Raw genomic sequence first — 144,179 nt, forward strand, 5'->3', positions numbered from 1 at the left:
TAACGAGTTGAATCAAATTGAATTTATACTTTAATCTCAGTTGAGGATTTATTTTAAATTATTAAACTCCATTCATTTTGGACCTAATTGATTGAATCATGACCCGTTAACCATGTAATATTGTTGTGGTTTTATTATTATTATTTGATTACCATAAAAGAGTGGTGAATATTTATGGAGTGTACCATTAAACGAAATATATTTTGTGGTGAGAAAATATTATATTTACTTTTATCATTAAAGATGTTAAAATGAATTTTTAAATGGATATATATCTATATTTGTTTAGTTAGATATTTGTTTAGACTCTTTTTTTCATACTTTTGGGAGATTGCCGAGAGAAAAGAAGAAAAAGGGGTTTCAAGTTGGTTTTTCATGAGTTTGATCTAGTATAAGTCATTTTTGACCCCTAGTGCTTTAGATCAAAACGTAGAGTGCGGAAAAGACGTCATTTGGCTTTGAACAGATTTAATTTCTGCTGCCAAAAAATTTAAAAGCTTCTTGACTTGAGGTAGGGATTTTTCCTACACTTCTTTATGCACTTTTACTTGATTATATGGAGCTTAGAGTTGTATATAATTTAATTAGAATTTTTGAAAAATTTGTGATTTATTTTCTTAAAAGAGAAATTTTGAGAAAAATAAAGAGTTGATGCCCAAATTGTGAAAGTGTAAACTTGGAATATGTTTATAAGGTTATGAAAGAGCTATGTTTAAATTTGAACAAAAACGGACTTCGACTCTATTGGTTTTGAAATTTTTACCAATTTGCGACCAAAAGAGCATTTTTAAAGAAAACAAATGAATTATGCTTAACTTTTGGAGATTTTGATCAAAATAGGATATCATAGTTGAATAATGCTTGGAGAATGAGTTTGGAAAAAAAAATGATGTTTTTTTTGGCATTAACAGTATTATTTTGCTTAATTTATCTGTTGAAATAAAACTGACACGGTTAGAAATTGACCTTGAGAGGTTACCGGACATGATTGTGATATGAAAACTAGTTTAGTTGTTCATATTTGATGATATGTGGAATAGATTATATTTATCAAAATTTTTGGAATTTAATTATTTAAATATTTATTTTGGCTATCGGTAGAGGATAGCCATGATTGTTGTAGAAATGCATGAGACTTAGGTAAATTGAACCACATTCCTTATTTGTTACATTGGACATTCATTTCATTGGAAATGTATCTATTTTTGAGAAATATTTGGAAATGTATCTGTTTGCGAAAAGATGAATACTTGGTGAATCTGGGTAAGGGGTGAAAAACCGCGCGATTAGGTGTCGAGCTTTCCAGTTTACTGGTAAAAATGACAATGGTAGTGCATTTGGGCCTACTTGCAAACACTCACCTAGAGATTCACAGAGCCTGTATTCATGGAACAGATATGGTTTAAAATGGAAATAGTCTTATATATGTTGTTGCATCTCAACATTGCATGCTTTATAAAAAGTGAGATAAACTGTTTTATCATGACCATGGCATGAGCATACTCCTCTTTAGTCTTGTCATGGTCCATATGTTGTGTAGTATATCTCTACTGGGCTGTGGCTCACCCTGTAAGGGAAACCATTTCAGGTGCAGGTGCTATGCCTCTGCCAAAGCATTGACTTGGGAGGACTCGAAGTTGAGGCTCCATTTTTATTTTATTTTTGATAGTTATTTATTGAATGTAAGCCTAGGGCTGTGTTTGTGTTGAGTTGAAACTCCATTTTGTGTAATCGAGAATGTTCTTGGATAAATTTGTAAGCCTATAGGGCATTTATTATCTATTTGGCTTCCATTTCATACTTGTTGTAAAATACATGCTTGGGATTGGAACTGGGGCATTAAGATGTGAACAACATGTGTTTGACATTTGGGATTAAATGGAAATAGATGTATGGAATAGTTAGTTATAAATATGTGTTTGTCTATTACGTGGGTTTGTTGTATAAATAGATATACCCTGCCCAATTTTTCGAGGCGTTACACTACTCATTTTTTTCATTAATTATTTGTGCACATATATTAATTATTATTTTTTACTCATTGTATTTAAACATTATTTAAATTAATCATTAATTCTTATATAGTGTTTTACTTACATTACTATGGATCCTAATATTCCTAATGTTTATGTCGATGTTGATACATATACTACACAACATGAGTCTGTTGATTCTCCTTTTAATATTCCTCTTCCAACAGTTGAATCATCATCTAGGAGCAGAAGTAGTAATGTTTGGAAACATTTTGAAAAAATATCTGTAAATAATCCTAATAGTATAATTACATTTAAAGCAAAATGTAAATATTGTACATATTTACTTAGTGTTGCATCTGTAAGGGGTATTAGTCATCTAAAAAGGCATGCTAACAAACATTTACAAAGTCAACAACCTGATATTCGAAGTCAAATGCAATTAGGAGCTTCATTAACTAGTAATTTACAAACGTTTTTATATGATCCTATACGTACACAAAATTCTGTAGTTGATTATTTATTAAAAAAGAACAACCTTTTACTACTAGTAAATGTCCCAATTTTACCGAAATGATTCATGAAAGGTTTGCACCGCAATATCAAAGTTTTTCAAGAAATACTACTAGAAATAGGATTTTAAATAAATTTAAGGATATTAAAAATGAATTATTTGACATCTTTAAAATTTTGAATGGAAGAGTTTGTTTAACATCTGATCTGTGGTCAAATAATGGTTTTGAATATCAATGTATCACTGCACATTTTATTGATAATGATTAGAAATTACATAATAGAATTATTTCATTTAAATTAATTAAACTTTCATACACTGATCATTCGCTTGGTGTAGAAATAAGAAATGTATTATATGAGCGGGTTTTACAAAATAAGATATTTACGATTAGTTTAGATGATGCAGCATATTATAATCAAATTGTAGCCCATTTAAAATCAACTTTACAATTACTTGTTGCTGGTGATTTATTTCATATTCATTGTTGTGCCCATATTTGAAATTTGATTGTTAAAAAAGCTATGCATATATACGAGACTTCTGTACTTATAATAAAAGATGCAGTTGTTACTATTATATCTTCTGCCAATCGAATTTCAGAATATTGAAAAATTTGTCAACAAGAAAATATGTCATTTAGAAAATTAATTTTAGATGTAGATAGTAGGTGGAATTCAGCATATAACATGTTAAAAATAACTTGTCAACAAAGAAGAGCAATAGGTTTATTTTTTGCAACAACATCAATAAAAGGAGTTCTAATTCCCACAGAACTTAATTGGCGCCAAGTAGCCTTGTATAAAGATTTTTTAAAAGTTTTTGATACTTAAACAAAATTATTTTCTTATATATATATTCCTACTTCATCATTTGTTTTACATATGCTAGTCGAAATAATTAAAGTTTTTCTAAAATATATGAGTAATGAATATTATGTAACAATTATTACTCCAGCGAAAGCAAAATTTGATAAATATTTGATCATTTGCCTCATCTATTAGGTTTAGCCATAATAATTGATCATGGGTGTAAAGAAATTAGTTTACAAAAAATTTTAGAGCGTCTTTTCGTTGATCAAACACAATTTGCCCCAATTATGCAAACATGCAACAGATTATTTGAAGAATACATGGTAGCTGCATGTGTAAATACACCTACACACACTACACTAGCAGTCTCATCTCGAGGCAGGAGATTAAGTGTTTTTTTAGAAATAAAAAGTAGAAGAATATCTCAATATACAAGTATAAGTAGTTCTGAACTACAACGTTATTTGGAAAGTCCGTCAGTGGATAATTCCGATGATTTTGACATTTTGGAATGATGGAAACAAAATGAAACTATGTGGTTGTAACAAGTCCGCGGGGGACCTCGCTACAGTTCGGACTCAATTCGTGTTACGGTTCTAAGTCTGAACCAAAGAGTCCAAATCCGGCAAATCGTTTTGAGAAAACAGATTTTGAAAGAAGTGCCAAACATGGATTGCTTTGCCAGATACAGAGTCGCCACCTAAATGTTTTTTAATGGAAAATTTAGGAAACCCTGACTCGGTGCCAAAAGCCACGTGTCCGTCATCACCAAAGTTGTCTCGGCTCGGGAACTTGGGTACGATTGGGGAAGGTCACTTCGTGAGCACCCCCGCTCGCCCGATCAAAGATCGGCCTCTACTAACCGTGATATCTATTTTTGAAAACATTGTGTGTTCTTATTCCGGTTATTAGCCTAGGTTACTATGTGATACAAGTATAGACTGAGTCGATTGAATTGGAGCAAAACATTTCATGTTTATTTTTGAAAGATGGTTTGCTACTCGCAAGTAGACTTAAAATACAGATTTTGCCATCCTCAGGTGGGCTTAGGAAAAGATGGTTTCGCCACTATCTAGTGGGCTTAAAACTCACAGTCAATGATTTGTTCCAATTTAAACAACCCAACCTTCACCCACAGGCATTCAGGCAGTTATATCACATAAGCATATTGCCTCATGGTAAGCATGCTATCATGGCATTCACTCACACGCATGCAAGGATGCTAAAGCATAAAGCTCACCGGGTACTCCAAGCCAAAAAAAAAAAAGACTACATTAGAAATCATGCATGATCCTAAATATACAGAAATGCCTAATGCAACACATGCAAAATGCAACTATAGCAGGCTCGGCTATTCTAAACATGGCATATGAGATGCAACAGCTAACATGTATTCAATTTGGAATTGAAAGTACAATGCAGTTAGTATGATGCGCCGAGCCCGGTGCATGCAAAACAGATGAATGATGCAAACATGCTATCATACTGTATACTAATTGAAATATGCCCTAATCTAACCATCAAAAGCGGATAAATAAAAGGGAGAAAGACGTGGGGTTGGAAGACATACAACACACACACGCACACTTATTACAGTTGTGCCCTCGCGCAGAGGGTCCGAATAAATAATACAGTCCCGAATAAAAGAATATTACAGTCCAAATATTACAGTCCGAATAATATACAAATTCCTAATTAATTAACAAATTAACTAAGAAAACTGTAAAACTGGCGTGCAAGCCAGGGACTGCCTTGCTTTTGATGAATGATGCATGTCTGGGCTGCCTTGCGCGGAAATTCACTGGGATGCCCCAATTAGCCTCTGTTTACACTTGTTCTTGAAATGCGTGCCAAGCTCCAGAAAGTTGCTGATTCTTTATTTTGCTGCAACAGAGAGCAGGAAAGGAGCATAGCAATGTATTTTCACAGATATATGCATGCCTCGATCCTCGTGCCACCAATCACGCATATCGATGCATGATGGCCGAGTAATCGAAATGTGCAACTCAATATAGAATGAATGCACGTGTAAACACAACAAGAACCTAACTCCATCATGGGTAATCCGGAGTGTCGGTGACTGGGAATTGAGACACGTTCTGTCACTCGGAGTACGAAACGCACCTCGTTTCCCGTGCCCGGGCTAGCTCTTATCCCGAACACGATGCGATATGCATGATATGCATGAATGCAACTAAGATACAACCTAGTATGCACAATGCTATGAAAATGAGATGTCTCGAAATGCGTGCACACGGGCACGCAAACCGAGAAAATGACAGAATGCGATGCAAATGACATGGAAATATGATATGGGCTTACACTAACATGAGAGATCCTCAGCCACACTCACATAAGATGCCGATGGATGAAAATGAAGTGCCTCGAAATGCGTGCACACGGGCACGCAAACCGAGGCAATGGCATACGCAATGCAATGGCATGGAAATGGCATATAGAATGCAACATGGACTTATACTAACATGAGAGAGCCTCAGCCACACTCACATAAGATGCCGATGGATGAAAATGAAGTGCCTCGAAATGCGTGCACACGGGCACGCAAACCGAGGCAATGGCATACGCAATGCAATGGCATGGAAATTGATATGCAAACATGCTAATGGGATTTCAGCACTGAAAAGTGGGGGAAAACAGCCCCGAAATGAGGCGAAAAAACACCCGATGCATGGAATAGTCCCGAAACATGAATTTTGGGACCCGAAATGGCCTATAGCTATACCAAACATGCACAATATGGATATGCAATGAATAGACAGTAGCAAGGCAGCCCCAAAATAAGCATTTTTACAGTTCAAAGCATGGCCAAACAGCAAACAAGGATAGGGCAATAATGGCATGCAAAAACAGGGGCCAAGAGAGGGCAATGAAACAAGTGGTATATGCAAAGCCCAAACTGAAAAATTCCCTTCTACAACATTGAAGAGGGACCAAAAATAGGTACATTTACAGAATTGTAAAAACCCTAAAAACAAATATAGATATGGCTAAGCTCTTATGCAAGAAAATGGGCCAAAAGGTGGCCAAAGAGGCAAGTGGTATATGCACAGCCCAAACTGAAAAATTACCTTCTACAACATTGAAGAGGGACCAAAAATATGCATATTTACAGAACTTTAAAAACCCCAAAACAGTATACAAACATGCTAGAAATGCAATGCAAAATGAGGCTCAAAAGTGGCTATAACACAAAGTATACAAAATATTCATCAAACGGCCAAAGACCCTTAATAAAACATGTATAATGGGACAAAATAAGACTATTTTTAGTACTGTAAAAAGGCCAAAAACCGAAGCATAATAGGCCACCAAAACATGCAAGAAATGGGGACCAAAGAGGGATATAAAGGCAAGTGTAGCATGGAGGTCCCAAACAGTGTTGAGCCCTTCTTCAATGTTGAAGAGGGGCTCAAAATAAGCCTGTTTTAGTTCTGTAAAACGCCCAAAAATGAAAGCATAATGGGCTTCCAAAGCATGCAAAAAAATGACATTCAAGGAGGATATTGAAGCAAGTGCAACATGGGGGGGGTTGAGCCCTTAATGAAACATGAAAATGAGCTCAAAAAAATGACCTTTTCAGTTTTGTTCGGAGCTCAAATATACAAGAAAGAGAGGCTAAGAAATGTTGTAAAAATGAGCTAGAAAAGAGGGAAAGTGAACTTACCCTTGAAGACTTGACTTTGGTTGCCTCTTGGATTGAGTTTGTGGCTCCTTAGGCCTTGGAGAACACCTTCAATCTTCTGGAATGGAGGATGGAAGGGTGGGGGGTGGTGGTGTAGGACTTGAAAGTTTTTCAAGGAAATGAGAGAGATGAAGAGGGATTCTTGTATTCAAGCTTGAAGAGCAAATTTTCTAACCCCCAAAACCAATGCTTGCAGCTGGTTATAAGGACCAAAAGGAGGGGGAGCATGGAAGGAAAGGGTGGGGGAAAAAGGACCAAGGCTTTCCCCCAAAAATATCTCAGACCCCAGTGTCCCTCAAAAGGGAGTAAATAAGATGCATACCAAAATTTAGAGCAAACGGAGATGGTTAAGCGGTCCCGAACCGAGGCACACGGCCTGACGGCTCCGAAAATCGGGAACCGGGCTCCGAAATGGGAAAAATGGCCTACGGCCACCAAATGTAGCCCACGGCCACTGAGAGATTGTCCACGAGACCTCTCCCTCCCCTCGGGAAAAAAAACAGAGAAAACCGAGTCTGGTTCGCAAACCGAGGCAAGGCACAGAAAAGGGTTCGGAAGTCCGGAGGCAAGGCTCACGGCCGCGACTCTGAAACTTCTGAACGAGCACATTATGCAATGTCACCGAGCGCTCAATCGGTGATGTCTGAGTCTTAAGGTCGGTCAAAAATGGGGTGTCTACAGTGGTCTATGGTTTCACAGATGGTCATGATATACTAACTGTTTCTATTTCTACAGTTACTTCGGAAACAGCTTTTAGTGTAGGTGGACTATCATGACCCGAACCCGCCCCCATGGGTTAAGGACATAACCGGCCAGTAATCACGAGATTACCTACGGCCTCAAACCAAATAAGACATAATTTATCAGAGTAAAGGGGCCAAACGGAAGCAATTTCAAACTTTTGTCCATAGAGCTGTGCTTATATGGCACATCATAACAAACCATACATATACATATTAACAACTCACATCAAAATATGTACTAACACAAAGTTCTGTACATACAGGATCATTCAAGTTTAAGTCAGCCAGTTAAAACTATATACAAACGTATCCAAAGTCCTCGCCAATACGACAAAATAAAACAGGCTAGCAAAAGGGTGAAGAGGAGTCTCGTGCGTGAGACGAAAGAGCTGGCTCTTCAAAACCTTGGTTGTTCCATACAAACTTCATTGAGGCTGGGTTTGGACCTCTCTTGGCTCACCTACAAACACATGAATGAGCGTGAGCGAAAGCCCAGTAAATAATATCAAATAAAGAAGATACATTAGAACAATATACACCAAACGGCCTTGGGCCCAATTCATATATTTCTATCAGGTATATATATGTAAATATGTATAGGTCAAGTGACTGCGATTCCAAACACATCGAACGACCTCGGCCCCAATTCGTTCTTGTCCGACGGCCTTTGGCCGAATCATTTGTGTCATACGGCCTCTGGCCCATTCATTCCTTCACTCATGTCAAACTAGCCTTTGGCCCATTCATTCTTTCATTCATGTCAAAATGTCCTCTGGCCCATTCATTCTTTCATTCATGTCAAACTGGCTTCTGGCCCATTCATTTTACCATTCATGTCAAATTGGCCTCTGGCCCCTTTTATTTTATCATTCATGTCAAGCTGGCCTCTGGCCCATTCATTTTATCATTCATGTCAAGCTGGCCTCTAGCCCATTCATTTTATCATTAATGTCAAACTGGCCTCTGGCCCATTTCATTTTATCATTCATGTCAAATTGGCCTCCGGCCCCTTTCATTTTATCATTCATGTCAAACTGGCCTTTGGCCCATTCATTTTATCATTCATGTCAAACTGGCCTCTGGCCCCTTTCATTTTATCATTTATGTTAAATCGGTCTTTGGCCCATTCATTTTATCATTCATGTCAAACTGGCCTTTGGCCCATTCATTTTATCATTCATATCAAACTAGCCTCTAGCTCCTTTCATTCTATCATTCATGTCAAACTGGCCTCTGGCCCATTCATTTTATCATTCATGTCAAACTGGCCTCTGGCCCATTCATTTTATCATTCATGTCAAACTGGCCTCTGGCCCCTTTCATTTTATCATTCTTTTGGCATAACAAACATTTTTCCACCATTCAAATTAACGAACTTATAAGGCTTACATAGAAGTAAGCAATTGGACAAACAACCTACTTCAAATATCTTTATTAAGATATTACTCACAGTGATCGGCGGGATGATTTGCCCTGGAGCTCGACCCTACACATTCCATGAACACAATGGGTCACAAACAATTCAATCCGTTCTTAATTCACATATTCCTCTTTCGGCTTCATTCTTATCCTTTTAACTCATTTTCAATGCTTAATGCATGTCTAAGAGTACTTAGAAGTGAAAGGGAACGAAAAATGAAACACAGAACACATATTACAAAATTTCAGAAACAGGGGTCCCCGCTCGAGCGTGGACTTCCCCGCTCGAGCGGACCCATTAGGTCTGCAGAAGTTATGGTTACCTCGTATTTACGCTCGAGCGTGAATTCAGGCGCTCGAGCTGGAGGTCATTCCACATAGCTCCCTGCTCGAGCGTGAACTTCCTCGCTCGAGCGAACATCCATGACTGTAAAAATACTGGGAGCTCGTATTTTACGCTCGAGTGGCGGTTCCCCCGCTCGAGCGGACGTCAAGGATTCTGAGTTTTCCAGAACTTGTTCTTGAGCTCAAACTCGACCTCCAAAGGTTCAAAACTCATAATTTTGGTTCCAAAACATGCAAATACAATCTTCCTGTTTGGTAACGTTTACGTTTTCAGTTTATATTTACAAAAATTTTATAAACTGGTTTTTGTTTATTTTAAAAAACATAAACTCCAAACGCGTTTGGTTTAGACAAAATGTTTAAAAAAATTTAAAAATATAAAAAAGAGTGAGAAATGACAAGTGGTGGCGGGTGCTGGGTGGTGACGAGTGGTGGCAACGGAAGACGGTGGTGGAAAATGGTGGCAGGTGGTAGGTGATGGTGGAAGAAGACGGTGGTAGAAAGTGGTGGCAAGTGGCAGGTGGGTGGGTGGTGGTAGCAGAAGACGGTGGTGGAAAGTGGTGGCAAGTGGCGGGTGGTGGCGGCGGAAGATGGTGGTGGAAAGCGGTGACGGGTGGGTGGATGGTGGTGGCAGGTGGGTGGTGGCAGGTAGGTGGTAGCGGTGGCGGGTGGTAGATGGCGGGTGGGTGGCGGTGGCGGGTGGTGGTGGTGGTGGGTGGATGGGTGATGGTGACGGTGACGGTGGCGAGTGGAGGGTAGTGGCGAGTGGGTGCTGGTGGTGGTGGTGGTGGTAGCGGGTGGCGGGTGGTGGTGGCAAGTGGGTAGTAGTGGCGGGTGGGTGGCTGGTGGGTGGTGGTGGTGGAGGGTGGGTGGCAGGTGGTGGTGGTGGTGGTGATGGTGGCAGGCGGTGGGTAGTAGTGGCGAGTGGGTGGTGGGTGGTCGGTGGTGGTGGTAGGTGGCAGTGGGTGGTGGTGGCGGAAGACAGTAGTGGAAAATATTGGCGGGTGGTGGCTAGTGTTGGGTGGTAAAAAAAAAAAACTGAAAACTCAAAACGGAAACACATTTTTTGGCCAAATTTATAAACTGAGACCACTGATTTATAAATCAAAAATTTACCAAACAAGTTTTTATTTGAGTTTTTAAAATTTTTATAAATATAAACTGAAAACTGAAAACGTAAGTGTTACCAAACGGCACCAATATATATCATGAGTATACAAGCAAGATGAGGTCAATTCCTCAAAATCATGGTCCAATTCTTCAAAATAAATCAACATTTCTTGGTATAATCAAGGCTCATGCATTCAAATCTCATATGAGCTCCATATCTTCAATAATCAAACATGCATATCAAAAATATGGTGCAAATGGTGTTCATTCTCATGAAGCTCAACTAAAACCATGCTTGCATGTATGTTTCAACCCACAATCTTTCATAATTCACATATTACATGCTAGATTATGTAATTTCATGGGAATTCTCTACATGTATGCCCACATGGACTTCAATCTCAACTTAATCAACTCAATTCATGATCTAACACACCATTTAATCTTCAATTCACAAAATCACAATTCAAACTCATGAATTAAGGGTTGATTACTTACCTAAAGGCTCAAATCTTCAAATTTATGCTCAATTCTTGAGGGTAGCTTCAAGATCACCAAGTTCCTTAGCCAATTCTTCAAGATTGGCCCTTCTCTCTCTCTAGAGAGCAAATTCAGATTCTTTGAGCTCAAAAAGAATGAGCTTAAGTGTAGTTGGGTTCATATATAGGCCCCTCTAATCACATTTCATTAATATTTAAATAATTGAGCACTAACCCATTAATTTAATCTAATTAATTTGATCCGAATCAATTTTCAATTAAATTTCACTGTAGGCTCTAAAAATTACACCAATCACAATGGCGCAGTCAATTTCAGTTTCTGTGGACGATAGGGCCTTCAATTTAAATTCCAAAGCAGATAATCAAACAGATATTCCTACGGTGAACAGATAAAAATTTAACATCACATATTTTCACATAAATGGCACACAAAATCATATCAAACACATAATCACAATCATAATCAAGATTAATTAGCATAACAAGGACCAGGGTTATCACATGGACGAGTGCTGAGCGATTATCGGAGCAATCTTTCACCCCAAATGGTTGAGACACTGATGATAACCAGAGATCATATGCATGCATTTACAAGAAGACAAAATTATAGTGAAAATGAGCGAATTCAAATAATTTGGATGACATATTCTCAGGCAACGCAACAGAAATGTCTATCTCCTCCGATGATTGATCAACAATTTGTTTTTTACTATTTCATTTCATTTCTTTTTTCTTTTTTTTCTTTTTTTTTTGTATTAGATTATTGAGGTGGGATATAGTGCAAATGATTGGTAGGCTAGTAAATGTCAATCTAGTTGGGATGTACGTAACTTATAGTGATGCAATTGCTCTACCATCATCAATAATCTACATCTATTTTATTTAATAATATCAATTTTTGTAATTTTTATTTCATTTTTAAATAAAAATTATTCATTCAATAAATATTATATAAATAATTTAATATTGTAATATTGAAAGTTTTATTTTCATATATATAAAATTATTCATTTCAAAAGAAAAAAATTATATAATTCCTTAATTTTTTAGTTATAGAGTTCATAATTAAAAAAACATAAGTCATACATAATTAAATTTAAATATTACCATGAAACATTACCAAACAAAACATCTCATTAATCTTAATTAAAATACTTTAGTATAATTTTTCTTTTATTTTTTATTCCAAATAAAAATAAAAATAAAAAGGCCCGACTAGGCTCGGCCCTAGGGCCGAGCCCATGGGCTTGGGCATGGGCTCTCTTTTTGGCTCATGGATCAACCCGCTAAAAAGGAGGGAGCTTGTGAGGCCCGCTTGGGCCGAGCCAGGTCATTATTACATCCCTACTTCCAAGCATCTAGAGCCATGAGTTTCTACTTGTCTTGCTTATTCTCTTCCACAGCTGGTGGATCCTTATTCAAAACCTCGCAAGGCTTAGAGTAGTTAGGTAAAACAACATATTCTGCTGCCACCTCTTGAAATTCACACCCGTGAACTTCTTCAAGCACTCGTGATGGTTGAGCGAGCCTTCTGGAACAACAAGAGTAGCAACAAGATTGACCACAAAGGTCACAATAGCAAGGGTTGGCAAGCCAGTTGCCCCGGGGTTTTGATCCCCACAAACATTAGCATTAGCAAGAGCAGCAACATTGGTAACAGTTGCCATTTCTAAAAAATACAACAGAATTTCACTATTCTGCGTTTTCAAAAATTAAACTTTAACACTAGAAAATTCCAAAGTTGAAAATTTAATTCAAAACTAGTCTCACCACTTCCCTAGAATCGAACATGGTCAGAAATATTTTCAGGATGACTAGAGGGTTCACATCGGTTCCACTTAAAACCCAATTAATTTTAAACAAAACTTTCAAGACATGTTGACTACTAGTCCATGGGAAACAATTTTTAGAATTAAGTTTTCCAGGAGATGAACTAAGTTAACACAAACCAAGTTCCAAACTTACAAACAAATACAAATTGCTAACAAAATTACAAGCAATTAAAATATTGCAAATACAAACAAGTAAAACTTGCTTCTATATATTGGTGAATAACCAACTAAATCGCAAGCAAAAAAAAAATGCTTCAATTATATAAGAGTAATAAGCCAATCCAATTAAGGATTCTATTTAGTCCAAAAACCTTTCCACGGTTAGGTATTCCTGTTCAACACAAAGGTTAGTAGTCCAAAATTTTGTTTTTACATCCCAAATACTATTCATTTGGTTTTTTATTTGTTTTCCCAATCCTTTCCGCATAGGTATTCCTGTAAAGAAAGTTAGCAGACAACCACAAGAAAATACAAACTAAACAATCTAAAGAAACTGTAAATATAATAAATTATTTGAAACTATCTAGCCAACTATTTAATAATAAAATTAACTAATGAATTAAGATGTTAGATGAGTTACAAAAATAAACCTATAACTCCAAAAATTAAAATTTTAATTGCCATGAGTTATGTATGATATTATTACCCAATAAGCATGTAACTAAATACAGACAACATACACTTAATTCTAGTAATTAACATGTAAACAACTCATGTAAACAATTCTAGAAATAAAACATGCATAAAACAAAATCAAGAAAATTTAGAACATTCAAATTATCCTACAAATCTAAGATCTAAACACAATTGAATTAAACTATAAAAGTAGAGCATGTCAATTTTACCTAAACAACTATAAACTCGTGAGCATGCAGATTATATTATAAGATTGTACAATAAAAGAGCATACCAATTATGGTAAGAAATTCAAGATTATGCTCATAAAATAAAATTCCACTAGGAAAAAAAAACACAAGCAACTTATGCTCGAGATCTAGAAATAAAAAGCATTCTTATTACTATAGCGATCTCGGTTTCTAACTCGACCTTTATGGTGTATTGGACTCGGGTCTTGTGGTTTGATGTTGTTATTTATGTCTTTTGCTCCTCTTACTCATTGAATTTGAATTTTGGAATGTCTTGGGCATGTTTAGAACATGTTGGTAGTGAGTGGGTGCAAGTGGTTGTTGCCTAGGATTTTGGTCTTACGCTCGAGCAGGTCTTATTGCGCTTGAGCGGGGTTTGCAATCACTCAGTATTTTGTGCATCTGCAAAAAAATAGTGCAAAAGTGTTTTTTACGCTCGAGCGGAGTTTATTACGCTTGAGCGGGTCTGAGCTCGAGCGGACCTTCTTGCGCTCGAGCGGCTATCTGAAGTCTATAAAGTACTGGATGAGTGTATTCTACGCTCGAGCTGGTTTTGCCTTGTTGTTGTGTCTTGGCGCTCGAGCGGCCTTCTTGAGCTCGAGTGGGTATAATTTTTGTGTCTGATGCTCGAGCATCAAACTCTCCGCTCGAGCGGATTGCGCGTATATCAGATCGCGAAAGTGACATTTTAAATCACTTTTTCTGTCATTTTCTCTCTCTAAAACTTTCCAAAACCCTAAGTTCAGAGCCTCTCTCTCTAAAATACTCATTCTCTCTACATTTTGACCTAAATCTAGTGATCTCCTCACCCTTCTTCCTTTAATAAAAAGTTGGAGTTTCTCAAGATCTCTATTTTCATCCGTGTGGAAGTTGTTTTCGGCATTTTTGAAGTTCATCTCTTGCTTGGCTCATCTTATTTTCTTGAGGTAGGGATACACTACTCTTCTATATGGGTTTTAACATAAATATTGGTCATTTCGTATAAATGGTGGGATTTTGGGAGTTTTGGGTGAAGTTAGGGTTTGAGATTGAATTTACAAAATCCGGGTTTTCTATTTTTGGAGTTCCATGTGTATGTGTGGTCCCAGAAATGATGTTATTGTGTATAATAGGTGAGATTTGGCCTTAGGTGCAATATTTGAGAAAATGGGTAGATTGCCCTAATTTGCATTATGTAAACTATTTGTGTAATTGATGAAATCAATGTGGAAATATGAAATTGGTTTGGAAATTATGAAATTGGGAAAAATTGAGATTAAATGGTATAGTTGGATTGATAAATCATTCACCTATAGAAAATGTAGATAATTATCTATTGAGAAATTTATTTATTTGTTTAGGTATATCTGTTTTGGGCTATTGGTGGAGGATAGCTGTGATTGTTGTAAAAACTGCATAATAATTAGGTGGATTAAAACTAATCAATTGGATTATGTCATTGAATATGACGGTTGGATATCAACATTGTATATGTGATTGAATTGGTCATTGTATATAACGACGTGTTTAAATACATTGTATATGTATATTATTTGGGAGGAAATAGGGGATGTACTCCATTGTTTGGGAGAAGATAGGGGATGAACTCCATGGATAATTAAGTTGGCCGGAGTGTCCAGGGTGAAAGTCCCGAAATCTTATTTATATTTGGGTGCCGGTTCCCTCGAATGTAGTTCCGTAAAATGGCAAGATATCGAAGTGTTTGACTGATGTTTGTGATTGTAGTATTGATGATATGAGTTATAGTCTCATTTTGAACAGTTTAGATATGGATGGATTATGGCAATGTGTTGTTTTGGATAAATAAAAAGGAAATGGATCAGAATATGGATGTAAATGCGGGTTAGTCGTGGAAAGAATGTAAATTGGTTTACTAGTGTCAAACATTTATCGAATGCTAATGTTTTAGTTAATTTTCATGTGTTATTTAGCATATCTCTACTGGGTATTGACTCACCCTACTTGGGACACCATTTTCAGGTATAGAGGACATGCCGTCTCCAGGGTCTTAGCCTGAGAGGTGTAGGAGTTGAAGACTCCATTTTGATTATTTTGGTTTTGTGATTAAATGTAAATCCAAGCCGAAGGCTTTCTATGTATAAAGTTAGGATTCTACTTTTGTTGTAACCAAGTGACGGCTCGGAAAGCTGTAGGCTCGTAGGGCATCTATTTTGTTGCTAACATGTAATACTTTTATAAAGTAAATTCCGATGAATGAAAATCTATTATTTCTCCTATGTCTATAGATTGTATAAATGGTTGATCTATGTGAGATTTTGAGGGCGTTACAATTACGTTGGAAAATTAAAACATAACAATGCAGATATTATTATACTAAACTAAATATGAATCTCTAATTATGGATTCCAGAGAGTGAAACAATAGACTATACAGAAACTGTTCCGGTTTTATATAATATTACAACAAACAGTGCTATACATAGCCAATTAGCATGCTACTTCTAATACCAAGCACAACTACTATATATATAACTATGAATTGAAACACAAATAAAAAACAGTGGGCTTTCATTTATTTATCTATCTATTTATTTATTTATTTAATTATTTAAATCCCACATCATGAACATGGAAACAGTACCCTTAATTAAATAAATGAAAAAGAATCTGGGCAAAAGTAGCAGATTACTGGGACAATTCACAACTTTCTTACCACCCAGCCAAAGACATGTACAGAAGGACAATAAGAATTTCTATGCATGAAGCAGTGAGCATCTCTAGAACAGTGTACAATCCTGGGGAAAATAAACTAGTCCAATATATATGAATTTATTTGTTTAAATTTCATGAAAAATATAAAATATGTTTTAAGCTTCTTGTTAAAATTGTGTGATTAAATAAGATAAATGGATTCATAATTAATCAAACTAAATTACAAAATAATAAAACATGCTGGAAATTACAATCATACTGTACAAAAATACATAATACATCAAAATAGCAAAGAAAGCAAATCGAAACCGGTGTGATACCACAGTCTCCTTAAAATAGATTCGCCGCCTCACCATGGATGCTGGAGGTATATCGATGTCTATCTCCCAGGATACGACGGTCTAGACCCGCTAATGTAGAAACACCTTCTGTTAGCTTTGGCGAACCGACAACAGCATCACTCTCTTACATAGGAAGAAAATTATAGAAGCAAATTGACTGTATAGTATAAAAGCCAAAAAATTCTGTATCAAACCAAGGAAGATATACCTTCTTTTATACACAATGGTGGAGAGAGGAGGAGCCTCCAGCCATCAAGGTTGGCACCAAATGCAGGCCATTACTCCTGCAAAACTGATGGGTCAATTAGTAGATAAATTATATAATCTGTAGCAGACCTGACCTAAAAAGATTAGCTTGGTGGACCACCAATCCGGCCCAACCTACGCCCATCCTTGAAGCATTTATAACTTCCTTAAAAAAATTTGAATGCCCCAGGAGTTCATGCCCTTATCAAATTATTGAGATTTAAATACTCATCAAAGTTTTTCTCTAGAATCAATGTAGGATTGGTAGTTATACACAATTTTCAATACCTCATTCATGAGGACAACTTTATGAGACAATTTCTAGTTTAATTCTTAATAGTTTTTAGTCATTCTTTTTGTGATGTAAAGATCTTGTTACAAAGAATCTAAATTCATTTAATCTCACTTCAACCAATCGTTAGGACCTACTTTAATTTCACATTAAAGTCACCATAAATCCATTTTTTCCAACAAAATATTCAAGAAGCCATTCTCAACCCTCCATAGCCATGGAGATTATGAAGGTAAATTTCTTAGTTTCCGACTTCTTTCTAGATTGAAAACGTTGATAATATTTGCATATATCTGTTGGAAAAAATGGTTTCAATGCTGATTTTTCAAAAACTTTATGCTAATAATTTTTTAGGACCCATTAGTCGGGTTGAAGGGTCCGAGTAGCAATGTGTTCGTTGCCTTGCGGTGAACAAGATTATGAAATTAGTGAGTCAAAACCATTTATAGATGAATGGGAAATTGACTCCAAAGTGGTTCATGAACATTAAGTCATTCCTCAAAATGGTGTTGATTGTTATTGTCCCACATAGGAAAGTTAGGAAAAATTTGATGAAGTTATAAGGTCCCAAATGGAACCTTGGGCATGGGCTCAAAGAACACCCAAAGTGTGAGTTGCGTTGGGTTGGCCCATTACTAACTTCTTGGGCCAAAATTATTTAGAAATATTTTCAATTGGTTGCTGGGAAACAACTAATTTTGAAATTCATTTTCAAACTTTTGCAACGGCTCAAAGATTTGAATTTCATATTCAAATTTCAACAGGCATGTCTCTTCCGAAAGAGTTTTCCATTGCCTATATTAAGGCAACCTCCATCCAGGTTTAGGGAAAAAAAAAAATTAAATTCAAATCTCAACAGGCATGTCTCTTCCGAAAGGGTTTTCCATTGCCTATATTAAGGCAATCCTCCATCCAGGTTTAGGAATTAAAAAAAAAAATTAGAAAGGAAAAATTCAGACTTTTAGTTTCCTCCTCCTTTGTTCATCTTGAATTATATTTTTTTATTTTTTAGAGTTTAAGTTTGAGAGAGTATAAAGCACATATTCTGGTTCGCTGTACACATAGAGTTAGTGCAAATTTTGTGTGTGGTGATTGTTGAATCCTGGAGACCGGACGCCTATTAATCTCGAGCAGTAGTGGAGAGGGCGTTATTCTGTCTTAAAGACACAGTGTCCATACACTGGCCTCAATCACAATTTCAGATCATTGTTTAATTTGCTATAAGGTTGTAAGTATTTTTTTTATTTGTTTTATTTATTCGTATGTAATTAATTTATCGAAATTATTCTCCAACAATATCTAGATTATATAGTTCAAAAGAGAATTAATTCACCGTATACAAGCATTCCAAAATTTTCATAAACATACTTACAAATTTTAGAATATTCTCTAACACATAAAATGTGTAAAGACGAAACAGATTCTTCAAATTATATAGTAATTTATGAAAAATGCAATTTTCAATTAATAAGAAGTGTAAAATTATATAAATTAAGAAAAGAAGAAGCTATACATCTATAATTTTTTTTGCAAAGAGAGAAATGACTTGGTGAATAGGATGAATGAAAGTCTAATTAATGTTTGAATGAGATAGAGATTTGAAAAAGTCAATAAAAAGAAGAAAAAGTACCTTGTGAAATGCACTATACTTATTAAAATTAATGAGGTTTTTTTTATTCTTTTGAGTCTTAATTCATGAAGCGAACTATAATGAATAGATCTTAATTATTTTTGTTAATACTATACCTATAATATGTTATAAGTTAATACTATATTAATCTGTATAGATCTACAGCTGCTAATAGTAGATAGTATATTTAATAGATTATATTAAATATCTGTATAGATAGTTGTTGCTAGCCTAGCACAGATAGACGCCTTCTTTTCCTTTTGCTTTCAGCTATCTTTCGGTGGCCTTTCATTTGTATATTTCCTTTGTTCATCATTTTGTCTTGTAAAACATCTCATATATAATGGAGGTTCCATTTGGTTACAATATACATCAAAAAACATAGAGCTAATATTTGCTCTCTCAATCTCTCTCAATTTCTTATATGGTATCAGAGCACAGGTTTTCTACCTAGCCTCTTCTTCCAACATATTTTTTCTGCAGATTGCATTTCATCTGTATCCCTTTTTCGTCCATCTCTGAAATACAGTTTTCACCACACCAGAGCCTTCGTCTCCTCCGGACGATTCCAACGCCACCAATTTCAGCCCAATACGACGTTACACGCGCTCTCACGCGCCACTTCTGTGAACGGCGCGTCGCCTGCCTCCGCCTTCCACCTCACACGCGCTCCACGTGTCCTCCACACTGTCCCGTGCTAACGTGCACCGCGCACTACCTTGCTAACGTGCGCCGCGTGTTTCTGACGTCAGCACACGTCAGCCCTCTCTGCTACCGTGCACTACCTGGCCTGTTTTGCTAACGTGCGCCGCGCCCTTTGCCTCTCATTTCTGTGCCTCTGTGGTCATATTTTGGGTCGTTTCACTCCTTTTCCCACTAATTTCGGCCTTCTGAATTCACTGGTAACCTCGATTTTTTCAGATTCTACCTCCATTGTGCTATTTTTCCCTCATGGATCGCCCGGATTCCTCTAATCACCCTATTTCCGTTATTCTTGACGGGACTAATTATGTCCTTTGGGCACAAGCCATGTCTGGCTTCCTCAAAGGCAAGAAACTTTGGCGTATCATTACTGGAGATGTGTGCAAACCAGTCCCAGCAACCACGGAATCCGTTGCCACGGACTCCGCTGCCAAATATATCGACCGACTAGAAAATTGGGATAGTAAAAACTATCAGATCATCACCTGGCTTCGCAATACTTCTATTACATCCATCAGCCTTCAGTTTGGTAGGTTCCAACTTGAGTCTGCTTCCTCTCCAGCCAAGGCCATCTGGGATTTTTTGCAAGAACGCTATCAGACTACCGGTCTTGCTCACCAATATCAGCTTCTGAGTCATCTTCACCGTATGCGCCAAGAAAACACTCAGACCATTAATGATTTCCTCTCCCAAATGTATTATGTTTGGGATCAACTCGCTCTTTCTGAGCCTCCATGGCCTCATACTGAGGATGCTACCTTGTTTACTACCTACCGTGACCAACAGCGCTTGGTTCAGTTTCTCATGGCTCTCACTCCTCGTTTTGAGCCCGTCCGCGCATCTTTCCTACATCGCACTCCTTTACCCACTCTTGAGCAAGCCGTTTCTGAACTCCTGTCCGAGGAAACCAAGTTTGGTACTCTCCATCCACACCCTGTGGACTCTGTTCTTGCTACTCCCCAGATTTGGAGTTCTCCTTCACCACAGCGGTCCACTACCTGCAACTATTGTCACAACCGCAATCTTCCATCGACTCATCTTCTGGTTCATTGTCCCGTTCGTCTTTGTCAATTTTGCAACAAGACTGGCCCCGGTCATCTCCAACAAGATTGCTTCCGCAATCCTACCCGTGCCTCTCGCCATGGTCCTTCCACCGGGAATTTTTCCCGCAGCAACTCTCACCGTTCTGGGACTCCATTTAAAAACATGCCTGCTCCACGCACTGCTGCTGCCGCCTCCGAAGATTCACCTTCTTCTGTCCCTGTAGATCCTTCCACTCCGGTCTTCTCTCATACCGATGTTGAAGCCATGTTTCAACATTTTTGGCAGCATTCCAGTACTCCTCCATCTACTGCTTTGTCTACCACCGCAGGTAACACTTCCTGGTACTTTGACTCCGCTTGTTGTAATCACATGACCTTTGATCCTACTATTTTTACTCCTCTCTCTTCGACTCCTCATGTTCCTTCTATCCATACTGCTGATGGGTCTCTTCTGTCTGTAAGTCATGTTGGGTCTGTTTCCACCTCTCACTTATCTTTATCCCATGTATATCTTATGTCTGCTCTCACTTTAAATCTTATCTCCATTAGTCAATTATGTGAGCATGGTCTAACTGTTACCTTTTCCCATACTGGTTGTTTGGTGCAGGACCCTCGGACCAGGCAAACTCTTGGGATAGGCCGTAAGCAAGGACGTCTCTACGAACTTATCCATCTTCATGTTCCGGATTCCTCTCAAATCACTGCTCCTACCGCTGCTACCACTACTCCTCCTTTATCTCATTTTCAGCTTTGGCACTATCGTTTGGGCCATCTTTCTGTTGGTCGTTTGAAGTCTTTAATTTCTAGTGGTCATTTGGGTACTGTAAGTTCTGATGCTTTCAATTGTGTGTCCTGTCAACTTGCAAAACAACCTGCTTTGTCGTTTAATAAAAGTGATTCTGTTTCTCTTGCGCCCTTTGATCTCATTCATTCTGATATTTGGGGACCCTCTCCTACTCCTACTATGGGAGGCGCACGTTATTTTGTTGTTTTTATAGATGATTTTTCTCGTTTTACGTGGTTGTTTCTTATGAAAAATCGCTCTGAACTCAAACAACTTTATTACAATTTTGCTGCAATGGTTAAAACCCAATTTTCTAAAACTATCAAGATTTTTCGCTCCGACAATGCCATGGAATATAAAGATTTTGACTTTCTTTCCTTCCTTAGGAGTCATGGTACTCAACCTCATCGTTCCTGTCCAGGTACGTCCCAACAAAATGGCCGTGCTGAACGAAAACATCGGCATCTACTTGACACTACTCGCGCCCTCCTTCTCTCTTCCTCTTGTCCAGAAAATTTTTGGGGTGAAGCCGCTCTCACTGCTGCTTACACTATCAATTGTATCCCTACACCGGTCATTCATAATCACACTCCATATGAGCGTTTACATGGCACCCGTCCCCCTTACGACACCCTTAGGGTTTTTGGCTCTGCCTATTTTGTTCTTCTCCAACCTCATGAACGTACCAAACTTGAACCTCGTTCTCGCCTTTGTTGCTTCTTGGGGTATGGTATTGAACATAAAGGGTATCGCTGTTGGGATCCTCTCTCCCAGCGTCTCCGTATCTCTCGTCATGTGGTCTTTTGGGAACACACAATGTTTTCCTCTCTCTCTCAATTCCGTTTATCCGTTCCCTCACCCTCTCTGTGTTTTACTAACCCTTCTGCAGATCTGTTTTCTGATGAGCTTCCTCCACTGCCCATGCCTGACTCTCTTGAGACTGCCTTGCCTACTGGTCTTTCTCAAGCACCTGCCAGCTCTGATGGTCCTGATCTTGTTCCCTCGGACTCCTCACCCCCTGTTGAGTCTCTTCCTCTGGCTCCTCCTCCTCCTGCTCGACCACACCGGGTAATCCAACCTTCTACTCGTCTTCGTGACTTTATTGTTGGTTCTACTGCTTTTTCTACTTATGAACCCACCTCCTATCGGGAGGCTCGCTCTAATCCTCTTTGGCAGCAAGCTATGACTCATGAATTACAGGCTTTAGACAAAACTCACACTTGGGACATTGTTGATCTTCCTCCTGGCAAGACTGCCATTGGCTGTAAATGGGTATACAAAATCAAAACCTGTTCTGATGGCTCTATTGAGCGCTATAAAGCTCGCCTTGTTGCTAAAGGCTTCAATCAAGAATATGGTATTGACTATGAGGAGACCTTTGCTCTTGTTGCTCGTCTCACCTCTGTTCGTAGCCTCATTGCAGTTGCTACTACCCGACACTGGGATCTTTATCAAATGGATGTGAAAAATGTCTTTCTTAATGGTGTTCTTCTTGAGGAGGTCTACATGCAACCTCCCCCTGGGTCTACTTATCCACCTCATAAAGTCTGCAAACTTCAACGTGCTTTATATGGTCTCAAACAAGCTCCCTGCGCTTGGTTTGCCAAGTTCAGCTCTACTATTCATGACTGTGGTTTCACCTCCAGCTCTTATGATATTGCACTTTTTATCCGCAAAACTGCTCAAGGGACCACCTTGCTTCTTCTTTATGTGGATGATATGATTATCACCGGTGATGATGTCAATGGTATTCTTCATCTTAAACAATTTCTTAGCCATCATTTCGAGATGAAAGACCTTGGTCCTCTCAGCTATTTCTTGGGTCTTGAAATCTTCCATGATTCCACGGGTTCTTTTCTCTCTCAGGCTAAGTACACATCTGATCTTCTCACCCGTGCTGGTCTTACCGATTGCATGACTGCCTCAACTCCCCTAGAGCCTCAGAGTCGTCTTACACCTCTTGATGGCACTCTTCTCTCTGATGCTGCTCTATATCGTCTGCTGGTTGGCAGTCTTGTCTATCTCACTGTTACTCGTCCTGATATTGCCTATGCCGTCCATATTGTCAGCCAGTTTATGTCGGCTCCTCGTACCACACATTATGTTGCATTAATTCGTATCATTCGCTATCTCAAAGGCACCATGTTTCATGGTCTTCATTATTCCGCCAGCTCCTCTCTCCAGCTTCGTGCTTTCTCTGATGCTGATTGGGCTGGCGATCCTACTGACCGCCGCTCTACTACTGGGTTTTGCTTTTTTCTGGGTAATTCTCTTATTTCTTGGCGCAGTAAGAAACAATCTCTTACTGCTCGTTCTAGTACCGAAGCCGAATACCGTGCCCTTGCTGATACTACTCAGGAGCTTCTCTGGCTTCGTTGGCTTCTTGCTGACATGGGTGTTACTTCCTCTGGCGCTACTGCCCTCTTTTGTGACAATCACAGTGCTCTTCAAATTGCTCACAATGATGTTTTTCATGATCGCACCAAGCACATTGAGATTGACTGCCATTTTATTCGGCAACACGTTACTCATGGTACTGTCCATCTCCATCCGATCTCTTCTGTTGATCAACCTGCTTGTAAATCAAAACACAAAACATGCAGCGGAATAAAATCATCAGATCATACCTTTTGATGATAGAACCTCGTGGATAAATCACGTGCTTCCAGAATCAGATCAATCAATCCCAGCAGTGGGGTGATATTACAATGGTGAATATCACCCACACAAACCACAGTGCAACTGACTTGATCGTTGTTTCTTGGGAGAGAGTCAGTATATGGGTAGAAAACAGACTCAACGTTGTTTCTCTTGGATTACCCATAACCATATAACAAATATTTAATATATTATAATATCTATCCATATCAGTTAAGATACAGATAATATCTAATATATATTATATCTATCTATATCAGTTCAAACTGATAACGTCTGTTTCAAGAGTGGTTATCCTAAATAGGTTTGATTTCAAAATCAAAACCTATTTGGATAAGGATTCAAAATCAAATTTAATGGTCATGCCACATGGGCGCCCATTACTAACATCTCCCACTCGCACATGAGTTGGCATGACACTGCCACATCTCTATCTCAATCTCCCCAAAAACGAACAATCTCATACTAGCCACTGCACCGTGCGACTGCTGAGAACACCTGCATGTGGGAGCTCTATACTAGAAACTCAAAATGAGCCAGCATAGAGACATCAACCCAAAAAGAAAAGAAATAGTGTCTCATATACCCCAGACCCATCTAATTACACTGGTCCAAAAAAACATCTCTAATCCCTCAAAAAAAGCATGTTTGACCCTCTCAATTCTTGCAATATATTCACACTCAATTCGCCTCTCATACAGAGCGATGTGAGTTGCCGGCAGTGAATATACAACAGTGGTGTAATACTAGATGATCTTCCCTTTGCACTCATGCCATTTAGTTTAGGATTGACCGCTTTCCCAGTGATGTCCCTTAAGGCCGAATCATGCATGACCGCAGGCAACATACCAAAGTAGCAGAACATCAACCCCTTACCTTATGACATAGTCAAAAGTCACAAAAGGGTACATAAATGAAAGTCATATCAATAATGACACGAAAGACTCACACGGTGAGGAAGCAGGGATCCATTCTCTCACCTCATTACTCGGTCGCCAAGCACATATAGTATGAATACATGCTACGGTGGAGTAACTCTTCCATAAAGAGTGACGTCATACTCGATACACCGTACAGATATTAGTCTAGTCGCTTTCTAGCGCTTAACCCGAATTCTCTATTTGCTCGCCTTCTAGGCGCCAAATGAGATCTCGCATCTGGCTAATCATAACAGGCACAACATGGAAAGTGGGTACTAACATCCATGTTTGGTCCTTAACACGACCTCATCTTGGTTATAACCAAGGCGACATACATAGTGGATGATTTAAGCCTCTCTTGGCTCCGAATAAAAATAAACCACCAGTCTCATCCTTGCTCGCTCCCAAGCGTCAAGGGCGATTGCTCGTGTGAGTGAGCCAATCTTGCCTGCTGACATCATCATTTGCTAATCATTATGACACAAACCGTAATAGTGTCAACATCCCATCATCTCAAAATAAGTGATCGATTTTAAAAAAATTGACCACAGCTTGCGCAATTATAGATTCCAAACATAAGCCTTATCAGCACCTCTTGCGATAAGTATATACAACGGAATCCACCATGTGCGCCTCACATGAAATGATTTAAGATCACTACCTCTTGCGCAATAACCTCTCTAAAGATATTTTTGGTGACCAATTTGCGTTCATTCTTAATGCGCCCAACTAGCGCAGATGCGCCCAACTAGCGCATTGAATTTTACAAGGAGCAAATTAATATGCTTCTAATAAAGCATTTTATCCACAGTCTAATGAGCAAGGTCAATGTCTGAACAACTCAGTTAACCATTTATCAAAGATAACACTTATCATGCCGAATACGCCCACATAGCGTACTTTAGGCTCCCACAACAAAGAAAAGATCAAGGAATATAGGTCATCTGTTTCTCCCAAAGACAATCTGAGGATTCACTCAATAGCTAAGGCTCTGGCTTTTACCGATAGGTAAGTCAATGGGTTTGCAATTTTGCATCTAGAATCGTTCTAGGATATTCCTTATGTAAGTCATCGAAGACAAACCGAGAATTTTCCTAAAACAATCCCTAAGGATCGTACATCCGAGCATATGAATTACATCACCCATGTCCATCATATCTAAAATGGAGGACTGCCCACCCTAGGTGGCGACAACCTTATAAATTCCTGGCTCATAATGACTAAGTAAGGAAAAACTTCTTTTGGACCATTGATCATGCCTCAGTGGTCTTCATCGATCATCGTTGCCCTATCATGGCTTGACGAAATCTAAGAACCACTGTTTGGATAACTGCTTTAGGCTGTAAAAGATTTATTGGAACCAGCAACCTTTTTTGCGCTCCTAACTTTTCACTATAAAAGCAGAAGGTAAATCCTTACGGATCTACTTATCCAATTCTCTAATGAGAAATCAGGTCACAATGTCCACAAATCAATGTTCCGAACTTATGTCAATTATAGCCTAAGTCAAAATAACCTCACTCCCCAGGAGGAAGTCTTCTCATGGTCTACACTTTCCTCAATGGTGCGACCATTCGGTATCTAGCGAGCCTTATGCCTCAACAATGACTATCCAAATTACGCATAACTTTATAACAGTTTTGCGTCATAATGGAAAGTCAACCAAATTATAAAAATGGTTAATCCTCAAAGACTTTGTCTTAAACTGCGCAACATTGATTCACTTTCTAAAAACAGGAGACTAGAGCCTTTGGCATTATCCTAGGCTCTTTATCATCTTGCGGAGCAATCATGAATGTTTCCCTCTCAATCACCCAGTGATGACGTGGAAAATTTTCACATTTGCTACCACGCAACTAAGAATGTAGAGTATTCTGTTCTAATGGAGTAATCCATTAGTAGACACATCGCTCCCACTGTCCCTAGGATATTGGAAATTTCTTTCCATTCTCAACTAGGCTACATAGAGCGCTATGCTTGGAATTCTCCATCTTATAGAGTTCCGAAAACTCTATTCACGTCACCTTTACTAATAAAACTTTATGTGACTTAGTTACACTACCACAAAGCTGCTTGCCTATATGCACATGACCCGGAGGGTTTGCATGACCGCATACAATAATGCGCCACACGACCCTTTGTGTTTACAAGACAGCATACAATAATGCGCTATAGAACCCTAGGTCTTAACTTCGCAATCTTATGAGAAGTAGAATAAAGATAAGCTGCTTAATGGTTACAGATCGCCCATAGATGGCTCTCTGCTAACCCATTACTCAAAATGGAGTGTAAAAACTGATATGGAGGGCACTTAGTTAGGGATATAGGCAACAAACTAGTGCAATTCCCAATTGGGAAACATTTTGCGCCATTATCTACCTAACATTAACAATATTTAATTCCTTATCTCTACTACACCAGTGTGTTGTTGAGTACTAGGAATAATCAATGTTCTAAGCATCCATCTCTCTTCACAGAGTTTTTCTGAAAAAATAACTCAAATAGATACTCGCCACCTTGGTCAAAACTAAAAGCACAAAAAACTCTTATCTAATTGATCTCGACCTTATATGTGCAATGTCAAAAATCATCTCAAAAATTTTTGACTTATGGGAGATCAAATAGTCTTGACTCAGATGCGTATCGTAATCTATAAATGTGTCGAGATTGAGGCTTAGCTATCATACCCTCACACATATCTAGTCACAAAATATCATAGTGGACTAAATGCGCCAAAACAAATGACCTTCTGCGGCTTTCCTACTTACTTGTGCGCACCCATTGCGAACAAAGTTACACATTCACATGAGAGCAGGATGTCATAAGCGAGTGGGCCCGAGAAGGCCTACTCAAACCATCGTGTCATCATCTCATTAATGTAATTAAGTATAATAAGCCACTGGTTCATGACCAATGTCATAAACTAATTCCAATCATCTTAATGTGTGAGTTCTCGAAGACAAGTTTTAAAGGTTTAGGCCCAACTAGGTAATGACTCACGACTAAGTCATATTCACTAGATCATAAAAAGGATGTCATGGAGATATCAACTGCGCCTAAGTCGCAAATTTAACTAGTAAGTGCTAATCCCCTGCATCTTCAAGTCAATTTTATTCTCCATACACTTTAATACATCTAGTTGAAAGATGACGATACTCCTGTTGCCATCTCTATTTCTCGCTTCATAGTTACTTGCAATTAATTCTACTATCCACAAGAAGGAGAGAATAAGCTATCAACTATGATAGCTCCTGAAGTAACTTAAGCGCGAATTAGGCTAAAGAGTCTAATTCAACACAATGCTCTTACAAGCGATGCGTTAAATTCTTAGAGTCATAACAACCTTGTCAGCCTTAACCTTTTCATTACTATGCTGCAACGTTTGCGCTTAGTGGTAAATGTTATTCAAAACGTTAGCCTAGTAAAGGAATCACACAAAGAAGCACCTCATCCATGTTTCACACTCAAGTGTGGAAACAGTAAGTGTCCACACTTAGACAAGTTGGCAATGCTAATAGATTTTGCAGCCACTAAGCGCTAATCTTTTCACTCAGTGTTAATAGATTTTGCAGTTTCTAAGCGCTAATCTTTTAACTTCACGTGATATTTCAACGCACACTATTATAGTGCATGAAATTTCGCTCAATCCACTCCCAATAATTGGGTAGAGAGCAAAACACTGCTCGTACTGGCTACTCGTCTTACACTTAATGACTAATTTATTTAAGCTCGCATTTCTTGGATGACGTGACTCTTGAATGTTACTTCATCCAATGATGTAACATTATTTACAAGTCAAATTACAAAGTCAATCCGCGCAACTCATTAGTCAAGATCATATACAGATCTATTGAGGGCTTACTAATTTCATAACTCCAAAACTCGCCAACCAAAACTATGTAGCGTGCCGCTAACTATAGCGCACACATTAGTTTTTATTGTGCCAAACAAGGCAACAAAAACACGGCGACTTTGAGTCATGTTTCCTTACTTTGGCTCAATTAAGGTTTGACCTAAAGTCTCCAAGACTTTTGCTCATCTAAAGAATGGGATTAGTTTGTTCACATTTGAACATCTCTACTAAGTTTAGGTCAACCAAATTAACTTTCATAAGCTAAATCAATTTAGAGAGAAATTCGCATTGGGATTAATTTGATTAGCATAATATAATTTTGCCGCAAAAATCTAAATTAAATAGTGACAATATTACACAAGTCGCAAGATCGAAAATCCGCTATGCTCGTAATCATCTCTTGCGCCACAAGTGACAATTATCCAAAATTTAGTTTAATTTATGCGCAAAATATTGGTTTTCGGGAGTTAATCTACAAAGATTTCTCTCAACCGAATAACCTCCCACTGACTATGGCATATACAAAGCATGATAAATTCCATACAATAGCATTTTAATGTAAATCTACAAATAACTCATGCTATATTTATTTAATAATGGAATTCTAATAAATAAATAAATAAACATGCTCTTCTAATTACAACATATTACAAACCCAAAAAAAAATATGTTGTATCCAATATTTAAATTATGCCATAACAGAAAGTACATCATCCTGAAATTTTCTGGTATTTTCTGGAATTTTAAATAACTAATTAAACACACATAAAATTAGAAATAAAAAATCCAGAAACTAGTAAACAGAAACAATATTCAGATTATGCCATAATTAAAATGTACATTGTTCTGAAATCTTCTGAAATTTTTCTGAAATATTCTGGAATTTTAAATGACTAATAAATACACATAAAATTAGAAATAAAAAATCCAGAAACTGATAAAATGAGACAATATTACCAGTAGATATTAAAACATTTCAGAAGTCCACAATAAAAATTTCAACCCCAGAAAATTAATCATGCAACACCAGATGCATTTTAAAGCAAAAAAAAATGCATTATTAACACAGGAAAAATATTACATATTTTCGTAAAATTTTCAAAATTTTACAGAATATAGAAAAATTAATTCTGAGTCTAAGGGTACCAACCATGCTTAAAACAAAGCTATAACGAATAAATTATGGCCAATTAACGCAATTCAGAATTAAAAAACAAACAAACAGAGCCTTAGAGCCAAGCCAGCGCGGAAAAACGGCTCGGCTCGGCTCGGCGCCGCTCAGCGCAAGTCGGCTCAAGGATCGGCTCGGCGCGCGGCTCCAGCACACGGCGCGCGTGCGGGCGCGGACGGCGCGCGTGCGTGGACAGCACCGCCGACGCGCGCGTGATGGCGCGTGCAGGCGCGTCAGAATGGCATCCGGCGCGTGTAGGCGCGTGGGCGCGCGTGGCTTCGGCGTGGTGGCGCGTGAATGCCATGCGCCGCCTTCCAGGGTACTGACAGTTCCGATTTTTGTACTGCCGAACTCCTTTTTCCAAAATAAAATCATTTATGCTCTTAAAAATGACATTAATGATCATAAAAATAAAATATTTTGGATCTCCACATCTTTTATAAATATACACATGATAAAAGAAAGCACGAAAATATCCATCATTGGCTCTGATACCAATGTAAATCAAAACACAAAACATGCAGCGGAATAAAATCATCAGATCATACCTTTTGATGATAGAACCTCGTGGATAAATCACGTGCTTCCAGAATCAGATCAATCAATCCCAGCAGTGGGGTGATATTACAATGGTGAATATCACCCACACAAACCACAGTGCAACTGACTTGATCGTTGTTTCTTGGGAGAGAGTCAGTATATGGGTAGAAAACAGACTCAACGTTGTTTCTCTTGGATTACCCATAACCATATAACAAATATTTAATATATTATAATATCTATCCATATCAGTTAAGATACAGATAATATCTAATATATATTATATCTATCTATATCAGTTCAAACTGATAACGTCTGTTTCAAGAGTGGTTATCCTAAATAGGTTTGATTTCAAAATCAAAACCTATTTGGATAAGGATTCACAATCAAATTTAATGGTCATGCCACATGGGCGCCCATTACTAACACTGCTGATATCTTCACCAAAGCTCATTCTCCTGGCCGCTTCGTTAACCTTGTCTCCAAACTCAAGTTGGTTGATGTTTGTCCTCCTTGAGTTTGAGGGGGGATGTTAATACTATACCTATAATATGTTATAAGTTAATACTATATTAATCTGTATAGATCTGTAGCTGCTAATAGTAGATAGTATATTTAATAGATTATATTAAATATCTGTATAGATAGTTGTTGCTAGCCTAGCACAGATAGACGCCTTCTTTTCCTTTTGCTTTCAGCTATCTTTCGGTGGCCTTTCATTTGTATATTTCCTTTGTTCATCATTTTGTCTTGTAAAACATCTCCTATATAATGGAGGTTCCATTTGGTTGCAATATACATCAAAAAACATAGAGCTAATATTTGCTCTCTCAATCTCTCTCAATTTCTTATAATTTTGAACCATAACTAAATAGTCTCCTAAAAAAACTAAGTCAAGCCATTCAATTTGAACCGGTTCAAAACACCGCTACCTTCACCTAGTCATGGATAACTATTTTCCCAAAAAACTTTAACCCCCGTAACAATTTTACAGGTCAACACTAGGGGCTCTTGAGTTTAATCAATACTTGTGATTTATGGGTGATTGCAAAGTATTTAGGATTTGCTCTGCATATGTGAATTCATAGGGTGTCAAAGTTCCTTCCCATAAAAAATAAAAAATAAAAATAATAATAATAATAATAATAATACTTATTTTGTTTGTGTTGCAATTGACAATTGTTGTTTCCTTTGTTTTAGGTGTGGTGATTCTCTTGATGTTTCCACCTGTTTCTTGTTCCCCCCACATATTGCCCAAATGTTGTTGACATACAAAGCTCAATTCAAAATTCTTGTTCAGAGTAGTCATTCTCAACCCTTGAGAAGATCATTATCAAGTATAGCCAGAGACAGTTGTATAAATTAATTTCCTTTGGACACAAATTTGGATATTCTGGGCTTACAAAGTTTGAGTTGCCACCACTTTGTTTTATTTTATTTTATTTTTTTGGGTTTTAAAAAAGGACAACTGGATTAAAAAATAAAAATAAAAATAAAAATTTGAAAATGCTTTAAGAGCCAAGAAATGGTTTCTCTCATATGCTAGATTTTGTTTTTCTGGTTGGCTATACAAACAAAGTTAAATAAACATATATTTATATACACACTTATATACATATACATATATATATATATATAACATGGGTTTGCAGTTAGGTTTTTTATTGTGATATGATGCACAAAAAGACATATTTGATTAGTGATTCCCCCATGTAGAGTTGAGGTTTCAGCAGCCAAAATAGAACATATTTGTTTATTATTATTATTATTGCTATTATTATTATTATTAAAATTATACATACTAATTAATATTCTAATTAGTGTGAACAACATATACAATGGATTCAGTTATACCATTTCCTTCTCTCCCTTTTTTTTTTTTTTTTTTTTTTTTTTTTGGCCTAATTTATATCTGAGAAAAAAGTACTGCATTTTTTAACTTTTTGTTTTGTTTTTTTTTTTTTTTTTAATTCCTTTTTTTTCCTTTTTTGATAAAGAATTTCAACATTCATATGCTTTGTAAGAGTCATTTTGAAACAAAGGTTTTTCAGTATTTAGTATTTCTTTTGGTAAGAGAAAATTATTAAGCAGTCAAAAGAATATGGGAACCATGAGGGGCATAACCCCCAGTACAAGAACTCTTAAAATTTTATTAAAAAAAAACAAAACAAAACAAAACAAAACAAACAAAGGAAATAAACAAATTATCAAATTGAGATTGGTTGCGGTAACAAAATGAAATTGCGAGGCTTTTAATATGAGGCTTTTAATCTCATTGTACAAATCACAGACATCTTCATCATTTTCTTGAAAGACAAAATTCACTTTAATTTCGTTGTACTTTATTCTATGCGCAATTTATTCTCCCTAACATTGAATTGAGCACGAATACGATAATATCCTTACTGTTAACGTGTTTAACTCTTTTTGTTAATTTGAATGGATTGCTTGATGATGCAGTTTAGTTCACAAGAGTATTATGTGATTATTTTTTAAATAACATGACAAACCACACATATGTGATTATGTGATTAGTTTTGAATTTTTGATGTGATATATGAAATGAGAAAAGTTGTTTGGTTATGAGTTATGAAAAGAGTTTTCAAAACTTAATTCAAAAACTTATAACTCATAACCAAACACACAATTCTATTGAAAATTCTACTTAAAACTCATAACCAAATTCTTTTTAAAATTCAATTTAAAAAAAATAATTTGTCATTTTGGTCTAAAATAATAATTTGTATATAAAAATAAATATATAATTTTTTTTTCCAAATAATAGGTGGCAATTGGCAATTGCAAAAAAAATAAAAAATAAAAAAATACTGTTCCGGTCAACCAGCCGGACATTCGGAAGGATGTCTTCAAAAATTGTGTGGGTTACCAAACATGTTTTCAAAATGTGTTTTGAAATTGATTTGAAATCATAATTTGAAAACTCAAACCAAACATAGCATTCAAATATAAGAGTGGAAACTTGATTTGAAACTCACACCAAATACAAAATATTATTGTACATAAGTAATTTTATTGTGCAAATCACAGCCATCATCATTTTCTTGAAAGACAAAATTCACTTTAATTTCGTTGTATTTTACTCTATGTGCAATTTATTCTCCCTAACATTTAGAATTGAGCCCAAATACCATAATATTCTTAGTGTTAACAGGTTTAACTCTTTTTTGTTAATTTGATCGGACTGCTTGATGATGCAGTTTAGTTCACAAAAAGTAATATGTGATTATTTTTTAAATAACATGACAAACCACACATATAATAAATCACAAAAGGGGATAAAAGTAAAATTTGCCCATTTTTGTAATACCCATTTTAGTCAAGTTTTTAGTACTAAACCAAAGGAAGTTTATAAGAAGTGATTTAATGTGATTATACTCGAATGCTTAAAAAACAATTTTTGTTTGCCTAATTTTTTATTTTGGTTGTGATGTTATTCACAAGGGTCATTAGAAACATCAAGAAATAGTCTTTAAGTTGTGAGGGGGACTCCATACTTGACTAGGAGAAGGGTGCCCGATTGAAAAGCACAAATAATGGATAGAGATAGCTTTTATTAATTGTAAACTTCTACCTTTTTTCTTTTATTAGGATGAAGACTTGGACTACCTAAAAAAAAATTCAAGGAGAATTTGACTAATGGTTTGACATTAATGAGTCTTTGGAGTGCTTAAAATGAATAGATAATATTTGACTTTTAAGGTTTTGCCAATTCAGATAAAAGTATAAAAGAAAATGCTGCACACATATAAATTACATGTGAACTTTATTATCTTTTGTGTTTATTCTCCAGAAAAATTGCTAAAAAACTGTCTATTATTTCACATTTAAGATGGAGACTTGATCTCTTTGTTGCGGGGCTTGCCCATGAGTGATCCTTGACCTTGGATTTTATATTTTGGGTAATTTTTTGATTTTTTTCATTTAACGTAAATTTGTTGGTAAAAAAATTATAGTGAAAATCAATAGAGGAGAAGTTACCAAATATCAATAAATGGCTGTTTACATATTACCTAAGTATTTTATGAAAAAAATTCAATTCGTATCTGACTTCTCATGGGACATAATGGGCTTGATTATTTTTTTAACGTGATGTGTTTTACCTATACACATGTCATTTATTAATTATATGAACATATATAAGAGGTAAAATAAATGGGGTATGGTCATGAATAACATTTTTTATATGATGTTTGATATTTGTAGCATGAATTAGTATAAATTACACTAATTTTCTTTGCATTTTGACAAAAATATATTAAACCTACATATTTGACTTAATTATACTGAATTTTTAAAATTTTAATTTATTCAACACGTTGCTCATTTCACATTTATTTATTTTTATTTTGAAAATATATACATTTTTTCTGATTTAAAATTATTTTGAAAAGTAACTACTTTAATTGATTTTTAAAATTTTAAAAAAAAGATTAATTTTTTGTAATAAATTTTTGACTTTCTAATTATTTTAATTAATTACCAAACTTGTCAACCCAGTTTATCACTTTTAACTTTTAGTAAAGAGTAAAGAGAATTTACTAATAAGAACGGTTAGTACACAGCCTTCTAAATTACGTTATATTATCTAGGGAAAATTATCAATATATTTTAATAATTGAGCTTAATTTCTACCAAGTCTTATTAAAAATAATTTTTAGTAAAATCATTGTTAAAAGTTAATTTTTGTGATATTTTTTGCATATGTCGCTAAAAATCGACAATTAATGACTTTTTTATCACAATTTTTATTAATGATTGCTAAAACTTACAATTAGTGACGTTTTTCTATGACGAATGTTTCAAACAGCAGTTGAAAATTGAAAATTAATGATTTTTTTGTGACTTTTTTTTTAATATGTCATTAAATCTTATAATTAGTGAATTTTTTGTGACAAAATTTTTATATTGTCACTGAAAATTAATAATTAGTAATATTTTTTAATAGTGTTTGATGAAAAACGTCATTAATTATCATAGAACTTATTAGATAATAAATTCACCTATTAAGACCTACACGTAAGTTTCATGTTATCTATTAGAACGTATCTGAATCCTCGGCCGCCCATTCCTGCGGCCAGCCCTGCGACACCTTCAAAACGACGTCGTTTTGGGAAAAATTTCAATTAAAAAAAAAGGACAGAACAGAAGTAAAGAAGAAGGGAGAAGAAGGCAAATCTGGAGCTTCGAATCAATTGGAGTGATAGGAAATCAATAGGGTCTAAGATTGCGAATGTAAAGAAACTAGATTGAAAAAAACAGAGCAAATGTATCATCATCGTCAATATCTTCATTTTTGCTCAACACACAAAAATCGATTGAACAGAGCAACAGAGATTGAAGGTGGTTTTATAAGCTTTTTGGTGGTGAAAGCTTTGATGGAGACAGATAGACTCATGATAGAGAGAAGCTTAGGAAGAAAGCAAAGAGCCAAAGGCTTTTTTGTTGATCTTCATCTTCTTCGTCACGATTCTTTTCTATGTGAGCATTGAAAGCTCGGCGATTCTAGCGCCGGTTCACCCCGCATCATCGGCCGCCTCTACCCGGACAATGGAAACCTCTCTTCTCTCGCCGAGTTCATCGTCGTCCCCGGGCGAATCATCGGTACATTGCCCTCTTCTCCTCTCTTCCTTCCTTCTTCTTCCTTCTTTCTTTTTTGCTTCTGTTCTATCTGTTTTTTTTTAAATTGAAATTTTCCCTAAAACGACGTCATTTTGGGGGTGCCGCAGGAATAGCCACATGAATGAGCGGCCGAGGATCCAGACTCCTATTAGTAGAGGTACACTACTTTAATTTTATAATTATTTGAATTTATTACAAAAATTTATAATATCTAAAATTATATGATTTTTTTTTTTTTTTGATTCATAAGAAAGGATAAGAGCAAACAAAAGAAACAGAATGCTAGGCAGAAATGCCTTAAACAGTAAAAGAAGAAGAACCAGCCCCAATGATGTCTGCAACAAGCAGATTAGCAATTTCAGTGGGGAGATCATTAAGGAAAACAAACGAATCTTGGTGATTTACACCCATATTTCCCAAACCATCAGTACTTGTGTTACCCTCTCTAGGAATATGGGCAATGGTTCAATTGCATCTTTTCATTAGGAATTTGGTATCTTCAAGCATGGCCCTATGTTGTAAGTGCTGGGATGAGGCATCCTGGATGAGCTTCACAATTTGCACTGAATCAGTTTCAATGCAGATATCTTTCAGTTCCTTCTCAAGCATTATTGTAAGTCCTCTATAGACTGTCCAAAGTTCGGCCTCTAGACTAGTTGCCGCCTCTAGTTTACCATGATATCCATATATCCAAGTTCTTCGTTTATCCCTGAAAAGCCCACCATACCCAGCTGGTCCTAGATTGCCTTTTGAGCTCCTGTCCGTGTTGAGTTTAATTTTCCCTGCAAGAGGCAACACCCAATTAGTAATAAGATTTAGAGGTTGTCCAGTGAAATGGTCAGCATAAAAAGCTTCAAAAGTCTCTAACGCTTGGTGCTGAATGTATCGAATAATTTCTTGGACATTCCCTTCTTCTTGTCTAAAAACAATGTTGTTTCTGTGCTTCCAAATTACCCAAATGGTGTATAAAAACACAATGCCCCAAGGGATGGGGTAAGGCTCCTTTGCCTTGCTTTTTAGATTTATTTGGATTCACTGTTCCAAAGGTTGGTGCTCACATTCCTCCAGCCAGTTGATGCTTCTTATAGTATGCCAAAATTCCTTAGCCTTGGGGCACTCACGAAAGAGGTGGTTGAGATCTTCAGTAGCTAAAGTACATCTGGGGCAGCTATCATCTGTTGTTAAGCCTCTAATTCGTCGTTGGTGATTCATTAACAGACAGTCTTGGAGAAGCAGCCAGCAAAAACCTTTTAATTTCTAAGGAATTTTCAACTTCCATATCCAGTTCCAACTCACCATGGCAGTGTTCTCACTGGTTTGGGTTAAAAGGTGATAAGCTGCACTTACTGAGAAAGTTCCTACAGGTGACCCTTTCCAATGTGGGCTATCAATTACTTCTACAAATTGAGGTAAATGGATTTGCAGAATGTTCTGAATGACAGATTGTGGAATGAGGTCTGCAATTGGATCAAGCTTCCAGGAACTATCTACCTGTATAATATCAGCTACCCTCAGGTTATTTAAAGAGTGATCTCCATGGCACTGTGTTGCAATGGTGCTGTCTCCACACCAGTAATCATTCTAAAAAGATATGTTCTTACCATCCCCAACTGTCCATTTGACTCCCCTTTTGAGAAGGTCTCTAGTCTTGATAATACTCCTACAGGTGTAAGACGCAGCTCAATTAGTAGGCCAATTAGACAAAGTATTTTTTTTAAGGTATTTGACTTTCAATACTGCTGCCCAGATTGCATCTTTGTCACTCACCATTTTCCATCCCAGTTTGGCTAGAAGAGCTATGTTTTGATCCTTAGCTCTTTTAAGACCAAGACCTCCTTCTTGTTTATTTTTGCAGACCTGTTTCCAGCTGACCAAATGGATTTTGTTTCTATTTTTCTGATTACCCCACAAAAAATTCCTATTAAGTTTGTCAATCTGCTTGCAAACACTTTGGGGGAGCTTAGCATTTTGCATGGTGTAGGAAGGAATTGAGGAAGATACCGGCTGGACAATGGTTGCTCTACCAGTGAGGGATAAGGTCTTAGCTTTCCAAATAGAGAGTTTCTGTTGGATTTTCTCTAAAATGTGATTATGGTTCTGTCGATTAGCTCTGCTATGAAGAAGAGGAACCCCTTAAGTATTTTCCCAAAATCTGTGTAAGAGCTATTCCACAGTAGTTACTCAATTCTCTAGCCTTCCTGTTACCAACATTTGGAGATATGAATATTTTTGATTTTTGTAAGTTAACTACCTATCCAGATATTTGGCAGAACTCCTTGATTATATCTATGATAGTTTCATAATTGATTTAATCAGCTTGCGCAAATAAAAGTAGGTCATCCGCAAAGAAGAGATGAGATATAGATGGTCCCTTTCTAGCAGCTTTAAGTCCCTTCCACAGTTTATTCTCCACTTTATGCTTGATCATATTCGAGAGTCATTCCATACACAAGACAAACAAATAGGGGGAGAGTGGGTCTCCTTCTCTCAGGCCTCTACCAGGTGTAAATTCCTCCATGGTTTCACCATTCCACAATAAAGAGAAGTTGACTGAAGATACACAGGACATAATGAGCTCTACCCAATGATTATTCAAATTGAACTCAAATAGAGTTTCTCTTAAGAAATCCCATGAGAGCTTATTATACGCTTTCTCCAAGCCCAACTTAATGATAAGACCTCCAATCTTACCTTTCCTGTGGTGTAATGTATGTATAATCTCTTGGTGATGATGATGTTGTCATGGGTTGAGCGCCTTGGAATAAAACTACTTTGATAGGGGCTGATGAGATCCGGAAGGAGAGGCCTTAATCAATTAACAAGGAGTTTAGTAAGGATTTTGTAGGAAACATTACAAAGGCTAATAGGGTGGAATTGTTTGATGGTTTCGGGGTTGTCAATTTTAGGTATGAGGGCTATGAGGGTTCCATTTATATCCTGGGGAACATGCTTCTTATTATAACACTTCTTTATAAAGGTACATACATCTTCACCAATGATATCCCAAAACTTGTGATAGAAAATAGCTTGGAAGCCATCCCTCACAGGTGCTTTGAAAGCATTAATGTTCTTCACTGCTTCCCATATCTCAATATTTGTGATTCCTCTAGAAAGCCTGCAGTTCTCCTCATTCGTTATCCGGTGATAGGCCATATTGCACCAGTGGGAAAGCTGGATTGCAGGTTCATGTTGAAACATACCTCTAAAGTAATCTTGAATATGATTTTTAACAGCTTGTGAGTCAATCAGCCACTCCTCAGTTTCAATACGCAGAGAGTTAATCCTTAATTTTTTTCCTTTTTGTGATAGTAAATATATGAAAATACCTGGTGTTTCTTTCACCCTGAGTAATCCAATTTACTCTAGATTTTTGAAACCAAAGAAGCTTCTCTTGAAAGAGGGTTTTGTTATATTGGCAAGTCAAATCTTTTTCAAGAAGAAACAGGTTGTGTGAGAAGTGGTTCGCTAGAGATTTTTGGATTCCCTCAATCCGTGCAAGTAAACACCTTTTCCTTTTGAAAATATTGCCAAATATCTTTTTATTCCAAGATATGGAGTTAACAGTAACTTGATGTAGATTGTTGTTCAAGGAAACATCACGTTTCCACGAAGAACAAAGAACATCTTTATAATTGGAGTGAGAAAGCCAAGCAGCTTCAAATCGAAAAGGGCGATTAATAGAAAAGAGTTTAGTCATACATTCAGTGTATATGATGAGAGGAGAGTGTTCAGAATAAGTTCGTGGAAGATTTCTGACTGCACCTTCTGGGTACATAGTTCTCCAGTCTTCATTGCAGAGTGCTCGGTCAAGCCTTTCCATGATGTTAGCCATCCCCTTACGATTATTTGTCCAGGTAAGTTTGGGGCGAGTGCAGCTGAGGTCCATAAGTCCACACTTGTGTATGTTCTCAGTGAACTTACGGCTTCTGCTGTGTTGTATATTCTGGGAGAAGCTTCGTCTCTCATTCTGGTCACTTATCTCATTAAAGTCACCAGCAATAAGCCAAGGTTTCGTCATTGAGTTTGCCGTGTCTTCTAAGTCCTCCCATAATGTTTGACGGAGCCTGATATTAGGGCTTGCATAAACTGCAGCCAGGACCCAGTCTTTATAATCTTTTCGTTTTACAGTGGCTTGGACCACCTGCTGGTTAACGACAAAAGCACTAACAGAAACTTGTATGGGGATCCAGAGAAGCCAAATACCACTAACTCTACCCACGAGATCAACAGTAGCGGATGTTGTGTAGCCTAAGTTGTTGAAGGAGAGACCCATCGAGCTAAACATAACCTTGGTTTCAAAGAGGGAAACCACATTAAGACGGTGGGTTTTGATGAGTTCCTTGAAATGTCTGCGAAAATTTTTGTTGTTGGTCCCCCGGCAATTCCATAGCATGATATTCATTGATGAACAATTGTAAAGGTCTGGTAGAGGCTCTGAGGGACTCAAGCCAAGTATATCGCGCACTAGTTTTTTGTTCAGTACAGATGGACGTAGGGCTGCCATCTGTGTTGCCTCAAGAGGCCTTCTTCCCACGCTTTGCCATCTGGGCTCGATGTTCAGCTAGATTTCGTCTATCCACCAGACAATGCCTGCTTGGTGAATTACTTCGCTCTCGGGTTCGAGGTATGAGCCCACTGCACTGTGTGTCATCCTGGATAGTTGTACTTCCACCAGCTCCATGACTTCGTTGCTGGAGTTGTCGCTCAAATTCAGAGTCAGGAGGTTTTTGCTTGGGTTTGGACTGAATATCCGAGGGGGGGTGATGGTCTAGATGAGGAAGAGGGAGTGGGAGGGATGGTGGGATGGTTGTGTTAGGAGATATGGGTGATGGAGGGAGGGTGATAGCAGGGAAGGTTGGTTGAATGCTGGGAACCAACTCACTCATCAGAGAATCTGATGCAATGTCAGTTCCTTCTGCAAGACTAGTTTCAGAAGCAAGCATAGACTTCACATGGCATACCTACGTTGGATGTGGTGTAGCAGTTATGGTACTAGCATTTGGGGGGTTTACCTCAGTTATGCTTAACTTTGAGTTAGACGGCCCCACACCTTGTGTGAGGTTCTTGTGGGCTACATCTGACACTATTTTATGGGTTATAGTTGTATGGGCTCCCTGTATCTCTTTCCCCTTCTGCTTGTCTATTGGGCCATTCATATTTTGTTTGTTGGCAAGTGAACCAAACCTATTATTAGGCCTACTGGGCGTGTGCGATCTTGCATTTCGACTATTCCCTATGTATTTGCGAGTCCTTCTATTAACCAGCATCCATGGGCCAAAGTCAGCCTCCTCTTTTTGGGTTGAGTTGTCTTTTGACTTGATTGTGATAACCGTTGTGTGTTGTTCTGGTTTGTCTTCAGTACCGTTGCTGCCCCCATGTCTCACCGGTGACGGCATCGGAGTTGTAACCCCTTTTTGATTACAGTATTCCTTCCTGTGACCAACCTTCCCACAAGTAAAACAAAAATAATGTAGATGTTCGTATTCGATTGTGTAATTATATTTACCTATTGAGAATCTGGAAACCAGGGGCTTTGTGAGATCTACTTCCACACATACCCGTGCATATCTTCCCCTGATTGACATGGCTGTATTCAAATCCACTTTGAGAGGTCTGCCGATCACCTTGGCTATGTGATATAGCACCTTTTCATTATAGTATTCAATTGGTAGTTGTGGAAATCTGACCCAGAGTGCTGTAGCAACCTCTTTGGCTTCAGATGGTTTGAAATCATGTTCCCATCTTCTAACTGTAAGATAATGGTCCATAATTATCCATGGGCCTTCAGTGTATGCTTTATTACAGTCGGCTAACATTTCAAATTTGATCAAGAAAAATCCAAGCCCCAAGTCTGTGGCTTCAAAATCTCCTTGTAGCCCCCATAATTTCTTCAATTTGTGGACCAGAATTTGAACCCTACTGTTTCGCCCAAAAGACGAACTATAAGACAATCTTTCCATGGTTTTCGAATCGATGTGATAAGCCTACGAGGGAGTTTGATTATGGGTATCATTGTGGTTGACCCAAAATCTTGTTCCCCTTCTGATTATGCCCTATTGTCTTCTTCATCAGTGAGGAATTCATCATCAGTAGAGAGGCGATCCAAATCATTATCAAACGCCTTCTCATTATTTTTTGTTGCTGTGAGTGCTTGTTTGAAAGATTTCCTCTGAGTGGTTTCGAGAAGGGCAGTTGGTTCCTCAATTTGTATTCCAGTTGGCGTTGATCTCTCCTTCATCTCTTAATCATCATGATCTCGCGTGGTGCTCTTGATCTTTTTAGTGCTACGCTCTAGATGATCCTCCTCCTCCGGGAATCGGTCGGTGATGCTGGTGTTACCGTCGCTAGAGAGAGAGAGTCCGCCATATAGTTTTTTATATGATGTACTAGTTGGTATAATTGGTATGTTAATTAGGAAAATGAGCGGTAGCTCGAAATTCGAAGCCCGAATTTGGCTCGAAACAGAAAAGAGAGAGAGAATGAGAAAAGAGGAAGAGAGAGAGAGGGAGAGGGAGAGAAAGAGAGAAACAGAGGGGAAGAGAGAGAGAGAGAAGACGATCGTCGCCCTGCCGCTGATCGTCGCCCCGTCCAGCCGCTGATCGTCGCCTAGCCCAGCCTCGCCGCAGCCTCTGACCACCGTCGCCCCGCCTCCGCCTCCTCCTCCCCCGAATATTATGCCCCCTCCAGTCCTCCTCTTCCTCCTCCTCCTCCTCCTCCTCCTCCTCCCTCATTCCTCCTCCTCATTTCTTCCTTCTTCTTCCTAGTCTTCGTTCTTCTTCTGCAAAAAAAAAAAAAGATATAGAGAAGATGAAGAAGATGGAGTTGAAAATAAGAAAAAAAAAAAAAAAAAAAAAAGGGTCAAAACAGCGACCCCTCGAGCCACAATCGAACCACAACTTTCGAGTTACGAATCGGAGCGGTGTCAATTAATACTTATAATTTTATTAAAATAATAATTATAATTCTGTCAAACGGTCACCCACAGTTGACAAAAAGTCAAATTAAACCTGACCGTTTCTCAGCGAAAATGACATATGACAGATGTCAAATAAAGGCAGCGAGTACCAATCTCTAGCCTACTAAATTACAGCCAAATTAAATGACCGTTGAAATCAACGACCTACCAATAAGATTCCCACACGACGTCGTTTAGAGAATCATTACAAAAGGACGTTTACGTAATTTCACAGATCACCCTCCACTACCACCAACGTCGGTCTCTCCAAAATCCATGCCGTGTTTGTTGCGTAGGAAAATCCCGCCTCCCCTCTTCCTTTTCCTTTTCCTTTTCCTTTTCCCCCAATCCATTAACAAGCCAATCCAACTCACCTTTACACCTAAGTTATATATATATATATATATATGTCTACATAAATATATAAATATATAATAAAATGTGCCACCGATCTCTTGACACAACTCAGGATTTTCCTTCACCACAGATCCAGATTTTTTTCCTGGAAAATCCTTACACTCATCTCCTTTCTAGGGATTTTCTTCTTTCCTTCCTTCCTTCTGGACTTGGCTTCTACAGGTTCTTTTCTCTCTCCACCCCCTTCTTTTGCATATATGTATATGTACTTTATTGTATTTGAGAGATTGAAGTGAAATGATGACAATCCATTTTAGTTTTGTGGCGTTAGATCTGTTGATATCCTAGCTCAATTCTACCGATCAAATTTCCGGCTGTCTCGATTTGTATCTGAATTCTTGTCCCTCCCTATAATTCTGGTGTTTTTTGTGATTTTGTTGCAAATTATGGAAATTCTTGTTTGTTTTTTGTTTGTTTGTGAATTAACCGGTTTGTTTGGTGGTAGAGAAAATATTATGGAACGTGTTTAGGTTTTTAATTACATTCCACACTAGAGGAAACAGTGCAATTTTTTACTTGGGATTGGGATTGGGATTGGGATTTTCAATTGCTTTTCCTTGATTTTCTCAGCAATGAAGCATAGGTTGAAAGTTGTGAATTATAGTGATTTTTTTTATTTTTTTTTCATTCGCCTTTGTTGTTTTAAACTTTCCCTTTTGAAATTTATTTGCAATGATTTAGCTCTTAAAGTTCTTTAATTTAACTGAATTTCTCTGTATTTGTTTGCTTTGCCACTCTCTCTGTCTCTCTATCTCTATGTGCATTGTTTCTTTGTATTTTTTCCTCCTCGGATGATGATGATGATGTCCTCTGTTGTTCAGGTTTTATTTCCAGAATCTGTTTTGTGCTGGATTTAACAACTCTATGAGCTGTGGAAAGAATTGAGATTACGAGAAATTAGGTTTTTACAATGATGATTGCTTCCAGTATTCCATTCGTAAGAATACTAACCAGCTCAGATGCTTACAGCCCATTTATTTTTGGATGGCTGGTTACTGGATCATTTGGATTTCTAGCTGTTATATATGCATTCCTTAAATGGCAGAGAAAGACTTCTCTTAATTGGGTTAAAGCTGCTGCAAGAGCAAAGAAGAAAGCTAGGAAGAAGCTAAAAGTTCCTTTATCACATCATACTTGGATGGAAGATTCTGCTTCTGGTGGACAGCCATCTACTTGTTGTGTTTGCTTAACTTCCCTAGTGTCTCCACAAACCTTAGGTACAAAAGCAGCATCGTATAGCCCTGTCCATCGTTGCTCTGTTTGTGGAGTAGCAACTCATTTTCATTGTTCTCAGTTTGCAGCAAAGGATTGCAAGTGTGTAACGCAAGTTGGTTTTAGCTATTTGCAACACCACTGGTCGGAAAGATGGGTTAACATGGATGACAATCCTGAGGCGTCTGCTTTCTGTTTTTACTGTGATGAACCTTGTGGCATTCCTTTTCTTGATGCTTCTCCAACGTGGCATTGCTTATGGTGTCAGCGTCTTATACATGTCAGATGTCAGGCTAAAATGTCTGAAGAATCTGGTGATGTTTGTGATTTGGGTGCTCTTAGGAGAGTTATCCTTTCCCCCATGTGTGTGAAAGAAGTTGAAGGTGAATCAACTGGAAGTGGGATCCTGAACTCCATTAAGGAAGAACTTATTGCCTCATCCGGTCGTGGACAAATTCGAAGAAGACGGCACAGAAACAAACATGGAAACAATCGTTCCGTTAATGGAAAGTTACATGATGATTCAGCGGCTAGGAAAGCACTGCAGTATGTGTTCAATGGGCTTGTTGGCTTTAAGAATCCAAGTAATGAGAAGCACAGTGATCAGTTCTTGAATGATGGTGGAGTGCTCAGTAAAAATGGCGTCCAAAGTGGGTTAATCCTTAAAAAGCATGAAAATGCTGTCTGGGGTCGAGCTAAGAAGTATACAATTGTAGACTTGCCACAGGACGCTAGACCTCTTTTAGTCTTCATTAATACCAAGAGTGGAGCTCAAAATGGGCCTTCCCTTCGGAGGAGATTGAACATGCTACTGAATCCTGTGCAGGTAATGTTTGAGCACTTCACTCGCTGTTACTGCTTGCACAGGATATATTTAACTAAAGGTTTTTAGAACTCCATGATCTACCCTCCCTTTTCTTTCTTGAAATTAAATATTGGCTTTATGAGTACTTCATCCCTCCTTTTCAACCCAATATGTGCTTGCACAATGATTTTTATATGAGTATTCAACTTTAACTAGAAACCAATGTTGCCACATGATACCCTGCTGCATTAGCAGTCTTGAATTTGGATTGAACAATCCAGGCGTGTTTGTGCCCAACATGTGTCGGACACGGTTATGACAACTAAAATGGGGTGTTCATGGTTCATAGTAGCTCATATGACTATGGGATTAATTATCTTTCAAATTAAATTTGTTAGCTTGCCCTTGTAAAAGCAATTGAGTGCTAGAAAATATGGTTTTCTGCTTGTTTTACTACCCAGCATAATGGCTTATAGAATTTTAATACGTGCAACAGTATAACATCTTCTTCCTTGTTTTAAATAAAATAAAAATAAAAATAAAAATAAAAAAGCTAACTTGTGCTTTTTCTGGTTGCAGGTTTTCGAACTCAGTTCCTCCCAGGGACCTGAGGATGGTTTAGAGATGTTTAGTAATGTACAGTATTTTAGGGTTTTGATTTGTGGTGGAGATGGTACTGTTGCATGGGTTCTTGATGCAATTGAGAGGCACAATTTCGAATCACCACCACCTGTTGCTGTACTTCCTCTGGGCACAGGAAATGATTTATCAAGGGTTTTGCGATGGGGAGGTGGGTTCTCAACAATTGAAGGACAAGGCGGCTTGAGCACTTTTTTACATGACATCAATCATGCAGCAGTTACAATGCTAGATCGTTGGAAAGTTAATATTATAGATGATAACTCAGATAGTGATCCAAGTAAAGTGCAATCCAAATTTATGATGAACTATTTAGGTACATTCTTCTTTCCTTTTTCTTCCTAGGGAAGGAAATCTTTTTTAGTATCTAGGTAAATTCCTTATTATAAGTATTTGTTTCTGGATCTATTTAACTATTTGCTAGCTTCTCTTTGATAGGGATTGGATGTGATGCGAAGGTTGCATATGAATTCCATGTGACTCGGGAAGAAAACCCTGACAAGTTCTACAGTCAGGTAGCTAGCTACTGATCTTTTTAGGCATCATATTCCAATTATTAGTTAGTTAGCAACAATTAATATCATGCCAGGTTTTATTGACTTTTAAAATTATAATGTGCTGCATATGCCTCTACTTTGGGCTTTAAAAAATAAAGATAAGAATCAAAATAATGAGCATTTGGTGAAGAATAACCCGGACAAGATTTAGTGAGGTAGCAACTAATTATTTTTTAATTTATGATACCATGCTGGTTTTACTCTCTGACTTTTAAATTTATTATGTGTCTCAACTTTTGACTTCAAAGATAAAAACAAGAATCAAAATATAATTTACTGTGCTTTATTTACAAAAAATATCAAACAAATTTATTTTTGGTTGGTAAAGTTGAAAACAAAAAACATGTTTGGTACTTGCATGTATTTTAAAAACTTGTTTTGCAAACAAGTGAGGGGTGGCCGGAGGTGGTAGCCAAAGATGGTTGCCAACAGCCTGAGAAGGCGGCCGGAGGTAGTTGCCAAAGGCTTTGGTTTCGATGGATGGTGGCCGGAGGGGTGGGAGAAGAAAGAAGGAAAGAAAATTATTTCTAAACAAGTGTGGCCAACTTTTTTTTTTTTTTGGTTAGAGCATCTCCCTACACATCAAATCCTTCTCTTAGCTATTCTACTAAGAAAATTCACTAAACAAATACTCTATCAAGCTAGCATTTCCAGTTGCCAAAGCTGTTGAGCCTCAAATCCTCCCCACAAGTAGCTAGCCATCAAGTCAACAAATATATTTAAATAATAAAATATTAGACAAGCATTACATAACTATTCTTTTGAAATTTAATTTTGTTCACGTATTTGGTAAGTGTATGAACCAACTTTTTTATTACTTAAACTAGTGGGGTATTTTAAATGGTCAAGTGTATGAACAAAATAGTTTTTCTCGTACAAAATTGTAAGCATACTGAAAAACAAAAAATTAATTGAAAAAGAAAATTAGATCGAAGTGGATAAAAAATAGAGATGAAGTGATATTATTTACATTAGAAAAATATGACCGTTCAAAAAAAAAAAAACACATTGAAAGAGTGTGGGTTTAAAAATATATGATCAGAAGTTGAATATTGAAAAATGTTGGTTTAAAAAATATGAATGATAGAAAAAAAAATTAAAGAAATAATAAAATAAAAATATTTAAATAGAATAGAAAAAGAATAGAGAGTTTGTTGTTGAATATATTTAAAAAAGTGATTAGCTAAAATAGAAAAGTTACTTTTTAGTTAAAATTTGACAAAAAAAATTGACTATTTTGATAAAGATGCTCTTACAAGAAGTTAATAAATTTTATAGATTGTTTACAATTTTTTAGAAATGAAAATAGAAAGCAAAACAAGTTTTTGTTTTGAGTTTTTAAATTTATTTTTTTTTAGACATAAATAGGTGCATGCATGATGGTCATTGGCTAATAAAAGAATGCTGATTAAAGTTTAAATGATATTTTGTGAGGCATTTTTCACTCCTGTCCAAGCCATAGAAGAGACTACCATGCTTTGTATTTACTCGGATTTTAGATTCCACTAATGCTTTTGATGTCTAATTTTTTTATTCACCTGGTGAATCTCTAACTTCCCCTGTAGCCCTAGTATTTGTTGAGAATGGTAATTTTTTTAAATTGAATATTGCTTTCTCTTGGGTGCTTGATTTTTTATTCACTTGGTAAATCTGTTAAATGTGTGTTATAGCACTAGCATTGAGTGGTAATTTTTTAAATTGAAGATTGCTTGCTCCCTTGATTTGCGAACACAATTTTGCCATTTGGTAATTGAAATTTCTGCATCAGTTTGTAAATAAATTGCGATATGCAAAAGAAGGTGCAAGGGATATAATGGACAGAACTTGTGCCGACTTACCATGGCAAGTTTGGCTTGAAGTTGATGGGAAAGACATCCCAATCCCAAAGGTACTTCAACTCAAATAACCTAAGATCTTTCAATTTTTTTGTTGTTATTGTTATTGTTGTTTTAAATTATTATTACTATTGTTATTTCATATTTTTAAATTTTTTTCTTTTAACTTTTCCTCCAGGATGCTGAGGGTTTAATTGTGCTCAACATAGGCAGCTATATGGGTGGAGTTGATCTTTGGCAAAATGATTATGAGCATGATGATGATTTCAATCTTCAGTCCATGCATGACAAAACGCTTGAGGTGGTATGCATTTCTGGAGCATGGCACCTTGGCAAACTTCAGGTACGAAATCTTGGTTTCTGCTAAATCCTCTAAATCACTGTAATTTTGTAGAGTATTGTACAATCATATTTTGTATTCTATATCAACCTTGACAGTAACATGCCAAGGTTTCTGACAGTGACAAAAACTTCTTCCCTGGGCTTTGACTTGACACTGACCTCCCTTATCAGTGCTTGTCAGGCTAACGACCTTAACAATTTTTGATATATATATATATTTTTTTTTTGGTGTTTTTACAGTTTTAAACTTACATATTAGTAATGCTTTCCCATTTTGATTCTATATATTCCCCTCTTAAGTCCACAACCCCACACTCCGGGCTCAAACCCTCTCTGTTTCTAGACCAAGGCCAACCAACTCTCCCTAATCTCTCTTTCCAACTCGAGGGAGGTCAGTGTGGTTAACATTTTCTTTTAATAATCTTTGAGCTGCTTTAAACAGTGCTCTTATCATTTTCTTAATAAGAGAAGTTTAATATTGGCTGATGCAAAGATGTAAATATATAGTCAAACTGCAAATATTTGGCACATGTTTTGCATGTACACTTAATATTATTTTTTGGCTGAGTAAAGAAAAATGTATAAACGAATGTATTTTTGCTCTGAAGAATGCTTGTTTTTTTCATCTTGTTATTCAGCTACCCAAAAACTCTTATTTAAAGTTCTAGAATAATATGTATGAAAAAGTTAACTAATACTTTCAATTTTTCAGGTTGGACTTTCACAAGCACGGAGGCTAGCCCAAGGGAGAGTAATTCGAATTCACGCTTCCAGTTCGTTTCCAGTTCAAATAGATGGGGAGCCTTTTATACAGAAACCCGGCTGTTTGGAGATAACACATCACGGCCAGGTATCTTTCTAGTTTTTAACGTCATGATGGAATTTGGATGTGTACGTGAATCTACTAATAATTGTACTACCCACATGTGCATTACTCGAATTTAATTTGAATATTTAAGATCCTAGGTTCCCATTCTTGCCAAAATCTAAGAGGTGGAATAAAACACTATGAAATATCAATTGAAATATTCATTATTTTTTTACACGGTTCAGTATCACCATTACCAAAGACGTTTTGCATTGTAAATAATAAACTTTTTCCTTTTATTGGGACAAAAGGCTTAGTTTGGTATGTTATTTTTGCTATGATCTTCAATTGGTGTCTTGGGGATGAGAGAGGGTTTGAACCTTACTCAAATGTTCTTGCTTATGCTGCCACCTATTCCATCTATGACATTATTTTATTCCTTTTTATGGTCATTTTGATTTTGCTTCAAATATTTGTCTCTGAAATGCTGGGAATGACTGAAATTTGGTTACATATTATGTTTTGGTTCTTATCAGATGTTTATGTTGAGGAGAGCATCAGGCTCAGAGGAGCCAAGAGGTCATGCAGCTGCAATTATGACAGAGGTATTGGTCGATGCCGAGTGCAAAGGCCTTATTAATGCCTCTCAGAAGAAGTTACTTCTACAGCAGATAGCCCTCCAGCTCGCCTGATTGATTTCTTCCTCCTCCACACCCATTCTCTTCTTTCCTCACCCGTCTCTGTTTTAGGTATGGATTTTCTGGTTCTTACTGACTTTGCCCCACCAAATGCTCACAGTTGTTTTTTTTCATTCCAATTTTATACTACACCTTTTAGAATTGGAGGTACTTCTTGTAAAACCACGGAGAGAGAGAGAGAGAGAGATAGATATATAGAGAGAAAACCACAAAGATCAAATGAGATAGGAGTTTTATTGTAAGAGTATGATATGAGATTCAATATTCGGCGATTTTTCATTCTTTTACATGATTTGATGATGTGTTCTGGATTTGAATCCCAGTGTTAGTCAAGAGCAATTGATTTCTAACCCAATTCATGATACGTTGGCTTTTTATCCAATCCATGTGGAAAAAAAAAAAAAAAAAAAAAAAAAAAAGAGTACACGAGCCTCCTGGTAAAGTGGAGAAGGCAAGATATACATAGTCTTATTCTATTTGTGGAGAGAGGTAAGTGGTTTACTGGGTAAAGGGATTCTCTAGCATCAAACATAAAAAATGAAAAAAAGAAGAAATTATCACATCGATCCAGTGCACCACGGAAATTGTGTGCCCATCTAAAAGAGATTTTGCAATTTGTCCAACATTTTCCTTATTTTTGGAGCACAACCAGCATAACATTTTTAAAAGACAAATTATACGTGGTAAATTGTCTTGAACTATAACTCAAGCTTCGTTCGGGAACAAATTTTTTAATTTTTTACGAAAAGTTGTGTAAAAAAATAAAAAAGAGTGATATAACAATTTATAGTTACTTTTTAACTAAAATGTCTTTGTCTCAGGAACTTCAAAAGTGATGTAATTTAGTTCTCTGGGCCTCTCAGGCTGGGCTGGGTTGGGCTGTGTAAAAAATGGGTCAACATTTTGAACTTGTAATCAGATTGTGAACCCATTCGTCTTATTGTGGCTTGATCAAATTCAACACAGTGGATCCATTCTTTGTTTTTATATATTGCAAGTCTCTCATATACCCTTCGCCCTAATTTGGTCAAAAACTCAATTTCTAATATTAGTTTTTCTTTTAAACAAAATAGAAAAAAAAAAGAATTGAAAATAAGGCAGCTGGATGTTTATATTCATAACAATGAATGCTTTTATACATAATATATATATATATATATATTGTTAGTCTATGTTTGCTCTTAATAGAAAGCTACAACAAGTGGATTAGTTTGATAGACAAGACTTTGAATATATTAATTGGCTAAGAAGACAAAAAAAGTGATTTTACAAGTCAAACTGGTGGCCCTTTCCAGCTGTTAAACCAAATTAATAATGTGAAAGAAAAGTTTCCACTTCATGCTTAAAAGCCAGCCAAAAACAACCTTCCATATCATTGGTGTATGAAGTCAACAAAGGTGATGGCTTGCTTGAGTTTTAGGAAATGTCTATGTTTGTATCCTAGTCATCAGGGAGAGGATACAACAAGTTTTAGGGCTTGTTTGCTACAATTTGTTATAAGTTGAAAGTTGATTAATAAAAAATAAAAATTAAAAATATTTTTACCTCAATTTTAAGATAATCTATTTTTTTTTTAACTTAAACTATTTCTACTTAATAACTTATAAGCAAAAATTGCACAAACTAATATGTATAGACTTCCAATTTAAAAATAAACTATAAGCTTGTTAGTAATTTAGATTACTATTAATAATCGTTTAATAATTTTTCATAAATTAGAATCCAAACCTATATTTTGGAAACCAAAGGTATGATCACTTGAGTTAGGAAAATTACTAGGGGTTGGTTAGGGTTGGTTTGGGAAGGAGGTTGGCTTTTTGGCCTTTTGATTCTTTTGGCTATTTTAATCTGGGTTAAAAAGCTTGGTTTGGAAAGGATTTTTTTGACTTTTTGAATTTTTTTGACTTTTTTTGTGAGAGAATAATGTAATGATTATGAGTTGGATGTGATGTTTTGTTTGTTGTGGTTAAAATAGCCTATTTTATCTTTTGAGACTATTTTAGTCATAAACCATCTTGCCAAACGAAATAAAATGTGATATTATTTATATGATGTTCTTAATAAATAAAAAAAACATAATATATACTAATTAAATCCTTACTTATCTATGTATTACCTAACAAAGGTAAATTAATATATTTTTAATGCCATTACACCACATAAATAATAATGTGGCACTATACTGGTGAGATTCATAATTACTCAGCTTAAGCTCAAGTTCCAATTATTGAGCATATAGTACTGCCAATGAATCAGTTGACTTGGAACCCCAAATGAGCTACACTTTATCCAACACAATTGTCCTTCATTTTTTTGTGTGGAGGAAAGGAAAAGGGCAAAAAAAAGAGAGAATAACAACGAGATTGGATATTTTGACTTGCTGGTCCCGAAGAGATACTTTAAAAATGTTATAGTACTCATATTAAAGTATTTATTGAGTATTGATATTTATATTAATAGGGTTGTATGTGAATGGAATATTTGAAATACATATTTGGTAGTTTTTATATAGTATATTTTTTGATAGTTGATTACTCTGTGGGTACTTTATAGATACGGGATGGGTATTAAAGGTGTGTTTGTTTGAATAGATTGAATAAGGGGGATTGAAATTTACTGGATTATTGGTCTTGAGATACATTGTCTCTGGACTATTTAGTTGGACTGGATTTGTATCATATGTTTGTTTAATTATAGGATTAGATGTCTGGGTTATACTATTTTATTGAATCCTATATTTGTTTTGGATATTATAGAGAATGATAAATGCTCAAATGACTATTTCACCATTTTCAATTAATTACTAAGCAATAGTAATATTAAACATATCTTTAATATTTTAATTATTTTAAGCTAGATTAAATAAAAATTTATTTTATTTTATTTTTGACACAATTAAATAAATTTATTTTTTTAAATTAAATAAATAAAATACCAATAAAAATATATGTTATTTTTTTAATTAAAATTTTAAATAAATTTATTTTAAATAATAATAATTAAATAATGAAATTAAATAAAACATTTATTAAAATTTAAATAATGAAATTAAATAAAATATAAACAAAATTTTAAAATAAAACATCAATAAAATATCTATAAAAAATTATTTTAAAGAATTAAATAAAAAAAACATCAATAAAAATTAAATTAAATATTTTATTTTTAAATTGAGATATTTAAATATTATTGAATTTTACTAAATATAATACATAATTAAATAGTAGAATGTCAAAATGGTCATTTCACCACCTAATCTCATATCCCCCATTTGTGTCCCTCCTATGGGACACAATAGTCCAACACATTTGGGACTAATAGTCTGGAGCAAAAATTTTAAACCAAATAACAGACTATTAGTCTGAATGGATTATTACTCCAATCCCATGGCTCTATCCCTCAAAACAAACACCACCTAAGGGTACACCAAGTAATGAGATATTGGTGGAAATATGTTTAATTTATTAGAGAATTTTGATTTACTTGAAATTATAAATCCTTTACTTAATATGATAGAGATGAAAGATGTATTATTTAATGATGAAATTGCTGAAATGAAAATTGAAATTTTAAATTTTCAAATTTTTCTTAGCTCACTTTTGAAATGAAACTTTATTTTGTAAATTCCTCTATTTAATGACATTAAAATAACTTATAGACTTTGCTTTAATATTGATATTGTTAAATTATGATTTCTCTTTTAGTTTTGTAATTTTTTATTTAAATTTTGGTATTGAACTTTGATTTGTAAATTGAATCTCAAACTATAAATTAAAAAAAATAAAAAATTTATTGACATATTCCAGTCGTACCCATATCTTATTTTTTAAAAAATTTTACCGTATCAATGTGTCTATATCAATATCCATATCCGTATCCGTACCCATACTTTATAGCCACAACCATAACAACCAAAAGAAGAGCCAAAGAAGGTTAAAAAGAACGAAGGCTTTTGGGAAGTTAGCTTTTAACTTTTAATTCATTATAGATCATATCACCTCAAATATTTTTTACACATAAAAAGATTAAAAAAAAAAAAGTTTAAAAAAGTCAAAAGATCAATTTTTAACCAACTTCTCAAATCACCCCTAAAGAAAGAGTGTTTCAAGAACCAAGAAACAACTTTTGGAGGAGTTAAAAAAATCAAAAATCAACTTTTAATATATATTTTATGTTACATTACTTCTCTATTTTTTTATACATTTTTTCAAAAAAAAAAAAATTTAAAAACAACAAAATTAACTTGTAACTAACTTTCCAAAAACAACTCTTTATACCCTAAGGGTGTGTTTGATTGGACGGACTGGATAATGGAGGATTAGAATCCATCGGATTTGAGTCCTGGAACTGTGAATCCCCCGGACTATTTGGTTGGATTGGATATGTATCTTGTGTTTGTTTTTACGTGGGATTAAATGTGTGGAAAGGGCTATTCTTAGTGAATCCAACGTTTGGTTAGACGGACTGGATAGGATAAATGACCAAAAGACTGTTTTACCATTTTTCAATAATTTATTAAATAATAGCAATATTAAACATATCTTTAATATTTTAATTATTTTTATCTAGATTAAATAAAATTTTATTTTATTTTATTTTTTACACAATTAAATAAATTTATTTTTTTAAAATTAAATAATTAAAATAATTAAAATATCAATAGAAATATACGTTATTTTTTAATTAAAATTTTAAATAAATTTGTTTTTAAAAATAATAATAATTAAACAATGAAATTAAATAAAATATCTATTAAAATTTAAATAATGAAATTAAAGAAAATATAAACAAAATTTTAAAATAAAACATCAACAAAATATCTATAAGAAATTATTTTAAAAAAAGTAAATAAATAAAACATCAATAAAAAGTTAAATAAAATTATTTTATTTTTAAATTGAGACATTTAAATTTTATTAAATTTTACTAAATATAATATATAATTAAATAGTAGAGGGTCAAAATGGTCCTTTTATCACCTAATCCCAATAGTGGATTGTCCCTCCAAAATTGTCTCACACCTCCTAGGACACAATAGTCTCCCATATGGGGTATAAGGAGTCCGGCCAGACTCCATATCCGGCAGACTAAAAAAAAACAAACAGCAAATTGAATACATCCTCCGAATTACAATCTGCACAATAAATAATCCTCCTTTATCCCCCAATCAAACACACCACAAAAGTAATAAAGAAGGAGGAAACTAACAGAAAAGGGTAAGAAACTAATGAAAATGCACAAAGGGATTGATAGGGTAGCATACACACAAACACACAAAAATGGACCCATCTCTCTCTCTCTCTCTCTCTCTCTCTCTCTCTCACACACACACACACACGCACACACAACATGAATTATAAACAAGACAGAAACAAGCAACACATCTACGTGTTACTCACGAAATCTTGCTTCCCACAACCCAAGCCTGTCTACTCCAACTCTCTCTCTCTCTCCATGTAAGGGCATTGCCCTATTTTTTTACATAAGTGGCATATTATGTGAAACAATGTCATTGCACTCTGAAACAACTCCTCATTTTGATGGTGTGTTGTGTTGTTGAAAACCAAAATGACCTTTTTAAGTTCAGAAATTTGTAAGTTTTGGGAGTAAATAGTCAAATAGGTCAGATAAAAGATAAAAAGGTGCTAGTTTTCCTACCATTTCAAGATGATTAATATTGCAATCATATTGTATTTTAGTTATTAACGCTTGTTTTGAAAAGGAGGAAAAAAAACTAACTCATTGACTTTTTTTAGTTTTATTGAAAAAATGTATAAAATAAAATAAAATTGATGTGATCTAAATAAGTCAATAAATTAATAAATTGACTTTTTTTTTATACTTCCCCAAATGGCCCTAAGTGATGTGCCATGGTTATATTCATTGAATAGATCCAATTAAAATGTAATAAGATAATATGATTATTGTAACATTATTATGTCAGGTTTATAGAGAAAATAAAAACATATATTATATTGAGGCTATATTTGGCATCTTATTCTTGGACTAAAATAGTTATAAAAAGATAAAATAGATTTTTTTATCCTAATAAGACAAAACATCACATCTAAATCATAATCGTTTTATTTTTTTTTTCAAAAAAGTCAAAAAAATCAAAAAACCTATTCTAAATGAGAGTTTTTAGGTAAAAAGTTAAAAAGTCAATTAACATCTCAAACGAAGCTGAATTAATAAAAGAACATAGGTTGTGTTGGAATTAATAAAGCATTGTTCTCTTTAAGCATTGTTTGAATTAATTTTTAAATCTTAAAGTTGTGAATGAATTTATAAATAAAAAATAGAAAAAAAAAAAAAAAAAAAGTAAACAAACAAATTCATCAATTACCGAAGATTTGTAAGTTTCTTTAAACCTTCCCACAGTACGGTTATGTTATTTTTTAACATTTTTTTATGTGGGTCCCGTTTGGTAAGTGGTTTTTTAGTTTTTTTTTTTTCAGTTAAAATCTATAAAAAGATAAAAGGGTGTTCTGGAAAAATGGTTAAAAATTAATTTTTTGATGAAAAAATGTGACCCAAAATGAGTTAAAGCTGAGAAGTAATTTTTAATTCACTTTTCAAAAGAGGTCAAAATAAATTAAAATAGCTAATAAGATAATATGTCACATCAAATCCATAATTATTTTATTTTTTCTCTTAAAAATATCACATCTAACTATATAAAAAAAATTTAACTTTCTTTTTAAACATAAAAACTTTAACCTATTAGAATAATTTAAAATAACCTATTAAAATAATTAACTTTCTAAACGAGTCCATAATTTTAGTGTGCCATTTTTTTGATGCTTTGAATGACACATATTTAATTCACTTAACTAAAATAAAGAGTAATGTTAGAGATTTTAAAATTTTTATTAAATATTTTATATAAGTGTAAGATCTATACAATATGGGTCTTATATGAATTCTATATTCATATAAAATATTTGATAAAATTTTTAATAATTTTTTTAATATTTCCAACATTTTTGTAAAATATAAAAAGGGCAAATTACATATACCTCCCTCGAGATTTAGCTAAATTATAGATATCCCCTAAGGTTTCGGAAATTACATCCCACCCCCTGATGTTTGTATTTTCATAACAATTTACCCCCTGAGGTTTATATTTCATAACAAATTACCCCCTAATTTCTTATGCAAATATAGCATTCAGGAGAAATTCGTAATTTTTCAAACTTCAGGGAGGTATCTGTAATTTAGCCAAACCTCGAGGGGTATATGTAATTTGTCCAAATAAAAAATAGTCCATGTACACTCACAACTTGTCAACTTGTGAAGTGGACGATACTTAGGCCAAGTTTGAGAAGACTAAATAAGTGTATTTTTTGATTTTTTTTGTATTATGTGTAAAAAAAATAGAGAGGAGATATTGATTGATGTGATCCAAAAAAATAAAAAAATAAAATAAGTGTACTTTTTTAGGTTAGTCAAACTTGACATTAACTCAAGAGAGGCTGTAGAGGAGAGGAGAGAGAGAGTCTCTCACTAACTCAGTCTCATTTCCCAATAAACGTCAGATCGTCGTCATTTACTCTCTCTGAGGAGAGAGAGTCTCTCTTTCTCTAAATTTAACAGTGATGTTGGCTTTTCAAAAGCTACCACACCACACTACACTACGCACCCCACCTGTACTATTATAACGCTAGTTACTAGGAGAGAGAAAGAGAAAGAAAAAGAAAAATAGGGAGAAAGAAGCAATGCATTTATAGGGCTTTTTAATCTGTTGTGTAAACAGTTTCCATCCTTGGAAAAGCTCTCCCTTCACCAATTTCATCTCCCTTCACTCTCTTCCTTTCCCCCCTTGAAAATGTAATAGTTTATTTGATAATAATAATCTTGATTTATAATATTAATTACAATAATATTGGATTGCTAAAATATAAGATTTGTCCACTTGATTCCTTCGTGGCTTTTAACAATCGATAGCACTGCATAAAGGTGCTGTTTGGTGTAACTGTTAAAATAGATTATAGATTATAGCTTAACAGATTATAGATTATGACTTTAATCAGAAGCTGTTAATCTGTTTGGTATAGCTGTTGAATTATAGATTTAAGTTGTTGAGTAGTGTTTGTTAAATAAGCTGTGAAGTAGCTTTTTCAATTAATTTTTATTTTTTATTATTCACTATTTGTCTACATTTTTCATAAAAAATAATAATAATATTTTATAGTCCATTTGGGTCTTTTTCTTTTTTTAAAAAAATAAAAAATAAAAAAATCTAAGAGTATAACCGTGAATTAACATGTCCACAGCAGAAGCTGATAATCAGAAGCATGGGATGAGCAGCTTCTCAGAATCAGTTTTTTTGACTTAAAATAAGTTGTTAGAATCAGAAGCTGTTTAAAATAAGTTTAACCAAACAGTCCAAAATAACTTTTTAAAAGCCAAAAGTCATAAGCTGGCTCAAAAAAGCCCCACCAAACACCATGAAAATGGTGCTCTACCATTACACTTTATTTTTTTTCCCTTGTACATGTTTACTTAGCATCCTACATAATTCAATTAAGATTTTGGCCTATTTTTGAAAAGTAAAAAAACAAAGTCAATTTTTTGATTTTTTCTTTTTTTTTTTATTTTGTCAAAATAGATGATGTGATCTAAATAAATCAATAAGTCAATAAGCTGACTTTTTTTCTATTTTTTAAAATATGCCTACATGTAAATAAGTGTAAAAAAAATTCACAACATTTTAAAGTTTTTTTAATACTTCACATTAATAAAATCTTAATTCATATAAGTGCTCGTTTGGGAGATTTTTTTAATTTGACTTTTTGATTATTTAACTATTTTAGCCTAACTAAGAAAATTATGTTTGGAATAATTTTTTATTTTTTTTATTTTTTTTAGTTGAATTAATGGTTGTAAAAGAAAAAATAAAATAATTACAATTTTGATGTAATAATTTGTCATATTGACTATTTTAGTTTTTTTTTTTTTTTTAATCTTCATTGGCTAAAATAGTCAATAAATCCACATTCCAAATGGAACCTAAGGCTTTATATGGTATGTGGGTTAGTTTTTTTGGCTATTTTAGTCTAGGACTAAAAAGTCTCATTTGAAATGAACTTTTTAACTTTTTTAAGCCTCCGTTTGGGAAGTGGGTTAGCTTTTTGGCTTTTTGGTTTTTTGGTTTTTTTGGTTATTTTAGCCTGGGCTAAAAAGCTTGGTTTGGGAAGGACTTTTTGGCTTTTTGACTTTTTTGACTTTTTTTGTGAGAGAAGAGTGTAATGATTATGGGTTGGATGTGATGTTTTGTTTTTTGTGGCTAAAATAGCTTATTTTGTCTTTTGTAGCTAAAATAGCCAAAAAAACCCCAAACTCTTCTTGCCAAACGAACCCTAACTTTTATGAGAGAAAAAAGTGAAATGATTATAATTTAGATATGATATTTTGTCTTATTAACTTTTTAGCTTATTTTGTCTTTTTATAACTATTTTAACCTGGTAGCCCTTCCAACCCACGTGCCAAACGAGAGCCAAGTGTTGCTTCTTTTTTTTCAGAATTATCAAGTGAATCTACATGTATCTCAACTAATCAAAAATAAAATTTAAAAAATATAACGGGTTCGTTTGCGAAGTGGGTTGGCTTTTTAATTTTTTGATTATTTTAGTCTGGAACTAAAAAGTCTCATTTATGATGAACTTTTGATTTTTTTGACTTTTGTGAGGAAAAAAATGTAATGCTTTATGGGTTGAATGTGATGTTTTGTTTTATTAGACTAAAAAGTCTATTTTATTTTTTTATGACTATTTTAATCAAAAAAAACCTAAGGCTAAAACTTCCAAAACGAGCTCAAAGTTATTGAAATCAACACACTTTTTAAACTCATTTACTTATTTATAGCCTATTTTTCTCATTAGAAAGTTTTTTCATTCATATAAAAGTCTTGCTAACAAGAATCCTATAGTAGTCCCTAAAAAAAAATAAAAATAACATGACACTTTTCATTGTCTCCATAATCCTTTTTAACATTTTTACTATTTTTGAAATAATTTCTACGCAAATCTCAGTATTAAACAAATATATATATTTATTCCAATGCCACTTGTTAACATATTTGTCATTATATGTATATTTATTCATGTATTTTATTTTCTAGTTAAGTTCTTCTTAACTTTTTAATTTAAAAAATCGAGAGGCTTAGGGGTTGATTGTATGGATGCGAGTAGCAATAGTAAGGGTATTTTTATACTTCTGAATTTCTCTCGATGCATCTCATCTTCTTGTACTTTTAATTTCATGCTGTTAAATGAAATTTTTCTTTGCCGATAAAAAAAAAATTATATGTATATGCTATTTGAATCATTCATGATGATTGTAACTATTAAAATCTTAAGAAGTAACCGTGAAACTCACTTCTTTCTCGTTAACTGTTAAACAACTACTATAGGGTATCATTTCTTCATTCAATCACACTTCCCACATCATCACTACTACACACACTATTCACTACATACAAAAAATTATACTTTATTGAAATGTTAGAAAAAAATAATTAAAAATTGAGTAATTACACTTATCTTATCTTGAATTTTTTTTTAAAAATACAATTAATACCATACATTATTTATTATAAGGAAAATTACCCTTCAGTATAGTTATTTTAATAACTAATATTTATAATATTTATTATTTTTTGTAAAAAAATATTTCTGGCACTCGTTGTAATTTAATTTCTCCTTCATTATATACACTTACAAAATAAATAATTTTTAAAAAATATTAAGATGTATAACTCTAGTAAATGACTAGCATGAGCTTCAGTGGCTTGTCTACTTTGAAAATATGGTTATAATCAGTTTTTTAGTGAAAAACTGTTTACAAGCAGCTTATAAGCAGTTTTTTTATAAGAGAGGAAGTGGGTTATAATAGAGTATCTCCAATGGTAGTAGGCATTTTACCTATCTAAATATTACTATAAAGTATACATTTTATTTTGCCTGTCAACGATTTCATGTTTCTACCCCAACCATGCTCTTTATTTTAGCTATTCATCCAACTACTATTAACTTTATAGAATGCCACCTCAGCAACAAAGATGGAGGGAAATAATCTTAATGATTAAATACATTTTGCCTAGCCTTGAAGGCTAGCTACATGTAGCTAGTGAATGTGAGCTGAGCCAAAATGCCTAAGCATATGCCTAGTGCATTGGAGTTGAAAAAAGTGAGTCACATTAGACATTTTGACTAACAAGCATTATATGCCTAGTGGGTTGGAGATGCTCTGAGAAGCGGATTATAGCCCACTTCCCAAAGTAGCCCAAAGCATATTAAACAAACTTCAATAGTTACTTTTCAATAATCATCCTTCATTTTTTGTGGACAGAAGAAGAATACTATTGACAAACTCAAAACAGGTAAGAATGTATATATATATATATATTTAAAATAACAAGAGATAAAAGATAAAAGCTGAATTTAATATATTGAACGATTATGGGAATATTCCCATATAGAGTTTGATCAAATATATTGTTAAAAACCAACATTCGCTTGCATGGAGGATGAGAGAGAAACAGTTTTATATATGAAGAAACTGAACCAGAATAACAATGTGGGTGATTTGAGGCTTTGACTTTAAAGTAATACATCCATCAAATTGGCTTTTAACTACAAAAATGGCACGGATCATTTTGATATATAGGACTAGAGTTTTCCAAAAGGGTTAAATTACAAATGCTAAACAAAAAAAAAATTAAAGAAAGAGAGAAAGAGTAATTGCAAATATGTAAGACAAACTTAAAATAATTACACTATAAATGAAATTTTAATGTGTGTAATTTAACATACATAAAACATTTATACCATACACACAAGAGATTTGTATTACCATAAAAATGAAATTATTTTCCACCGTCCAAATGAAATGCAATTTAAAAAAATAAAAATAAATAAAAAAAACAGAAAAGCCTAGGAAGACTAGCTCTATAAAAATGAGATTGATATGTTTTTCACAAAACCCTAGCTAGTAATCTACTACAAGTCTAGGGCCTAGACTTTCACCCAGTTTGCTGGGCAGAGAGTTTCACTTCACATCGATCTACTGGATTGTTTGTACAGGACAATAATCTTCTGCTCTGCAATGCCATGCCATCTTGTCCATTTGAACCCCATCTTAGGTTGTAAACACCTTAAGTTATACGTCTAATTGAAAAAGAAGGGGAAAAAAATTGAAAGTGTTAACAAAAATAGCTTTTAAATTTGTGAGAGAGAAAGAATTGAAGAGAAAAAACAATCACTTATGGGATTATTTCCAATTTGAACTTGTGTCCCTGCCTTCCCACTCCCAGCCCAGCAGCTGTATCAAAGTGATGTAGATGTGAGGGTACTACTATTACTACTACTAGGGAAATGTATCTGCATATCATATCATACAATCTACTTGTGTTGTGTTGTGTCACAGAACTCACAAGCATGTGTGTGTATGTGTAGAGAGAGAGAGAGAGAGAGATGAGTCCATATATGATATTATGTACCTTCCTTCCAGAGGAGACCTGAAATGAAAGCAAAAGATGAGCTAGGAGGATAAATGATGATGGGGGAAAAAAAAAAGAAAGAAAGGAAGGAAGAAAGCCCAACCAAAATGTGATATTGGCTTTTTTAGTTCTTGAAAGAATTAATTAAATGTAAAAAAGCTCTTCAAATTCCAAATTGAAATGACAAAGGAGGAGTGACCTACCAATTACCTTAGCTGCAGGCAGATCTTGTGAATTCCACGAAATATCCAATGGTGAAATTAGGGTAGTATCACACTTTAAACCTGCACTAATATATATATATATATATATAGTTAACAATATAAATATATAATAGGAGGAAGAGGAAGAGGAGGAGCGAATGCTGGTTGGGGGGAATGAAGCCTGGTCCGAGAGTCATTTAGGGTTTCACTTTCAGAAAGAAAGAAATTAAAGAAATCATCAGCTCTTCCTCCTCCATGACCTCGAGCCAGACAACATTCCTCTCAACCCTAACCTTCACACTTCATACAGACAAGAAGATAACACTCATATATATATATATATATATCTCATCCCTTACTAACTTACTATATGTACATATATAGAACAAAACTACACTCATATAATATATGTGTGTTTGAAGGGAATGAAGCCTGGTCCGAAGCCTTTGATGAGATAATTCATTCCATTCAGAGGTATCCCTTTGCTTGTATTTGAAAAGCAAAGCAAAGCCTCGAGCCAGCCAACATTCCCCTCAAAGCCACCATTCTCTCTCTCTCTCTCTCTCTCTCTCTCTCTCTCCAGCCTATTTTTATCCAGCCTTCCTTCCATAATAAACTCCCCCCTTTGAAAACCCTAATACCCAGATAGCTTTATAGAGAGAGACACACATACTCAAGAGAGAGAGAGATAAAGAGAGAGAGAGAGAGTCAAGATTAATAAATATGGTGTTATTAGGCAGACAGACACAGACTGACTCGCACTAATTGTGCTTATGATTCAGAGGTTGCTAAATTACATCTGCACAAATCCGCATTAAATGCTAATTCTTTTACCATGTAAAATTCTTTTGTGATATCAAATTGTGTATAAATTTTTTTATTATAAACACCATTATTTGGCCCCGAACAGGGTAAATGAACCTTGGACTATGCGCTAGGGCTTGAAGCACAGTAACATCGGTTGGCTCCCCCTAAACCTGTGAAAAAATATGAAAATATATATTTACAAAAATAACTTTAAAAAATTAGGACTTAAAACTCGACCCGACTCATTTGGTAAGCCCGTAGGCCTAGTTGAGAGCCTGGTACATTGACCTAGTTGAGGCTTGGCCGGTCAGCCCATCCGTGTGGCCAAGTCCGTTAAACAGGACTTGAGTCAAAAATTTTAGCCAACATGTCAATCTGGTATGAGCCCATAAAAAAAACTCTCGATCTTTGTTTGCAAATTAGTCTGACTTGTTATAGATCCTTGAAACACATGTTAAGAAATTTAAAAAGATTGTACATTTTATATAAAAGTAAGGGAGTGTTTGACATAACTTATTTAAATGCACTTATTTAGATAAGTGTACTTATTTGGGTCATATTACCTACCTATTTTTTTACATATTTTTTCATATAAAAAATTTAAAAAATATACTTATTTAGATTATCTACACAATTAACTAGATCAATAATTCATATTTAAATAATGATATCTGTCAAATTAATTACTAATATGCTTTTAATACACATCATTTTTTTTTATTTAAAATTGTCCTTAAAAATTTAAAACCCTACTAATACACTACACAACATGAAATTTTCTTACCCACCCAAAAAAAATAAAAAAATAAAAAAATTATTCTTGGTTTTCTTCATTTCGTAGGGGGCCATCAATTCAGTAGCATTTTTCTTCAACTTGTTATTGCCGGTAAACACCCCGACTTGTTACCTAATACCACAAGTTGCTTCCCACAGTCAAAACACACACAACAAGACAAAAGTGAAAACACTTTCTGAAATAAAATTAAGAAAAACACTTAACACGAGGAGAGGAGACATAAGTCACAGCACAGCACAGAACTACTGCACAACACAACACAACACAACACAACCATCCCCACCTTTAAATGCGATTCTTTCATCATTACCTTATTATTTTTAGGGTATAAGATTCTCTCCCACCTCCTGTGGCTTTTTTTTTTTAAACTCAATTTATTATACCAGTCAAAAAAAATTCTAGTGTTTAAATAATTATGCTAATGGTATTATGATTTTTATACATTTTATATATTTTTTCAGCGCTAATCACAGTCCTAAGAGTTATTTTAAATATTTTTTTTTGTTAAAATTTTTTAGTTTATTTGACAAACTCAATTTTCACTAAAATGCTTATTTTACCTATTTTAAAAATTTATTAGAAAAAATTTAAAATTTAAAAATGTACCAAAAGAATTAAATTTTTTAGTTTTTAGAGAAATTACAAAAAATAAAATTCAGGATTTGAGCTTTGTAACCCAATAAACCCTGATTTTTTATTTTATTAATTTAAACCTTAATCTTTTATTTTATTTTCAATATAAACTATTTACCAATTTTCGGTAAGTAAAACTCATAGAAAAAAGATATTTTAGTTAATAACCTCAATGGAATAATATATTTTAGATATTTTTCATACACTTACATTGAGTATATTGACTAAAATACATTTTTTCAACAATTTTACCTAATAGAAATTGGCAAATGGTTTAAATTAAAAATAAATCAAAAGATTAAAGTTTAAATTAATAAAATTAAGTATTCAAAATTTATTTTGTTATATGGCTTAAATTCTGGGGTTTTTGTTTTTATTTTTTTGTAGCCATATTCTAGTTAATAAGTTATCATTTGATAACAATTCAATGATTAAAGTTAAAAATATTAAGTGAAAATTAACTAAGTCTGTTTAATAATCACAAATAATATCATTTATAAATTTAAATAACTCTTAAAATGTAAGTTAAGAAAATTAAGTGATAAAAACCCACTTAATTCTTAATGAATTTATAAATACTTATGCATAAAACTTGACATACATAGTTATAATCTCACCACCACCACCACTCTAGCTACTACAACCACAGCCATCACACCATTACTACAACTACTACCACCACCCCTCCACCACGACTAGCACCACCATTGTCATCGTTGCATAGGCACTACCATATTTTCACTACTACTACCACACTACTATCACAATTATCACTACCATTATGACCACTCCATCGCCATTACAATTGACATTCACCTCCATAACTATTATCACAATTCCTATAACCACCACCACCATTCCACCATCACAATCACGATCATCATTGCAAAATCGCGGCCACCTCTTTTTACCTTCACTACATTACCCCTTCCCACCATCACCATCACCACAATCACTATCTCCTTAGCCAGTGGCGAAGGGAGTGAAGACCCAAGGGTCAGGTGCCCCCATGGATTTTGGAATTTATTTATTTATTTATTTATTTTGAAAATATAAAAAAATATTTTAAATAAAAAAATTACAAAAATATTATTAGACTGAAATGTCAATGACATTTTAAAAATTATGAGAATAATAAATGTTGTTTTAGTTGAAATGAAGAGACTACTATAAACCACATTATCTATGAAAAAAATTGAATGTAACGGTGAAGTCATTATTATTGATATACAAGTATAAGTGTCACGACCCAAACTCGCCCTTATGGGATTAACATCGAAACCGACTAGTAATTCGTGATTACCAAAGGTCTGCTTAACAGTAATGACAGTAATACAGAGTAAGGGGCTGGCAGAAGCCAAACAGTAATTAAAAAGATGTCCAATGAGCTGTGAAAATCTGAATGCAAAAAGACTTTGATGAACAAGCCACATTCATAACCAAAACATATGTACATACATCATATACACAAACATTCAGGTTAGGGACCAAGTCCCTTCACTATACTGTACAGTCGAAACTTATTCAGTCGGTACAAAACAGAGACAGAATGGTGATTCTGAACACTCCAAAACAGCCTTAGCTTGAACGGACTTGGAACCTCGAAATGAGGCACAATGGTTGGCTTGACAAAACAAGAGCTTAACTTGACACTCCTAGCTTCAGTCTGGTCCCTGGACACCTACATATAAATATAAACAGTGAGCTAAAACCCAGTGAATAACAAATGCGTAAAGGGGTTAACAATGAATGTCCCTTCATTAATTAAAATAGTCATTTGCATCAGTAGATCAGTTATTCAATCAGTAACTCATATTTTATGCCATATCAGTCATTTAGAATTCATAACAGTCATACGTGGTACGTCCAATAGCAAAACAGTACAATAAGTCTTAATAGACCGAACACTCAGTTGATGGCCATCATAATAGTAAACAGTGATAGTTTCAAACAATGGAACTGACAGAGATCTCTGTAACAGTACAGTAACAGTAAGTTGCTATGGATGCCACGAGTACAGTTTATAAATAGGACAAACATTCATTCAGTAAGTAATGTCATTTCAGAAAGCGGTACAGTCAATCGTTCAGAAATAATTATAATTGAACGTATCTTTACAACATTGTTACTTACAGAGTGTTGAGCTATAGACAGGCTAGTCAGCGTCCTCGGATGTCAACCCTACACAGTTGCAGAACGAACACACACGAAGTTATACACTTGGGATTAATAACTTAGCCCCTTAACTTGACTCGGTGTGGTTCTATAACATTATCCTCATTAAGATGCCTTAAACATAGCCTATGGATGCCTAGGATGGAATGAGCATGCAAAAATGTGCTTTAAAATACTTTTCAAATTTTTTGCTGAAACAGGGGTCTCGCTCGAGCATGACTTTCTACGCTCGAGCGAGCTTACCAAAACAGAGGGGTCGCTCGAGCGTGGACTCCCTCGCTTGAGTGGTCTGTAAAAATGCAAAAAGTACTGGTTGTTGAAATTCTCCGCTCGATGCTCACTTGAGCGTAAGACACAGCTTTTCGCTCGAGTGTAGGTCTCGTCGCTCGAGCGTACGTCTGCATGCACAAAAACCTGAGAGCTTGCAATCTACGCTCGAGCCAGCATTCCGTCGCTCGAGCCAGGCTCTGAACAAAAAGATGGTCGCTCGAGCGTGGAATCCTTCGCTCGAGCATGGAAGCCAAAATCTGAAATTTCTAAATTTGCTCCCAAAGCTCAAACTAGGAATTAAAGTTATCAAAACTCAACCTTTTGGGCCAATTTTCTGGAAAACACTTGAAAACTCATACTACAACACGTTTTGAAGATCAATTTTGTAAAATCAAGCCCAAAGGCGAGACAATTGAACACAATTTCAAAGAAACTTGAAGAATAATGCAAGAACATCACATGCATGAGTTTCTATAAACTCTAATGCTCTAAAACATAATCAAATGCAAGCTTGAACTACAAAACATGGTGAATTCATGGACTACAACCAAATATGGACATACATGTGGAAATTCTCATGTAAATGATCTCAAAACGCAATAATATGGACATGCATGCACACATTGCTACTCAATTCAACCCCTTAGGCTATAACTTGACTCTAATCTCCAATATTTCTATGAATTATGCAAGAAACAACTCAAATTCATGTTCAAGAGGGTGAGTTTTCCTACCTTAGATCTTGAATCCCAAGTATGGAAACTCAATTTTGCAAATCTTCTTCAATTCCTCTAATTCTCCAAGTAAATCTCTAGATGAAACAATTTTCTTCCAACTCTCTAACTCTCACGTTTTTGGGTCAAGAAGATAAAGTGAAGAATGATGCTAAACAAATGAAAAGAGTGAGAGAAGTAATGGCTTTCAATTAAACCACTCAATGGCAATAATGTAATTACCTAGGTTCAATTAGTTTAACATTAATTAATCTAATTTAATCATTCCAAATTGAATTTTAATTAACCTACCATAAAATCACATAAATCCTAATTAGCATAAAATGCTAATCAATTTCTGAATCGGTTGCCGATAAAACTTTCAATTCGCAATTCGAAGTAAAAACACGAACAGATCATTCGGTAATCAAACAGATAGAAATGCATTTAAAACAATACACTAATGCAATCAATTCAGGATTTCATTCTAATCATTTACTTATTATACTCAAACACAGTTTAACACTAATCAGAAGTGAGGGTTGTTACAATAAGTAATCTCACTATAAAGATATAAAATTTATTAGATTGTTAGTTACATTTGACATGTGAGGTTCACACTCTATGTGTTTATGTACTATTAGTTGGTGATATCACATATTAATGATGACGCGGTATTACCATTATATTGAATTTTTAATCAAATTTTGTATAAATTTTTTTTATCATTATATAATTTATTTTAAGACTTATATCTATATATATTTTTGTTTTATCCATGATATATTAGTTACAAATAACATTATTTTTTTTTATGTTTCTCGAAATCAATTGTAAAAACTTACGTGAGATATTTTTGTAAAATTTTTCGATATTATAATTAATGAGTGTCCCATTTAATTTAATTTTCTGACTCTGCTACTGTCTTTACCTCTGCCATTATTACCATTGGCACCTACATTACCCCTTCACATCACCACAACAACTATCTCTTTACCTCCACCATCATTGACATTAACGCTGCCACCATCATTACAAAAGTTACATTTTAAAAGTAAAAAATTTAATCTTATATATATATATATATATATATCAAACAATCCATTTTAATTTAGCACTTAATTTTTGTCAAACAACTTTTTAATTAAAAATTTAATATTTAATTTTTAATTTTCAATTTTCAATTTTATTTCTTTCTTTCTTTCTTTTTATTTATTTATTTTTTTTAACTAACTCCCCAAAAAAGATTAGTGTGGGTCTTTGAACTTACCACAAGTTTTATTTTACTCATTTGAATCTTTCACTTTTTAAATCTTTGCTGGTAAATTGCTATTAAAATTTTGATTAACCCCGTATTTATATACTTTTATCATATTTTTTAGAAGAAAAAAAAGACAAATCATTGGTATGCTTCTAAAATTATTTTAAATTTGTGGTAAACTTTATACATTTTAATGATGAAAATTATAAAAATTTTCATTAAAATCTATAATTATTTTTTAGAAAGTACTACTGATTTGTAAATTTTTCTATTTTTTTTATAAACAATTTATTAAAAAAAACTATAAAATGAAGAACATGAATTATGAAAATAGATCACATGCCAAATTGCGGACAAAGTAGTAATTTAAGCTTTGGCTATCCCTATCCCTACTCTCAACTAGGGGTGTAACTTGGGCCGGCTCAACTCAAGCAATCCAAGCTTAGCCTGAATTTTTTTAGGGTTTGGACGAAATATTTTCAAATTCAGTATGGGTTTGGGCAAAAATTCAGAAGCCCGAATTAAATTTGGACGGATTTGGGCAAAGACGTCACACAACCCGAGCAACCCGAAACCCGAATTATACATATATAAATATATAAAAATATTAAATATACATATAAATTATTAGTCATTACATGATATTAAAGTAATGTAGATTATTAAATCATATTGAATATATATTATATATACAAATAACATAAAATCTTTTTTTTATTTTCACTCATAAATTATAAGGATTACTATAGTGACATCTCTCTTACATTATATAAATTATTTGTTTTGATAGTATTAATGATTTTTTATTTAAAAAAATGTAAATAGAGTGAAATTTTAATAATTTAATAATGTAACCGCAAAAAAAAAAAACTGAAATTCATTTACAATTCGGGCAACTCGGCAATTCGGGTTTAACTCTGGTCGGGCTTGGGCAGACAACCTCGGGTTACAATTCGGGGTTGGGCAGGTTTCAGCACAACTTAGACTGGGTTTGGATAACCTCCCAACCCACCGAACCCGCCCAAGTTGCACCCCTGCTCTCAACTCTAATGTACGATCCAATGCCCGCATGGCCATCCTGACTTCAATATTTCACAGTACTTGTATCTATTTATATGAAAAATGTTTGATAGCTTGAATTTGTGCAGTTTGAATAGTTCGAATGTATCAAAATGACATCGTTTAAACGACGTCATTTTGAGACATTCAAGTTATTTGAGCCATGAAAATTCAGACTACCAAGCATTGTTGTATTTATATATAGAGCAATGATACATCCCTTAATTTTAAAACTCTAATTTAGCACTAATAACCTGGCAAAAAAATAAATAAATAAGTAGTGATTCATCCCCCTAAAACTAGAGCTCCAATTGAGCTCCAGTGATGCAGAAAGTCAAAAAAAAAAAAAAAACACACACACACACACACACAAAGTCAAAACATCACATCAGATGGAGCCCACACACACATTAGAGTTATTAGAGCTCTTTTTTTAGAGTTCCCAAACATTTTTCAAAAAAATGAAAGTCAAAACATCATATCACAGTAAGGCCTACTCCCATTAGAGCTTCTTTATTAGAGCTCCCAATCATTTTTGTTATATATATATTTCATATTTTTTTTTCTCCTTTTTTTATTTTATTTATATATTCATTACTTGAACCTCAAATTTCATTTTCTAAAATTTAAAACAATTGTTATTAGTCAATGGGTCACAAAAACTCTCTTTTTTTCTTTTTTTTTTCTTTTTTCAATCCGCATGAGATAAAAAAAAAACTCACTTTTTTTTCCTATCTAAAAAAATTCGCATGAGATTAATCATAAATATAAAATAATCATATAAAATTGGCAAATTAGTGTACAACTAGAAACTTAACAATTACCACAACTAGATGTTGGACAATCTTCACTGTATTTAAAAGATTTAATTCTATTGTGTACAAAACAACAATTGATTTAATTTCTTCGAATTATAATCTGATCAAGTCCAGTGTTTGACACTGTGTCCTTAAGACAGATTCGTTCTCTCCACGGTACTTTCAGAATGTGGACGTCTATCTCCCAAGATAAAATGATCTACTACAAACAATAGCAGCACTACAAATTGTTTGTCTAACGAACACACAAAGTGTTTATACTCTCTCTGACAAGAAAAATAATGCAGCAAAATGAAGAGGATGTTTGCAGAATTATGAAGGACGAAAATTAGACTTCTCTAAATCCAAATGAGGGCTGTCCTATTTATAGATGGAATGGTGGCTCTAGGTTTTTGAATTGAACATGTATGATACCTGTTGGTTTTGAATTCAACAGATTTGAATCTGTTGGGTTACAATTCAAACAGATAACAAAAAGGGGAAGGGCCTTGTTTGGGTGTACAGTAAATTCGGATCAGATTATTTCCAGTTCAATACGGGAAGGGCCCTGTTTGGATGTACAGAAAAAACCAAACCAGTTTAATTTGAATTCTGGATTTTATTTTACCAAAAATAAAATTAAATTCAAATGTTTTTGACCCAAAAAGATTAGTATTGGGCCGAACAAGCCTAATCCAACCTCACACCACGCACCTGCGCCCAAGCCCAGGCCCAGCCTGCCCGATCGGACGGCGGCGGCGACGCGCGCGCGAGTGTGTGGTGATTTTTTGGTCCAATGGGTCTAGCCCATTTTGCCCATAACCTCTCCCTCTAAAACACTTGGGTACCCCTTGGGGCACACCCCAAGTACCAAACCCAAGCCTTATAAACCCTTTCAAAACCTCCCACCAAATCAATGTGGGACAAGCCTTATTCAAACCTTTAAGGAATTTCCACCAAAACTCCATTTCCATGGTGCACACTTTGGCTTCAATTTCCCATTCACTCGGTAATGGTTTTGAGCAACCAAATATACCACGTGAATCACAACGCGGCATAGAACGCGTTACCAACTTGACCCATGTAAATCGATGCACGGGGCCCACCTAAAAAATAGACTAAACTTGAGAAAAAATTCTGGTTTTACCCAGAATTTTCCTACCATTTCCAACAATCCCCCACATGAATGGAATTTGATGACAACGGAAATGCAACAATATGCGGACTTAACGAAAGAGTATAAGTCAAAAAATATCTTGCATCAGGATAGGTAGTTTTCGGCCTTGATCCTTCCCTAGTGATAACCTATCAGACTTACTGGCTAACCAATGGACGTGATACCTTGAATTGTTCAGCCGTTTGTGTAAGCCAAGACAATAGATTTCACACAAAATATCTTCTGACACATCGTGGTTCTCACTGTTATGTTCATTTTGGCCTTGAACGCACCTGGTTTTCCATGAGTATTTCTAGAGAATGTAGCCTTTTCATTCTCATAAAACTGGCCCCAGTTCAACACTCATATAGGTGATTCTTATTGTGAGTATCTCCTTATACTTGTCTTGATTTTATACTTTAATCAAGATATAAGTAATCATTAAAAGCAAAGCTTATCCTTATACCCCTGCAGACAACATATGTTGCAGATATCACTCTCACCATAGGAATGGATAGGAATTTTAATCCCTTTGTGATTTCTGACGAGCCATACATAACTTAGTTGTCCCTTTGAACTTAGTTCTTGGGATCTCCAGTCATATAAGTAGGGTTACCATTATGACGACTCTTATGTAATAGGCTTTAATCTCATCCCCTTTGATGAACTATACACTAGCTCTTTTGTCAAACCTTTTGTTAACGGATCCGCAATATTCTCTTTAGATTTTATATAATCTATTGAGATTATTCCGTTTGACAACAATTGCCTTACGGTATTATGTCGACGACGAATATGTCGTGACTTACCATTATACATATGATTCTGTGCCCTGCCTATTGCAGATTGACTATCACAATGAATGCAAATAGCTGGTACAGGTTTTGGCTACATTGGAATGTCTTCTAAGAAGTGACGAAGCCATTCTGTTTCTTCTCGTGCTTTGTCTAAAGCAATGAACTCAGATTCCATTGTGGATCGTGCGATGAAAGTTTGTTTCGTGGACTTCCAAGAAATAGCAGTGCCTCCTAGAGTAAAGACATATCCACTAGTGGATTTTGAATCTTTAGTATCCGATATCCAATTGGCATCACAATAACCTTCGAGTACTGCTGGATATCAAGTAAAGTTCAAACCATGATCACGAGTAAATCTTAGATATCTAAGAACCCGAATGATCGCTTTCCAATGGTCTTCTCCGGGGTTACTAGTGTACCTACTCAATTTACTGATAGCATAAGTTATATCAAGACGAGTACAATTCATTAGGTACATTAAGCTTCCAATGATTTGGGAGTATTTTAACTAAGACACTGTATCACCTTTATTTTTCGATAAATATAGACTGATGTCTACAGGTGTTCTAGCTAAATTCAAATCATCCTTGATAAATTTATCAAGAATTTTCTCAATATAATGAGATTGAGATAATACATATCCGTCAGATGTTTTAGTAATTTTCATTCCTAATATAACATCTGCGACCCCCATATCTTTCATATCAAATCTTTTGTTAAGCATTTGCTTAGTTGATTTGATCATGTTTTAACTGCTTCCAATGATAAGCATGTCATCTACATGAAGACAAACTATGACATATCCTTGGTCAGTATTTTTAACATAGACGCATTTGTTACATTCGTTTATCTTAAACCCATTAGTAAGCATTGCAAGATTAAATTTTTCATGCCATTGCTTAGATGCTTGTTTTAATCCATAAAGGGTTTTACAAGTCGACAAACTTTCTTTCCTTGCCCTGATACTACAAACCCTTCGGGTTGCTCCATATAGATCACTACATTTAAATCACCGTTTAAGAAAGCTGTCTTAATATCCATTTGATGTATTTCTAAATTAAACAACGCTGCTATAGAAATAAGCATGTGAATGGATGTTATTCTTGTCACAAGGGAATATGTGTCAAAAAAGTCCAGACCTTTCTTTTGTCTGTAACCTTTAACTACAAGTCGTGCTTTATACTTGTCAATTGAACCATCTGCTTTCATTTTTCTCTTGAATATCCATTTATATCCAAGAGGTTTAGAACCTGATGGAAGATCCACCAATTCCCAAGTATGATTTTGCATAATGGATTCAATTTCATTATTAACAGCCTCTTTCCATAAAGGTGCTTCAGGACCTGTCATTGCTGCCTTAAAGCTTTGAGGTTCATTTTCTAACAAGTATGTCAGAAAATCTGGACCAAAGGATTTTGATATTCTCGCTCTCTTACTTCGTCTTGGTTCATCATCAGTTAAATCCTGTTGGTCGAGACTATTACTAGTCTCTTGTGTTTGATTGTCATTAGTCTCTTGACTTTATGTACAATCATAAGTTCTTTTCCGTGAACTTAATTCCTGTCCTTTCTTGTAAGGAAAGACATGTTCAAAAATCACAGCATTCCTTGACTCTATAATAGTGTTCACATTTATATTAGGTATTTTTTTTATAAGTCAGAAACCGATATGCACTACTATTCTGAGCATAACCAATAAACACACAATCTACTATTTTTGGTTCAATCTTAGTCTTTTTAAGAACAGAAACTTCAACTTTTGCCAAACACTCCCATACTTTTAAGTATTTGTAAGAAGGTGGTCGACCTTTGCACAATTTATAAGGAGTGCTGTTGGTTTTCTTGTGGGGTATTCTATTAAGAACATAATTAGCAGACAAAAATTGCTTCCCCCCACAAGTTCTGTGGTAAGCCTGAACTTAGTAACATGGGTGCTGTAGTTTGGTGAATAATGCCATGTTGTGCACAAAATACATTTAATGGTGCATCATATTCACCACCGCTATCACTTCTAATAGAAATCAATGAATTTTAAAACAAATTCAAGAAAAAACCAAAATAATTATGACTACTCAAGTCAGAATTAATGTTTTGACAAAATCATATCCTCATAAAAAATTTTGCCTAAGAATCAAACAATTCAAAAACCCATTTGATTATATACATTCTTGCAACTCAATAACAAATAAATGTCACTGTCATAAAAATATTTGTGACAGAAGAAAATTAAATTATCTCAACTAATAAAATGGTTCATGGTTTAACAAATTCTACTACGCAAGTAAAATAATTATTAATGACATCTCATGTCACATAATTCAATAATCAACATAAAAGATTTCTTAAATTACTTCCCAATTAAACGGACCGATATAATTGCATACATCCTCATGTTTAAATTTCTCTGGTATTTAAACACTCATTCAAAATTGATTAGAAATATTCAAATTAACCTGCTTATGTCCAAAGTCGACATAACAATTTATCATTCCAAATCGCTTGAAATTATTGTTAAAAGATAACTTGAGTTGATATCATACATGCATATCAAACGCACCAACTAAAAATAATGAATTAACAAAATAAATTAATCATGCATGATCTCATCACTTGCATCATGAAATAAAAGGATTCTCAACTCATAAATAAAATCCAACACATTTAAACTTTAAATTTCAAAATGACAAAACATACCTTCATTTAATAAGTTTGATTTGTACATAAATAAACAAATTAAATATGCATTAAAATGTTCTTGTGAATATATATATATATATATATATATTTTCCGACTCAAGTGCAGAAACAATTCAAGACTATGAATCCGCATTGTAATAAAAATAAAATTTGGTTGTAAAACTAATATTTTACTCTAGAAACAAATTCTTCCATGTATACTCACGATGAACTATGATAAAGTCAAAATAATTAACACATTTTCGCAAAGGGTTCAAAAATAAGTGGTCTACCAAACGAAACCATAAGTTACTTACAAAATTAACAGATTGTGACCGAGTCACAAAGTTACATGATTGATTAACAAAATTAATTTTCTAGTTACTAAAACCAGAAAATAAATTACAATACAAAATAATTTTATTTTCCTTGTTACTAAAACTAGTAAAATAAAATATCGAAATAATATCCGATTACAAAAATCAGAAAACCAAACTACAAATTAATTTTCTAGTTACTTAAACTAGAAAATAGATTATAACACAAAATCATTTTATTTTTCTTATTACTGAAACTAGAAAATAAAATACCACAAAACTATCTGATTACAAAAATCAGAACAAACACAAAATAATTTTCTAGTTACCAAAACCAGAAAATAAATTAAAACACAAAATAATTTTATTTTCTTTGTTACTAAAACTAGAAAATAATATAATTTTATTTTCCTTGTTACTAAAACTAGAAAAATAAAATACCAAAATAATTTTCTGTAACACCAAATAATATTCTGCAATTGTTAATGACACCAGTATATTACTACTAATTGTCAAAGAAAAGAGACAGTATATTACTACTATCTGTCAAATAACATAAATCACTATTTGTTTTTCCAACCAGAATATTAGTTTGAAAACACAGAAAATTAAATACAATGAAGATACCAAAAAGGAATCTGTCTTAAGATTGTTGGACAATCTTCACTGTATTTAAAAGATTTAATTCTATTGTGTACAAAACAACAATTGATTTAATTTCTTCGAATTATAATCAGATCAAGTCCAGTGTTTGACACTGTGTCCTTAAGACAGATTCGTCCTCTCCACGGTGCTTTCAGAATGTGGACGTCTATCTCCTAGGATAAAATGATCTACTACAAACAATAGCAGCACTACAAATTGTTTGTCTAACGAACACACAAAATGTTTATACTCTCTCTGACAAGAAAAACAATGCAGCAAAATGAAGAGGATGTTTGCAGAATTATAAAGGACGAAAATTAGACTTCTCCAAATCCAAATGAGGGCTGTCCTATTTATAGATGGAATGGTGGCTCTAGATTTTTGAATTGAACAGGTATGATACCTGTTGGTTTTGAATTCAACAGATTTGAATCTGTTGGGTTACAATTCAAACAGATAACAAAAAGGGGAAGGGCCTTGTTTGGGTGTACAGTAAATCCGGATCAGATTATTTCCAGTTCAATACGGGAAGGGCTCTGTTTGGATGTACAGAAAAAATCAAACCAGTTTAATTTGAATTCTGGATTTTATTTTACCAAAAATTAAATTAAATTCAAATATTTTTGACCCAAAAAGATTAGTATTGGGCCGAACAAGCCCAATCCAACCTCACACCACGCGCCCAAGCCCAGCCCACCCGCCCGACCGGACGGCGGCGGCGCGCATGTGTTGATTTTTTGGTCCAATGGGTCTAGCCCATTTTACCCATAACCTCTCCCTCTAAAACACTTGGGTACCTCTTGGGGCACACCCCAAGTACCAAACCCAAGCCTTATAAATCCTTTCAAAACCTCCCATCAAATCAATGTGGGACAAGCCTTATTCAAACCTTTAAGGAATTTCCACCAAAACTCCATTTCCATGGTGCACACTTTGGCTTCAATTTCCCATTCATTCGGTAATGGTTTTGAGCAACCAAATATACCACGTGAATCACAACGCGGCATAGAATGTGTTACCACTTTGACCCGTGTAAATCGATGCACGGGGCCCACCTAAAAAATAGACCAAACTTGAGAAAAAATTTTGATTTTACCTAGAATTTTCCTACCATTTCCAACACTAGAAACTTAACAATTACCACAAAAAAGCCCAAACTTATAAAAAAAAAAAAAACAAAAAGGAAAACAATTACATACAACATCATAATGAGAAAGAAATAAGCACTCCAGGCACTATTAGAAATTATGTGAACACTTTTGCAGGAAGGCCTAAGAAAAATGCCAAGAGTGGTAAAGTTGACAAAGCATTGAGCCCTAATGTTCAAAACGGGTGAGATCATCAATACTCGATTTGTCAATGAGTTATGGCGGGCTTAAACTTGGTGGAGTTTGAGCGCCACATGAGTGAAAAATTGTTCCGCTGTGCCTTTAAGGAAGTCAGCCTGTGACAGTTGGCATCAATCTTTGTTGGCAAAGATTTATCATAACATCTCAGAGAGAAGTATATAATAGTGAGAAACTGAGTTAACCCAACTGGTTTGTTAAAATAAACTTTAGCTATAAATTTCATGTAAAGTTAGTTGCTGTTTGGCAATTGACTTTTTTATTATTTTAGCTTGAGACTAAAAGTTTGTTCAATTTGGTTTTTCTTACTTTTTTGACTTTTGTAGAGAAAAAAAAAGTGAAATGATTATGGTTTAGATATGATATTTTGTTTTATTAACTTATTTAACATATTTTGTGCCATTTTAGGAACATAGCAAAAAGTCACGTTTTTAGACAAAATGTCCAAAAACGCAAGTGCCAAAAATGCCAGAAAATTAGTTTGGCAAGTGCTAAAAACGCCGGTGTAAAATTACAAATTAGGGCCTATGAAAAAAAAAAATTTCTTATGTTGGGTAAGGGTATTTTGGTCATTTTAATTTGATTTGACACCATAAATAAATATTAAACTAAAAAGTAAAAAATCAGCTTTTTACCAGTTTTCCAAATCACTTTCCAAAAAGCTAAAAAATTTGGTAAAAAGTCAAAAGTCAACTTTTTACCAACTTCTCAAAACACCCCTTTGTCTTTTGCGCCATTGCCAAACAACACCTTAAATTTAGCAATAATATTTCTAAATTTATCTTTAATTGTGAAGTATCTTTTAAATGAGCCGGGAATTAAGCTATTCATATTGGGCTTGAAAGCTTAACCATTTTTAAAATGTGTTCATACTTAGTTTATTTACATTTTGAGTCGATCTCATATTTAATATTAATCTTGTTTGAAAGATTTTATAAAAATAAATTCACAGATATCAACTTTGTTCACGAAACGTGTAGAACTCAAAATATGATATTTTAAATTTTTTTTAGTATAAAATACCCATAAAAAGACCAAGAATGTCAAGAATTATTCTTTTCACGACATGTATCGACTTACCAAAACAAGAAATATAATGTATGTTATTATAACTAACAAAGATTAAAACTTGAAACCATTCAATGAATCCGACTTTTCATTATTTTTTAAAAAAATTTATAATCTAAAGAGAACCTAAAAATATAGTGAAAATATAAAATTGATATTAAAATTGTAACTATTTAATATTATTTGATTATTAAGAATGAATGTACGGTTATTGACATGATTTTTAGACAAGCGTTTTGATTTTTTGATTTTATTTTTTTTTTTAAAAAAAAAATTGAAATCTATGCACCAATTTTTTTTTTTTTTTAAATTAAAAAATTCTCTCTCTTACGATAGTAGTAGTTATTTAGGGATAGCTGTGACGGAAACAGTGTCTTCCGTGAAACACGTCATTGTAAAAGACGGCGATTTTGGAAGGATCAATCAAAGCCGTCGCTAATAAGATCGGACGGTCAACATGCAAGGGTTCGATACCGGAATTGTCGGTGTCAGCGGGAGCTGAGGATCGGGAAACGAGGAAAGCAGCCCGAGTAACGAGGAGAAGAAAATTAATCGCCGACGCGGACCCTTTCACATTGCTCTCTCTCTCACTCTCTCTCCTCTCTCCTGTCTCTCTCTCAACATTGCCCGGAGTCCAAGGCCCTGTTTGGGTTCAATTAGTCAATAAAAATAAAATAAAATAAATAATTAATAAGATAAATATTATATTTAATTAATAATTGTTTTAGCTTCTCTTTCATAATTATTAAATTAACTATAAAATAAATAAATTATAATTTTAAACACAACTTTCTTAATTAAGTTAAAATAGTTACAAAACCAAATAGCCAACGAAAATAATATATTCCCAAACAGGGCCAAAGCATACATAAGGAGTGGGCGCGGGTCGGTTGTGGCCACGGAATATCCAATCCGTCATCCGTCCGCCAGATTGGCAGATTGGAGAAAATCAATCCGCATCTGTCTGTTAATTCGGCGGATGTAGATTGAATGGATTGGCGGATGGATGCGAATCGGTTTGGCGGTTTAAAATTTTATAAATTTTCAACATAATTCAACTTGTACACTTCTTAAAAAAAAAAAAAAGAATTACAGTCAATGACTTAAAAAAATATTACGTATGTCTCATCCAAAGCAAGAAAATTTGAAACTTTAAAATATCGCAATCACTGTATGTCTCATCCACATACTACAATCACAGCATGCATCCACATAAAGTATTATAGTCTGTGGTTCTTCAAATATAAAAACAATTCAAACCACCAAAACAGAGCAGTAGTAGAGATTGTATATCTCTGTATTGTTACATCTATATCTGTTTTTGAAAATAAAAACCAACCAGCATATATCATATTTTCTATTTATTATTTTTAGAGATAGATTTAAAAACTAAAAAATATAGATAAATAATATGTTTATTTTTTTCAATTCAAAAAAGACAATCAAGTTGAAAACTTTTTTCAAGAGAATATTTAAACTCTTTTTTAATTGAAAATACAAACAGAATATTTAAACAAACTGAAACACAAAGTCTTATAAATTATTAGGGGTACTCGCGGTTTGGCGGTTCAGTTACGACTAAAGAAATCTCAAATCCGCCATCCGTCTGAAAGATTGGCGAATTGGAGAAAATCAATCCGCAACCGTTCGCTCGTTATCACGCATCCATCCAAAATGGCGCGGATCGGTTCGGTTCGGTCAGTTTTGACGGATCGGTATATCCGCTGCTTACCCCTAATACATACATACATACAGATACACACTTATGTTTGGCTACGTTGTTGTTTGGTTTTAAAAAATTGAGCTCATTTTTTAAAAAATTAAATTTTTTTAGTAAAATTTGTCAATATTTTAATAATTTTTTTACAAAAAAATTAGATACACTTAAAAAATATGATATTTATGAATTTTTTTAAAAAAAATTTGTCAAATACAAAAAATATATAAAAAATGAAAATTTAATACATTTTCATATTATTGTGTATTTATTGAAATTTTTAAATATTTTTCATGTGCATCTAGAAAGTAAAAAAATTACTTACAATATTAAACAAATTTACTAAAAATTAAAAAAATACGAAAAACTCAATTTTTAAAAAATAATAAAAACTAAACAAGGTTATTAGAATTAAAATGAAAATAAATGATAAATTACATTGATCGCCCCTAAGTTTCAAGGAAAATACATTGAGCTTATAAATTTGATATAATTAAATTGACTTTTTTTTAGTAAAGCTAAAACGGTCAAAAATTAATACAGGTGATGTGTAAACATAAAGATAAATAAGATAAAAAATGTATAAAAAAAATATGTTAATATCAATTTTTTATCCATACTGTTAATGAATTACTAGTGAAAAAAGGATTGAATATTATCTAAATTAAAACTTCAAAAAAATTCAATATAATTATGTGAAACAATTGGAATTCAATATATATCACCAAATCTCAATGGAGATTGTGTAAAAAAAGAAAGAGGAGAGGTGAAAAGAATAGATTACTAAAGGACCAGTTTGTTTTGTTTTTTTATTTTCTTTGTTATCATTTATTGATTTTTATTCTGTGTTTCAAAAACAAACAATTTAGTGAAAAATTCGAAAACATTGTTTTAGTTTTTATGCGAAATCAATTTTCAAAAATTAAAAAAATCTTTTTAATATTGTGTCTTATCACTTTATCTAGCATTTAAATAGAAAATAGAAATCAAATTTTGAAAAGTAAAAATAAATAAATAAATATATCTAAAATGATGAGGCAATCTTGTGTCTTATCACTAAAAATAAATAAAATTTATCAATGTCACTTTAATTTTCAAAATTGTTAGTAGCGTTATTTTGGTATAAAATTTGGTATAATTTTTCTATTTGTAAATCATTTTCTTATAACTGAATGAGAGTGGAATTTATAAAGATTGTACTAACTAACACAAACTAAAAAAAAAAAAATAAAGAACTCAGATAACTTGGACAAAATAGTCTGTTAATGTAATTGTAAAAAAAAAAAAACAAAAAAACAAAAAAAACAAAAAAAACAAAAAACACAAAAAACAGAGACAAATTACACACATGGTAATTATTTTGATCATTATAATTTTAATTGTTTCAAATTTAATTATAATTTTATGATTTTATCTCAATTTAATTTAACTAATTACAACTATTGTATTTTTTTATTAAAAAAAAATGTGCACATGAACATATGTCATGTCTTTATAGGTGAAATTATAAATTTATTTAACTCAGTAAGTTAATTTCAAATCAAAAGGGATCATTTCTAACAAATATTGGCCTCGTCTAGGAAGTTAATTATTTTAGTAGGCTATTTAAATTTTTTGTTATTTTAATATGGTAAAATATTTGTATTTGGAAAGATAGTTGATTTTTTTTTTTTTTTTGGTAGTTGAATGTGATATTTGTGAGAAAAAAATAAAATAATTATGAGTTTAATTTGACATTTTATTTTATTGACTATTTTAACCTATTTTGTCTCTTTATAGATTTTAGCCCAAAAAACTAAAAAAATCCTTTCACAAACACTCTATTATCTATTAAATCAAATTGATATAAAATTAAACTAATTAAAATTATAGAAACTACTAATCAGTGTGTTTGGTTTTAGTTTTCTAAAAATTGTATTTTTTGTTATTAGTGAATATTTTTTAAATTTTAATCAGTTTTTTTTTTACTTTTTTAGATGCACCTTACTTAAGGCCTGTTTGGTAAAGCTTATAAGCTGCTTATTTCAGCTTTGAGCTTAATTTAAGTTAAAATATTATGTTTGGTGCAGCTTAAGTTAACCAGCTTATAGCTTAAATCAAGCTATTTCTCAACTTATCTCAAAAGCTGGTCAGGGGGTGCTTAAATTTTTTACTTAAGCGCGCAGCTGGTGTTGAGGAGCTAAAATTACTTAAATACCTTCGTCAATACCAAAATATTAATATTATTAATTAATATTAATTAAAAAATAAAAAAATTTATATATTTCTGAAGAAAAAGAAAAAAATCAATATTAATTGAAAAATAAATATTAATTGTTATTAATTATTAATAAACTCATATGGTATATTTTTATATTAATTAAAAAATAAAAAATTATATATTCCTGAAGAAAAAGAAAAAAATCAATATTAATTAAAAAAATAATATTAATTGGTATTAATTATTAATAAATTAATATTGTATACTTGTGTGATGAATTAATTATTAATTGATACTAATTAATAACAATTGTTGATTATTAGTATCAATTGATACTACTAAAAATTAAATATTAATATTAATTTATACTAATTAATAATTTGAATATTAATTGATTAAGTCATTGATTGAGACTAATTAATAATTTTTGTATTAATTGATACTAATTAAGCAATTAATTGATACTAATTAATTTATAAGGGAAAATAATTGTGACAATATTACTTCCATTACATTTTTAGCAAATGTATCAATTTTTATATTAATTGATACTAATTAATACTACTTATATTAACTTTTATTAATGAAATATTTTTTTAAAAATTAAAACTGAAAAAAAATACAAAATAATTATTTTTATATCATATAAGGGTAGAAAGGACAATTATACAATAAAAAGTTATTTTACAACTTATTAACCAAACACTATTCTGCTGCTTAAATTCATAATCCCACAGCTGCACCAAACAAGTTAACAACTTATGTTCACAGCTATAAGTCATAATCTGTTAAGCTATAATCTATAATCAATTTTCCACAGCTCTACCAAACGGGGCCTTAGATGCATCTAAATAGTAAAATATTTGTGAAAAATATTTTAAAAAATTAATAGATACACAATAATAAGAAAATTGTATTGAATTTTTTTGGTATTTAGTATATTTTTTAAAGATTTTTTTCATAAATATTTTATTTTTAAAATATATTTATGTTAGACGTGTCTAAAAATTTTAAAAAATTACTGAAATTATTAAAAAAAATTATTTAAAATATTAAAATATGAAAAATAAAATTTTCTATAAACTATTTTTTACAAATCAAAACCAAACATACCTCACCGTTTGGAAAGAACTAAAATAGGCTTTTTTGGCTATTTTAATTACAAAAGACAAAATAAGCTATTTTAGTCACAAAAAATAAAATATCACATTTAACTCATAATCATTATATTCTTCTCTCACAAAAAAATTCAAAAAGTCAAAAAATCTTTTCTAAACTAAACTTTTTAGCCCAAACTAAAATAGTCTAAAAAATTAAAAAGATAAAAAATCAACCCACTTCCTAAACCAATCCCGAATATGAGTTGTCTAAAAAAATCTCTTCATATCAACTCAACTTTTGCCATCTGCCAAACAAAAAGCATGAGAAAGAGAGAGGGGCCGAGAGTGGGGAGCATGATGAGGAAATGATCAGGATGATGGTGCAAGAAGGACCCCTGAACCGACGGCAGAGATTTGTTTGCTAGTCGTACGCTACACGTGATTGTAATTAATGCTGTTTACGTACGGTTACACTGTACACCTATCCCCAGGGGCTAATGGTTGTGCGAGAGCAAGGATCCTCTAGAGTGATTTTTTCCTAAAGTTTCCTAGAGTGCTACATTGTGTGGTTGAGATTTACTGGCAAATCACATCAAAAAATTGATGTGATTTGCCAGTAAATCTCAACCACACAATATAGCACTCTAGGAAACTTTAGGAAAATTTCACTCTAGAGGATCCTTAGTGGTTGTGCGAACCCAAGAAAAATTATGGGTAAATTTTTTAAAAATAATTATATAATAATTTTAACAGCGCTGCTTGAGGGCCCGAATTTCGGGGCTCGAATGCCCCGAAAATTCCACTTTAGGTAAAAAAAAAAAAAAAAAAAAAGGAAAAAAGAAAGAAAAAAAGAAAACAGTTTCTAAAAATGGAAATTAGGGGCATTAGGGGCAAATTTTTTAGGGCCACCAATCATTTTCCTAATTTTAAATTTTAATTATTAATATTTATTAAGTTTGTCACTCATTTATAATTACTCCATTTGTCCAAAAATATTAATCTCTTATCTTAATTTTTATTATTTTAAAATATTAATTTCTTTTCAAAAATTAATAACTAAAAGGGCAAATTATATATACCTTCATCGAGATTTAATTAAATTACAGATATCTCCTGAGGTTTCGAAAATTACAGATCTCTTCTGAGATTTATATTTTTATAACAAATTGTTCCTTGAGATTTACATTTTCATAACAATTTGTCCTTTAATTTATTATGCAAATAGTACCTTCAGGGGATATCTGTAATTTTGCTAAATCTCAAGGGGGTATATGTAATTTGCCCTAACTAAAATAAGAAAAAAGATTGGGAGTTCTAAATTGAAAGTTCTAATAGCTCTAATTAGTGTGTAGGTCTCATATAATGTGATGTTTTGGTTTTGGTTTTGATTTTTTTTTTCTTTTAATTTTTCACATCATTAATGCTCTTTTAGAACTCCCAAATTATAGGGATGTGTCATTTATGCTAAAATAATATGAATTCTCTATTTTATCATTTTTTAAAATTTATTAATATTAATATTTTTTGATATGTAATTGTACTATAAAAAAACTAATATTTTGAGATGGAAAAATTATATTTTTTTTAAATTTCACTAATTTGATATATATATATTTAAATTATTAGATAGTCATAGGTATTATTTAAAGTACACGGTATAAGTATATGTTTTTATTTTTTAATTCTTTTTAAATCATATTACATCTCTATATTTTATATATCTTTTTATAAAAAATTAAAAAATATTCTTATTTAAATCATCTTCCTAAATGACTACGTGGCAATATTATCAACACCATTCACCATTCTATATCATTGTAATTTTCCATTCCACAATGCTCCTGAAATATCACTTGGCAATACCTACCTGAAAATCATCTATCTCCAACCCAGGCAGCAAAGGCACCAGGGCGAGGAGTTAGACAAGACCGCGTGGACGTGGAGGCCTAGACTTCTACTAACATTTTTTTGACAGGTTGGATAGAGCTTACGTGGGAAGAGCTGATTGGCCTGTGAGCTGTGGGGAAAGGAGGGACCACTGGTTTTATTAATTAGTATATTAATTAATGGGTAATAATTGATGGTCACAAATTCTCTGATTCAAATTGTCCGAAAATGTCAAAACGACGTCGTTTTGAATACAAAATAACTCTGAAAATGTCAAAACGACATTGTTTTGACATTTTCGGGCCATTTAAGCCACAAAATTTGTAGCCACCAAACATTATCCTTAATTAATATATTAATATTATTTTTGGTGGTGCTATGAACATCGATTAATGTACATAGTAGCGACCTTACCTATTATACAAATTACAAATATTCAAAACTTCTTAATTATGTTACATTATCTGTTAGTATACTAGTTAATACATTAATTAGTACGTATAGTATTACTCTATTATTTTAGAGATTTTATGTATTTATAATTTGTATAATGGAACTATTTGTTATAGTTTTTGAGGGGTGATTATAATTTATTTTGACTTTAGAGTCTGTGTCAAATCATTTGGTACAACTTCTGCTTGTAGCTTATTAGGTAGAAATAGTTTAAATTAATTATTTGAAAGCTAGGATGTCCTTTTAGTTTTTGCTTTCTGATTATCAGTTTTTAACTTAAAAAAAAATTTCACCAAACTGGGCCAATAGGTGTTGCCATAATTTTGAAATAATAATGTCATAATATATGTTGGTACACTAATTAGTATATCAATTGGTACATGTAGCACCATCGAAAATTATTAATTAGTCTTGAGTGTCACGTGACTATGCCCCACACCAATCATAGTTTGCTATGTTCCACGTGTTTCTCAATCACTTAACATAAATTCATAAATCTCACTCTCTCCGTCCATCACAACACTCCATGACAGTGTCCCAACAACAACCAATAACTTCTCGGGTGAGGGTGCAGTTATGGGTTAATGATGATGATGAATAATGAATGACCTCCATTCCATGAGTTTTGTTTTTCTTCTCTGCGGAAAAAAAGAAAAGGAGAGAGGGGACAATAAGTTTTCGTATTTTTTAATTTTAATAATTTTTATCAAAGATTTAGTTAAAAAATTTCTAAACACTTACATAGTTGTGAATTTTATTTTTTTTTAATAAAAAATTTATATCCCTAACATTCCAATTCTTTGACAATCACGATATTTTGCGTATTCTCCTTTTTCCTTCCACTGAAAGAAGGTGCACATAAGATTGTGGAATTTGATTGGTGGCCTATGGACTATGGTAACCCAAGTACTGGATTTTAGATTTAAAAAGTTTCCACATCGTGAAAATTCATCTCCAATATTGTAACAGTATACGTCGGAATTTTTAAAGATAAATTGTAAATATATTTTTTAGAATCTTTCAAAATGTGAATTTTCTCTCCTTACAAATATTCATTTGTTAGATTTTTTTTATTTACCAAAATTAATAGAAAAATAAAATTTCTAATTACTCTTGTACATAACAATAAAATTATCAGAATTATTAATTGAAATATATTTTTAATACCATTAAAAATTATTAATTAATTTAATAATTTATTAATAAAAATAAATATTTGTTATACGATGCAAAATTTAAAAAACGAGATGTAATTTTCATAATTATAGAAATAATTTATATATATTTATAATTTTTTTTTAATTGAAAAGTGAGTTGGGCCCTATTACAGTCAATTATATTTTGATGATCGACATATAGAACCACTGTTTTAGATGAGGTTCCACAGATACGGAATGAGGTGGCAAAAGAAGTGATGTTCTGTCTTTTTGTGGGATGAACTTGGGATTTTATCTTGTATGATTTGCTAAAAAACATTATTTATATAAAAAATTAATTGATTGAAATATCATAAAATCAAATCATATTTATCTTTAAAAAAAATTAATAATTTATTTTCAAAATTATGTTTGATATTTTTATTTATTTATAAATAAATATAATATAATCATATAATTATTGATAAACAACTAACGTTTACCTCAAAACTCAACTTCAACTTCAAATGTGCAATTATAAATAGCATCTAACTTTTTTAGGATCCGTTTGGGAAGTAGATTGATTTTTTGACTACTTTAGTCTGAAACTAAAAAACTTGATTTGAGAAAGATTTTAGGCTTTTTTTAAATTTTTTTGACTTTTTTGTGAGAGAAAGAATGTAATGACTATGGGTTAAATATCATATTTTGTCTTATTAAACTAAAAAATTTATTTTATTTTTTGTAACTAAAATAGTCAAAATAATCCCAACTTTTATTCCCAAACGAAGCCTTAATGTAATGAAATTATCTGTCAGCGTGTTGACAATTTTTTCCTAGATAAAAGCTGTGCTGGATGTCTAGGCTAAGAGGTTGTTTGGAGGTTGTTTATTTAATGTACGTTTTTTATTTTTTTTCAAAATGTAGTACAAAAAACGAAAACTTTACGTGTAGATTTTAATAGATAGGTTTATTATTAATAATTTTTATGATAATTAATGATATTTTTAATCAAATATTATTAAAAAACGTCATTAATTGTTAATTTTCAATGACAACTTAAAATTTTTATCACAAAAAATGTCACAAATTAAAAGTTTTAGCACCAATTTTAAAAAAAAATGTCCTAGAAAAAGTTATTAATTTTTAACTTTCAACGACAGTTTGAAAAATTCGTCACAGAAAAAGTCACTAATTGTAATTTTAGCGACAATTTATAAAAATTGTGATAAAAAAGTCATTAATTGTCAATTTTAACAATATATATACAAAAAAGGGTCACAAAATATTATTTTTGCTGACAATTTTATAAAAACTTATTTTTAATAAAACTTGATAAAAATTAAATCTAACTATTAAAATCCATTGATAATTACCCTATAAAAAATAATATAACTCAAATAAATATATTTATTTAAATCATCTTTGATTGTAGTGTCCAGTACTTAATTTTGAAGCGTGTTCCTAATCCACAATGGACACACTAACTTGTGTGTTAGTGTTAGGTGCTAAATTTTGGCTAAAGGGTATTATTTGGGACTATAATTGAGCTGTTAGCGTGTGTGTTAGTGGTGTGTGTTAATTTGTTTGTTATCTGCAGGGAGCGTTTTAGTTAGCGAAGGAGTGCGTTTGTTTGTCTTACCGGTTGACCGGTCAACGGCTATTTATTTTTTTATTTTTTTATTTTTTTACGTGTTGAAATTTTTTTTTGGACTTGAAATTTTTGATTAAACTAAATTATTTATTTATTTTATTTATTATATACATATATATATATATATATATATATATATATATATATAACACACCCCTTAACACATCCATTACACTACCACTCACTCTCTAAAATTAACAAACTCTTAACACATCTTAATAAATATTTTTAAACCCCACTTTTATTATATTTTATCATATAACATACCTTAATACACCTTTTTAGTCATCCCATTGTGGATGCCCTCAGTGCTCCAAACCAAATTGAGGTCAAATTGCATAAGCACATTACTTCATTTTACAACACGTTTTTGTCATTTGACTATTACTGTTTTAGTGTCTCGTCTGGGAGTCTAATCAAAAAATAAAATTAATTAGTATGTTAGGTTTCAATTTTTGAAATTTGATTTTTTTAGAAATTAAGGGTTGGTTTGGGATGTCCTAAAAAAGTGTACTTTTTGACTTATTGGTGGGTTTGGGTTGGGTTTGATGTGATGTGTTAGAGAGGTGATGTGATTTAAATAAGATGATGTGACTTAAATAAGATAGTGACTTTTTAACTTTTTAGCTTATTTAGGCCTAGTTTGGGAAGACTAAATAAGTGTACTTTTTGACTTTTTATGAAATATGGGTTGGGTTTGGGTTGTGTTTGAAGTGATGTGTTAGAGAGGTGATGTGACTTAAATAAGATGATGTGACTTAAATAGGATAGTGACTTTTTGACTTTTTGTCTTTTTTTAATCATGCCAAACTTGGCCTTAGTACATGCCAAACTAGCCCTAAGTCTTTTTTATTTTTCATTTTTTTTAGTGAATATTTTTAAAATTTTAATCAATCTTTTTTTTTTTAGATGCATCTTACTTAGATATATCTAAATAGTAAAATATTTATAGAAAAATATTTTAAAAAATTAATAAATATACAAAAATATGAAAAATATATTGATTTTTAAAATATTTTTGGTATTTAGTAAATTTTTTAAAGATTTTTTTCACAAATATTTTACTTTTTAAGTATATTTATGTTAGGTGTGTCTAAAAATTAAAAAAATTGCTTAAATATTTTTAAAAATTCGGTGAAAACAAAAAAAAAAATATGGAAAACAAAAAAGTATAATTTTTTAAAAAGTGAATTCCGAAAATGGAAACCAAACGGAGTGAATCACTTTGTTTGGTTTTGAATTTTTAAAAATAGTTTTTTGAATTTTGAATTTGTATCGTCATATTTTAATGATTTTTTAAAATATTTTAATTTTTTTTTAATTTTTAGATTCACTTAATCTTATGCTACTTAAAAAGTAAAAAATTTGTACAAAATTTTTTAAAAGATTCATTGAGTATTAGAAAATACGAAAATATATTAAATTTTTGTGTATTTGGTGAATTTCTTAAGTAGTTTTTTTTTTCCCACAAAATTTTAAGCTTATTCAAATTAAGTGGATCTAAAAAATAAAAAAAATTATGTAAAATATTAAAAAAATTCACTAAAATAAAATAAAAAAATACGAAAATAAAAAACTTAATTTTCTAAAAAATTTCGGAAATCAAACATGGTGAATGACACTTGATTTTATGGGAATTTGATCAAAATCCCTTCACAATAAAATTTCAATATATTAAGAATAAACACACAAAAAAAATCTTAAAAATTTCAGCACAAACCACTATTATCAAAATAATATCCCCAATGAGTAATTCAATATTTTAAACTTTAAAATAATATAACTTTTGATTTAGATATTTTTTAACAAAATTAGTATCTTTATAATCTTTTCGTCAAGATGTATCAAATAAGATCTATGTTACTCTATTTCACATTAAAATTTTACTCTGATTCATAATAAATTTTGCTTTAAATTTTTAACATTTAAATAGTAAAATACCATCATCATCACTACGAGTTCAATTGGAACATAATAATAAATTAGAAAAACATATCTTCATTATGAGTTCACAAATAAATCACACAAAAACACGTTACCGGAGTAAAAATTTACCGTCCTTATTTGAACAAGACATCAACCAAAAAAAAAAAAAAAAAAAAAACATAATACATGTTACAAGAGCAACCACAACAAACAAAGATTTATCATATATCATACAATGATTAAATGCAATTCCAACTCTACCTTGAACAACAACAGAATGAACAACAATCTAATAAATTCAGTGTATATGCATATGAATATGTATAGATTTACATATGCATGTATAAGATGTATATGTATTTGTGTATTGAGCATTTGAAAGAAGTTTATAAAAGATAAAAACAACTTATTATTGTTCTAAAATAGGTTCTAAAAAAATGATGAAAATCTAGAAACAACACATGGATTTTACATACAGATGTGCATCGAATTATCAAGAATAATAAGTTGCTTTAGATAAAGAGAAAAGAGTGAATAATATCGGAGAGCAAGGTCATACATGAAAAAATACGAATCACTGTGTTTGGTTTGAATTTTTTAGATTAAGTTTTTTAAAAATTGAATTTTTTGATTTTCGTATTTTTTTGTTTTTAGTGAATATTTTTAAAATTTTAAACATTTTTTTTACTTTTTTATATGCACCTTACCTAGATGTGTCTAAAAAGTAAAAAAATTGTGAAAAAATATTTTAAAAAATTTAAAAATACATAAAAATACAAAAAATGTACTAAATTCTTGTATTTTTTTATATTTTTGGTATTTAATGAATTTTTAAAAGATTTTTTTTACAATTTTTTTACTTTTTAAGTGTATTTATATTAGGTGTGTCTAAAAAGTAAAAATTGCATAAAATATTTAAAAAATTCAGTAAAAACAAAAAAACACGGAAAATAAAAGTATAAAATTTTTTAAAAACTGTTTTTAAAAAATGGGAACAAGCAAAGTGAATAATTTTTTTTTTATTTTTTCTGTCCTCGAGAAAGGAAACACTACTTTGAGGTTTACAAAGTAAAATGGTTGGGGCTATCATTTTCACTAAAAATAGACCCCACAAAGGGAGTTTTAACTAAATAGCCTAAGATAAATTGCCAAAATTATTAAATCAAAGTGTCACATATCTTTCCTTAGAGTAAATACTTATATTTGAAAAGTAGTCTTATATTCATTCCTAAAAAAATTTGGATTTTGTACACAGTTGAGTTTTTGTTTATTTGGAATTTTATTATTTTGATTTCCACTAATTCAAATCAAGATATTTCGTTACTTACAAGTAATAATATTTTGAGTAACCATTCACTTAAATGATGTATGTCTAAATAAATCTGTGTAACAACCCCTAGCAAGCTTGCGGGATTTTATTTTTTTTTATAAATTTGTATTTTTTTTAGATTTCACTTTCTTAAATATATGAAAACCATTTTTTCGCATCTATTTAGGACACAAGATCAACAGCTTTTGCACATCTTTAAAGAATTATTTTGATAGTCTTTACCTATTATTCAAGATTTGTACATTGAATCCCAAGTATTGCTTAGTCTAGAAACAAATACATTGCATATCATAGTTTTTAGATCCGAGTGTTTTTATGTATAAAAAGCAGCATTACATCTCATCAGCCCTTGGTTGTTGGTAACAAAATCGTCAGAATACAGGGATCGAAGTGAGAAGCTTCATGGACGACTACTGAATCAGAAGAGGCTGACAAGGTCGGAGCAAACTTTATGGGTACAACCTTAATGGCTGTAAATTTTAAGCAGGGTGCGCATTGCTTAGTTCCCGAATAGGTCTGCTTCCAACGAGTATGCGGCCACCCATAAGCTATTAGGACGGGCCTTACCCGATAGGGCAAATTCTTGCATAGTTTCATCCTTTTCTTTTGGGTCTTGATATCAGAATACAAGAAGCAACAATAGAAGACACGGATATTTCAACCAAGAAACAAAGGAAAAGAGATTGGGGGAAAAAATCCAGACTGATAACAACCAATTCAATACTGATAACCAACCACATCCACTGTACCATCCTTAGATGAAATATTATTACAATAGACTACAGGTTTCTTTTTTCTATTGAATGTTCTATTACAATAGACTTGCAAGAAAATTTTACTATATTATTGACTTCATTTTGTATTCAGTTCCATCCTAGTGATTTCTGGACAGTATAATATGTATAGATTGTGGATTTAGTAAAGAAAAATGATCCAGACCCCCACTGGGGGTGACCCTCAAGATCCCCAGTGGGGTCTGATTGGCCAGATTTTTTTATTTTTTTTTCCAATCACCAACCCCCGTGTGTGTGTGTGTTTGGGGGGGGGGGGGGGGGGTAGTAGAGGGGGGTCTCAATCACTTCTGATTTAGTAAAATGTGACTCTGCAAAGATGGCTAAAAACAATCTGGGAACCAGGTCAATGGCCTTAATAAAGAGAGAAAAAAATGCTTTTTTGCTGAAGGTGCATCTATATTTCAAGTGTATTCAAGTATGGCACCTGTATGATTGAATCCGCATGATACTTGCAACGCTTTCACATTCTTGCCAAAGTTGATCCGTGTAGGTTCAATGTAGTCAACATCATTTCCCTGACCCTGCATGCAAAACCAATTACTGTTAGGTAGTTATACAACTAGAAAGCAAGCAGAGAACAGTAGATATCATATAATTTCTGAGAAGTGAACAGAGTTCCTTTCAGAAAAAAGAAGATAATTTCTGAGAAGTGAACAGAGTTCCTTTCAGATAAAAGAAGAGAGAGAGAGAGAGAGAGAGAGAGAGAGAGAGAGTTAGCATCATGAAAATTGCTTCGTGTCAAAGAAAATTCCACCACAAGGCAAACTGTGTGATCATGCACTTATCTCTCAATAGCAATCACAACCTCTAGCTTAATTGAATGTTAGGCCTCGTTTGGCAAGAGGCTATTTTAGCCAAAAAGCCAAAAAGTTACTAAAAAAGCCAAAAAGCCAACAACTCATACCAAAAAGTCAAAGATTCCCTTTTCTCTCTACTTTTTGCACATCTTTTCGTAAAAAGCCAAAAAGTCATCCCAAACATACTAGTTTTTTTTACATCACATTTTAGCCAAATAGCCAAAAAGTTACTAAATTAGCCTGTTCCCAAACGAGGCCTCAGTACAAATAATTCTACGCTTCAGATACATAGCTAATGAAAGAGGGGAAAGGAAAAAAGGAAAAAAGAAGACTGGCAGTTAAACATGCCGGCTCAGCACCAATTTCTGATTTGTTTGCATCACTATGCATCCCTAGGGACACCTAAGTAATCAGAATATTATAATAGAACCCCAAAATATAGCAACAGAAAAGATACCATTACATTTTCAATAACTGTGGTCTAAAATAGCAGCTAACATTAGGCCCTCAAATTGTATATCTAGTAATAGATACATTGACTAGCCACATGCAAGATGAGGTAATTGTTATTCATTACTCATTAGTGATGTAGTTTTTTTTTTTTTGATTCATAAATGAATATGCAGATAGGCTACTCTAACATATCCGCCAGGGAGTATTGCCCCTAGCACCTACAGCATATCTGCAGGGAACCCTACCGCACCTACGTCGAGGCCAAAGCTTAGGCCCCCGTGTGCTCCAAGTGCTAAAGAGTATGTTTAACCCCAATAAGGAGCTATGGAGACTTGAACCCAAATCTTGAGCGAGGGATTCGAAGCATTAGTGACGCAGTTGATTCATGAAGCCAAGTAATGAAAAATTTTAACCTAGAAACGTAGATGATGATCATTAAAAGAAAATTAAAAACAAAAATGACCTCCAACAAACAAATAGATATGTAAGAGTGAAAAACAAAATTAAATATTTGATTAAAGCAAAGAAAAAGAAGAGAAGACAAATTCCACTTAAATGAGAAATGACATTTGAGAAAAGACAAGCATTGATATTGGCAGTTTTTGTTGGAATGTGTCCCGTATCGCCTAGAGTTGCCCCATCCGTGCTAGTTATAATGCTCCACTTTCCCTCTCCTTACCACATGAGTTTTAAGGAGAAGTGTGGGCTAGACTTTTCAATTTGGTATCAGAGGTTGGTTGGGACTGGTGTGCCGTTTGTCCGGCTATTGTATGTTGTGGTCTAGGAAAGTGTGGGCTGGGCTTTTCAATTTGGTATCAGAGGTTGGTTGGGCCTGTAACTGGTGTGCCGTTTGTCCAACTATTGTATGTTGTGGTTTAGGAAAACGTGCTAGAATGTGTCCCACGTCGCATAGAATTGCCCCATCTGTGTTAGTTTTAAGGTTCCAGTTTCCCTCTCCTTAACACCTGAGTTTTAAGGAGAAGTGTGGGTTGGGCTTTTCAATTGTATCCAAACATGTAACAGGAATGATAATGCCTTTATATTTCTTCAATTAGATGTAATCCCATAATTTATTAGCGCGTTTTTTTTTCCCCGCCAAAACAGTTTGTGAAATATTTATTCAAAAAGTTCACAATTTTGCACTAAATTTTGATGTTACACACCAAATTTTGAACCCGCACCAACTAATAAATGAAATTGGCAGACATGACTCCAATTTAAATGAAGGAGAAACTACATCTCAATGCAATTGTACTATGTAGTTTGACAAACCATTCCTACATATTAAATGCAGCTGCACCCATATTTCATGGTTCTCAATTACCGCTTGCTTTTTAAATATAGTTTTGTCAACTTATTAAATTTGTCTAAAGAGTTTGTCAATTTTTTTGCAATTATATAAAATATGAATATTGTACCAAATATAGGATAGAAGCAAACCAGTTGTCCACCAGAAGAATATCCGTCTTCAGAAAATGTTCCATGTGAACCTCCCCAACCCCATGCGTAAACATTGCCTTCTGCATGTCAGCAATTATCACTCGTCATTTCACCAGCATTATGACACAAGTCATTTTCATATGAATTCAATAATATTTTGCAGCAGAAAGATCAATTGCCAGATATTTATTATCTGAGCAAAATGGAGGAACTACTAAATAAACATATTGAGTCATTTAGTTTATTATCTAAAAAGTTAATTGGGAGAAAACAGATCCACTTGGCCAATCTAGGAAATCAGGACAAAGGCTTGTTGAGTTGAGTTTTTTGTTGCTTGTCGTTTGTTGTTTTTTGTATTTCCTTTCTTCTCTTCATGTGTGTGTTTGGAGTATTGGGGGTGTGGGTGGACAATTGTCTACTCAAACTTGCCTAGGAGTCTGGAAGAATCTCAGGATGGACAAAGATGAGATGAGGAACTTTTGAGCTCCCATCAGACAAGAAAGCCATGATCCCTAGGTGAAGAAATATAACGTCATTTTTGTGCTAATGTTATGTATAACGACAACCAAAAAAAAGAAATAAACATTAATGTAACTAAAACTAAGAACTAACTAAAGCTTTTTAGTTAATGAAAATTTTAAAACATATAAAATAGATTGCATTAGGATTAGAATGGATAAACAATTCATGCTAAAAACTCACAAATCTTGTCAAAATAATATGATAATGATTCAGCTCGCTATTAAGCATTATGGCTATCACAAGAGAAGCCTGACTTGCCTTTCAAAACAATTTTTGGGCCTCCATTTTTTATGACAAGAATATGATCCACCTGTTAATCTTACATGGATGGAATGTTTTTGCAATATCATATGTTGAGAAATTGAGGAAACGCTATTCCAAAAGGATTCTCTAGGATGTCTAATGGTTGCAAAACATTCTTACCAGAAATTGCTGCTGTATGCTTCCATCCACACGATACCTGGTAATAAAAAATGTTTTAGAAGTACAATACAAAATAAAAATTAATTTAAAATTTTGGTCAGAATATCTCTATTACCAAGGTCATATTTGCCGACCTAATGATAATTTTACTGATCTTATGAGCCTCTAAAACTAAATGGAGCATTCAAGGAATCAAGCCAAACCATCAGCTCAAATATGTATCCTAAAATAATTTACTAATTTCCATGGGAAAATATCTAATAACCAACTGCAGAATCTTTGTGGAATCTGAAGTGATATTTAATTGGTAGAAATTCACATAAGTGAAGCAATCATGAACACCCAAAAAATGTTAGTGGAATCAGGAGTGTTCCCAACCTGGAAAACAGGATGTTTCAAGAATGGACCTTGAACTCTTTCTGGTAAATGACTGACATCTGTACAGCTGATTTAAGACAAGGAATCAACAAATGAATATCACAAACACATGATAAACTGACATAACATGCAGGCAGAATAAGAACAACAATTTTTTCCAAACGGTGCTTTTTGGGATTTATTTGCAAGGAAGATACCCGATACCGAGACAGCCATTCTCATTTGAGCCCCATGTGTATAGTTCTCCACCACCTAGTATAGAAGGAAAGTAACCACATATAACTTGAAATACGTAAGATCTTACTATGAAGCAAGAATGTTCATTGCCACCCTTTTTTTATCTTCTTCTTACTTTTTTTTTTAATGAACGAACCGGCATGCTCTTTTTAATCCAACTATAATTTGATGTTATCAAGTCAAGTAACTTCAGCATTCAAAGATCCAGCTGCTAAATTGTGGAAATGTATGTGCACCTTAGGAAAAAACAAAGAGGCTCACTTTTAATCTTATGACTCAGTTCAAACTTTATTGTATGTTCCAAGGTTGCATCCAAGTTGTGGAAGGATTAATATGAGCAGATGTAGCTCCTTATAAATAACACAGATAAGGGGTCCTGATGATGAGCATGTAAAAAAAAGGAGAAAAAAAAAAGAAGGCAAATCCGGGATTTCAGGAGTACACCTAGAATATGTACTGAAGGCTAATAGGTAAGAGAAGGGATTAGGGTTGATTTGGGGTGATTGGATAGGGTTTTTGGACTAAAAAATGCACTTTTAGAGGGCTATGAATAGTAAGAAAGACAAGGAGTAGAAGAAGAGAGGGGAAGAGGTGCTTCACCCTCACATGGGTTAGGCCAATCACACAAACACAATCTCAAATTTTCATAATATCAACTCTTTTTTGTATCATTGAGATTACACATACATTTATAGGCTAAAGACTCCTTTACTTCTATAAGAATTAGGATTCAAATTTAGAAACTATGAATAATTGGTAACTACTAATATTCTAACCAACTAGGATTCCAAATAAAATTCAAATAACATTATTTGACCCACAAAACACCCATGGAGGTCTAACAATTATTGAATTTATCATAATACCCCCAAGAAATAAAACCTACTATAATAATAGTAACATAATAAATTATAATAAATACAAATAAAAACTCAAAATTATTCCAAAACTTCAATCCTTGATGCCCCGAACATGTTTCATATGAAATTCCATATTTGTCCTTTTCCTTCTTTCCATGATTTTCATCAGGGCCTCTTTGGGCATAAAGCCACTACTTCATTGGCTTTCACCTTGAGCGGTCCTTGGAAAAAAGGACTATAAATTTTAAGTTAGAGGGATCTGACTTCTCACTGAAACACATGGAAGGTGAAGAATTTGATCTTAATCAATCAGTGTGTTTGGTTTGAATTTTCTGGATTAAGTTTTTTGAAAATTGAGTTTTTTGGTTTTCGTATTCTTTTGTTTTTAGTGAATATTTTTTAAATTTTAAACTTTTTTTTACTTTTTTAGATGCACCTTAGTTAGAGGTATCTAAAAAGTAAAAAATTTGTGAAAAAATATTTTAAAAAATTAATAAATACATAGAAATACAAAAAATGTACTGAATTCTTGTATTTTTTTGTATTTTTGGTATTTAGTGAATTTTTAAAAGATTTTTTTTACATTTTTTTTTACTTTTTAGGTGTATTTATGTTAGGTGTGTTTAAAAAGTAAAAAAATTGCTTAAAATATTAAAAAAATTTAGTAAAAACAAAAAAATACGGAAAATAAGAAAATAGAATTTTCTGAAAAGTGTTTTGGAAAACTAGTAACCAATCCTTAAATTCGGCTACTTAAAAATGTCATAACCAATTCATCAATATATATATATTTGCACTAACTTTTTAGTTCTATCAACACCTAGGTACATAACCTTATAATCATTCTATAGGGGGAACAAAACAATGACAAAAACAAATTGAAGAATGAGATAAAGAATTACTTGTAAGGACACACGTGTGATAACCACCACACGCAACTTCTTCGGAAAATGGCAGTTGGCTAATCATGGATGGTGTTGTTGCATTCTTTGCTTGCTGGCCCTAGAATATTTTATTTTTTAATTAAAACATCAACACCAATCAGATGGATTCTGATACAAGATAGGATTATGTAGTCAAAGAATCTATATGTGATATAGTTAGAACTTACTAACACGTTAATTCTGCTACTTACCAGTTTATCCACTGCTTTCTCACCAAATATGAAGACAGAACCATTTTCTGCAAAATCAGACAATTTTAAAGCAGTGAAGAGAAATTTCAATATAAAAAAAGCATCAACTATGGCAATATTTAATTATATACCATCAATGCATGCTGAATGCAACATCCCTGCAGCGATACTTTTGACCTGTGTTTGCATATTTAGTGGAGCAAAATATAGACCACCAGTTAATGAGGCAACTCCTAACTGATAATTGGCATATTCTTTTAGAGATAACATAGTCAAACAGCAATAGAAACCCTCACCAACATAAAATACCTTGACATCTTCAAGTTTCTTAATAAGCCTTGGGGTGTATTCACTGCAAAAGAATGAGAACTCCGTGAAAATGTAGCTAACCATAAGTAAGATATTTACATACTACATGCTGAAAACCAAGCTAAATTCCATGAGTGCACTGAAGGAAAGGTGAAAACGTAACAGAGAAAACAGAAATTTTAATTTACTCGACATGGATGTACACGATATATAGATTTGTACATCATATACGGATTTGTTGCATGATATTTGGATTTGTACACTGATTTGTTATATTACATGATTATAATTCCCTTCTAAATAACAGACTATGCACAAGGATATGGATTTTGGAAAAGCTAGATGTTTTCTATACCAACATCAGATATGTAAACTGAGATATCCATGTAACCTTCTAGCCTTGTTATAAGACTATCTCACTGGCTTTTACCTCTCACCCCTCACTTACATTTTTCAGATCACTGAGATTAAATGATCATGTGCGTGACTTTCTGGAGACTCTTTTAGACTGCTCGTGGAACCTTCTTTTTGGATTTGTCATATTAATAGAAGATGTAATTTTTGTTGGTCTTTACATTGTGGAAACAAGTAGTATCAGACTTGCATATTTATCACATCATATTTTGGGAATGGGATCACTGCGTTACAGAGCTAGGTGGTGTTTGACAAAGTTGAAAACTGAAAACTGAAAATTAATATTGACAATTGAATGCTGAATTTTTAAGCTAAAAAACTAAACCAAACCAAGCCTTAAGTCCCATCAAATGGGGTCGGCTATATGAATCATTTTTTTTCACTTAATTTTATCAACAGCCATCTAGTTAATCAAATTAAGAAAATTTATATCTCTATTTACTACACTAACCCATGTCACTTTAGGTCTACCGTCAGTACATCGCACCTCTTCACTACTGCCTCTGTTGGTCTCCATCGTATATGACTAAACTATCTCCATCTAAAAAGCACAGACACTTCTAACAAGATGACGTATCCGTGTTATGTCCGTGTCGAACATCGACATTCTTTGGACACTCTTAGGACATGTGTCCGACACTCTTCAAAACGTGTCTTATTTTTAAAATTTTTTTAAAGACCCAGATACTCTTTAGACACTTGGAGGACACACATGTTAATCGCTTAAACACGTGTCTATCGATTAGACATATAAACCAAACCAAACCAAACCAAATCAAACCAAATCTTAAGTCCCATCAAATGGGATCAGCTGCATGAATCCTTCTTCTTCACTCAACTCTATCCAAGGCCATTTCGTTAGTCAAATTAAGGAGATTCATATCTCTATTTACTACACTAGTCCACGTCAATGTAGGTCTATCTCTTCCCCTAACAATACCATCTACTGTCATTATATCGTATCTCTTCACTACTTCCTTTGTTGATCTCCGTTGTATATAACTAAACTATCTCAATCTATTATCTCTCAACTTATTTTCTATTGATACTACTCCTACCCATTCTCGAATATACTCATTCCTAACTCTATCTTTTCTAGTCTTGCCATACATCCACCTTAACATCCTCATTTCTGAAACACTCATCTTCTCTAAACATATGTAAAACTAATTATAAGTTTGAACAAAACAACTTAAGATACAATAATAAAACAAAAACCATATAAATTTATAAGAATTAGTATCGTATTATATTTTTTATTATCTTTGGATGATATATCCATATATATAACATATAATAAATGTATAAAATTATATATTTCATGCGTGTCCCCCACATGTCGTGTCTTGTATTTTTTTTAAAATTAACGTGTCGGCGTGTCCGTGTCATATTCATGTCATGTCACATATACGTGTTCATACTTCTTAGATATCAATATATTCTGTTTCAACTTATCTTCTATCAGTACTACCCCTATCCATTCAGGAATATACTCATTCCTAACTCTGTATTTTCTAATCTTGTCACATATCCACCTTAGCATCCTCATCTTAACAACCCTCATCTTATATACATGTTATTTCTTAAAATTTATTATTTTCAAATTGTATATTTCAATTTTTATATTGTAATGGTGGTGGTGGTAGTGGTGGTGCTAGAGTTGATGGTGGTTGCAATGATGGCAGCGGTAGTGTTGATGCTGGTGGCGTTGATTGCCGTGGCGGCAGCGGTGGTAGTGGTAGTAAAATGATAGTGGTGTTTATAACAACAGTGACAATGACAATGAAGGTGATTGTAGCAGTAGTAGTGGTGGTGGTGGCATGATGGTGATGGTGGTGGTAGTGGCGGTGACATGATAGTGGTGATAGTGGTAACGGTAGCGGTGGTAATGAGTTTATAATAGTGTATATCGATATTTATATTTGGTATTTATAAATTTAGTTAGAATTAAATAAGTTTTATATGTCTTAAAATTTTCTTAAGTTTTAACCTACATTTTAAAAGATACTTAAATTTTTAAGTGATATTAATTATGGTTATCAAACGAGCTTAATTGATTATCATTTAATACATTCAGGCCCTTATTTAGCAAGAGCTATTTTAGCCTATTTTGGACTAAAATCCACAAAAAGACAAAATAGGCTAAAATAGCTAATAAGACAAAATATCACATCAAATTCATAATTATTTCACTTTTTCTCTCACAAACATCACATTCAACTAAAAAAAATCAAACAATCTTTCCAAACACAAAAATTTTAGCCTACTAAAATAGCCAAAAATTAAAATAGCCTATTAAAATAGCCAACTTTCCAAACCAGGCCTCAATTTTAAGTACTAAACAAGATTATTAAAAACTCACCTAATATATTACTTATTTAGGCTCTGTTTGGAACGATTTCCAAACGAGTTTTCTACTCCCACATTTGAATACGATGTTTGGATAGGTATGTGGAATTAATTTTTCACAACTCTGCAGAAAACTCTGTTTGAGAGCGCGATTTTCAATTTTTTTTTTTTTTGAAATTTGGCCTAACCGGTCGTCCCACCGGTCATCCGGCTGGTTGACCGGAACAGTGCAATTTTTTTTTTTTTTTTTTGCAATTGATATGTTAATTTTTATATATTCGAAAAAAATATTTTTCTGAATTTTTTAAAAAAATTTATATGCTTTAATAAAATCTTGAGTTGTATGTTTGGTTATAAGTTGTAAGTTTTTGTATCAAATATCAAATGTCACATCAAAAATTTCCCCACTCAATTCAAAACTCTTTTCAAAACTCTTTCACCAAACAGATTTTTCACACTCAAATCATAATTCCAAAACTCACAAACTCAAAATACAACTCATACTTTCAAATCATAGTTAAAAAGCTCTACCAAACGCAACCTTAATTTTTTGTATCTCACCCTAGAAGGGCAGAAGGGAAAGAAAGAAAAAAAAATGGCTACAATATCATAAAATGACCTTTGGTAGCATTGCTACAGGCTCTCTCAGAGTTCGAATCTGTTTATCTGGTTTGGTCGTGACACAATAGGTCTCAGGTTCAACTTCCACTAGGTGCGTTCAACTTCTTGGGGCCATGCCCGCGGATTCTGCCCAAGATTTGTCCGATCCACGTGAAGGAGACGCTTTGCGTGGGTCCCACAATTAGTTGAGGTGCATGTTAACTAGCTCGGACACCCAGTCATCAAAAAAAAAAAAAAAAAATTAAAAAATATATATTCATTTCTAACTTTGTCGTTCCTAGTCTTACCATATATCCATTTAAGCATCTTTAGCTCAGCTACACTCATTTTATGAACATGTTTCTTAATACTCATCATTTTGTCCTGTAAAGCATCGTTGTTTGTATAGCAACTCTATTGAATTTTTCTTTCAATGTTATTGGTACTTTTCAATCACACAATATGCCAAAAACCACTTGAGTTGACCTACTTTGATTCTATAGATCACATCATCTCCAATCTCTCCATCCTGGCTAATAATTAAATCTAAATAATGCTAAAGTTTACTATTTGTTATCTCTTAAAATCCAATCTTCACTTCTCTATTGCTTTACACAAAATAATACTTTGTAAAAATATGAGTGTAGATACACTTGAATGTTATAAATAAGAGTTCCGATACATCCTTCAATCCACCATATATGCATTATGTATCAAACGTGTGCTGTGGGTAAAAAACTAGTTTCAACTTGCCTAAAATTACAGAAATTCATATTAGCAAAAGACTAGAGATTATAAAACATTTAAAAGAACCTGGTACTCATTAAAAAGCCCAACATGCTTCGTTCATGTCCATGACCAAGCCTTCCAGACCCCCCTCCTCCCCAACTTAAGGCCTCACCTTTATCTGGAAAATAAAAATATACACATTAATCAATGTAAAATAAAGACTACACAACTCTCTAGCATTACTGACAGAACCTACGAAATATTGTAACTGGAAAATCAAAATGCATTTGAAGGTAAGAAATATTTCAAATCTCAAACCTGTAACAGCAATTGAGTGCTCACAACCCAAAGCTGCCATTTTGATAGTGACCCCAGTCAAGCATTCAACTTTCCTAGGTGCAGTAACTACTTTTGCTGCCTCTGCAGACCAATACAAAGTATAACTCATTTGAAAATTTTATTTTCAAGGCCTTCAGATTGTAATTCCAAAGAAATTATAAATGCTTAGAGAAAAACATATGATTAAGGAGCACAAACGTAGACAAGGTCAGTTGTATAAGTATGGTTATCAAAGTGATTGAAAAGCATTCCCATATAGGAAACAATGGGACTTGCATAACACACATAGAACTAGACATCTACATAATGACATTAGGATTTCCATAGATGATTTTACATCAAACATGTAGAGAATTATTCTGCAACATATAGATGAACAAAAAAAACGGCATCCCTAAGAAATTCAATCGCATTACCTAATAAAAAAAATAAAAAAAATAAAGAAAAAGAAAGAAAAAAATCTATGAAAACTTTCCACTTTCATGTCCGTCCTTACTTCCTGCCTAAATAATTTCATAAGTAACAAATTTACGGCTAGGAAAAATCAACAATGCTTAAGGCAATTTTTGATTTGACCCTATAATGTGGACAAAGCAGACGACTATAGATTAGCTCATTCGACATCCTCAGCCCAAGGTGATAAAACAAACAACCCAAGGTATCACAAAATGGGAATTTGAACACATATAGGCAGTCCAAAGAACCACCAAGACAGAAAACCAATTAAACTAATAAACTATACAGTCAGTCATAACACAATTAAGATGAGGGTACATATTTAGTTGTTACTTTTTCCAAGCCCAAGCTGTCCGTTTGAGTTCTTGCCCCACATGTAAAGCTCCCCATCTCCTACAAAAAGATATATAAATTATTGCAATAAGGAAACTGAAGAAGAAAATATGTACACTTACAGAAACATGATCTAACAAAAAATGAATAAAAGTAAACTCAGTAAAATAAATAACAGAAAAGAAAAATTTAACGAGAAAAGAAAAATAAGGCAAAAGAAACAATGAAAAAGAGAAAAAGGGAAGAAGTATATGCCAAGTTAACACCTTCCAACCAAACAGAAATTTAACGAAAATACAACTTATAAACCCTATGTGCCCATCTGTGTGCGTGGAATACATCTTTTATAAATGTTTGTGTGGAATACATCTCTATTTGCTATATATCCATGACTTCCACAGAAAAGAAAAATAAGGCAAAAGAAACAAAGAAAAAGAGAAAAAGGGAAGAAGTATATGCCAAGTTAACACCTTCCAACCAAACAGAAATTTAACGAAAATACAACTTATAAACGATATGTGCCCATCTGTGTGCGTGGAATACATCTTTTATAAATGTTTGTGTGGAATACATCTCTATTTGCTATAAATTCTAAGCACCTCTTGACGGATGCAAGTGTCACAGTAAAAATTTCAGCTTGTACCACCTGCTTTTCACATAAGCATTTATGAAAGACTTATACATGCTTACAAACCACACAAATCTTGTAAAAAGTTTATTTGCATGCATTCTGATGTCGAAGGTATAATAGAGACATTCTGCAATTATTTCCTTGGTGTAGCATATTCTTGCCTTCATTGAGATATGTGCTTCTATGATATTTTGACTTCTATACAATATATGTTACAGAAGGACTATAACACTTTCCAAATGTACATAAATGTTTCAAGATCTTCTCTGATAAGTTGAACAAGAATCATGACTCCTATGACAGGAATCCATTAGGCATTAAGAGATACAGTAATAATTTAATAATCAAAGATGGGTAGCTCTTGAGTGTAAAGTAGACTTGAATAAGTGAGAAGTCAAAAACAGAAACTAGAAAATAGATTTAATTTGCATATGTAGCATTTTACACTGGAAGGAAAGGGAGTTCAAAATAATATTAACAGGACACAAGCTTACAGCACCGATTAGATATTAACTATCATACATCTGAAAGACATATTCTATAAAGTAGCTGGAATAGTGAACACAGACTGAAAAACATGTAAATATTCTCGGGCCCCCATGAAACCATGATAAATGAAGTATCCAGCAAGAAATATGAACCTGTAATGGCAGAGGAGTGATGATAACCAGCAGAAACTTTAATAATTTCCTTGGGAAGTCTAGAAACTTTGAGGGGCTCCTGCATTAATAATACAACCAGATTACATGGTCAATTCAAAAGGAACTCCATTGGAAACATTACAAATAAGAATCTAAACAATCACATCTCTTTTTCTTTTTTATTGGTACTAAAATAGTCAAAGAAGATAGTGAGTGAAATTAACCAAAATAAACAGAAAATCTAAGAGCAACATATTTATAAACATTTTTCATATTTCAGTTTCTTAGTGATTAATAATACAGTGGATACTATACAACTCCCCAACCAACAACTCAGAACATAGACTTACCAACCCCCATCACACATGAAAACCAACAAAAGTAAGACTTATGCATAACAGACACACCACATCCAACTCATGCCACTTCATAAAAGTAGGGTCAGAATAAACTTTGTTTAATAATAGAATAAGCAGCTTCTAGGAAATATGTATGAAGCTGGATATGACACCCATAACCAGATTATAGAGATCCACCAAAATATAAAGTAACCGATGGTGGCTGCACCCCTGATTTCTTAAAGCATATGGACGTAATTATCGACTTGCCTTGATTACCTAATTAGTAAATAAACTATGCATGCCACTATGTGCGCATCCTAATTAGAACCCAATAAAAAAATAGTATGGATTGAACTACCATGTGAAATCTTAAAATCAATTAATTTCTATAAAGAGCAGGTTGTGACAAACTCATATCATCATATAACTCTACTAGCATAGTCCAGCCCAAATAAGCTCATAGCAGAAGGCCACAAATCAAATTGCAAAGCTCATGTTAGCTTCTTTTTTCAACAAACTCTTCTTTAGTGTTATGGAGTAAACACATATTCTTGCTCATGTACTAAAATTAAAATGAATGTGGATGAAGGCCATATAAATCTAGAACTTGCATGCTCTTCGACCATGATCACAAACATTGCAATTACATTCCATAAATTTGATTTCATTGCAGATACAATTTGACAAGACCTTCACATGAATAATAATTGAACAATAAGAAACTTTCCTTATTAGAAAGGACTAATTGCAAGCAAAAAGGGTGAATGCTTTCATATACCATACATGGTGCCCATCTTTCAAATCAAGGCAACTCACCTGAGCATTCTTGTTCCACGCCACAGTCGAGGTCCTATGTTCTACAGTTTTTAACTTTTGAATGTAATTGACAGGGAAAACAAGCATTAAAGAAAACAAAATAGCACAGATGGTGAAAGCTTCAAACTAAGACAAATAGCAAAGATCTCAACATCAATCTTGCACTGAACTAGCATAAGAGCTAAAATAAAAACAAGAAGAGGTAAAGAAAAAGGTGTGAGAACACGACAAAAGGGTCAAGATAGCATACAATTGTATAACTTTTATCATCTGATATTCCTAGCTGTCCAAAATCATTGAGACCCGTGGCATAGACACAGCCCGTTTCTGTCAAAAGAAAAAAAAATTGAGGACAGTTTATAAGCCTCTACCCTGTCTGCAGCTAAATTTCTTTTAAATTCATCATCAATTTATAAAATACAAAACCTAGGCACCAAGAGCAAAAACCAAAATCAAGCAGTAGTAGATGAGACAGAACTTATAAACAATATGTATAATTTTTTTTTTTCATAGAAGACAGATGTGATAAATTATTGTGAAATATATGATCCTGGATCTTGTATAGTAATGTGCATTTTGTACAGTATTGAACCCTTGGAGTTAAGATAAAATTTGGAATTAATGTTTAAAGGATCAAACCATGGAAAAACTCCACAAGCATATCCTAGTAAGTTTATTTGGCAAGACTACAATCAAGTTTAAATTAGTTTTACTATATGTAGTTGCAGAGTTTAAAGCAGGGAAATCAACAAAAGAAAAGGCTGGTTGCCTTGATCCAGGAAGTCCACACATTTTCCAACAATCTATGAAGCATGTGTACAGATATGGATATTGGAACTAGTACAGTATGGGTACATCGATACAGTAAAATCTATCAAAAAATAAATTAATTAATTAAAAAAAAAGAAAGAAAGAAAGACAAAGAAAAAGAAAAAGAAAAAAAAGTAGGGTAAAGGTATGACTAGAAAGTTCATAACAACAAATATTTATTTTTAATTCGAAATAATGCAAAAATTAATTAAATGATTTAGTTGGTTAGGAGCCAACTTGCAATTCACATTTAATGCAAAAAGTAAGGTATAAACCAAAATTAAATGTCATTAAATTAAATAACTTACAAATAAAAACCAATTAAAATCATGTTAACCATGAAAAAAAAAATCCAGTGAAACTAACTTCATATCTACATGAAAGAAAATACTATTCCGGTTAAGGTACGACTTAGGTATATACTAGGTATAACAAAATTAAGGGGAAAAAAATTAGATGTGTTTTGTGTACCTGGTACGTATGTAGAGATACATGCAAAGTGCTGGAATGTGTCCCACATCACCTAGAATTGCCCCATTTGTACTGGTTATAAGGCTTCAATTTCTCTCCCCTTAATACTTGGGTTTTAAGGAGAAGGGTGGGTTGGACTTTTCAATTTGGTATCAGAGCTTGGTTAGACCTGTGATTAGTGTGCCGTTTGTCCGGCTACTGTATGTTGTGATCCAAGAGGGTATATTGGAATATGTCCCACATTGCCTAGAATTGCCCATCTGTACTGGTTATAAAGATCCAGTTTCCTTCTCCTTAATACCTGGGTTTTAAGGAGAAGTGTAGGTTAGGCTTTTCAATTCAAAGTACCTGCACCCAATAAGTACTTGGTATAGGTATGGCATGTTTACCGAAATAACCATGCTTCATCGCCAACAATCAACTAGTTGATCTGTTAAATTTGATAGAAATATTGGCTATAAGAGAACAAAGAGATAACACATTAAGTAGGTAACTACACCAATTAAGACTATTAGGGGTTGTTTGAGATGTTCTAAATAAATGCACTTTTTAACTTTTTATGAAATATGAGTTGGGTTTGAAATGATGTGGTAGAGAGGTGATGTGACTTAAATAAGATGATGTGACTTAAATAGGATAGTTACTTTTTGACATTTTGGCTTTTTTAGGGGATGCCAAACCTAGCCTTAATGTTAACTACTCTTTCAAGAATATATGGCGGTGTTTGGGAACTTGTTTTTTTTTTTTGTTTGTTTTTTTCACTACAAATTGGTTACAAAACCAAAAAAAAAAACAAATCCAAACAAAATATCACATCAAACCCCATAATCATTTCACTTTTTCTCTCACAAATATCACATCCAACCACAAAAAAACCCAACTATCTTCCCAAACATAAAAAAAATTCTCCAATAACATCCTACAACTAAAAAAAACCTACAAAGAAACCCACTTCCCAAACACTTACTATGTATTGTAACATTTTTGTATCAATAAAATGATATAGTATAAAAGAAAGGGCACCAAGGGGGTGCCTAAGACATACGAAAAAAGATCTATGAACTCTACAAAAAAAAAAATATTCCAAGGCCTCTACAAATTTCAAAAAACGGATTCAAGGATAGAGTAACAATTCTTGAATACTAAAAAAACAAAAACAAAAAAGCTCTAAATACTAAAAAGGTCTGAAAAAGCTATCAAAAAATATTCTTCTACTGCACTCACCCCATATCAATCATATCATCGCCAATGGGAACAACTGTCAAGCCTTCTTTTTCCTTTTACCCACTCAAGCTCCTTCCCAAGACTGCAAAAGCTCCAAAACTTGGTCCGAAAATATCCACACAACTTCAAACAGGGTATGGACTAAATACCATAGCTCCTTTACCACCTCATGATAGATAAGTAAGTGAATCACCATCTCCTCATCATGTATAGACATACAACACCAATTGTCATGGACTTGCCTTTTTCTAATCAAATAGTCAATAGTAAGGATCTTGCTATGAGCCGCACACCAAATAAAGAAGGCCACCTAAGACTCTCACCGAAGTATGACATTTGTCTAATGCTATATTTGGTTGGAGGATTCGGGAAGGGATTAGGACAGGTAAAGGAAAAACGTAAGTGAAGTGTAAATAAAATACACCTACATTTCACCTAATTTCACTTACCTTTTACCTTTCTTTTTCCAAATCCCCCAACCAAACAAAGCGTAAAAAAAATACCTTCTTTTACATAGAAATCTGTAGAAAGCCATTGGTAAATCCCCTTCTTGTGAAGGAACCTACTACATGGTCACAATTTTTTTTCATTATTTGACTCCAATTTGGTCTCCCAAAAGCATATATTATATACATATACACTTGTGCTGTATTGAGTTGGGGAATTTGAGGAGGAATTTGGAAAGGGAAAGGGAAAGGGAAAGGGAAAGGGAAAGGGAAAGGGAAAAAGGCAGGTAAATTGTGAATAAAATATACCTATATTTCACCTAGTTTTATACAACTTTTCCATTTCCCTTTCCAAATCACTCCCCAGATCCCCAACCAAACACTACGTTAGTTGCAGATAAAATACATTTCGAATACAACTTTCATATGCAGCTTTCACATGGCCTGGCCCTTTGGTTTGATGAAATTTGCACATACAGGTAAACATTTATACAATGAATCACCTCGAACTAATGCAAAAAAACAAGAACAATAACACAAACAAAAACTTAATCCAATAAAAAATATATCCGTACCATTCCATCACCAGAAACCAATTATCAATCAACCAAACCATTTTTCATTTGCACAAGACTCACTAGAAATAAAATTAGCAAATTAAAAATCTGAAGCAATTCGAGGATCAATTTCATTGCCTCTCAACCAATTAACCCCCATTCATCAAACAAAAAACAAAATTCAACTCGAAATTTGGGCGCTTGAAACTCAATCAACATACATCGATCAAAACCCACAAAAACAATTCGTTCAGCGATTCAAAAATCATTTGAATAACAATAATAATGTAACAAAGAAGAAGCGATCTGAGACCTGTTAAAAAGAGAGTATGAGCACCACCACAGGCAATTCCAGTGAGGCTTTCGTTGGCGAAAGCAGAGCAGAAAGCAGGTCGCCACTGAGACTCCAAGCTTCCCAGCCCCAATCTACCGTAATCGCCATTTCCCCATAGAGCCGCAAACCTCTTTCCACTACTCGATCGATCTTCTTCACCACTACTGTTCGAAACCCATCTCCTCGAAAGAAAAAACCCAAAACCTAAATTTCCATTTCTGAGACATGTCAGCTTCTTCGCGCTTCGTACGCAACCTCTCATAATCAGCATTTCGAAGGAGGACTTGGAGTGCGTACGTGAATCATGAGAAGATTGTATCAGTTTTAGCTATGAAGAAATGAGTTGGAATCGGAGTTAAAAAGGCAGTTGATGTGAAGAAGAAGAAGAAGAGAAACTAATGGCCGGCAACACTGCAACGTCTTGGAACGGCGAGGCTTTTCCCATATTAAACCAATTTACTATCTTAATTATCAAAGTAAATCTAGTTTAGACAGAATTTTTAAATTAGATCAAAGCGCTATTACAAATTATGTTTTTATTGTTTGGGACAGAAAATTTGATTAATAATGAAAACATATGCTTTTAATTAGTGAAGTGTGATTAGAAACTACGCTTTTAATATAAATTTATTTTTTTTGAAGAAAACCTGGCTTCAAATCACGATTTTATTATCCACATTGTTTGAATTTTTTTTTTCTGAAGAAAATATGGTTCTAAACCACGCTTTCACTGTTTTATATTGTTTTCTTGAGAAAACGTGATTCGTAATAACGCTTTCACTGTGCATATATTTGATTTGTTAAGAAAACTGTTGATTTTTTGGCTTTCGAAGGTTATTATTGTAATTGCGAGCGTGCCAGTAAGGAAAAATCCTTACAGATTAAATTTAAGCTAATTATCAAGCGACTGCGTTGATGGTTCTTTTGCCTTAACGAAGAGGACTTCAAAATTGTCAGTGTAGAGAAAAGAAAAAGTAAAAGAAGAAAGAGGGACAGAGAAAGACGATTGAGTGAACAATCAACGTAATAATTACTTACCTCTACTCCTATGCTTCGAAAAGGAAGTGCATAAAATGTTTTGAAATGAAAATGCTGAAAATAAATACTTCAAAATATAAATCTATGTTAAACTACTCCTAAGATAAAGAAAATGACAAGAAATATTGAAATCAATTGTCTTTGATTTGAATTTTGGATCCTTTACAATGTAGTCATTAATGGCTATTTATAGAGGAAAAAATACAGTAATAACTACTTAGTAACTACCCATTTCTTCCATTTTCATTCTTGTCTTGCCATGTGTCCTTCCACTCATCTAGTTTGTCATTCATATTCTCCATCATCTCTATAATTTCTTTTAACTTCCAAATGAATAAGAGGATGCCACGTGTCTTGAAAATAATAATAATAATAATATTTTATGGTGCCAACATTACCCTCCGCGGCCCTTAAAAATGATATTTACTTGAATGTTTGAAGGGCCGAACCAAGCACATGACTAATCTAAGCAATAAAATGTTTCGAATAATATCAACAAAGTGCTTCGAATGATATAATAGCACCAATAAAGTGCTTTAAATGATGTAATAGCACCAATAAAGTGCTTCAAATGAGCATGAAATTATGACAAGATGACTCGAATGCTAGCTATTATGGACTAGTAACAAGCTTCGAAGGTGGTGTAAAGGACCAAAATCATCTTTCGAAGGTTGAAAGTGTCGACAAAGGACAAATTACATCATTAGAAATACTCGGTAAAGCGTCGAAGGTTTACAACCACCATTATTGTTTCTTCGAAGCTGTTAATGCAAGATGGAGTGCTTCGAAGCTTACAAAATTATGGCACTTTTCAAAGCAACTTTTGGCCGACATTGTGGTTATTCAAATTTTGTATGTTCTGATTCATACATAATTAATGAAAACATTAATTTTGTGTTTCGAACCAATTATTAATTCTTCGAAGACACCAAAACTGTTGTTCTTTGAACCAATTTATCATGCCAAAAATAGGCATTATTCGACAACTAATTAATTACCATTTTACATATATTTGAAGAGAGGTACACATTTCGAAAGTTTTCTCGCCTCATGTTACATTTCGAAGGTGTTTATTGATGACAAAACCACCATTTGAAAGTCACATATGTTACTAAAGGATTAAAGTCGTCATTCGAAAGTGCTCACGACATCTCTTTGAACTAAATCCAAAGAGTTGGATTATTATGAAATTAGTTTGGCATTTTAACTAACCATTAATGGCTATAAAATGATATTTCAATGAATAATCTACTTCGAAGTGTCTTGAGACATTCTTCGAAGGTAACCACAAAACCAAATGGTGATGGTTTTATGGATCAACTAATAACAACATTTTTGGCTCAATATATTGCAATAACGAAATATTATTTGTTAGCCATTCCATCAAAGTCAACGTTTGATGTGATCCACAAATCTAAAATGGATTTCGAACAACAAAAGTCATGGTATAGTGTGACCATGAAAATTCATACTTTTTGACATTTTGAAAAATGTCAAAAAATTTGAATTCATGAACAGTGGCTTGTTCATTATTTTCGACTATGTTTGTTTTAAAAACATAACTTTTGCCGAATAGATTTTCATAATTATTTGGCAAAGTGGATTGTTTTTCCATGTTAGCCATTAATGGCTTATGAAAATCACCCATGGATATGTTATTTTCATGACTTGACTCTCTAAAAATTGGTTTTGAGACCCCCCGAGCCATGCATGGAACATCATTCTTAGCCAAATTTGGCTCAAGAACATGCTCTTTCATTATGTTAATTTCATAATTTGGTTCTTTAAAAACGGACTCTTGAACCCCCCGAGCCATTGATGAAATCAACTCTTTACTTTTGCTATTTTTAACCATGAAAAAATTCTGAAAAAATTCACCAATTCCGGCCATTAAGGCCTCAGTTAAAGACTTGGTAGTGAAAGTTGATAACTCATCATTCCATTGGCGAATTTTTATATCAAGTTGATGAATTTCTCCAATTAAATGGTATTTTTTTTCTTCCACCAAATAATATTGTAAGGGATGAAAATTTATTTCATCAAGAAAATGGATCTCTTCTTGACGATCCAAAATTTCTTGTTTATGCCAATAAATTTCATCTAGGCTATTTGAAATGGACAAATCCAATTCATTTTTCATTTATTACACTTGACTCCCACTAGGCATGCAAAAAATATATGTTGGCTTTTTTGACTTTCGAAGGTTATTATTGTAATTGCGAGCGTGCCAGCAAGGATTGAAAAATCCTTACAGATTAAATTTAAGCTAATTATCAAGCGACTGCGTTGACGGTTCTTTTGCCTCAACGAAGAGGATTTCAAAATTGTCAAGTGTAGAGAAAAGAAAAAGTAAAAGAAGAAAGAGGGACAGAGAAAGACGATTGAGTGAACAATCAAAGTAATAATTACTTACCTCTGCTCCTATGCTTCGAAAAGGAAGTGCATAAAATGCTTCGAAATGAAAATGCTGAAAATAAATACTTCAAAATATAAATCTATGTTAAACTACTCCTAAGATAAGGAAAATGACAAGAAATATTGAAATCAATTATCTTTGATTTGAATTCTGGATCCTTTACAATGTAGTCATTAATGACTATTTATAGAGGAAAAAATACAGTAATAACTACTTAGTAACTACCCATTTCTTCCATTTTCATTCTTGTCTTGCCATGTGTCTTTCCACTCATCCAGTTTGTCCTTCATATTCTCCATCATCTCTATAACTTCTTTTAACTTCCAAATGAATAAGAGGATGCCACGTATCTTGAAAATAATAATAATAATAATATTTTATAGTGCCAACAAAAACGTAATTCACAATCACGCCTTCACTGTTGATAAATGAAAGTGTGGATTGAAACCACGCTTTTATAACTTATATAAAACACCCATGCCCCCTCATTTGCAATCACGTTTTTACACTTACGTTTTTTTCGACTCTCACTCTCGCTCTCCCCCTGCTCTGCTCTCAAATTCTTACTCTTGCTCTCCCTCTGTTCTTAGACTCTCACTCTCGCTCTCGCTCTGCTCTTAGACTCTCTCTCTGCTCTCACTCTCTGTCTCTGCTCTCTCTCTGTCCGTGGTATGGCATCTATCTCTCTCCGTCTCATTTGAATTTTATGTTTTTATTGTGTTTGTGAAAATGTGAATGTGTGGTTTTGAATTGGTAAAAAATGATGTGGTTTTGAATTGTGAAAATTTTGTAAGGTTTTCAATTGAATGTGAAATCATAAATTATGAAATTAGAAATTAGGGTTTTGAATAATGAAACGTGTTAGGGTTTTGAATTATGAAATCATAGAATGTGTTTTGAAATAGAAATTAGAAATTAGAAATTAGGATAGAATGTGTTTTCAATTATGAAATCATAGAATGTGTTTTGAATTAGAATGTGTTAGGGTTTTGAAATTAGAAATTAGGGTTTTGCATTATGAAATCATAAATTATAAATGTGTTACGGTTTTGAATTATGAAATGTGTGGTTAAATGTGTTAGGGTTTTGAATTATGAAATGTGTGGTTAAATGTGTTAGGGTTTTGAATTATGAAATGTGTTAGGGTTTTAAATGTGTGGTTATGAAATTATGAAATCATAAAATGTTAGGGTTTTGAATTGTGAAATCAGAAATTATGCTTGTGGTTTCAGAAATTAGGGTTTTGAATTTTGAATCGTGTCTATATTTTTTGCAATGTGAATTGTGAATCCTGTCTATATTTTTTGAAATTAGGGTTTGGAATTTATGAATTGTGAATAAACAAACCTATATTTGTTGAATTGAAAATTTTATTTTTTGCTTGTTACTAAAAGGAATTTTTTTTAATTAAGAATAAAATTATGCGAATTGAAATTCATATAATTGAGAATTGTTAATGTCATATAATGAAATTCATATAATTGAGAATTGAGAATTGAAATTCATATTATGAAATTCATGAATTGAGAATTAAAGTGGGCTGGCAATTTCAATTCGAGGTCCACATGCTTACATAAATATGATTATTTTGTTTCAGAAAATAAGATTGTAAACTGTATGATTGAATTCAAAATCTAAAAATTGAAATGAATCTGAAAAATTCAAAAGTTGAGAGATTTGAAAAAAAAAAAAAAAAAAAAGAATTTAGTGCATAACTGCCCATATAACTGATATGGGGTATTTTTAAAACACCCAAAATATGAGACATAAACACCCAGAGAAGACTTCTCTTTATAATAGTACTAGATATATATACACCTTTATTCAGTATTTCACCTTTATTCCGTGTTTAGAAATTGGATTAAAATCAAGACTAAAATAGTCAATTTATTATTCTCAAAGTAATTAAGGGATTAGTGTCAGTGATCTATTCCCTTTTGAATGAATTATTTTGCATTTGATTTTGATCTAATCTCTTAATAGATATTATCCGTTGCACTTAATTCATGCATTGTATAAAATTAAAGGATAAAAGTTGATGCAATTAGAGCTTCAAGAATCAAATTGATTTGCGACAAGAAGCAAATTGCACAACTAGGGATTCAATTTGCCTTTTATTACAAATGAAAATCATCTACATTTTTTTTAGGGGAAAGATCCGCATCAAACCCAAAAAAATTATACAAATTTTGTCAGTATATATCGCTGCTCTATTAATTTATTTATTTTTAAATTTAATCTTAAATATCAAATTTTCTTTTTTGTCTTTGTTAAATTTTAAGGAAGTGGTCCTAATAATTGGGTTAATTACTTAAAAGTCCTATTAGTAATGTTCATGTTCCATTAAGTTCTCTTTCTTTTTTGTTAACCCATAAAATCTTATTTTGAAAATATTTATTTATATAAAACTGTTTTACCTTTATTAAAAGAAGAAGGAATTGTGTCAATTCCTTGAGTGTTAGTAAAAAATTATTAGGTGTTACAAGTGCACCACATGACAATATTATCCACTAATCACCAAGCATTATACCTTATGCCCTAATACAAAATTGTAAGCCTCACCCTCCCCATCAATCATAAATATTTTGAAAATCACCTAACCATGCCTCAAAAGTACTAGATATTTTCTCTTATTCAAATAGTATTGCCGAAGTGGAATTTTACTTTTGTTTTTTTTTTATTTTTTTTTCAAAAATTACAAATTTCATAATTTTTATTATACACATTTATTTTTAATAAAATATATATTTTTGGAGTCTACACAATGAGATTTATCAAACATGACCAATATTGAATACAAAATTTAATAAAAATAAAATATTATTTTTTTAGTTATACAAAACTAACAATTTCTCAGTTTGCGAAATTATCTAATAAAACTGAGAAAATTATCTAATTATCTAATAGAAAACCCAAAATATGAGACATAAACACCCAGAGAAGACTTCTTTTTATAATAGTACTAGATATATATACACCTTTATTCAGTATTTCACTTGGTAATATCAAGGTGGGGTTGTATACTTGAATATGCCGTCTATTATACTATATGAGAAATGGTATTTGTCACTTGATTTATTTCACTATACTATTTTACCCTCTAGGTGTATTTATTCAATTCAAGACATTGTGCATATTTAATAAAGGGCAAATTTCACTTCAATGTGCATGTGCAAACTACCCATATAATTTGGAAATAACTGTAATGTTCTTGTGGTTTGTGGACTAAATGAAGTATACCGTCAAACGTTCAATCCAAGTTAAGATCAAGTGTGAAACATGTGCTAGGTCATAAGGGGGTTATATTCTTATTTTCAAATATCAGAGGTAAATCACACATGGAGTAAAACAAAGAGGGTTAAAGTCAATTTTATCTTTCAAAAAAATGACAAATATGAATTTCAATTAAAAATACTAAGTGTATGGAAAGATTAACGTTTTTTCCTAAGTTAAATTTCATGAAACTAATCTCTACTAAATGAAATTATTAAAAAATATATATATATTTAATTTTGACTTTATTTTATTGAAAAAAAAAATATTTTTATTGACTTCAAAATAATAAATGAAAATAACTACCTAAATCCATACTTTAGGACTTAGCTTATTGCAGGTGTCTGCATATAAGCACACAAGTACTTGTAAATTGTATGTTAGACCGGATTGCATTCTGCCCCTCCAAGCTAACCAACAAAAAAAATGAATTTTGGGAGGTGCCACATTCTTCCACAACCATTTGGAAAATCAAACCAAACAATTTATTTTTGTCAAATTTATTTATATTTTTTCAAAAAAATCAAAAAATAATTTAAAAAATAAACCAAACCGCTATGTCATGTATTATTTTTAATATACATTCAATAAAATTAATAATTTTTATAAAAAATATTAACTTTGATATTAGAATAATTTGAAGACATTTCATCATAAAATACTAACATTTAATTTTATAATCTCGTAATAGGAATTTTAAAAAATTTATTGAGCTGAATTTGTAATACATATAATACCATTATAATAGAAATTAAAATTGCTGACACGTGGGATTGACAATGTTTGAAACCTCTATTTTATATTGTCCAAATCAATCGAGTTCTTTCAACTTAATGAAAAAAATAATAATTTCATACAAAACTTACACTATGATTTAAGATGTTTGTATGACTTGTCCAATTTTGTCCAATCTCACTGAATAAGAAAAATACTTGATAGAATGAAGTGTTTTTTAAATGTGTGATATATCTGTCTACTTTATCAAAATACTAAAAAATAGATCAAGATTTATGAAAATAAAACAAAATAAGTGTTTTCAAAATTGGTCCCGCTTACATGCGTACGATTAAATCATTGCTTAAATTAACGGTTGTGTAAAGTCATTATTTATTTATTTATTTATTTATTTATTTTGAGTGAATGCCTTTTAAAAATTGATCTTATTGAGGGAGAGAGGCCCTTCTTGCAATGGTAAGGTTGTTTTATTATGCTGATAATAATATAAAATAAAATAAATCTATTATAATTCGAGTGTTATGGATTGAAATAATAGAAATAATGGGCTTGTTTGGTTTGTGTTTCATATAAAATTTTGGGAAAATTTCTCTACAAACAAATTTTCAAGAGTAATCAAACCAAACAAATTTTTGGGGCATTCTAAATCTCAAAATTTTGTTTGGTTACCTACTTTCCAAAATAACTTTCTCTCTCATACATATCAAATCAATCACTTTTTTTAAAACTCTCTCCCCAAAACAATTTTCCACAACCATTTCTGAAAGAAGGCAAACCAAATAAGTTTTCGTACTTTTTATCTCAAAAACTACTCTACAAACACAAACCAAACACACCGTCTTTGGATACTGAATAATACGCATGCGTATATCTGATCTTCCTCTAAACTCTGCCATGACTGTAATCTTTGGAATTGTCCCTTTATAGATCTTGTAAATCAAAATGGGTCACTAGCTAAAAATCTTGTAGTTTTGTTATAAATAAACAAAATTGATCATAAAATTGAATAAAAATACATATATACGCATAAAATTTTATAGAGTTTGTTACTATTTTGAAAAATTTTATCCATCTATATACATTTTGTGTACAGTTCTATAACCATTTTTGTATTCTTAGACTTATTGAAAATCTGAAGTTATTGTTGCTATGTGATTCAAAATTTCTTTTGACCACTAATTCAATAAACATTTTTGTATAGGACATCTATACATGTGTATGAATTCCAAAAATGATCATATGAACAAAGCATATCCAACCTCAAAAAGAATCAGAATAAAAAAAAGACCAATGACAACAAAGAATTAAGACAAGAAGTATAGTTGTTTTGATGTTTTTTTTGAATTAAGACAAGAGAGCAATGACAACAAAGAACCTTCATGCAGAAAAGATAAGAGTCTCCACATAGGAAGTCAATAAAAACTCCACGTAGAGATGAAATCTCAGCTGCAGTTTTATACGAATAAAAATAAGTGAGAAAAAATGAGAAAATAAACACTAATAAACAGATTGAGACACAAATATATAGCTGACAAAATATAAATTGAAGTAATGTTTCACCTCTACAGTTCCTTCTACCCTGGAAAATATAAATTGACAAAAATGAGAGGGCTGATTTTTATAGGAAAATGTCACTAATGATATAAATGTGACTTATAGGAAAATATAAATTGTCTTTTGACTCCCACAACTTCCTTTCACCAAGTGTCCGCCTAAACAAATTCAAATAACGAACACAAAAATAAAAGCATGTTAATTTACAAAAATCAAATCAACACTGAAATGTTATCAAAACAAAGAAGAAGAAACATGGAAAAAGAAAAATTTACATTTATCGTGCACAAGAGCATGATGTTAATCGTAATAAGTAACGGAAAAACCAGAACACAGGAGTTTCATAGACAGTTATGTCCAAGCAAACCAACATTCTTTATGTGTTGTAAGCTTTTTTCTTAAACAGCTAAAAAATCCAAAACATAAGGTTTATTTGAACTCATATTTTAATTAAAAAATGAATAATGATTGTTGGATTACAATTACTGATTCTTAAATAAAGTTATTGCCTCACAAGTAATTGTAATTGAATGATTTAAAATTCATATAATTATTTTAGAAGTAAAATTTGATATATGTATATTGTTGATATTTTAATGTTTATTGTTTCATTGAAGCAAGTATATGGCAACTGTTCCAATTATCTTCTACTGGGGGGGAGGAAACATAATTCGGGATCCCGATGAAGGTGTGTCATATGATGCTGAGCCGAAAGGGATATATGGGGTGCAACTTGGCACCACACTTAGCAATTTGGAGGAGATGTTTATGTCCAAGGTGGCAAGTTATGGGGAAACTGTCTGATTGATCTTCAAATGTAGATATCCTTATCGTCAGTGGTAAGCAACCAGCAAATACAAAATATTACCGATCAATGACGATGAGGTGTTGAACACCGTATTAAGTATCGGTGGAAGTTTCCAACCACCAAATTGTTTGGAAGTGTACATTGATAAAGAGGTTGTACACAATGTCCCCAATATGACACAGATAGAAAGTTCAAATCCGTTCACTACATTGCTGACACATGGGATTGACATGACAGCGTTTCAGTCTCCTATGTATGAATCAAATGAATGTTATGCAGTGGGCTACACACAACAGACATTTCAAGGCCATGGTGTAGAATCTAGTTCACGTGGTGGATATGAGACTGAATTTCACAATAACACGGAAGATGTGCCCACCTACAGCCATCATACCACTCCAGTTGAAGTTGCTGGTAATATGGCTGAAATGGTGAATTATGTGTAGTTTGCTGACAGTGACATGTACGGTCCTGATGTCGCCCTAGACAATGATGAGAATGAAATGTGTGATGAAGAAAATTTATTGGGCGGATCAAATAATGATGATGAAGAAGATGATGCCGACGCTCCCGTTGACCTTGACAATGCCCTCATTCCACCTAGACCTGAAATCCCTTTCTATGAAAACATCCACATGGGTGATGATTTTGACATTAGTAACCGCGATGTCGTTCCCTGTAACTGAATCTGGAACGTTGAAAATCCAGAGTTGGGCAAAGGGATGGTTTTCGTTAATAAGAAGCAACTCGTACATGCTATGAAATGTACCATGCAACAAATAATCGAGAGTATAAAGTTGTAACCTCCAAGCGAGACGTTTGGGTGTGTGCTTGCAAGCACGATTGCAGCTGGTGGTCGCGTGTATCTCTTAGTAGGAAACATGGTCTTTTTGAAATAGAGCAGTATATGGGTCCTCACCATTGTTTATACTCACGAATGAACAGGGACCACACTAATATTAGCTCCAGTTACATTGCTTCTCATCTTTTGGGACAAGTTGCGGTGAGTATACAAAATAAATGTTTACGTAGATATACATATTTGTTTGTTTATAGTGTTCACACCAAAATAATCTGACTCATAGGTATTGTCGTATGCATAATGAACCTGATATGCCAATTAAGAATGTCATGGAAGATATCAAAAAGACCATGAACTATAGTATATCATACAAGAAAACGTGGCATGCAAGGGCAAAGGCAATTAGAATGGTATTCAGGGATTGGGATGAATCATATAGGTTGTTGCCTAAATTCATGCATGCATTACAAACATCTAATCCTGGCACCATCGTGTAATGGAAGCATAGATATACCAGAGGTACAACCATTATGCCCATCTTCCACTTTGTTTTCTAGTCTTTCAAACCCGTCATCGATGGATTCAGATCTTGTAGGCCTGTTATAACCATAGATGGTACATTCTTATACGGGAAACACACTGGTGTGTTGCTTGTAGCAACGATTGTCACTGCCAATGGCAAAGTATTATCGCTTGCATTCGCAGTTGTCGACAGGGAGAGTTTGGAGTCTTGGTAGTTCTTCATTTCAAATATCAAGGAACATATTGTCATGAACCGACAGGGAGTGACTTTGATATCTGATCGAGCTGAGAGTATTTTAGCTGCTGTGAGGCGGCATTGGCTGAATCCCTCGCTCCAATTTGTTGGATATCATCGGTACTGCCTTCGACATGTTTGTAGTAACTTTAACACTAGGTTCAAAAATAAGGAGCTGGAACAACTTCTATGGAAAGCAGGGAGTGCTCATCAACGACGAAAGTGTAATGGTTACTTAGAACAGATATAAGCTATTAACCAAGATGCCATCAATTGGGTTCACAAGATAAATCCTGTGGAGTGGGCCCTTGTGTATGACGGTGGATATCGATGGGGGTTATTGACCAGCAATGATGCAGAGTGCTTCAATAGCGTCTTGAAAGGTGCAAGGAACTTACCTATTTCAGCTATGGTTGAATTTACATTTCGGCGGCTCGTAAAATATTTTGACGAGATGGGAGCCCAAGCTGAAATAGATGTACGAAATGAGTTCCAATACCCTAGAGAGATGCAAAAAACTATTGAGGATGGCATCGCAAGGGAAAATACTTTCAAGTTGATATTGTATGACAGGTTAGTTTGTAATATAAACTAAATTGTTCTTATTATGTTGTGGAGTTAAGTACACCTAAAAACATGAACTTGATTAGTTTATATTACAATTTTCTGATAGGCCTCGCCACGTATTTGAGGTGCAAACATCTTTTCGCCATGGACGAGGTCGCAATACACAAATTGTGTGGATGAATCAACCCACGTGCAGTCGTGGGAAATATAAGATAAGATATTATCCATGTTCCCATATGCTCGCTGTAACGTCTGAATGCGGTGACAATGCATTTGAGTACGTTGATCTAGTATATAGGCTTCCTGTATACATGAGAGTTTAGGAAACTAAATTCAATCCAATACGGCATCAAGATTATTGGGATGATCCACAGTAGACCTTAATGCCTAATGTATTTCGTCTGCGAGAAGTAAAACGGGGTCGTACATCTATGTCTCGTATTCCGAATGAGATGGATATATCAGATAGGCGTTTGACCGCTCATTGCAGTGAATGTTAGTAGACAGGTCATGACAGGCGAACATGTCCGACGCGACTTGGTCGATGAAGACTATGTAATACTTACATATTGTAATAGATCATTTTTTAATTCTTTATTTGTAATAGATCATTTAATTCTTTATTTTTTAATTCTTTATTTGTAAATGGGATCGTACATTTAAATAGATCATTTTTTATTTGTAATAGACCATTTCTAATTTTTAATTCTTTATATATTGTAATTGTTTGATTTCCTTGAAAAAATTTACAACTAACATACTAAACAAATAAATTAAACTAAATATGTATGCAAAAATATTTAACTATACCACATAGGCCTATGTTTTTTATTCTTTACTTGATTGAAAATGTCTATTACAAATTTTTCGTGAAAATCACATAGTTCTTCTAGCTTTTTAAAATTTATTATTTATGAATAAATTTAATATTTTCGAATGCTGCAAGTATTTTTTACATTTACAATTTATGAATCAGATCTACGTAATTTACAAATTTTATACTTTATTGGAACTTTTACTATTACAAAATCAATAATGAAGTTTTGTCAAATATACCATAAATGTAATTAGCAACCTCTTATCGAAAAAAAAATTCTCATTCAATTTTTTCGCAAATATTTATGTACGAAAACTATCCACATGTTACTGGTCATTATTAAGCTTATGTAACTGAGACCCTAAAATTATTTTGTAAAAGATTTCTATGTTAGTTATAGCATAGATAACGGTAGATTCTGTTGAATTGCTTATCATATTTAATGGCACATAAATTAATAAATTTAGATTTTAGTGAATTGCTTCCATGTTAGTGGCACACAAATTGTTAACTTTAAAATAATCGACCACATTTGTTTTTGAAGTCATCATGTATGGAATAATTAGAGTTTAATTGTTATAGTTAAATTACATGCTCACCAATATAGTTTTTTTAAATAAAAATTAATTACATTTTAGTGAATTGCTTCCATATATGGTGTCACACAAATATAAATTTGTAAATAGTTGAGCATACTTTTCTTTTACAAATCGTAATTTATGGAATAATTAAAGTTTTCATGTTATGATTAAATGAGACTTTTATTGTTATGATCTAGTATTTCAGTTGTACAGGCTTCATGGCACATCTACCTGATGAGGTCCCACTTTTCAGTCATCCATATCGGGCTGACAGTATATGGGAGGATCCGGTGTGCAATAACGTTTGTTGGACTTTACGCTTACAATGAAAATATCCTGCATTTTGTTTTATATTATGTGATAATGCTATAATTTAAACTAGTCCTTCTGTTATGCAGGACGAGGCACTCATCGTGGTGACATGCCGGCGGGGAGATTCCGCCCTGTGGGGGCGTCCATTGGACCATAGAGTCTTCCAGTGTCTACTACGCGCGGGATTCTATGGTGTCTATCGTATAGGCCATATTAGACTAGACCACCCACTCATCATTGCTGTCGTCCAGAAGTGGTGCACAGAGACTCATACATTTCATTTCCCGATCGGGGAGGCCACCGTCACATTGCAGGACGTATCTGTCCTATATGGTCTACGGATTGATAGGTGAGTAGTTATTGGAGCTGACCCGTCATTGACGAGGGACCAGTGGATAGCCCTATGTGTTGAGCTATTGGGAGTAGCATCTACACCTGTAGACTTACAAGCAGGTAGACTGAGGGTGAGGTGGCTGTCCGAGCAGTTTCAGGGCCATCTTCCAAATCAGGCTCCAGATGAGTTAGTACAATAGCATGCCCGAGCATATATTCTGTGGCTTATTGGGGGGGTACTTCTCCCTGATAAGTCACAGAACCTGCTCAAGCTGATGTACTTGCCACTGTTGAAAGACATTGACGCGATCGGCCAGTACAGTTGGGGCGCCGCGACTTTGGCATGCTTGTATAGGATGCTATGTCGAGTATCTCAGGTGGGTGCGAAGGAAATCGGAGGACCCCTTGTCTTGCCGCAGGTTAGTAAGAATTTTATTACATGTCAATTCATATTGTATGGCATATATCAGTATTGTAATTGCATTCAAACTATTGCAAATTTGGGCGTGGGAGAGATTGATTCGCATTACCCCGTCTAGGTGGCAAGTGGTTGCTCCTGGTGAGGTTCCCATCGGCCAGGGAGACATGCAGTTGCCAGCTGGACCTCGAGGTAGCCGATGGAGGGTTGACATGGGCCACGAAGTCGTATCGACCCACGTAGTCGTCGTGTATAGAGACCAGCTTGACCGGATGATAGAGGGCGAGGTATGAAATTTAAATACCTAAATTTTAATTGTCATATGGAGTGTATATGTTCATGAGCGATTCTTAATAGACTTGTCATTATTGTAGTTTATCTGGCAGCCTTATACTGGGGTCCTCAGTACGCTCCCAGACTATTGCTGACTAGGTGAGGAGATATGGATGGCGAGAGTGCCACTCATTTGTTTTGACATGGTTGAGTGGCATCTCCCTGATCGTGTCCTCCGACAGTTTGGTCGGGTTCAGTCTGTGCCGGATCAGTGCGACACTGAGTGGCGGTTGCATGCGACTGATAGACGTGGCCGAGCCGGCACTGATTGAAGTCTGTTTCATATGCAACATATACAGCTGTGGGATGCCCGTCGCGACAGTATTATACAGGCTGACTGGAGCAATGAGGTCCTCCCATTTTCCAACCCGTACATGTTATGGTATCGGCGACATACACACCTACTAGTCGGTAATCTGAGCCACCTGTCTGAATCCGGATATCAGGGACTTGGGCCTTCTCTCGAGACATTGGTGAGTATCATAGTATGTGTCAGATAATTGTTAAGATCATAATTGATTTACTTTCAGTCAACTATAGCCTATACGTCTGAATTTTTGTTCAGGTGGTTCGAGCTGGGAGGTCATATCACTTAGCTGAGGATGCCATTTTCAGACGTGATGGACAGTATGCAATGCAGGCCCTTGCAGAGATCTGAGAGTTATTGTACGAGGGGATCCAACCTGCCCATCGGGTAGATCGTCTGCATTTTGGCCACTACGGTGTACACAGTGCAGCAGCTGCTCCAGACACATCAGTCCCGTCCACGTCAGTGCCTTCCACTTCAGAGCCAGCCACAGTAGTTCCTTGGACTTCAGTCACCTCACCTCATGGTACCCCATACATTTCTCTAGATTCCCTACACGTACATCTTACCCAGCATGCTGACCCTGATTGGACACCGCCCCAATACATGTATGGCGTTGTTACCCCACCCACCCAGTTACCACCTGCTTTTCTGGCGACTAGTTCGACCGCGACCATGAGTACACATGATGCAGTTCTCACTGATATCTCCCACATTGAGGATGAGGCCCATATTGACCCCCCTAGAGCGCGAGGGCGAGGCCGAGGTTATGGTCGTGGCAGACGTCGCGGCCAAGGTCGGGGTGTAGGCAGAGGCAGAGGTCGAGGTCCAGCTGCAGATCGTGATACAGTTGCACCAGATGAGGAAGTTTCACAGCTCACAATAGTATCCAATCTTCAGCCAGAGACAGGATTAGGGGCAGCACATGCAGGAGAGGGAGGGTCACACTCACAGGCTCCACAGGCAGTCAGTGGAGGGCCACATGCAGGGGAGGGAGTGCCAGATATTCAGAGAGTCTACCGCAGGAGACCGAGGAGGGAGGTCCACGGTCGGGGTTGTGGGATTGGGGGCAGGTTAGGGCATTAGCGGGTGTGATATGGAGTGTATAGTTTTTTTTATTTGTAGTAATTGTTATAGTTTTTGTAAATCAAACTTGTACAGATGAGGTAAATGTGTCATACTTATTTATTCAAAAATATAATTTTACAATTTTTTATTCTTACTTATTTTGATGAATCACACAAATCTCTTTCACATCTCTATCTCTCTCTCATTCTCCGTAGTCTCTGCATTATTTATAGTAATTTACATTTTTTCCTCAAATTTACAAATTGAGACAACTATTTATAAATCCAAAAAATTATCAAACAAGTTTTCATGATAGTTTTTAAAATTTGGTAAAAATGTCTTCAAATTAACAAATGGCCATTATGTAAGTTACCAACGTAAGAAATGACTTAGTAAAAGATTTTTAGACTATGTATGGTTTGATTTTTAGAATTTTTTTCAAAGAATTAAAAATTAATTTGGTTAAGAAATAAAAAATAAAAAATCAATATTATTTAAGGGTAAAAAATAATTATCATTTTAACTTTTGGGCAAATTATATATATACTGTACGGGGAGCAAATATTCCGGCGTGCCCGTATTCCTTTCTTCCGAGCTCCGTCGATATCCGATCACCTGCGAGCAAATAACGGTGAGCTACCCGGCGGTGTGTGGCCGGAAACACCCTCCGACGGTCAAATTAGCACACACCTTAGAGGGAATAGAGAGAAGGGAGAGAGTGTTTGAGTGTAAGAAATTCCTTACAGAGTGTTCGTCTGTCGCGTATGGGGGGCGCAGACATGCCTATATACCTTCTGAGCCCCTTACCCACTCCCAGTCATCTCCTGACACGTGGCTCTGCTATCCCATCTGTCAGCATAGACCTTGCTGAACACCACCTAATCTCAACTGCCTGACTTCACAGCTGGAGCTCGGCAGCCGAGCTGCTCTACCACGGCCATGCCATGCTTCATACCCATGCGCCTAACCGGACAAACACATGGAGGACCGGGCTAGGCGGCATCCCGGCAAAGCCTAGCCCGGGTACCTCCTTTGGTCGGCCTTCCTGCCGGTCAATCAACTACCTCGGCTGACCACGCCTTTCCGGGTGCCGGTCACTCGGTCTGTCTGGCATCGACCATCCTCGGACCGAGCATCCTGGTCCGACCGGTCACTTCCTGGCCGAGCAGTTTCTGTTCGGTCCGGGGTGGCACACACTCAGTCCAAACTCTGCCCGGCCCAAATCTGTCCGGCACAACTCTGTCCGGCCCAAATCTGTCCGGCACAACTCTGTCCGGCCCAAATCTGTCCGGCACAACTCTGCCCGGCCCAAATCTGTCCGGCACAACTCTGTCCGGTCCAAATCTGTCCGGCACAACTCTGTCCGGTCCAAATCTATCCGGCACAACTCTGTCCGGCCCAAATCTGTCCGGCACAAAGTCCATATCATTAATCTCCCTCTCAATTGCCCCTTAATTCCGTCCGCTGAAGCGTGACTGGGATTACCTATCCCGATCGGGGTAATACTTCCTCGGTCCTCAATATGCAAGATGGTGACCGTACTAAGAAAGGGAGCAAGGTCCGCTCCACGACTTCCTTCTTGGCGAGCAACATCAGCTCGGTCAAGGAACTTCCAAGGTCAGCGAGCAAGGTCCGCTCCGCGACTTGCTTCTTGGCGAGCAACAACAGCTCGGCAAAGAACTTCCAAGGTCGGCGAGCAAGGTCCGCTCCGCGACGTGCTTCTTGGCGAGCAACATCAGCTCGGTCAAGGAACTTCCAAGGTCGGCGAGCAAGGTCCGCTCCGCGACTTGCTTCTTGGCGAGCAACAACAGCTCGGTCAAGGAACTTCCAAGGTCGGCGAGCAAGGTCCGCTCCGCGACTTGCTTCTTGGCGAGCAACATCAGCTCGGTCAAGGAACTTCCAAGGTCGGCGAGCAAGGTCCGCTCCGCGACTTGCTTCTTGGCGAGCAACAACAGCTCGGTCAAGGAACTTCCAAGGTCGGCGAGCAAGGCCCGCTCCGCGACTTGCTTCTTGGCGAGCAACAACAGCTCGGTCAAGGAACTTCCAAGGTCGGCGAGAAAGGTCCGCTCCGCGACTTGCTTCTTGGCGAGCAACAACAGCTCGGTCAAGGAACTTCCAAGGTCGGCGAGCTAGGTCCGCTCCGCGACTTGCTTCTTGGCGGACAAGATCAGCTCGGCCAAGGAACTCCAAAGAAGGGGAGCAAGGTCCGCTCCGCGACTTCCTTCTTGGCGGACAAGATCAGCTCGGCCAAGAAACTCCAAAGAAGGGGAGCAAGGTCCGCTCCGCCACTTCTTTCTTGGCGGACAAGATCAGCTCGGCCAAGGAACTCCAAAGAAGGCGAGCAAGGTCCGCTCCGCCACTTCTTTCTTGGCGGACAAGATCAGCTCGGCCAAGGAACTCCAAAGAGGGGGAGCAAGGTCCGCTCCGCGACTTCTTTCCTGGCGGACAAGAACAGCTCGGCCAAGGAACTCCAAAGAAGGCGAGCAAGGTCCGCTCCGCCACTTCTTTCTTGGCAGACAAGAGCAGCTTGGCCAAGGAACTCCAAAGAAGGCGAGCAACATCCGCTCCGCGACTTTCTTCTTGGCGAGCAACATTAGCTCGGCTGAAACTTCGGAGTTAAACAAATCATCAACTCTTCAGCCGGAGTAAGACATCTCGGCTGGAACCTCGCAGTTGAGCAAATCATCAACTCTTCAGCCGGAGTAAAACATCTCGGCTGGAACCTCGCAGTTGAGCAAATCATCAACTCTTCAGCCAGAGTAAAACATCTCGGCTGGAACCTCACAGTTGAGCAAATCATCAACTCTTCAGCCGGAGTAAAACATCTCGGCTGGAACCTCGCAGTTGAACAAATCATCAACTCTTCAGCCGGAGTAAAACATCTCGGCTGGAACCTCGTAGTTGAGCAAATCATCAACTCTTCAGCCGGAGTAAGACATCTCGGCTGGAACCTCGCAGTTGAGCAAGTCATCAACTCTTCAACCGGAGTAAATCATCTCGGCTGGAACAGAAGAGTAGGCCCCTTATCCACTATTATTTCGGACACAACAAAGCTCTTCAGCAAAAGTAATTCACTTCTATTACATTGACAAAAAGAGTATTTGCATTCAGAAGTGTAGGGGAAACAAGTCCCTCAAAAAATTACATAAGGCCGCATTCCATGGCCGGGGTACGCCTTTGCCATCCAAATCTTCTAAGTTGTATGCCCCCTTGCCCGGTTATCTTGTAAGGCTCCTCCTAGTTTGCCCCTAGCTTGCCTTCACCCGGCACTAGTGCGTTACCTATGACCTTCCTTAAAACCCAGTCGCCCACTTGCTCGTTGCCATCGAGGTTGTCTCCGCGGTGGACGTCGCCGCATCATCCTCTACTCGAATGTGCTCATTGATGCGCTGCATTAGGTGCCACATGGATGTCTGCTGGTTCATTGTAAGCGAATCCCTCAGCCTATGTCCGAGCGGGAGACCGCGCTTGTATTGCGTGATCGCAAGGTTGACCGGGCAATCCAAGATCTCGTTGAAGGTTTCCCAATACCTCGAGTTGTATGCCTTCAGTGTGTCGCTTGGTTCCATCTTGACACTAAGTAAATGATCGACTTCCTTTGGTGTTTTTGTGTTGGTTTTGAAGCGCGTCACAAACGCTTCTGCCAACTGATGCCATCGTTGTATGCTCCCTTCCGGCAACCTCTCGAACCACTTCAAGCCCAGCTCGCCTAAACTTGACGGGAAGATCAGGCACATAAGTCCGTCATTTCGCCTATGTCCGGCCATAACCTGTCGGAAGTGGCTCACATGCAGGTAAGGATCGGTTTTCCCGTCGTAAAGCGCGAACTTTGGTTGGTGGAAGCCTGCCGGAAGCGGTGTAGTTTCTATTTCCAGGGAGAAAGGGGTGGCACTCAACCTGGCCAAATCTGAATCCACTAGGAGTGGCGCTGCTTGGCGGGGTGGAGGCATTCCGACCTCCTTGCTGGCGTGAACCCCGTAGGATAGCCGCTGGAACGCCGGTATCCTCTGAGCTTCGCGCCGACGAACCCGCTCCTTTAAGACCGCCCGCAAATCCTCTGAATGAGCGGAGTAAGAGTACCTCGAAGTCGTCACCGGACGTGAGGGCCGGTAGGTGCTGTCTTGCGCGCTAGACTTCTCTGCATGCACGTCGGAATCACCAACCTGGTAACTTCTGGTAATAGAAATGGATGGAATGCGTCGCTGACTCTGACCGCCTGAACGGCTGGATGGGGTGCGCTCACTGTGGTCGCCCACTCTAGCTTCACCTTTCCCTTTGACATGCCGCTTCAGATCCTCCATCTCCGCCGCTATTCGCCGGATGACAGCGTCTTGGTCCCTCAACTTATTTTCCAGACGTCTGGCGTGTGAGTCTCTCCTCCGCCGGTGACCGTCTGGACTCCGTGAACGACCATAACTTCTTCCGCGCTTATCCCGCGCGTCTCCTGACTGTCCGCCAGTGGGCGTTCCCAAGTCAGCCATTGGGTGGACAGTAGGAGGTCCCTCTCTCCTTCGGGTATACTCCGGGGTGGCTCCGTCGATGGCGGACAACGGAAACTCGTCGTTGTTCGCCATGGACGGCGATCAGATGAACCTGGAAGACAAGGTTTTGTCTGTCAAGTTTCCCACAGACGGCGCCAATTGTACGGGGAGCAAATATTCCGGCGTGCCCGTATTCCTTTCTTCCGAGCTCCGTCGATATCCGATCACCTGCGAGCAAATAACGGTGAGCTACCCGGCGGTGTGTGGCCGGAAACACCCTCCGACGGTCAAATTAGCACACACCTTAGAGGGAATAGAGAGAAGGGAGAGAGTGTTTGAGTGTAAGAAATTCCTTACAGAGTGTTCGTCTGTCGCGTATGGGGGGCGCAGACATGCCTATATACCTTCTGAGCCCCTTACCCACTCCCAGTCATCTCTTGACACGTGGCTCTGCTATCCCATCTGTCAGCATAGACCTTGCTGAACACCACCTAATCTCAACTGCCTGACTTCACAGCTGGAGCTCGGCAGCCGAGCTGCTCTACCACGACCATGCCATGCTTCATACCCATGCGCCTAACCGGACAAACACATGAGGACCGGGCTAGGCGGCATCCCGGCAAAGCCTAGCCCGGGTACCTCCTTTGGTCGGCCTTCCTGCCGGTCAATCAACTACCTCGGCTGACCACGCCTTTCCGGGCGCCGGTCGCTCGGTCTGTCTGGCATCGACCATCCTCGGACCGAGCATCCTGGTCCGACCGGTCACTTCCTGGCCGAGCAGTTTCTGTTCGGTCCGGGGTGGCACACACTCAGTCCAAACTCTGCCCGGCCCAAATCTGTCCGGCACAACTCTGTCCGGCCCAAATCTGTCCGGCACAACTCTGTCCGGCCCAAATCTGTCCGGCACAACTCTGCCCGGCCCAAATCTGTCCGGCACAACTCTGTCCGGTCCAAATCTGTCCGGCACAACTCTGTCCGGTCCAAATCTGTCCGGCACAACTCTATCCGGCCCAAATCTGTCCGGCACAAAGTCCATATCATTAATCTCCCTCTCATATACGTATGGTTGTTTTAATTTAATTTGTAAAAAAATATTTCCAACCACTCGGAAAAAAAAAATTATATAAAAATGATTTTTATTTACAAAAATTATATAGTTGATTATTATTTGCTATTATAAATTATTATTATATATATTTAATATTGGTCCCAAATTTATAACATAAAATTTATATATATTAAAAAAATGTGAGTGTGGTGTGTGTGTGTGTGAGTGTCAGTGTGAGAATAAAAATGAAGAGTGAGTGCAACAGTGAAAACGTGTTTTCAAAACACGTTTTTATGATTTCATTAAAAGTGCGATTCCTAATCACGTTTTTTGGAAAAAAAAAGAATTATAAACTTTATTTTTTAGGGTTTAGGATTTATTTTTTTATAAAATTGAAGTTAAAATAAATTTTAAGAATTAAACTATAAATCCTAAACCCTAAAATAAAAATAAATAAATTTTAAGAATTAAACCCTAAACCCTAAAATAAAAAAAATAAATTTTATCCCTAAATACTAAGGTAGCGTTTGGTAACGTTTACGTTTTTGGTTTATGTTTACAAAAATTTTATAAATTGGTTTTTATTTATTTTTAGAAAAACATAAATTACAAACGCGTTTAGTTTGAACAAAATGTTTAAAAAAATTTAAAAACATAAAAAAAAAATATGTTTGTTCAGGCCTAAAATTATATTGGTTTGGTGTGTGTGTGTGTGTGTGGTTTGGTGTGTGTGTGGAGGGGATGAGTGCTTGTGTGTCAGAGAGAGAGAGAGAGAGAGAAGAGAAGAGAAGAGAAGAGTGAGTGCGTAGAGTGAGTGCATGGAGTGGATGGTATTGAAAGCGTTCTTCAAAATAACAATAACGGAGAGAAAGCAAAGGTATTTTTTGTTTGTAGAATTACAAGAATTCTTCAAAAACAATTGAAATATCTCCCTTCATTGATAAGCCGTGGATAAGCAATACAAATCCATTACAAGATAAATGGTTTGGTCATTCATCCAAACAATTTCATTCATTATCATCATCATCTGACATCTCAATATCAGATTCATACATAACATTCATGCTCTAGGCGAAGTACTGGTGTGCATCATCCATTAACCCATCTTCGGCACGCTCATTTGCGGTCTTCATTAGTGAGGACCTTTGTAAATGTTGGGTCATGCGATTAACTTCGTCGCGGATACAATGTAATGCTTTTTGCAACAACTGTGGAGTGTCAGTTGGCATACGCATGGCTAACAGGTAAGGAAATTTAATATTGACTTCACGACATAGCTCAACGAGAACCTTTGCTCGAGTTATGCGAAATTCCCACTCAGCTCTCATGGTATTGACGGTGGCATGTGAGTAACGCAAATTTGGATTTAATGGGTATTGAAATTCATCTCCATTTGCAACCCAATAGCGACCCATTGCTGAATATAGATCAACCACCGTATATCTCATGATGATATCGCTCGAAATAGCTATAAACTTTTGTTGTGGTATGATGCAATATTTATACCACATATACACATGGTAGCTGTATGTATGAAATTATTGTAAACAACTATGCATCAGAGTTGTCACGTCAACTTTTATGGCCTGAACAACTATGTATCAACTTGATAGGAGTTGTCACTTCGACTTTTATTTACTACTCAGTGCATATCTGAAGGTTTTAAGCAAAGTTCAAATCCGCTTGGAAATTTAATTTAATTTTTCCGCTTACAAATATAATTCAATTTATGTTGCCTTGACAACATATTTAATTTCATTTTTTACCTTACATGTTTCATTTAATTTAATTGGAGAAATTTGACCAATTTAAAACTTCGTTAAATATGTGTTGATTTAATCGGTGTTGTTCTTGTCTGCATACTAGGCTAGGTTTTATCTGTAACACTTTCAAGTTACGAAATGACGAAAAACCCATACATTCTAACTCTACTACAAATTAATCTTCAATACATTTTAACTGTATAATATTTTATCTTCAACGTTTATGAATCTATTTGGGGCTGCATAGGGTGGCTTTTTAAACACAAAGGGTGTAATTGTTTTGTTATTTTGTTTTGACACCCCCTCAAAAATTTTATGAATTGCATAATTCACACGGGCATAGTAGGTATGGTACGATAATAAATTGTAGCTCGACGCAGTGATACGTCCAACATTTCTCAGTGATGCTCGCCAGTGACTTGAACAGATGTAGTAATTTGTATGCTTAGTTTTTTCCTCAGATGCTATGTGACTTTGTGCAACGATGCAGTGATGCATGTGACTTTGTGCAATGATACAGTGATGAATGTGACTTTGTGCAGTGATGCAGTGATGCATGTCACTTTATGCAGTGATGCAGTGATGCATGTGGTAATCTGACTTTGGCATGCTTGTATACTTTGTGAATTTTTCCCTCACATTACGTGATGCATGTGACTTTGTGCAGCGCAACTTAGATGCTTTGTTTTTTCCTCTCATTTCCGAATTCATGTAAGTCGCATTAATATGACCACATGGCAATAATGTTGATAAACAATTATATAAAGGACTGAAGGAGTTAAGTGTAATTTACCGAATATAAAAAGAAACAGAAAATGCAAAGAGGAGAAAAGGGGATGACTGTGAAGTTCATTAAGTGAAAATAAAAAAAAAATATAGGTTGCAGTGCCAATCTTGTTACTTTTTATCAGGTGACTATTTTATTATTTTGCTGAAAAAATCAACGATAGTTTTGTAGGTCGAAGTGAGTTAGACAGTTGTGTATTTACTTGCACTCTGTTTCATAGTTGTTTATGAACAATATTACTTTAAAACAAAGAAAATTAAAGCCGTTGTTTCATTTTATGATTTCATTTATAAATTTTTGAAGTGACTGCTTACTGTATTAAAAAATGTAAGCACGAAAAAATAGTTTCATGTGGCGATGTGACAACTCACTGCTCAAATATGAAGGGATTGCATTGTGAAAAGGACGGCCTACAATTATAGTTTTATCTGACAACCACGTCCGTGACTACATCAATTCAGGTACACAAAGTCATGGGTACTCAGGATTACATGAAATGAATAAGATCAAATAATATCACAAGTATCACTTCTTCCATAGTGCCCCAACTCAATTATCGTCCCCAGATCATCTGTAGTTAACCCCCAGTATGATGTCTATAAATAGCGCTACCCCCAGTATGATATTTGTTCAAGTCATAACAATAGTAATATATCTACAATTACTATTATTATTAATTTTTTTATTTTATGGACAATGTCTTCAAGAGGTGCAGGAAGTTCACGCCGGCAAAGAAATTCGAAAGTGTGGTTGCTACCTCCATTTACTTATGACTACAAGAGCGAAAAGTACTCGAGTCCGAAGGATTATTATGCTGGTATCCGAGCAGAATAGGCGTTCAGGGTAACTGAGCAAAAAGGATTGTTTAATGATCTATGTAACTTTGGGGCACCGGTACCTCATCGTCGTTCATTGACCATGGCTAGACGAAATGTGAGTGACTATGAAAAAGCCGTTAGCAGAATTAAGAAAGAGAACAACAGGACGTTGATGCAGAGATGTCGACATTTCATGCTTCAGCTAGCCATCGAAATGGTAGAAGCAAGCAACAGAGATTTGACAGTGATTGAGCGAAATAATGTCTTAAACAATGAAAAATATCTCTCTGACTACTACATGTTAGATGAGGAATGACAAATCAAACACCTTTATCTTTCATATATGTTTGTATGTTGTGTCGTATCTTCGTTACTAGAGTGTAAGACAATGTTGTTGTTCATCTAACTTACGGATGTATTTCAAGTATTTGTTATATGAACCTGAAGTTTATGAAATAAGTAGATTTATAAGTATTTTCTTTATTAGTCCATGACTTTTTTTATTGAATTGCAATGAGTTAATGAATGTTCTGGATTAATGTATGTTGAATTATGTGAATACTTAAGGTTATTTTTATTTATTTATTTATTTTTTCAAACATGATATACAACTCCATTTTTTGTACCCACTTTATAGATTCAGTGATGTGTGAAAAAGATGATTGGTTGATAATCAGATAATATTTAATTATCAACCAATCATCTTCTTGACATATTTAAATTTTTTTGAAGTATTTCAAACAAATATTTACATGTTAGATGTTTATGAAGACATTTAAAAAAATTTAAACTTATTTTAAAAATTTGTGGTAATAATTTTTTTTATGATTTTTATGAGAGTATTTTATGAAACCTAACTCGGGAGAGAGAGAGAGAGACAAAATTTGTTAGCTGGAGAAACAGTCTCAAAGCCAAGTGGTTGGTCTAATTAGGGGACTAATAAAGTTACGACAGACGAACTGCCGCATTCAACAACACAGAAAACAGAACAGGTAGCTCAGTCAAAAGCTTCCCTTAACTGGGGCCCGTCAAATAGTGATCCTCTAGGTAAAGAATTTCAATCTCCATCAAGAAAGAAGAAAGAGTCGCCTTCCAATTCTTGGAAGTCCAGTCAAAATGATGACTCTGGTAAAGGAATGAGGGGTTGCCAGAAAACTAAACTTGGGGGCTGGACAAACAAGCTCAAAGCCAAGTGGTTGGTCCAGTAGGGAGACTAATAAAGTTTAGACAAACGAACTACCGCCTTCAAGAACACATAAAACAGAACAGGTAGCTCGGTGAAAAGCTTCCCTTAACTGGGGCTCGTCAAATAGTGATATTCTAGGTAAAGAATTTCAATCTCCATCAAGAAAGAAGAAAGAGTCGCCTTCCAATTCTTGGAAGTCCAGTCAAAATGATGACTCTGGTAAGGAATGAGAGGTTGACAGAAAACTAAACTTGGGGGCTAGACAAACAAGCTCAAAGCCAAGTGGTTGGTCCAGTTGGGGGACTAATAAAGTTCAGACAAACGAACTACTGCCTTCAACAACACATAAAACAGAATGGGAGTAGCCCGGTGAAAAGTTTCCCTTAACTGGGGCTCGTCAAATTGTGATCCTCTAGGTAAAGAATTTTAATCTCCATCAGGAAAGAAGAAAGAGTCACCTTCCAATTCTTGGAAGTCCAGTCAAAATGATGACTCTGGTAAGGAATGTGGGGTTGACAGAAAACTAAACTTGGGGGCTGGACAAACAAGCTCAAAGCCAAGTGGTTGGTCCAGTTGGGAGACTAATAAAGTTCAGACAAACAAACTACCGCCTTCAACAACACATAAAACAGAACAGGTAGCTCGGCGAAAAGCTTCCCTTAACTGGGGCTTGTCAAATAGTGATCCTTTAGGTAAGGAATTTCAATCTTCATTAGGAAAGAAGAAAGAGTCGCCTTCCAATTCCTGGAAGTCCAATCAACATGATGACCCTGGTAAGGAATGGGGGGTTGACAAAAAACTAAACTTGGGGGCTGGACAAACAAGCTCAAAGCCAAGTGGTTGGTCCAGTTGGGGAACTAATAAAGTTCAGACAAATGAACTACCGCCTTCAACAACACATAAAATAGAATGGGAGTAGCTCGGTGAAAAGCTTCCTTTAACTGGGGCTCATCAAATAGTGATCCTCCAGGTAAAAAATTTCAATCTCCATCAGGAAAGAAGAAAGAGTCGCCTTCCAATTCTTAAAAATCCAGTCAAAATGATGACTCTGGTAAGGAATGTGGGGTTGACAGAAAACTAAACTTGGGGGCTGGACAAACAAGCGCAAAGCCAAGTGGTTGGTCTAGTTGGGGGACTAATAAAGTTCAGACAAACGAACTACCGCCTTCAACACATAAAACAGAACAGGTAGCTCGGTGAAAAGTTTCCCTTAACTGGGGCTTGTCAAATAGTGATCCTCTAGGTAAAGAATTTCAATCTCCATCAGGAAAGAAGAAAGAGTCGCCTTCTAATTCCTGGAAGTCCAGTCAACATGATGACCCTGGTAAGGAATGGGAGGTTGACAGAAAACTAAACTTGGGGGCTGGACAAACAAGGTCAAAGCCAAGTGGTTGGTCCAGTTGGGGGACTAAGTTTAAAACCCAATTGGTTTTACTTGATTTGCTTGTCAAAATATCTATTTACAATTAATTATACCAAAACAGATTGTGTTATGCACCTCTTTAAAGAAATTGACGATTCTCTTAGTATAGAATAGCAATCAACGCAAGGCCAAAAATGTAAGAAACTAGACTTCTAAGCAGTTCTAATGATGCTCATTTGAGATTTTCCGGATTTATACCCAAAGAGAACAACACTTCCGAAATTACTGTTTAACACCAATTTTCTGGACATATTTGAATGCACCAGTTAATATAGATTTTGACTCCCAAAAATTATGAGAAAATTCTGATATGCAATTGAATATGTAATTAATCAACTGTAAAATTTCTTTACCTAGAGGATCACTATTTGACTTGGTGCACAGGCTTTGGTTTTCTCGATTTTTTTATTACAGTGACAACTCATCTCTTATTGATATATGTGGGATTCTCAATTCAGAAAGTCACATGGCAACAGTGAATTCACTGATTTAGCTTACACTGAGCATGCCCTTATGTTGTCGGTATATGCAGATAGATTGTCAAGTCATGTGACTTGGTGCACAGGCATTGCTTTTCTCTGTTTTCTGATTATAGTGACAACTCATCTCTTATTGATATATGTGGGATTGTCAATTCAAAAAGTCACATGACAACAGTGAATTCACTGATTTACCTTACAGTGAGCATGCCCTTATTTTGTCGGTATATGCAGATGGATTGTCAAGTCACGTGACTTGGTACACAGTATTTACTTTTCTCTGTTTTGTCATTCTAGTGACAACTCATACCTTGTTCGTATATGTGGGATTGTGATGCAGAGGCATCTTTCTAAAGCCATTCATAACCAACTATTTAAACAACTAAATGTGAAGACACAACCTTACAGCTCATTTTGCCCTATGAAATTATCATTCATTTGTTTAAAAAAATTAGTATGGCTACACGATTCATGGGAGGGAGTGGGAATCGCAAAGGTGGTAGGAACTTGCAAAGGGGTGACAGTTCACGACGAGGAGGGGGAAGGGGATGTGGTGATGCTGAAGACGAAACAATAATACCTGTTTTAGATTATGCTTGTGGTTATCGTGATAGGTTTGGGAAGCGACATTTTTTGATGCCCAAGTATTATCGAGTTCAAGGAGGTTCATGTATGGACCCATCTGACAATCAAACAGGATATGGTTTATCTGACGCTGCTCGTCTCAAGTGGCCCGCACTATTTATAGACCGGGTACAGCTGGAAACCTTAAGTCGGGAAAATCAACTTAAGGAGCCAAAAGCACGTTCTGTTGAGATCCAAAAGGAAGATCCTGATAATGTTGATCGACTATGTGAAAGACTACAATGTGAGATTTCTCAAATGCGCTGTAGGTTAGCCCGCGATATGCAACTATACATAGTTAAGAAGGATGCCCAGAAGAACAGAACAGAACCAAATGTTGCGGCTATCAAGGGTATCACAGAGGATCCTAAATTTGTCTCTGACGCTGAGCTTTTGGATTATTCAGACTCTGAGATTGCCTATTTATGCGCGAATTAGGTGTTAATGTCTACACTTCGGCAATATTAGGTCATGCATTAATATGTAATGTCTGTGTTAGACTAAGTGTTTCCGTAATGAGTTTGTCAGATTGTCTGCATAATAGTTGTCTGTCTAACTGTTATGTTTATGTATTGTGCGTTCAGTTCAGGGTGTCCAGGATATATGTATTATGTGTTCAATTCATGATGTCCAGAATGTATTTTTGTGGGAGACTTATGTCTGGACTACCTATGTAACTGGAAACTGTTACATTTGTAACTTCAGTTATGTTGTTTTCATGCCTGTATGAGTATTTAGTAAATTAGTGACTTCGGATATTATGTATTAAGTTTTATTACAAAAATGTTGACAAAATTTATTTTAGGAGAAATACACATTCTCTTAACTTGTTCATTTTCTCAATCGTGACAATCTAAAAATGTAACCATTATTCATTGAATATAACAAATAATGTTCTCATTCTTACAAAAAATACACTACCAATTTAATAAAACAAATAATCTTTCCATTCATTCATTGCACAACATCAGACTTATGAAATAAGCGAAACCAATTGAATCACAATAACATCAACTCCAACCCAATATTTACATTACATAAGTTCTTGTTCGTAATCGGGATTCATATTACATAAAAGTTACATTACATAGCAAAAAACGGAAAAAGTACCATTTGTATGTAAAAAATACGTCACCAAAATTTGAGGTCTTTCTCTTCTTCCTTCTTGCTGCAGCTCTCGCGGTGGCCTCCGTCTTCTTGGCCTACTCCGCGGAGCTCTTCGCGTCTCACCCTTCGTCATTGTTCGTCGAATTGCACAGCGTCTGGGTGTGTTTCGCACTGTAGACCATGTATATCACCTTCTAACCCAAAACAAAGACGAAAGAATTTTTTTTTTTTTTTTTAATGAAAACGGCTAGAAAATGGTTTTACTAAACCGGTTTTCTGAATTACATTATCACCTTCTAACCCAAAACAAAGACAAAATAAAAAATATATATATTTCAAAGAAAACGGGTTTGGTAAAGCCAAAATAAATTTCTGAATAACACCTTCTAACCCAAAACAAAGACAAAAGAAAAAAAAGAAAATTTTACACGAAAACGGCTTTAGTAAAACCAAAAAAAAATTCTGAATTACGTTATCACCTTCTAACGCAAAACAAAGACAAAAGAAAACAAATAAAAAATTTTACATGAAAACGGTTTTAGTAAAGCCAAAAAAATTTCTGAATTACACCTTCTAACCCAAAACAAAGACAAAAGAAAAAAAAAAAATTTAACATCAGAACGACTTTAGAAAAGCCAAAAAAAATTATGAATTACATTATCACCAAAACAATGACAATAGAAAAAAAAATAAAAAAAAATTAACATCAGAAAATAAAAAAATTAATAAAATAAAATTTAAATGAACAGTAAAAGCGTGATTTCAATCCACGCTTGTTGTAGTGAACAGTGAAAGCGTGGTTTCAATCCACGCTTATTGTAGTGAACAGTGAAAGCGTGATTGCAAATCACGTTTTCTTAAGAAAAGAATATGCACAGTGAAAGCGTGGTTTAGAACCACGTTTTCTTCAGAAAAAAAAATTCAAACAATATGCACAATGAAAGCGTGGTTTAGAACCACGTTTTCTTCAGAAAACAAATTTATGTTAAAAGCGTGGTTCGTAACCATGCTTTCTTAATTAAAAGCGTGGTTTGTAATAGCGCTTTCACTATTCATCAACTTTTCTGCTCCAAACAATTAAAGTGTAATTTGTAATAGCGCTTTAGCTTAATTTGAGAATTCCGTCCAAACTAGGCCTAGTTTGGGAATTAAGATAGTAAATTGGCTTAATATGGGAAAAGCCTCCGGAACGGCTGGAAGTAGTTGTTGGTAGATTCTAGACTTCATAATTTTTTTTAAAGCTCTGTTTAGGAAGCCAATCTTGACGCTTTTTTGTGTTAAAAAAAAAAAAATCTTGAGGCTTTTTTTTTTTTGGCTATTTTAACCACAAAAAATAAAATAGGTTTTTTAGCCCAATAAGACAAAACATCACATCCAACTCATAATCATTATATTCATTCTCTCACAAAAAAAACTAAAAAAACCAAAAGCCCTTCTCAAACCAGACTTTTTAACCCAATGCTAAAATAATCAAAATAGTCAAAAAGCCAACCCACTTCTCAAACGAAGTGTAAGTATACAACTCAAATTTGAATTTCAGTAAAATACGAGTCTCTATCGTTTTAATTTCATAATAAATTTTCATTATTATTAATAAATCTGAATTAATAATTTAAGTTATTTTATTATTGTATAGGACAATAATTATGAATTTTATTTTTTAGTTAATTCTGTTAAATAAAATTTTTTGATAAAGAGGTATTTGTAATTTTTCAAATTATAAAGAGAATCTGTATTTTAAGTAAATCTCATGAGGTGTATTTGTCATTTTCTTTTTTTTTTTTGTTTTTTTTATTGGTTTAAAATTAAAATGTACTTTACAAGTTGATAAAAATTATTTGGTATAATTTTTGGAGGGAATTACATTCTGGCAGATGCAAAGAAAAAAAAAAAAGAAAAAAGTGAAAAGTTTATAATTTTAATTAGAGTGGTGTTACCTTCTCTAATTTTGCATCTTTAATGGTGTGACTCCCTCTCATGTGAAGTGGTCTTACACTTTGAAAAAAGTTGATTGGTTGTTATTCTTTGCAACCTCATTAGAGACGTAATTGGAAGTACGACTGCAAATGAATAGAGCCATTCATGAATAAATTCGAATACTGCTCGGTAAAAGCTCATTCAAACTTAGTTCATTAAATTTTTATTGTATTCAAACTCAAGTTCAAACTCATTAAAATTTTGATAAATAAGTATAAACATATTAAAACTCGGCTCATTAACGGTTCGTTTAAAATTTTGTTTAAATAGTAGAATAAATATATTATTATATATTACATATTGTAAAAAATATGTATAAAAAATAAGA

The 144,179-nt window shown here is 34.2% G+C and overlaps 2 protein-coding genes and 1 long non-coding RNA gene across 7 annotated transcripts; 1 reads left to right on the forward strand and 2 right to left on the reverse strand.

Annotated features, from left to right (window-relative positions):
- Nucleotides 1-43,521: 43,521 nt before the first annotated feature.
- On the forward strand, nt 43,522-50,864 carry DGK2 (diacylglycerol kinase 2). Its single transcript, XM_028206375.2, has 8 exons — nt 43,522-43,843; nt 44,503-45,719; nt 46,278-46,653; nt 46,776-46,852; nt 48,663-48,782; nt 48,908-49,072; nt 49,784-49,921; nt 50,416-50,864. Exons 2-8 carry the CDS (start codon nt 44,592-44,594, stop codon nt 50,569-50,571), a joined length of 2,160 nt encoding a protein of 719 aa, XP_028062176.1. The 5' UTR covers nt 43,522-43,843; nt 44,503-44,591; the 3' UTR covers nt 50,572-50,864.
- Nucleotides 50,865-62,363: 11,499 nt separating this feature from the next.
- Nucleotides 62,364-64,146, reverse strand: LOC145800310 (uncharacterized). Of its 2 annotated transcripts, none has more exons than XR_014341449.1 (2): nt 63,290-64,146; nt 62,364-63,097 (listed from the first exon to the last, which is right to left on the reverse strand). It is a non-coding gene; the product is annotated as an uncharacterized LOC145800310 (long non-coding RNA). The 2 variants fall into 2 exon arrangements; XR_014341448.1 differs by having other exon boundaries at nt 63,283-64,146.
- Nucleotides 64,147-93,394: 29,248 nt separating this feature from the next.
- RUG1 (Regulator of chromosome condensation (RCC1) family protein) lies at nt 93,395-112,515 on the reverse strand. Of its 4 annotated transcripts, XM_082889972.1 has the most exons (17): nt 112,019-112,462; nt 109,479-109,779; nt 108,448-108,524; nt 107,041-107,119; nt 105,769-105,828; nt 104,959-105,060; nt 104,725-104,818; nt 100,549-100,591; nt 100,371-100,416; nt 100,240-100,286; nt 100,007-100,106; nt 98,205-98,259; nt 98,008-98,074; nt 97,630-97,666; nt 96,685-96,764; nt 94,419-94,515; nt 93,395-93,812 (listed from the first exon to the last, which is right to left on the reverse strand). In XM_082889972.1, the coding sequence occupies exons 2-17, from the start codon at nt 109,525-109,527 to the stop codon at nt 93,700-93,702; spliced, it is 1,146 nt and encodes a 381-aa protein (XP_082746098.1). In that variant the 5' UTR covers nt 109,528-109,779; nt 112,019-112,462; the 3' UTR covers nt 93,395-93,699. The 4 variants fall into 4 exon arrangements, 3 of the variants coding, with proteins under 3 accessions (XP_082746098.1, XP_028062174.2, XP_028062175.2); XR_014341451.1 differs by lacking the exon at nt 109,479-109,779 and having other exon boundaries at nt 96,663-96,764; nt 112,019-112,515; XM_028206373.2 differs by lacking the exon at nt 109,479-109,779 and having other exon boundaries at nt 112,019-112,515.
- Nucleotides 112,516-144,179: the final 31,664 nt, after the last annotated feature.

Source organism: Camellia sinensis, chromosome 1, assembly GCF_055761805.1.
Source record: "Camellia sinensis isolate YWXY chromosome 1, ASM5576180v1, whole genome shotgun sequence".
NCBI classification, from domain to species: Eukaryota; Viridiplantae; Streptophyta; class Magnoliopsida; order Ericales; family Theaceae; genus Camellia; species Camellia sinensis.

Coding starts and splice junctions, on each gene's coding strand:
- DGK2 (XM_028206375.2), top strand. CDS start 44,592: ATGATGATTGCTTCCAGTATTCCATTCGTAAGAATACTAACCAGCTCA. Junction 46,853..48,662: donor CTGACAAGTTCTACAGTCAG/GTAGCTAGCTAC, acceptor TTTCTGCATCAG/TTTGTAAATAAATTGCGATA. Junction 48,783..48,907: donor AAGACATCCCAATCCCAAAG/GTACTTCAACTC, acceptor CTTTTCCTCCAG/GATGCTGAGGGTTTAATTGT.
- RUG1 (XM_028206373.2), bottom strand. CDS start 112,310: ATGCTGATTATGAGAGGTTGCGTACGAAGCGCGAAGAAGCTGACATGT. Junction 100,592..104,724: donor GGCTTTTTAATGAGTACCAG/GTTCTTTTAAAT, acceptor ATTCTTTTGCAG/TGAATACACCCCAAGGCTTA. Junction 100,417..100,548: donor AGAAACTTGAAGATGTCAAG/GTATTTTATGTT, acceptor ATGCAAACACAG/GTCAAAAGTATCGCTGCAGG.